Source organism: Corythoichthys intestinalis, chromosome 3 (assembly GCF_030265065.1).
Source record: "Corythoichthys intestinalis isolate RoL2023-P3 chromosome 3, ASM3026506v1, whole genome shotgun sequence".
NCBI classification, from domain to species: Eukaryota; Metazoa; Chordata; class Actinopteri; order Syngnathiformes; family Syngnathidae; genus Corythoichthys; species Corythoichthys intestinalis.
In genome coordinates this window covers 15,312,986-15,454,129 of record NC_080397.1, presented here as the reverse complement: position 1 = coordinate 15,454,129, position 141,144 = coordinate 15,312,986, and the positions used below count along the sequence as shown (strand labels likewise).

Sequence of the window (141,144 nt, the reverse complement as noted above, 5' to 3'; positions counted from 1 at the left end):
TATTAGGGTTGTCGAATATCGAAAAGTATTGAGACAGAAATGTACGATATTTCATTGCAAAAGCATTGATACTCAGTTTTTTTTTTTTTTTTTTTTTTTTTTTTTTTTTTTTTTTTTGAAGTGGCACAAGTCACCAAATGTGTAAATTTGATTTTGGTTTTCACTGGGGCCCCTACCCTGCCTATGCACACAGCAAAAATGTGTTTGTTTTTTTTGTTTGTTTGTTTTTTGCATATGTAAATGCACAATAAACAATTAAACAATGTATAAGGCCACATCAAAAGAAAAAAGATTTAATATTATGAATAAATAACGTCAAATAAAATTAGCTTACTTACAATTACACACTTAAGCCTAAGTTATGCTTCTGCGTTGCGGTGACGGCCAGGGGCGGACTGGGACTAAAAAGCAGCCCTGGACTTTGACTCAGCCCAGCCCACAAGAATCGCTTTACGAAGGGAAACAGACCCCCTAGGGGTGTCCGGGGGCATACCGCCCAACCCCCCAACCCCGGGGAGAATTTTTTTTTTTTTTTTTTTTTTTTTACATTTTATTGTAAAATGCATCAATTTCTTGCACTTTAAGAGAAAATGAAGAAAATATGTCTAGACTGTCACTGTCTGGGTGGCACGGTGGCTTAGTGGTTAGCACATCTGCCTCACAGTTCTGAGATCAAGGGTTCAATCCCTTCCTGTGTGGAGTTTGCATGTTCTCCCCGTGCCTGCGTGGGTTTCCTCCGGGAACTCCGGTTTCCTCCCACATCCCAAAAACATGCATGGTAGGCTGATTGAACACTCTAAATTGTCCGTAGGTATGAGTGTGTGCATGAATGGTTGTATGTCTCCTTGTGCCCTGTGATTGGCTGGCAACCAGTTCAGGGTGTCCCCTGCCTACTGCCCGTAGTTGGCTGGGATAGGCTCCAGCACCTCTGTGACCCTCGTGAGGAAAAGCGGCATGGAAAATGAATGAATGAATGTCACTGTCTGACTTGGGGCGCTCAAAGTACTGCAAGGCTGAACTGGAGTTGGGTTCATTTTCTGTACTAGCTCTATGATAGACCTGAATAAACAAATGAAAGAATGTATTTTTCAAAGCAAGTTTTAAGTATTCGGGCAAATTCCACATTCTGAAACTGTCAATGATTATGATGATGATGACAATGACAATAAATTCATTCATTCATGTATCCGATTGATTATAATATATCTCTATATATCTCTGTCTATAAAACAATTTCATTGTTTATGCCATAATTCAGTGGTCTCCAAACTATTCCACATAGGGCCGCAGCGGGCACAGGATTTCATTCCAACAAAACAAGACAACACCTATGCACCAATCTGGTGTCTTACAAGTGTAATCAGTTGATTGCAGTCAGGTGCTGCTTGTTTTAGCAGAAACTTCATTGGTTAAACTGTCGGTACTCGATCGGTTGAAAGAAAAACCAGGCCCCACAGTGGCCCTTGAGGACCGGTTTGGAGACCCCTGCCATAATTAATCTTGCCATACAAATAATAAATTTCAATGAAAATACGATAAACATTTCAAGACAAATCCTGTATACATAACCTTCATTGGAAAGTATTAACCAGAAAACAAAACGATATATAAATGATTAAAAATATATATCAATTTAACTACCTAAACTGTAAAGTAAAACCATTCATTTTATTAATATTTTGTTATATTTCTTCTGAATTAATATTGCTGCTGCGTGTGCATACGTTGTTTTACAGCTAAAATATTTTTTCTTAGGAGAGTGATAGTAGGACTAGCATATTGTAACTTGACACGATTGCCAACGGGTACATCGACTAGCTGGCACTAACCCTTTAATTGTCATTTATTTCATTTAAAATGTATCTACCTGGTGGATAACAATTGCCAGTATACCGAGCAAGTGACCCTCTTCATCCATTTTTACTTGCTCTGCGCTTGTCTGGGGAACTTCCCTCTCGAACTTCCACCAGCTTATCATTACCCCCTCCCTCTTTTTTTCTCTCTCCCTGAACCGGCTGCGCGTCAGAGCGGCTGCCGCTCCCCCTCTCACGCCGGGAGTGGGCTGCTGTTACCCGACGTGGCCGTTGCAGCCAGACTGCTGCTTGCGAAAATATTTGTCAACTTATGACATTTTGATGCTTCGCTCTCCAGTTTCTTTAATTTTTTTCTTCCTAACCTTCTTCGCGTCACCCTTCTCTTTTCTTTTTTTGCCACCACCATCCATATTGTGCATTAACGCTCGTCGCCATTTTGCTTCCACAAGGAACCAATGAAGGCAACTTTGTGCTTCTTTCGTTCTTCTATCAGACTGGCGATGAACAGCCAGGCGCATTGCTGCCACCTGTTGGATTGGATGCGAACTGTAGATAATCAGAGGCAAGGGGGGACAAAAACAGTGATGTATAATGAATGGCGGCCGCCGGCCGTCCAGGGCACCGGCCGTTCTGTGATCCTCCAGAACCCACAGATTACCAGTCCGCCCCTGGTGACGGCGTACCGACCTCGGCGCCAACGAGCATTCGACAGTTCTGCGGCAAGGGAACAAGTTGCTCTGTAATTCACCGACAAGCCACTAGAGAGGTGTGGCATTGTGTTTGTACGGTTTTGGGGGACTCTTGTCGACTTCCTCTCGTTCCGGTTACAAAACAATGCCAAAGGAGCTGGAACGTTTGAATGTGGCTCTTCAGCTCACCAACATTGAACAACAAATATTGAGAGGGTAGCAGCAACCCTGCGACACAAAAAAATTACAAATGTAATGATTGCTTTATGGCATACGTCACTTCCCCCATTCCCCATTCGTTATAAAGACGAAAGTCGATGCGAACACTTTCGCGTGAATTCTGTGAAGATGGCAGATGGCTACCAGGATAAAAGGATACTTAAGAATAAACATTGGCCTGGCTTTCACTCGCTGGCGTGATACCCCCCCAATCCAAATTCGTCAGCGAGTTAGTCACAAAGGTACAAAATCAAGCGTTTCTTATTTTCAACATCATCGTATGATATTGTATAGCCACAAATGGATTTATTACCTCATCAATATTCATCCTTCACACAGCCACTGGAAACAAATGTCATTCAATACAACTGCAGGCAACCGGGAGATCAGGATTTTACGGTACTGTGTGCTGGTTCTGATGGGAAATGCAGTCTTCCTTAAGGCAAAACACGACCATTTTTGTTGACCTGGGCCGTTAAAATCAACCAAAACTGAAAGTTGCCTAGAGCTGCTTCAAATTTAACTTTTAACGAAATAAGCAGGTTCCATTGATAATGTCAAACGGCAGATGGGAGTCGTCGAAAAAAAAATACTGGTTGCTACTATGGTGTCATTTCAAATGGTCATGTTTGTCGTTTTCGTGGAGTACATTTTGGCAGCCCTCAGGGGCCCCTTTAATGGCTGAGGCCCCATGCAACTGCCTGGTTTGCCTGTTCACTAGCCCCACCTCTGCTCATTGGCTGCCATTGAGCTAAACGTCCAATCCATATGGGCTGGGAGGGGTAAAGGAATAAACGACACCTTCCAAGTCGTTAGCATGTCTGTCTCCAAATGGCGTACCACAAGCAACACGTCACTTCCGCTCATTAATATTCACTGTTGCTAAGGGGGGGACACGCCACAGTTTGTCCCTAATAGGAAATGAATGGAAATCGTGTACGAAGGAGATGTTTACAGAGCTAAACCTACCAATTCTCTCCAAAATTGATGTCCCTGGTGCCAAATTCACTTGCAAAGATGTGGAAGAACATATAAATGTTCAGTTAAAGAGATGGCTTCAGTGTTGAGGGTTGAAAAAGACGAAAAAAATGAGCCTACCTTAGCATAGCCTTAGCTTTTTTATCGACACCTTTTTCGTACGCAACTGACAATGACTTTCTCCTGTTTCGACAAGCTATCCTTTACCACCAGCCCTGTCTATATATATTATATCCTCTGGTTGTTCTACGTCCCTGACCGTTCTTGGGGTAATTTATATTGTTCGTTTTGTATAGCGATCGCAAATGCTACTCAGTGACAGCCAACGAACACTTAATTTTTTCATTGATAACAAATCTTGATTCTACAATTCATTTACACTTCCGCCTTACTAAAGTTGTTTTTTACAACAGAAAAGGTAACAGTAGCAGTCAGGTACCATTTTAATTATTTCAGACAGAAGCAGCATGGCACAACGTCACGCTAAAAAATAAGTTAAAAAAATATCAAAATGGCTTACCTCTTTGTCCTCTGAAAGACCATGCCACCCCAACAAAATGTTTACTGCATATGAAATGTGAACGGATTCACCGAGCTGGTGTTAAAAGTCCGGCCAAGTTGATTCATTCTTCACAGTTTTTCCTCCGAGTTTTTGGTTTCGAGAAATGTATGAAGAAAACATCCTGTATATGTCATAATGTCTAGAGTCGTTTCTACAAGTTCCAAAAAAGCAATGTGTGATCGGCATGTTCGTTTTTGAAAGATTACCGGAGAAAAGTAGCAGAATTAGCATTGTTTCTATGCGAGGGTGGGTCTATAATGTCCCACTTCTGCTTTACTTCCGCTTTACGATGCAACGTCAAGTTCTAAAAATAGCATGCGTGTGGTACGCCCTTTTAAACTAAGGGGCCATTTACATGGTGACTCTCCAAGAATATGAAAAATTACAAATTTGCATTTGCATTTACGTCTCCATTTGAACAATGTCGCGATTCCGCATGAAAACGATGTAGTATTCATGCCAGGCCCTAGGGGGCAGTGCAGATTTACTGGGTGACAGAGAATGATCCACTTTGACCCCATCAAGCTCCCTCAGGCCGGAAAAAAAATATGCCCGCCCACTCGAGGCAATGTGATTTTTCTTTTGTTCAAAAAGGCACAAAAATTGAAACGTTCAACATATTTAATTTAAAAATATTATTAAAACAGTAAATTAAAGCCGACATTCCGCCATATTTGCTGTTTTTAATGTTTAGTAGCACCGCTGCGCACGCCCAATGTGACGTGTACGAGTGACACGGTCTCGCGCCGCAGGAGCCTTTGATATGCATGCCGAGGAAGCCCCCATCAACCCCCCGCTATCGGATTCTTCCACTTTGGAGGCAGGATTCAGAATTTTTCGTCTTCGCCGACACCATATGCACGCGAGGCGAGTCCGCAACTCAGTCATTGCGTTTTTGTGTCGCAGAGTCGCCATGTAAACTGCCCCTAATTTGTTGCCAAATTAACTTTACGACGAGATATTGACAAGTTAACAACAACTTGAAGTTATTATTATGGTGTTATACTTATATAGCGCTTTTCCACCTTTCAATTGATTAGTTGCTTGTTTTGAAAGTTCATCTTCCAGGTGGAGCATTACCAAATTTTCTACTGCTGTTGCCAGACTGTAATGGCTTGTGGTTCTGTAATGAATGGCTGAACATTAGTTCAGTGGTTGCCACTGACGATGATGACGTCCAATGATTTTGACAAGGAGGGGCTGGTGTTCTATGAATCCCAGTCAAAATGGACTGAACGTCTACTACAGTCAACGATAGTAAAGGAGCTAAAAACGCACATAACTATGATTACATTGTGAATTTGTGATTAAAAGTGTAACCCTATTTGTATTCGTCCCGTACCGCCACGGTACGGGCATCACTGTTCCTTGCACACAGTCAGACAGCGAATAAGTTAGAGGAAAAAAAACAATAATAATTCCATGTCAGAGTTAGTCCTGTTATACTCTTGGGGGCGGTAGAGGTAATGCATTACATTACTGGAAAAAGAAACCAAACCAAAACAGACGAAAAAGTAGTTATCATTTATACTGTAACTACACAGAAAGTATATGGCGAATGTACAGAGTGGTAACTATCAAATACAGTATTTCTAACGCTAAGTGTATTTATTTTATATTTTCAAATCAGGAAATGTTTATTTTGCTCTCACCCAAGGCTGAAATAAATGAAAAACTGAGTGAGTATATATTTTTGAACTATTTCAAGAGATTCTTTTTCAGTAGTGGAACTATTTGCACTTTTTATTCCAGCCAATATAAAAATATATCTTATGTGGGAGTGTATGTTCACTGGTAATGGTTTACAGTACGTCAGCTTGCATTGTAGTAGTATTTTGGTCGTGTCACTCATGTTATATGTGCTGCACCGCTCCCTCACTCTCCCCACCGAAGTTTAGGATGTGTGTCCAGATAAGCTTCGCTCCATCTTGCTTATTTGGGAGCACGGTAAGATTTGTAGAGAATATGTAATGCAGCTTTCTCCTTTTGAAGGCCTGTGCTGAGTGATCATCAGACGCTAAATGTAACTCATTGCATTAGCATAGCATTCACATTCCTGTTAGCATTAGCCTCAGAATGGTGAGCTTCCTCTTAAAACATTGGCCAGTCTAAAGCAAAGCCACTTGGCTTTCCTGGGCAGTGTAAGTCTAGAAGCGAGCCAGTTGGCAAAATGGCATTTATTAGACGCTCTTTAAAGTCGCATACAGGAGGCTAATTAGCAGAGATGTTACCTTGAAATGTGTTCGCCAAATGGCTCTGGCAAGACTAAACCAAAAAATCCCAGACTTCCCGATGTAGACCCGACAATAAGTGCTTGTCTGTCTATGTTCATTCAAAATTGTTGGAAACCTTTGCTTATTTTTGGACCAAAACCTTTGGATTTTACAGATGAAAACATTTTGAAATAACTCAAATGTGACGAAGACCAGGGCTGTCAACAGACTTGCAGGGGCCCGGGGAAAAGAGACCATTATAGGGCCCGCCCACCCGGGCCCGCCCACCCCTGCCACCGGCTTTTCACAACAACATGCGCAGTACTTTCAACGTTTTGCAAGCAATGACAGTGTACATTTTCAAATTATTTGAGATGGTCAGTTAAATTTAACAGACGGTAATGTGATGTGACACAATATAAACAAACAATTTCCATCTATTGTCCCATGTAGGCTACAATACAATACAACTGAGAGTGCTATGACTGCCTGCTAAGCAACAAAGCAGTATAACTAAACATCCTGTGCCTGCCCCCTCCACATCCCTGGGGTTATCAAGCCCTCAAACAGTGATGCGCCTAGATTTTTTGACAGCAAAGTCATTTATAACATCAGTTAAATCCAGTTTTTGAGCAAGCTCATGCTCAATTTAGAGCATGGCTAGGTTGTAAAGCCTGCCCTGTGACATGGGGGAGCGTAGGTAGTTTTTTATTATTATTTTTATTTTACTGAAGGATTGCTCTCCTCCAGTTACAGTCACTGGCAAAGACAAGAAAATGGACCAGAGTCTGTTCAGCCTTGCGCACCTGCTTCCCACATACTAACACTTATCCCTGATCTTCCATCATCTTCTCTCTCCTCGGCTCAACGCGAGCACCATGTCTTGTTATACCGCAGCTCAACATCCTACAAGCGGCCGGTGACAGACTCGAATCGGGCTTGGGTCACGGTGATCGTGAATGTAAACGTTCAGTGTTAGCGGCTGTTGTTCACTTACCGACACCACCGTCCACAGCCAACTCTAGCCCTAATTCTCTGGCTTCTTGTCCCCCTTTTAAAAACTCATTCATACTATGATCTTCATCTCTTTTTCTTTTCTTTTTTTTTCTTTTCTTTCCTGCGCATCCGATTTATGCCGACTCGCCATGTTTAGAGTTTATAACAATGACAGAGTTAATTTGCCGCTTCAGGGCATATACGAAGTGTAGCATTGAGTGCACCAGAGCGAGGTCAAACCATTCTATGCTAAGACAGGGGGGAGGGGTGTTGTGCAAAAAAAAAAAAAAAAAAAAAAAAAAAAAAAGGAAAACATATATATTTGAAATATTTAATATGTTAAAGTTTTAAAGTAAATATCGAGTAGAACATAATATTTAATCAGACGATGCTTTACATTAAAAAAAATATGCGAATGTAAAGTAAAATGAATTGAGGGTCATTCAGGGGCCCCTATGGTCCTGAGGCCCGGGACAACATACCCGGTTGCCCCCCGTCGACGGGCTTGACTAAGACTAATAAGTATTTTCATCCAAAAGACTAAGACAAAAATTAAAAGGGCTGCCAAAAACAAGGGTCGGTCCCAACAAAAAAGTCATGTTTTGTAATAAAGTTGTCTTCAAAATCTCCAACATGAAAACATTATGTGGTTTCAGAGGTGAAAAGGGCAGCGTGGCCACTTTGAACTGCCAGTCTTTCTCTGTTTCTTTTCATCTTTTTCAACACCCTCTAACCGCCAGAGTCACCACACACACACATACCTAAATGAAGCCATTTAATGCAAAAGAAGGAGCAATTTCATGGGAACTGAGTACGAAGAAGCCTGTGTGTGGCACAAAGAGAAAGCGGCTGTCTGATTGTGACGCATGCATAGGTTGCACAATCCCGCGCAAACATTGCCATGAATTGATGCTTAGACATGTACCCGTGAACACACAGAATGAAATCTAGAAAGTAATACAAACACACAATCCCGCACACTACTGTCGGAACACTGTGTGGGTCTGAATGTCCGCATTGTGGGTGAGGAAATACTTTCCAGAGCTGTCAAAGACTGTTGAGCTCACTCTTGTCTAACCTCAGTCATAGTCAATAAATAGTTTTTTTTTTTTTTTTTTTTAAATCTTATATGAGATTGATGAATTAACAATTAATCATGACACCTTTATACCTATTTGATATGAATTGTGAACTATTTCTTTTTATGTGCCATACAAGGCTCATGATAACGATGATCTCACGATATGGCGATACAATAATTATCAATACATAGGTCAGGAAATCATTCGACAATATTCTACAAAACAACTAATTAACAGAAAAATCAAGCTAATTTCATCTTTCTGCTGTGAATTGGAATGAGTTTATCACTAGTAGACGCCCAATCCGTTTGAACTGGGAGGGTGGCAACGAATGAACGACATTCGCTGCCATCACTCCCACTTCAAACGGATATACATCTATGGCCATCAGCGGCAACAATTGCCAGGCAAGGAGTTCATTTTGGGGCATTTCACGTCATTTTCTGTGATTTTCGGTCACTTCCTTTTCCGTTTGGGGCATTTACAGGTCACTTCCTATTGATTTTGGTGCAATTACAGGTCACCTACTTTCCTTTTGGGTTAGAGGGGCATTTCATGTCATGTCCTGTTGATTTTAGGTCACTTCCTTTTAATTTTGGGGCATTTACAGGTCACTTCCTGTTGATTTTGGGGCATTTACAGGGGCATTTCACATCATTTCCAGTTGATTTTTGGTCACGTCCTTTTCCTTTTAGGACATTTACAGGTCATATCCTCCTGATTTTGGGTTTCTGGGGCATTTCACGTCATTTCCTGTTGATTTTCAGTCACTTCCTTTTCCTTTTGGGGCATTTGTGGGTCACTTACTGTTGATTTTAAGGCATTTTCAGGTCACTTTTTGTTGATTTTGGGTTACTGAAAAAGAAGTGACTCAAGAATGTCCCCAGATGAAAAAGAAGTGACTCAAATCACCATGAAGTAACCTATAAATGCCTACAAAATGATGCCTGTGAACGCTCTAGTATTAGTACCCTTGATGGTGCTAGATGTCCAATCCAGTCAAAATGAATTGGATGTCTTGTACTGTCAATGGCAGCCAGTGAGCTAATGTACTCACTATACAGTTGTACCTCCTCACACTAAGTTAATTCGTTCCAGGACCTTGTTTGTAAGTCGAAATGGTCGTATGTAGAGCAGGATTTTCCCATAAGAATACCTTATAATTCCATTAATTTGTTCTACGTTCCAAAAACCTACACTAAATCCTTAATAAATATAGCTGGTCCTATTGCAAATAGCAATTATACAGAGCAAGACAAATAAATTATGAATAAAAATCAGAATAATAATCATACTAATAATACCTGTAATAATGTAACGAATTGGGTTCTAATGTGGCAGATGTATTTTTACGTGGTGTACCTGAACGCACTGCGTGGCTGACATGTCAGAGTGAGAGAGGACTTTTTACTTTCACTTTTCATGTTCTGTTGTAGGGTTCAGCTGTGGCGGACAGTAGGCATGTTGTGTTGCACAAGTTCTGAAATAAATGATTAAAAACCTGACGAAACTGGCAATTTCTTTGGCGATGTTACAATAATAATAATTGCCAACTTAACTTAAAAAAAATGGCGAACGGAGGAGGACCGTCGAAATCATACAGCCGTATTGTCGAGCCAGTTCACAGAAGCTTTCTATCATTTCCATCATCATTTCAATGTTAAGCCTCACCATTTTCCTTTTTTCACCACCTGCACTAAAATTGTTGGAACACATGTTGATTTCTCTCACAAGAAAAGCCACCGTGCATCTGTCTTGGGGGAAAACAAAGAAACTGCAGGGCTGTCATAAATCGTCGTATTTCGAGCATGTTGTCGGATGTAGAAACAAATGGCGAGTCAAATTTTACGTCGGATGTCGAAAAGATCATGTGTCGAAGCAATCTTATGTTGCGGTACCACTGTATTAATGGAAGATTTTGGTAGCAAACCTTTGGTTCCTTTGTTTTTTTTTTTAAACAGTGACATCTTTTAAAAATGATATATCGATTCTTGTTGGCAGCATATCGATAACCGTTTGAGCTACAAAGTATTGCGATATTTCACCATTTCGATATATTGTCACACCCCTAATATGCATGACATAGTTTAGGAGGGTAACTAATGATTTTTCAACTTCTGTGGAAGCAAAAAACAAGTATTTGAAGGTTTCTTGTACATTTGAGACATAGGTGAAATGCATATAGTGGTTCTGATTGTCACTATAAGCCAGTGCTTCTCAATTGTTTTCTGTCACGCCCCCCCAAGGAAGACGTAAATGTTTCGCGCCCCCCCAAATTCTGCCGCCACTGTAAATAGTATCATTTGTCTACAATATTGCTATTATAAGTACGTCTCTGCCTCACATTGTATCCTTTTTTTTCTATTAGAGAAAATAACAGAGATAAACTTATAAAGTATAACTTTATTAACATTGTTTTGTTTGTAACAGAAAAGACTTAACGCCCATCAATTTGCCTGAATTAAAAAAAAAAATTCACATCCAAACTAAAAAATACACTCAAGGTACATTTTTGACCATTTGATACAGAAAAATAAAATGTAATAAAATCAGTAAATAATAACAAATTAAAATTGATTAGAAACATTCACTCATGAGGACAATGTGCCAAAAAATTTGACCGAAAAAAATCTGAATAAAAGAAGAAAAAAAAGTGTCCTTGGACAGGACAGTTTTTATTTTTGCTGCTCACAGTATTTACCTCCTTTGCAATGGTGTGGAGTTAATTTGCAATGAGCATGCTAACAATGCTCACTGGCTTACTGATATAACACTGACAAAGCAGGACGATTGTTGGCAATATTCGGCACGTTTTCACTGAAAAAATCAAGCGGCTTAACAATGAGATTGGGGTCTAATGTCTTTAAGTGGCGTCTTAATTGATTTGGCTTCTGGCAGTCTGCTATAACTATTTTTAGACACAGTAAACAGTGGTCTTTCATCATCACCCACTGTATTAAAAGTCAAAGCTAAAAGGCAAACGGCACGAAAAAACCGCATTCACGGCGGCCGAGGTAGAACCGTAGGTGAGGGCGGTCGTCGTGACGATCCCAAGCCGAAAATGGCACTTCTCGGGCGGCGACGTGAGAACCGGACAAGACAGTGGGTCGCTGCGTGAGTGAGTCCGGTCGGGAAACGGCTTTCGAAAATGGCGGTGGCACACTGCTCTTCATATCTGTTGTCTGTGTGCGCTGAGTGCTCTCCTTAGTTCAAAAATACTGCGCGCACTCTGAAAATGAGAGCGCCACTGCCACCTACAGTACTGAGTGGATGTGCAAGTACACTTTATTCCAGTACGGCAAAAAAAAAAAAAAAAAAAAAAAAAAAAAAAACATGTTCCCCGAGGTCACATGCGCCCCCCCTGGCATTGCTCTGCGCCCCCCCAGGGGGCGCGCCCCACTATTTGAGAAGTACTGCTATAAGCCAATGGCATAAATAAACTATTATAAGGAACTCCCTTAACTTATTGGCCGGCATTTACGGCGCTAGAAGTCCAATCCATTTTGACTGGAAGGGATGACAGCAATCATTCGTTGCCAGCCTCTCCTAGTCAAAACTGAACACAGTCAGTCCTTCCAGTTTAAATGAATTGGACGTCTGATGTTGTCAATGGCAGGAGTTCAGAGGGAGTATTCACTTAAAGATTTATTAAATTTTATTTTTTACACTTTTTAAAATTGAAAAGGGCAAACTGTAAATATTCACTTATTTATTCTAATGTATTTTATTTTTTGCTTTATTTAAAATATGTATTAATGTTTTTATTATAAATATAATTGTTTATTTGTTGTTAATGCTATTTTATTTATGATCAACTTTAGTGTCATTGGGGCCGTGTGTGCGTGTATTTCACTAATTAAGAAATACAATGTTAATTTAAAAAATAATAATAATAATGAAATCAAATTGAATAAAAGCAGAAAAAAACACAACAGTACCATGCTTAGGTTGCCCCCCCCCTCGTAGTATGTAATTCATGGGATGCTAATGACAATAATAGTCGTCCAATTCATTTAAACCACGTGTACTGACTGAATGCTCATGATTCAGTGCCATTCAGTTAAGAGCCCTGCAAGGGTTTTAAAAAAATGTAATTTGCGCATAAAAGGGTTAAAATAACTTAAATATAAGTAAATATTAGTAGGGCATTTCATTACAGGTGTGGTTGTTTTCATAAGTGCTGTAAATACAGTAGAGTGTGTGAATGGTTGATCAGTATGTGGCCTGGAATCCTGGATTCATTTACAACCGGTAAAGGACAACAAGGACAAGCCTTTAGTGTTTTCAAATAGTGAAACAAGTCTTGTAACATTTTTTGAAAATCTGAATAATAGTACAAATGAAAACAACATAAAACAGCATACCAAAACCTGTACATTTAGCATCAGGTTTCCATCCATTCATGTTTTTTATTATTTTTAATTTCATTACAGACAGTAACAGGTTTGCTGGAGAGCAGTGGTGGAACCTAGGGTGGTGGTGGGGGTGTGAAGGCACCCGGAACTCTAAGGGGCCCGTTTTGCGGGGATAAAGTCGGTGTGGTTGGGCGAGGGGAGGGTCAAACAGAAAGGTAAAATGATGATAGTGCTAAAATATCTCTTTCAGACGCTTTGCCGGTTGTCTGTAGGGGCCCTGTTCACATTTGTTCTGCCACTGCTGGAGCATACCAACCCCATCTTCCAACATGTTGAAGGGAAATGGTATTTTTGATAACATGCTAATCAACAATAATAAACATACCTGCCTTTATTGCTTGTGTTACTTTAGTATAGGTTGACCATATTTTGATTTCCAAAAATGAGGACACTCAGCCCGGCCTCCAGATACTTAAGTTTTACTCAAAGTTCACGCAAAGATGCCTATATCATTTTTAATACATTTAAAGTGTGCCTCCTCCGTATTGAGAGGAAAATTGAGTTTTGTTAAAAAAGAATACATACAGTGTTGCATAGCCATATAGCCAGGGGTGCACATAAGTGGTCCGCATGCACGCATGCGGACTGGACGTAGACAAACGCGCTGGCCCTCAACGGCTTCCATACGCTTTTGCGTACCGATGGCTGACCACTGTATTTGTGGCGGACACGAGAAAATCACTTCTCAAAATGTCAAAGAGGCAGGCCCCACTGAGTAATTATTTCCGTGTTCCCCCACCCCCGTCAAAAGACAGACAGACGACAGAGACGTCACCGGAGCTACCGGAAAAAAGGATTTTTGCTGAAAAGTGGCTGCAGGAGGTACCATGGCTAGAAGCAAATGATGCTCGCACGGAAATGTGGTGCAACATTTTCCGTGAGAATCCCAATGTCGTTAATAAGAGCAGCGCATTTTATGTAGAGTCAAAGAATTTTAGCCATCCAAACTTTGAAAAGCACGAAAAAAACAGAGCATGTGGCAGTTAAGCAAACTATCGATGTCTAACAGGACCCCACTCGCCCTATGGACAAGTGGCGGAAAAAAGTTATTGAAGAACAGCGCCATGCACTGACAAACGTGTTTTTGCTCGCATTTCACAAAGCTAAACATGCACGTTCAGTGAGCTCTTATAAGGAGGACGTCCCACTTTTACAAAGGCTTGGAGTGAATGTGGGAGCCGCATATGAATGCTCTTTATTTTGAATTAGTGCTTTTATGTTTATTTCTTTACATTTCACTTCAAAGTAATGGCAATTTTGTTGTGCCAGTTGATGTTAATCAAGTGTTTATTGTTTATATCATTAATTAAAGGTAATTGGCTCTAAGTAAAGCTTGTCATAATTTTATTGCATCAGGCGGGTCGGCTCTCAAGCTCAATGAGGACCAAGTCACATCTCCAGGTCCTCCTCTGTGAACCTGTGCAAAAAAAATATGTGCACCCCTGCATATAGCATATAACCAAAGACACAAATCCAAATTCCCCAAGGTTATTCAACGGGCTTTATTATTCCTGAAAATAATCGAACAATAAAAACTCAAAAACCTGGAATTAAACAATGGTTTAAAAAAAAAAAATAATAATATAATACAGACCCATGGAAATGTAGTCCAGTCAATCCACACACACAGCAGGCTATGTGCCAACTAAGCGTTTTTTAAAATTATTATTACAACAATTGTCATTGACAAGTTGTTATTCCCACTCAATTGTTATTCTCATTCAGTGTTCTAGATTGCACACGAACAATAACCAAATAAACTGACAAACGATTCAACCAGCATGTTTCCAAACACAACAGTTCAAAACTACATTTCCCATAATGCCTCGCGCGGTTTAACTCACTGAAAGCTACCCTATGGAGGAAGTCGGCATGATGTCACGATGACGTCACCTCGCTTAGCAACGTGTTGCCATTTTGCGAAAGGGGCATGCACAGCTTAACATTCCGTGGACAAAGGTCTGAAATTCATATATTTCAGGTGTGCTTTGAGTCTTTTCTCATAAAAACGTCTTAGACATGTCTTACTATTATCACGAGTCACTGCCGACAGATGCAAGGAGGCGATACAATTTAAAATTACCGTGTATTGGCTTGCAAATTTGCCGATACAAAGTCGCAGCTAATAGCTGGATAAACAAAGGAATGGCCTGCAGGGGAGTTCGGACACATCTACAACTACCTCATAAAGTCACCCAGTAAGTTGACCTTTATCAATTACGTGGAATATGTACTGTGCGGAACTGATAAAATTGGTAGTATATACGAAGTGATTATTTCTGCCGTAACCGGTAATTCGCCTCCGAGCGTTATTTAGCCGTGAACACGTCACGGCAAAATAACCAATTCCCACCAGGCCAATAATATACCAATTGACTAATCAGAGCAGTTCATGGCAAAAGAAAAATAACGCTTTGCGTGTTGCCGGTTACGGTAATAACCACTGCCTAGTCTATTGAATCGTAGCAATTAATTGGGGCAAAAAAATAATCAATTAAACTCACCAGTAATAAAATGTCGGCTGCAAACGTAAATGTGCTTGGATTTAGGTTCCCACAAGTGAAAATAGTCCACGGAACAGTCTTCTTTACTGTTCCTCGATTAATTGCTTTCAGCCATTTGTTTCTTTTCTTCTCACGAGGAAGAATGAAGAACTTCAAATGCGGCTCCGAACTCTTTCTTGTGTGACAACCCGCAACACAGCAACTTTTAGTCATTCCGACGGGAAAAAAAACGCAAATAAGAAAAAGTTAAACACGTTTGTATTACAATGCACGACAGAGCAACTGCTTGTGAGTCGTCTTTTACCCCATTTTCAATATGGCGATGCTTTGTTGTGGCTGGTGACGTCATTAAATGCTCGGATGTCCGACTTCCTCTATTAGTGAGCACCGGTAGCCGAGGCAAAATCATACATTGCTGTAAAAATTTACAATCATCGGCACAGTGCAACAATGCGACACCAAATGGGATTTTACAGTCCACACCAGTACAAAGCTCCGACAGAAGTCAATAGTTGCCGAAAATTAAGTTTAGCAAATGTACATACAGATAGCCTGCATGTGAGCTCCTGTCGTGACGAAGGTTTGCATGTAAATGTGAATTGACGGCTGACGCCAGGGGCGTTACCAGGGGGGGACGGGAGGGGGCAGTGCCCACGCACGGACACACTCTTGCCCACCCAAAGAAAACTGGATATAGTACTAACGGCAGTCTGGGCACCACGTATGTTAACCCCGTCATATAGTACTGATGTGTTCTAAGTTCTAAACCTTTGCGTTCTTACCTCCTCTTTCACCTTTAAAAAAAGAAATGAAATGAAATGTGGGTTTTGTTCTTAGGGGGCGCTACACACATTTACGCATATTTTTTTTTTTTTTTTTACATTTTATCAAAGTTTTCACCAGTGTTCACCTGGCTGCGCTACATAGTGTATTTGGAATTTGTCTTTACACGGTATCAAAGATTGCACCTGTCTTGACCTGCCTGCCGATTTTGGTGCATTTTGAAGCATTCTAAGGGTGTCAAATTGAGCTGGAAGGGTCTACGGAACAAAGAATAACTATAATACCGTACTGGCCCGAATATAAGACTGTTTTTTGCATTGAAATAAGACTGAAAAAGAGAGGGTCGTCTTATATTCGCGGTCTAGACATTATACCCATTCATGACGCTAGCTGGCGCCAGATATCATTGAAGCGATGTTCTGTCATGACAGATCTCAACGACTCTCCCCTTTTACTACACGAGATGGCGCCAGGTATCATTGAAGCGATGTTCTGTCATGACAGATCTCAGCTACTCTGAAGTTTAACCAGTATGCATTATTCTATTGCAATGTTTTTCCTTATTCAGATTTGTTTCAAGACTACAGTTACAGTTAGACTTCACTTTGATGGTTAATGCAGTTATTGCAATTTTGTTGTTTTATCAAAATAGACTGGTTTATGTACATTTCAAAAAACCAGAAGCCATTCATTTACGAATGTGATTGCAATTTAGTTTACATATTTAAATGTTCAGATATTAAGATTTGAATGAGGCAAAATAACACACTTTTTCTCTCAAATATATTGTTATAATCATTTGTTTCGGATGTACTGTAATTACTTTCTGTGTAAAAATGAATTTGGTGTTCAAAAAGTTTTTTCAAACTTGAGTCTTGAAAAAGAGGGGGTCGTCTTATAATCAGGGCCGTCTGATATTCGGGCCAATAAGGTAATAATAATAAAACTGAGGAACCACAATAGGTCACCTAAAAAAAAAAAACATTGTCACCTGCATGTATTATCCATACTGTTCAGTTATGCATGTGTTGTAAGTCAAATAAAATCAAATCGACTTTGTTTGAACCAAATCACAACAATAGTTATCTCAAGGAGAAAACAAAACATGTTTTAAGGTGCAGTAGCCCTACGCTGAATTTCGACCTACTTGTGCATTGTAGCCTTTTTTTTTTGTTTGCACAGCCCCGACAACCTCGTATCTGTCTCTTCATCTCCTGGCACCTTCAAAAACGCAACGTTTGGCTGAGAGTTGCCAACTAAATGCCAACAACATGGATAACACATAAATGTTAAAACTCATTTTCCACTACTGTTACGTCACTAAGACTTCCAGAAGTGTCATATAATGCAAAAAATAATTAATAAATCCACGTCTACAGACCGTAATTTCTGGACTATAAGGCGCACCTGACTATAAGCCGCCACCCACCAAATTTGACACGAAAACGGCATTTGTTCATAGATAAGCCGCTCTGGACAATAAGCCGCAGCTGTCCTCACTGTATTATGGGATATTTACTCCAAAAGATATGAACCGGTAACACTTTATTTGACAGCGGCATCATAAGACTGTTATAAGACCAAATCAACCACATTGAAGTTTTGAATAAATTGGCTGCAAAGCTTCATTACTTCAAGAAGCTTCATTCGGCCATCACTGCTCCCTGGGGGGAGACAGTCAACCTCTGCTGCCACCTGCTGTCAACACTGTTGTTGTCCAACATGCCTCCTAGCATGCATTACAATGCTCCAGATGTAAATAACAATCAAAGTTCATGTTTTTTGTTCATTATTTCTTCAGTTACTGTTTCAGTGGTTTAATTAATTGGTATTTGGTAACACTTTATTTGACAGTGGCACCATAAAACTATCATAAGACCATCATAATAATAATGACATGACACTGCCATGAGCATAATGAATGCTTATGACAGATGTCATTTTGTGTCATTCGGTAAATTATCTCATTTTTGAATAAATATAAAAGATCCGAGCTGGACACAAATGGAGTGTTGGTGACAAAATTTCCGGATGATACTTAATGAAATTCATTCATTCATTCATCAATACCCATGATAGTGTCATAATCATATCATAATTTTGACGGTCTTATGGCAGTTTTATGATGCTGCTGTCAAATAAACTGCTACCTATTAACCCAAATAAATCAATCAATAAGCCGCACTGGACTATAAGCCGCAGGATTCAAAATGAGGGGAAAAAGTAACGGCTTATAGTCCGAAAATTACAGTAGACTGTATTCACAGGTGTGAGACTCAAACAAATAATGCAACACATCCACATGCTGCTTTTGTAAATCAAGCCTGCGAGGGTTGCTGGTTGTGGAGGGGCGTCCGTGACATCCTCATGCTGCTATTATTCTTACAACTTCCTGTTATTAGAGCCTCTCCTGCCCTTGCAAGCCTCTTGGTCCATATCTGGACATGTGAACGGCACTGTTCGACTCCACTTTAGAGGACTCTGGCATTTCCTCTGCAAGGGTGCGGCGGTTATTGGCCGTGGGGTCTCATGTGGGAATGTGCTCGGATGTCCAGTGGGGGCTTTGTCCACATTTGTGTGTATTGAAATGGCCATTTACTTCTAATTTGGTCCTTTGCTAATTGCCACAAGCTCTTTGTCAAGCCCCCACTTTCCAGAGAGTCTAGACTAACAGACTGTGCACGACAGCTTGTCCAGAGCTCCGTTAACTCACAAAATCCTTTCCTAGCCTCTTAGAGTACACTTAATTTACTGTCCATTCACTGATAAGTCTCTTAGATCATTTAGTTGACTTTGCTTTAAGCTGATACACACTTCTATGCTGCGGCATGGGGACTTTGAACTTTCAAATTGACAATGTTCACTGCTGCAGGGCAGGTTTATGTCCAAAGATGTGTCTAACCTTCTTTTTGTCCTGCTGTTGTCATTAGTCTTTATTAATAATGTGTTTTTTTTATCAGCCTGTGTTACTGTTCTCATCTTAGCTAGCATGAAGTGGTTATATAATTTTCTGTATAAATGTGGCATTCCTGCAATTAGCTCATAGACGTGTAAATTGGTACTTTCAGTCACTCTTTGTTACACACGCTACTCTGTTCGCACACATATCATCATCGAGACTGGCAACAACAAGATCTGTTGTCTACACGTAGCAATCGCTTTAGCTATTTTATGACTCAATGCTGTGGGACCTTTTTGATGTAGCTTTGCATGCAATGCAAAAGCTACCATCTATAATATTCCTTTTTTTTCCCATCCAATCTATAATATTCCTTTTTTTTTCCATCCAATGGCATTACTGCGGCGCGGCGCCCAGCCATAATCGTTTGACCCACCGACACAGATCATCCACCCAAACAACTGAAATTCTCATGCGACGCGGGCTCTCTTTTGTTGACACCCTAGAAAATGACCATTTGCCCAAAAACAGTATTTTTTGAAGAAAAAAGTGAAATTTCAAAACACTACTTGCACAAAAATTCAAAAAGAAAACAGTTCAGTCCTATTAGCCGTTCATTTCAATAGCACAAACGCTCCCTTTCACTCCAATTGACTTCCAACCCAAGTGACTCGATATCAACAGGAAGTGTATAGGAAGTGACCCTGAAATGCCCCCCAATCAACAGGAAGTGACCCGACATCTACAGGAAGTGACCCTGAACTGCCTCAAAATCAACAGGAAGTGACCCTGGAATGCCTCAAACTCAAAAGGAAGTGACCGAACATGAGCAGCAAGTAAACCCAAAATGCCCCAAAATTAACAGGAAGTGACCTGATATCTATAGGAAGTCTGAGATGCCTCAAAATCCAAAATCATATGTTTTATTTGTGAGGAGGGTCATACCATGGAGCCGAGCCATTTTAATCACATTGAATATCACATGATACCAAAAACACGTCACAGCTGCATGTAACTCGCGGGAGGAAACCTCATGCATACGGCTTTTCCCTTAACCAAACCCCCCCGGAACTATAGAACTTGCTAACATTAGTTCCGTAGGTGAATTCTGTTAAAACTCGCTACAGCATAATATATAAATATATATCTAGTAAGAAAAGTTAGTGAGAGAGAAGCCCGGCCCGGCCCGACCTGAACTGAACGTAATAATTGACATTTTGGGCCCGGGTTAGGGCTCAGGCCTACCTCTATCCCAGATTCAACACACATTGTTCCCTACCTGAACGTAATGTTTGTCTATCGTTGTCGAAGGCAGCTAATAAGTTAAAGACATAGGTCTGATGATACAGTCCTGAGTCCGGCATTTTTTTCAGGGGGAAAAAATGACATTCAAATATATTTGTTTTTCTTTCCAACTATCCCAAAATGGAAATTATTGAAAAGGGTTAGAACAGCAATGGCACACAAGGCTGCGAACAAATTACATATGAAATTCCACTAATTGCGCAGTAACAACAAAAAATCCCTAAAGGTCAAATGAAAAAATATATACGGCAGAAAACACAGACAATGCTGAAAAAGCAGTTTCTGCTCTTGCACCCCTCATTAAAATAAACTGCTGTATTTCAAGCCAAAAGAACTGCTGTGTTGGATAGAACAATGTGTCTATATGCTGCCATAGCAGTTTCATGGAGCCTCAAGCCCACGAACTATTTTTAATTTGTTCATTTTACCCTGGAGACCCCCGTTTACAGACACCACGCAACCGCTTTTGTTTCAAACCAGCCATAAAAAGGATTTTAGAACGACTTCATAAAATTATTCACTCGCATATTATAAACTTTGAAACAAATTACCTCTCAATGAAAAAAATAGTGTCTGTAAATAGGTCACGGATATCTACCTCATAGCTTTCACTTCATTGCATTTTTTTTTTGTCACAGTAACATTTTCCCCGATATATTAGATGATAAATAAATGATCCAAACAAAGAAAAAATGGGGAAAAAAATGTTTAAAAGTGTAAATATTTGAAAAAGAAAATCTGGACCACTCAGTGATATCTGCGATTTCTGCATTGTGACCCTTTGTTATATTACCGTATTTTACCCATAAAATCCCCAAAAAGTCCAGCTGTGGCCATTCACAGCTGTGTCTTGATACCCGGCGAGACGCGCTACACAGAGTTTTTGGATCGAAACAAGGTGCGATAATATCTCATTAAAATGATGGCGTCTTTAATTATGCTCTCTCATGCTCTCACCTCGAGTTACGGTTTAGGGCATGGGTGTCAAACTGTGGCCTGCAGGCCAAATTTGGCCCGCAGTGTAATTTTATTTGGCCCGCATGGCAATTTCAAATTAATATTAGAGCTGGCCCGCTGGTATTACATGGTGCTGTAATGCCACATTCACCGCTTATACTTCAAATCCCATGATGCTCTGCTGTTTTTTTGCCACGTCAAAACAACGTGACAGAGGCAGACACGCCCCTTCCTCTGTATCAGTAGCGTCTATGGTTGCAGTCATGGATGTATTAAGAAGGTAGCGATCCGTCTTCGTGCACAGTCCTTCGGCTAAAACCCTAGTGGACTCTGTATGCCCATTCCTCTCGCCCGGACCACACTGACACCTCAAACTACAGTTGTAACTGTGTTACCCAACCAATAAATGGTGAAAAGAAAGGCAGAAAATAGAACTTTTTTGGCCATTTGGGAGACTGCTCAATTACTCTCCATGTCTGATAGCACTTATTACTTATGTGAGCCATTTTTCTCCTCAATGAAGTTGACGATAACGTCTCACAGGGGACGTCTGACTAACAAACGAACACCTTTGTTCGATAATGAAGGTTTCCTCAGCTCAAACCCTGAGCCCCGATGATGAACTGACATCCAAGAAAAGATGCCAGGTGTCTGGCTTGGGCACATCAGAGTAGATCAGTGTGTGGCAAAAATGAGCAGTAAATACATTTTCTATGAACTTTTTCTAACTACTCCAACTCCTTAATGGTTGATTTATTCATCGTTATGTTTTTTATTTTCAAATTTATTAGCCTGTGTAAGACGCTAATTTTGACATTTATCTCAGAAGGCTGCAAACAGAAAGGAGGCATTCAATTTTTATTTATATTGTATTTAATATGCCATTGATATGTTTTTTAATAATTATTACTATTATTAGTAGTATTATTAGCAACTCAATTTTGCACGCCTGTACTTTTACGTAATATAAGCCTTGCTTGTTCAATATTCACTGTTAAATCAAAACTTGTTTGGTTCCATATTAAAAGGTGTATTTGTTCAACCTTGGCCCGCGGCTTCATTCAATTTAAAATTTTGGCCCAATTTTGGCCCAATGTGAATTTGAGTTTGACACCCCTGGTTTAGGAGGTTACTTTTTTTTTTTTTTTAATGCCCTCCTGTTCAAAAATTTTCTTCCCCCAGAAAATTGAGATTTTAAGCTTTCCAATGATGTAACACACATGCAAATAGGACAATTTTGAAATTTGGCCAAATTGGGGTCTCACAGCGGAACTTCAAGTCACCTGACTGTTTTCTACCATATATAAAGCAAGTAAAACTGAAGTGTTTAACTACTTCTAAAAAGAAAAATAAATGCATTTCTTTTAAAAACCAGATCTTTTTCACCTGATTCAGATCCTTAGAAAACAATACGATCAGGCCTGATTTCTGATCAAGGTGACTTTCAATTTGAGAAACGTATATTACCACTTAAAACGCTATAACTACCGAAACAGATCAAACACCTTCCTACTGTTCTAACCTCTGATATTTTTTCGTAATTTAATTCGTTGGCTGCCATCGGCGGTGATAGATTATGTCCAATGCATTTAGACTGAGAGGGCTGGCATCGGTCAGATTGGAAATCTATCATTGTCAATGGAAGCCAATTACTCTACAGTTAAGATAGAAAAGAAATATTATATATGGTTGATAGTCAAAAGTGAAAAGAGTAAACACGTCATTTACAGTCTGTATGTCCACATCATGTGAACAGCTGATTCCAGATGATGAAATGTTGCAAACATGAGAACGTGCATGTCATAGAGAACATGTGTATGTCAATGTGTACCTTGTGCGTGTGGTTGCATGAGTGTATGAAAGAAGCGGGTTCAACACGTGTGAATATGTGTGTGTATTCACAGCAGGCTTCCAGATGAGGTGACTGCTCAGCTATGCGCCTTGACAACAACCTTGAGATATCTTCCCCTTGGGCCTGTGTGTGTGCACCTCCTGCCAATTTACACACACATGCAAAGGACGAGACTATATCATTAGTTTAATATGGCAACACTGTATTTGTATCGTTTTTCATCAGACATAAAATCGCAACTAATCATACCTTTCGATAAAATTTGCACCTCTGTCGGATGAGCATTTCCATGACAACCACAGTAACAACAATATCTTGGGAAATTCCCCCTCAAATAGACAAGCATAACAGGGCTCTTATGTAAGAAGACTTTCTAGAATGCTTCTGTGGTCTACTCTAAAGGTGCGTCCTTTTTGTTTAAAACTCTCATGTACACATCTTTAAAACATGTATTTTCTTCTATGGTTCTTCGCCTGCAAAGACAGAAGTTTTTATCTCCTATGAAGGAAACAGTCGGCAATGAGAGCCAGATGTGATGATGTCATAGCACCACATGGGCGGGACATTTCAACAGGGGACAGCTGACATTGAGCAAGTCAGTCCAGCTTTATAACAGAGATAGTTAACCTATCGGCTGCTGTTGACTGCAATAGACGTCCAATCAAGGTGTGGAACTTAGGGGGGTTGCGAGGGGCCCAGTTTGCGGGCGTAAAGTGGGCGAGGTTGGGCGGGAGGAGGGGTCAAACAGAAAGTAAGATGACGCACAAAGCTGTAATATAGTGTTTAAGTGGTAAAATATCTCTGCCAGCCGCTTGGTTGTCTGGAGGGCCCAGCACACGCACGCACGCACGCACGCACGCACGCACGCACGCACGCACACACACACACACACACACACACACCGGGCGATTGTCTTGAGGGCCCGCAAATAATTGTCCACTAGCAGTGGCCGGAAAAATGCCATTGTATGTAATTGACATTTCTATAAATTTAAAATAAAGACTTAACCGGTAAAATGTGGTAAACAACTGAGCTTCCAAGCGAGGATTGAACACAAACCTTGTAAATATATACACACACCCCTACATACATACACATACACACATATATATGTGTATATATATATATATATATATACACATATATATATATATATATATATATATATATATATATATATATACATATATATGTGTATATATATATATATATATATATATATATATTTTGGGGCCGTCAAACGATTAAAATTTTTAATCGAGTTAATCACGGCTTAAAAATTAATTAATCATAATTAATCACAATTCAAACCATCTATAAATAATGCCATAATTTTCTGTAAATTATTGTTGGAATGGAAAGATAAGCAAGACTGATATATACATTCAACATACTGTACATAAGTGCTGTATTTGCTTATTATAACAATAAATCAACTAGATGGCATTAACGTTATTAACATTCTGTTAAAGCGATCCATGGATAGAAAGACTTGTAGTTCTTAAAAGATAAATGTTAGCACAAGTTATAGAAATTTTATATTAAAAACCCTCTTAGTGTTTTCGTTTTAATAACATTTGTAAAATTTTCAAACAAAAAATAAACTAGTAGCTCGCCATTGTTGATGTCAATAATTACACAATACTCATGGTGCTGAAACCCATAAAATCAGTCGCAGCCAAGCGCCAACAGAGGGCGACAAAACATCAAAAAACATAAGTAACAAATGGACATGACACTGTGTTGTCATTTTAATCTGTTTGAGCGGTTAAATGTGTCAAATATTTTAACGTGATTAAAAAAATTAAAATACTATTGAGTGATCATGTTTCATGGCCATTGAGGGCATAGGCGGAGTTTATGGTAAGGGGGCAAAATATGTTGATAAACCCAAAATTATCACGTTAACGGGTGGTAATTATTTTTTTTTAATCACGTTACCAAATATAATTGGTAAAACATTTTTAGACTCAAAGATATTGATTTGTATGCCCTCAAATCGGTTAAAAGAAAGCATAAATAATGAGAAGGTCCAAGTAAAATTTTCAAGTATGTCTAATTGAAGTGAGCTGGCTGAATTACATAAATTAAGTAAATGTATCTGAAATGCTGTGTTGATCGTAAATTATAAACTGAGTAGAAAACACTAAAGAAACTCAGCAAATGTACCCATCCATCCATCCCTCCATCCATGGGCGTAGGTTTGGTCTTAAAATTGGTAGGGACGCTGTAACAGCATAACCTGCATATACACTTTTTGCTGGGGGGCGGGATATTAATAAGACTAAACAGATTGGGTGAACAGGGGGCAGGGCTACATTTCTCACGAATATACTGATTTGTTGCCTACGTAAAAATGAAAAAAGTTAAAATTGTTATTTTCAAGGAAAAAAATGGGGAAAATCCGCTTTATTCATATAAAGAAAATTTACAGTGTTTTGTTTTTGTTTTTTTGTTAAAGAAATGTCTGCATAGGCTGCAATTTTTTTTTTTTTAAATGAATGAGGGAGAAAAATAAATTTTAATTAATGAATAAATGAACAGTTAAATTAACGTTAACAGTAGAAAACGCATACAGCACAGGAGGACACTTATCTCTAAGCTGCTTCCATCTCGAGTTTTGCAGCTAAGCAAGTTTACACAGTTTAATGTTATGTAACTATGATGCAGGTCAGACTTTCAGTAGTAGTTTTAGTGGCGTGTTCCCCACCTCCACAACATTGACATCTACTTACAGTGGCTGCTGCGGCTTGCTGAAAAAAAATTCTAATATCCCTCATCTTTGAAGTGGGTGGAGGAGGCGGCATGTTGATATGCATTTCTGTCAGGGTTGTGTGAGTATTTGTTTGTTGTAGTCATCAGCCAATCAAACGTGCGTTTGAGGGGAAAAAATGGACCGGCACATTCAGCAAGTGAAAAGGGTTAAATAAGTCTGAACATAATGAAAATAAATAAATACATTATTATCATTAATAATTATCATCAATTATAATCATTATATAGTTCAAATAAGGTTGCTTAAAAGTTGGTGGGGACAATTTGAGCATCCTGAAAAGTTGTTAGTGTTATGTTCCTACCATCCCTATGCAAACCTATGCCCTTGCATCCATCCATTTCCAACATTATTCATCCTTGTCAGGATTGCGGGAGGCTGGAGCCCATTCCCAGTTGATTTACAGCAAAAGGCGGATAACACACCTAACTGTCGCCGTTTAGTCCTAGGGCAAACACAAATAGAGAACCATACGCACTCACAATATTACACTGCCACTGAATGTGAATCGATCCCACTATTACAAGTCGTGCAACAGTTCCCTCTAGTGGCTAAAAAGAGTAGTCAACGCTTCCTGTTGGAAGACAAAAGGCAACTCCCGTTGATTCATTTATTGGATTGAATTTTCACTCGGAAATGTGATGGGTCATCCAAAAGTGACCCAAAATAGACAAAAGGTATGGATTTCAAAAGTAATTCCGTGGTAGGCTCTTTGTAATACTACAAAATGTGAATTTGCATCCCTCAGCATGTGTTAAAACAAGTAACTTGCTTGTTGTATGGATCTACAATGGTAGCATGGGGGAGGGGGCAACTGCCACCATAAAAGGCTTGCCACTCCAGTCGGCACCGATGAAAACTTAATTTCATTAATTGCCTCGCAATAATGATAATAATAATAATAATATAAAAAAGTACCTACTAGTATAATATATATATTTATTTATTTATTTATGGGGAAAAACACATGTGACTTGATGTTCCGCTCTGAGACCCTGAATTTGGCCAAATTTCAGAATTATTCTATATGCATGTGTGATAGATACATCATTGGAAAGCTTAAAATCTCAATTTTCTGGGGGAAGAAAAATTTTGAACAGGAAATCATTTTTATAAAAAAATTAAAAAAAAAAAAATTGTGAAGCAGCAAAATCCTCACTGGAAGTGAGAGCATGAGAGAGCATAATTAAAGACGCCATAATTTTAACGAGATTTTATCGCGTACTTACCTTTTTTCGATCCAAAAACTCCATGTAGCATGTATCACCGAGTGTCAAGACACAGCTGTGAATGGCCACAGCCGGATTTTTGGGGGATTTTATGGGTGAAACATGGAGACATCAAGGACATCAAGACATCAAGGAGTGGTCGTGTCAGGAAACGCAGGCAGGCAGGTGGTGTGGACCCAAATGCAGGGAAACAAAAACGCAACAAGGCAGGTAGCGGTGAACTCAAAAGATGTCTTAATAATAACTAACAAAAACACAAAGTACAACCAAAAGGACTGGGGATCAAAAAGGCAATGTTCAAACAAAACTTACTTACATAATCGGAGGGACTGCTACACGAGGGCTAGGACAGGACTTGACATCGACATTGACAATGACGCAACAAGGAGTGAAAAGAAACTGGGAGCTTATATACACACACGCAGACAAAGGGTAACGAGACAACGAGGAACAGCTGGGTGACACAGGAGGATGCAGATTGGAGGATACACTAGGAGCAGGAACAACAGGTGAAATATATGGGCAATCACAGGGACACACTAGGAGGTAACCAACTCAAAACCTAACAGGTCGAGATTTTCTTTTTTTTATATATTTACCCTTTAAAACTTTTTTTTCAATTTTTCTTTGTGTGGATTGATTATTTATCATCTAAAATATTGGGGAAAATGCGACAGTAACCAAAAAAAATATATATATACAATTAAGCGATAGTTATGAGGTAGATATCCGTGACTTTTTAACAGACATTTTTTTTTTCATTGTGACCTAATTTGTTTAAAAGTTTTGAATAATTTTTAATGTCTTTTTTTTTTTAAACTAAATATTAGACGTCAATTAATGATTTTGAGCTAAAAAGGACAGACATTTCGAACAATAACTATAATATAATATAATATAAAAGCGGTTGCACAACGTCTGTAAACGGAGGTTTCCAGTGTAGAAAGGACAAATTAAAAATATTTTGGGAGCTTAATGCGCCATGAATCTGCTATGGCAGCATATAGACATATTGTTCTATCAAACACATCAGTTCTTTTGGCTTAAAATACAGCAGTTTATTTTAAAGAGGGGTGCAAGAGCAGAAACTGCTTTTTCAGTCTCTTCTGTGTTTTCCGCCATATACTAATATACAGTATATAATATAATATGAAGGTTAGTTTCTTAGTTTCCCCATATCAGTGTGTGAATGTCACTTTTTGTAGTGTCTACATCCGAGTTTTTAGCAAACTCGGATTAAATATGTGTACACATCTGCCATATGGTGACACTAGGGGCGCAACAGTAATTGAATGTGGCTCTCGATATCAATTTGTTAAGGACAACTGAACGTTTTCCGATTAAAATGCAAAAATGATTCCATTTTCGGTATGCTGTAAGAATCATCAACAAAACAGTCATGCACATCAAAACTGATTTAAATTTTATATTGCTTTAGGTGAAACAGAAGTGTACTATGAATTGTATTAAATCAATTGAAGGACTATGAATCAAATTGTCGCAGAATATCGTGTCATTGTCCAAAGAATCGATGACGTATTATACCGTCATGAAAGATTTGCCACCCTCAAAAAGTTCCTGCCCTACTCTCGCTACCCCAAAAATATTTATTTTTTTAGATCCGCCCCTGCAAGCAAAATTAAATGGTTGATTTTATTTTTCTTTTATCCCAGACAATTGTCTTAGGTTGTTTTGTTTACCTGACATGTTTTGGCGACTACTTCTGCCTTCATCAGAGTGTCACTGATGTTGGTGTGACGTGTCTTTATCAGCTGATGGATGAAGGCGTGACTCACCTGTCAGATTTGACAAGCGAGTCACAACCTCTGCTGACCATTCCCTCTTCCAGGATGCTGGTCCAGGTAGTGGAGAGTGAAGGAATCTGACCTTTTAGCCAGATTGCCGGAACCAAGTTAGCCGAACCGCCGGACCCGCGCTGGGGCAGATCCAACAACCTGGGCCGGTGAGATTCCGACTGCCTGGCCAAACGGCCAAACTCCGTGCATTCACCTTACTCTTAACCCCTTCTACTAACTCCATTTTGAAAGCTGGAAAAAGGCTTCGAAGCGCAAGTTTACAATTTATTCAGGTTGACAGCGATAAAACGGCAAGGCGAAACAGAAACAGACTCAAGCGAGGAGGCAGACTTGTTCCAAAGTCACCATATCACAAGTCAACAAAAGATTCCTGAGAAAAATGGCAACGATTAGTTAAACATGCAGTCTTTTTGATGGCTCTCGCGGGGCGGGCAGTGCGCAGAAGAAGGGTGTTTTTAGGCTTTGTTTAGGATTATTGTCTGTTTGTGGATTGGACAGGAGGATTCGGGAGTTACTGTTGTCAGGGCAACGAGGGTTGTGGATTTGCCACCTCAGCGTCATAGGGGTCTTGGAGCCTTATCAATCGTGTTATCAGTTGGATATTGGGCGTTTGGGGCTCCGTGCCGAACTTTATGTCAGGGAGTTCCAGCAAGAAATTCTAGCCACTTTCACCCCTGCTTATGCCCTATATTCTGCTCGTTTTTCTTCAACTATGGTATAATAAGTGCTATTTATTTTATATTAGGTGTTTTAGAGTAATACAGTCAAACAGTAAATACGAGAAACGATACTTTTCCCTGATTGATTATATCAAGTGTGTTAGAGTAGTACAAACAGGCGATCGGTAAATACGAGAAAAGATACTATTCCCTCATTGATTATATTATGTGTGTTAGAATAATGCAAACAGACGGTGCTTATGAGAAAAGGAACTATCTCCTTCAAGAGCTTTGTTTTCTTCGGTGCGGATGACTCTGGCCTTTTCCCAGTCCATAATGTGATTTTCCCTTTTTCAGTGGTCGATGATGGCTGACTTGTGGTTATCCTGTTGCGCTCGTTCTTTTATTGCTCTTGTTTGTCTTACTGCTTACTCCTTCTCAAACTCCTTCTTGTGTTCCATTTTTCTTTTAATAAAGCTCATCCTTGTCTCCCCGATATATGATTTATTGCATGATTTGTATGGAATTTCATATATGGAGTTGTTTTCTGGGTGGATTTTGTCTTTTGGATTGACCAATATCTGGCAGAGTGTTGTGTGTGGTTTGACCGGTGTGTTTATGTTGTATTTTTTTCACCACTCTTTGGATACATTCCGTGACTCCTCTCACGTATGGCAATGTCACCATCTCTCTGTGTTCTTGTTTTGTTTAATTTATGCCCCTCCCCCTGTGTTGTGTTGTTTTTAACCTATCCTGCACCTTTTGCTATTGCCCACTGTGGATACTGACACCTTTTTACTGCATGTTGTATGTGCTTTTCCTCCTGTGTTCTGTCATCCGGGTCAGTGATTATTGTCGTACATTCATGTATTGTTCTTTCTACTGACAGTTTGTGGATAGTGGGGTGTTCAGATGTCCGTGGGAGGTATTGGTCGGTGTGTGTGGGTGAATTTGACGCTGCCGGTGGTGTCTATGGTGTTGAGGTGGTCCGCGAGTCGTTGTGTATGTCCTGTTTTTACTTTTTCCAGTATGTCGTCTACATAGCGTTTCCATAGTGTGGGTCTGTATTCATCTGGGGATATTGTGAGTGCTTTCTGTTCTTGCTCCTCCATGAAGAAATCGCACAAGATAGCAGACAGTGGGTCTCCCATGGTGAATCTTTCCTTTCGTCTTTAGATGGTGTTTCTGAATTGGAAGTGGCGATGAAATGGAGTAACTCAGTGATGTCCTGTGCTGTTAGAATTTAGAGTTTTTAGAGTTTTTTTTATAGAGTTTTTTGAGTGTCCTGTCAGCAATTAGTCTGTTGTGCACTGTATGTATTGTTGCCTGTGTGGGTGTTTTTGTAAAGAGTGAAATGACATCATGAGGTGTGAACATTTCATCTTTCTGTACTTTTATGTGTGTGAGTTCTGCGGCAAGTTGTTTTGAGTTTTTGCAGTGTTTATCTGTGAGTCCCAGTAGTGGTTTTATTATTTCTGTGAGTGCTTTTGAAAGATTGCATGTGACTGATCTATGCTGTCTAGTATGCTGCGGAGAGGTGTACCTGGTTTATGGATTTTTTGTGTGCCGTGGATCCTGGGGATAATGTTTGCTGTGGGTAATAAGTGGTTATATGACTGTGTATTTTATTGTCGTTGAGTCGTTGAGTATCACTTAGTTTTTTTTTTTCTTGTTTTCTTTTGGATCTTTTTATAACACATCCGCCTGTCAAATCTGACAGGTGAGTCACGCCTTCATCCATCAGCTGATAAAGATGCGCCACACCAACATCAGTGACACTCTGATAAAGGCGGAAGTAGTCGCCGAAACATGTCAGGTAAATAAAACAACCTTGGACAATTGTCTGGGATAGAAGAAAAAAAATCAACTAATCTATAAATGTAGACAAAATGAATTCAATACAACAAGATTAGATGGGTTATTGAAAGTGTTTCATTACACGTAGAATAAATCTACAGTGCTAAGTAAACATGTTCAAACAGAACTGTCTGTGTGTCCAACACGTTTTGTTAAGTGGTTAAGTGATGTGTCCAAAAATGACAATATTCTGAGTCGACACAGACACTCATATTGACCTCCCCAAGATTGGATTTGAAACAATATCAAATATCCATTCTAGTGTGCCAAAAGTGTCTAACAAATATCCAAGTCATACTTAAGTGTTATGAATAATACCCTAGTCAGCAAAAAAGCAACTCCCTGAAGTGGTGACTCATCCATCAGAGCAAATGGTGAGCTGGAAATTTCAATCAAGGCTTTGCTGAGGGATCAGAAGAAGCCGCATGGGGAATGCGAAGTGGCGTCGCCATGGTGATGCTTAGTGATGAGTCTGACGATCATGATCTTGAGGCGGGTGATCGCGGAAAGTTGTGGTTGTGGGATGCGAATTAGCTCGTGCGCGTCCAATGAACTGGTGGACACGCGCACGAGCCTATGAGAGGGGCATGTGTAGTGATATCATGCTTTCACACTGGGCTGCCGCTAGTGTGAAACAGCCTTTTAAAAGGCAGACTACGGTGTGGTAGCACATATCGAGCTCGTCAAGTGTTCACAACCTGCCCTGCCTTTACAGTCCTATAGATCTGACGTCTACTGCCCGTGGCAGAACAAATGTCAACAGGGCCCGTGTGCGATGAGCATAAACGGAACCCCCCAAGTGGACCGTCTAATTGGAGGGCAGGTGGATTTTTTTTGTTTTTTTGTAGGCCCCTACAGACAACTGGCCAAACGGCTAGAATTTTAACACTTAAAGACTATATTACAGCTCTGCACATCATCTTACCTTTCTGTTTGACCATCCCCTCACCCAACCAGGCCCACTTTACACCCGCAAACCGGGCTCCTTAGACGTCTGGGCGTGGTTGCACCCCCCCCCCTTAAATTCCGCCCTTGGATCGGACATCTATTGCCATCAATCCCACTGAAACATCATATTTAACTGATAAATCATGACAATTTAGGAAAAAGTTCCTCATGAGCGTTCTTTGTCAGTGTGAACTAACACAAATTCATTATCATTATTTTAGCATTAATATTAATTATCACAGTATATATATACACAACAAAATCACGAGTATTAATTTAACTCAGAGATAAAATCAACACTTTATATACAGTAACTCTCACAGATTCTGAGTTACACTTTGGAAAGTGCTAATATTTTAACTCATTAATAGTAGAGCTGAAACGATTGCTCGAACAATTCGAGTAACTCGATTTTAAAAATTGGCATTTTCTCCGCTTCGAGGAATCGTTTAATTTTTTCAGTTCCAAGCATGACATTTTGCCCAGACTACTTTTAATGCGGCACGACGCACTGACGTCAAGTACGCAGAGGAAGAAGGGAGAAGCGGTGGATATATTTGATTTCAACCACGCATTAATATAGAGGTCACGACAAAGAAGCCGACGAAAGCGAAGAGAAAGGCACCAAGGAAAAGCAGAAAATGTCAAAAGTGTGGGAGCATTTCAAGCTAGAGACCAGGGCGAACACTGTTTCATGTATTTACTGTAAGACAGCGCGAGTTTACTCCGAGAGCGGAGGAGTGGCACTCGTGACAAAGTAAAATTAAGTTAACGTAGTGCTCATAAATAAGATTAAAGTTCATGTACCCAGATAGCTGACCGACATTGAAAAGATCAACATTTTGCTGACGATCTTATATTGTTGAATCAACGGTGACACCAGACGTTGATTTGTCATCCCTTTTGCACTTTTGCCAATCACAGCAAATGCACAGTTTCTCACAATTTTGGCAACTTTGTCATTTTGTGTCATGCTAAGGGTTTTATATTTAAGTAATAATGACAAACGTGGTTCTTTCTACCGTAAGACATCATTGCGGTTAAAGGCTCTGAAAAAGTGCAGCAGGCTTACCTTTAAATTAAATGAGGCATTTCCAGTAGAGTTCCTTTGAGGTGAGTCTCCGTCATCCCGGTCAACCAAGAACACAACTATTTTTTGACCAAAACTCCTACTCATCCACAATTCAGTGACTTTTCAATCATATTTCCTGGTCAATCATAAATAAACTATTTGTCAACATTAGTTCATCAACTATAAAACAATGTTAACCCAACCATCGCCTCACATACCATAGAACAATTGTTTCAACGTCACTACATGTGTCATTGGTATTTGCAAAATTGATTCAATACTGATTATTGTCGAAAGTTTCAATGTGAACCATACTGATTTTGATGGAAAATCACTGTTTATTCTGCTATCTGGGTACCTAACTGTCTTAGTACTGTAATTAAAGCAAACTGTGAATTTTAGCTCAGTAGCTTGACACAAATGAAAATTAAATTGAAACACATGGGGAAAAACACCTAACTTCTAAGTGATGTGTGTTATCAAGCATAATGACATGTTTAGGTTCGAAATAAGAATTGAATGAATGATGAAATGAATTTTTTTTTTTCCTAGTCACACCTGAGATGCAATTGTTGGTTGGCTGTTTCCAACAATGAACATCTATAATAAAGATGTTGTCTAAAAACGGTTCAATATTAAGTGCAATGTCTTGTTTTCTCATGTATATTTATAATCGTTGTTTACCTAAAAAAATGTTTTATCCGATTACTCGATGAGATTTTCAGTAGAATACACCATTACTAAGACATTCGAAAGATGCAGCCCTAATTAATTGTGTTAAATATCTGTCACTGTCAGAATTATTCCAGCCTAAATGTATGCGAGGGTACACAAACCAACAGCGAACAAATCAGGCTCCAGAGAGAGGTTGGCTGGAGTAAAGTCGGTGGTCTTCTTTCTCATGACAAGAGCGGGCTAACAGATGAGCAGGCAGTGATAGCCAACTGCATCTGGGAAACAAAAAGCAAATTGAGTTCGATCGAGACGTCTCTGGATAATAGAAGCTGAATAAGAACGGGCCGCTTAAGTATGCTGTAGATGATGATTTTCTGCAAATGGTCCCAGGTTCACTCACCTGTCCAATCCTGCAAATACACTGTTGACACACCCACACACACACTGAGTTAACTAACAGTTGTTTTCTGAGATATGCGCTTAAACTGGATGTGGCCTATTAACTCAGTTAGGAGTACAGCATACTTACCTAACTCTACCAGGGCTGTTTGTGTTAAACTCATTTAATTACCGTAATTTCCCGACTATAACGCGCACTTTTTTCCCCCAAAATCAACTTGTAAAATCATGGTGCGCATTATACACGGGTACAAGGATGGAGACAGAAATCTATATATATTATTAGAGATGTCCCGATCGATCTCGTCATTTTCAAAGTATCGGAATCGGCAAAAAAATATCGGCCATGCCTGATTTTAATATATATATATTTTTTTATTTAATTTGTTTTCTAATTGTATTTAACGTTACAGACATAATGTTACACACATCCAGAGTCTTTAGTTTAGGCTTAAGGTAGGGTTAAAAAAAATATCCCGACAATGGCGGCAATTAATTAATTAAAAAATGTGTCACGTTAAAATATTCAACGCAATTAATGTATGCACTGCACGACCCTCTCAATCATTGTAGTGCTCAATCTGTAATGACGCTGTTTTACCATTATAGAGATATAAAAGGCAGCGCAAAATGACAATAGTGAATTTTGGCAGCCTTTGGAGCCTTCCTTTAATTGGCTAAAGCCTTACAATCCCTCTCCCTATGACTAGAAATATCATGGGAAGCAATGTCGAGAAGCAAGATGGCTAATGATCATTGTCTTAACACCATAAGTTATTTCCCAAAGCTGAGAAGATATATCCACTGGTAGCACGACGCAGTCATGGGTCCACTTCCCATCATGCATTTGGGATGGCCACAGTATAATTTACTGAAAGCTCAACAAATACACTAGATGGCAGTATTTAGTCACAATATACAAAGTCACAAATCTTTCTATCCGTGGATCCCTCTCACAGAAAGAATGTTAATAATGTAAATGCCATCTTGAGGATTTATTGTCATAATAAACAAATACAGTACTGTATGTACTGTATGTTGAATGTATACATTCGTCCTAGTTTTTTTCATTTTTTTCTTAATGCATTGCCAAAATGTATACGATCGGGAAATATCGGGATCGGCAGATACTCAAACTAAAACGATCGGGATCGGATCGGGAGCAAAAAAACATGATCGGAACAACCCTATATATTATATATATATATATATATATATAATTTTTTTTTTTTTTTTTTTTTTTATTGACACGGCCATGTTGTGTTGAAGAAACGTATGCGGCGATTCGTTGCCGACCATTATGGTACGTGTCGTCACCATTTTGTTTCGGTAATACTTCACTCTGACGGGCCGAATGATATCGTCCGTGTTAAATTCGGCTTTTTTCACTCTTCATAAAGCACAGAATTTAGTTTCTTGAACTCATTTGAGTCAACGTTTATTGCAGCTCCGCAACTCGGACCATGACAAACGTAATACAACACAGACTTCCGGTGTCCGTCAACTATATCTGTCCCTCGGGAAACTCAAACCCAAATAACAATAGTTCCTATTGTTACTGTCGTGTCGACAGCGATGAGCTCTCTCGGATTTCGGACTTACGTTGTCACTTTCATTTTACCGTATTAATCCATGTAGGAAACATTTACCCATCATGATGAAACGAGAAAGTTATACAGCAGCCTTTAAAAGAAAAATCACATCTGTTTTCTTTTCTCCTGGATTCTGGTAAATTCAAGAAGTTATCAGATCATATTACCGTACATATTGTCAGTTTACGGTAATGTTTTGAACTACCAATGTGCTATGCTTGTGCTGTGTTTCACCAGTCAGTAAAATGAGATTTCTGTATCTGTACACAAGCTGTTTTCTTGTATTCTTCTATTTATTGGTGCTAAAATTAGGGTGCGCGTTATACACGGGTACAATAATTTCCCCTAGATTTTACATGTAAATTTGGGGTGCGCGGTATACACGAGTGCGCCTTATATTCGGGAAATTACAGTAACACCACTTCAGACCGATCTTAACACTGGTAGAATTAAAACAACACCCAAATCAATGCAGATGAAGTCAAAATAATTTTCACCGGACAATCAACTCTATAGATTTTGCTACGTACAGTATTCTAATTATTTTTTAAATTCTTTTTATAAATGAAGCCAATTGTAATAAAAGCCAAATTATTACAAATGAGCAATAGTTATGGCTCCTAGTAAAACTCTAAAGCTGATCTTTTATGGGAATAGATGCGGATTGGACGTATAACCCGTCAGTAGCATTAAGACATGATCATTCAGAAACCACAAGAGACCATTTCAAAAGATTAACCGTTTTAATAAAATCCATGTTAAACAATACTGTAATGGCAAAAACAAAAACATTTTTATACAAATCATTGCAGTTCAAAAATATTATAAACTGTTTCAAAACAGCAGCAAACATTCTGATTGTTTCTTGTTTTGTTATCTAATCTTATTTTTTTCTGGAAAGCCCTTAATTGTAGTTGAAGGTGTGCTCTTTATTATATGGTAATACACGCGATGGAGGTTAATAAAAGTCACATGGAAACCAAAGTGCACAACTCTACTCAACCCTCCTTCCAAAATACTGGACTTAACTTTGGATAAAAAGTATCTGAACTCATTAAAGCATCATACTATACAAGTCACAGCGAAAATTTGCATTTAATGGTATAATTATTCACACTGCATCTAAATAGTTGTTTAATACTGAATGTGGAGTCATGATGACAAAGTAAAAACAGTCCTTAATTGGAGAATGCATGTAATATAAAGACTTCAGCGTATTGATCACAAAAGGTTTCATTATAGGCTACATAATAGAAAGTGCAGGCACCTAATAAAAGAGTGCAGAGAACTGCTGGTGTTTCACAACTGCGTAACTTGAGCAGATAATACAAAACAACAATAAACTAGTGCTTTAACAAAAAATAAAGCTGCCCTCCCTAACATTAATTCTGCATGTGTCAACTTTTTGGCTTCATTAACTTGAATTGGAGCATGGGATTTAGTGGTCAGCCAGCTTGTACAGGGCTACAAGTGTGAACGTTTCACTGAAGGCACATGATGGGAGACACACAACAACGTGTTTGCTTTCGGATTGCGATGTGACGGTAAAGAGTATATTATGAGGACTAAAACGGACATCAATGTACAGTAGAACTTTGGCCTGTGACAGCTCACAATGTATTAATGGCTGACTAGCATGCACAATATTTTCTTCCTGCAATTCAGGATTATCACTAAAGGTGCACTGATTGGCCGACCGATCGGGACCGATTTAATAAATTTTGGGTGATCAGTCGATCACTAAAAATACAGTATAACCGATCCTGTCCACCGATTGCATCTTGAGTCAATTAGCCACAATGGAACGCTAGCATTTGGTCGTGGACAATTGTGGTCATTAATATGAGTTTATAAGTGCACTTGTTGGGTATTTTTATACATTAGCCACCCCAATATTGACTAATTCAAGCAAAATGACTGGAAGTACCCCGTCCGCGATTGCTGAGGTGTATTCACACTACCAGCAGCAGCTAATGGTACTGTTTACATTGACTGTGAGGTGTGTAAACACCTCAGTATGGGCGGCCACCACTAGAGGGCGGTGTACATAAATCCCAACTCGGATTAGTAATGTTTCTGATTTTAATGTCTGCTGCTATGTTTATGTGGGAAGGAAAAAGAATTTTATTGGTGTTCCATGTAGCATTTTGCGCCAGCTAGATGGCCTCATTGCTCCGTCTTTCCTTTGTGAGTGAGTTGGATAATACTTGTTCAATAACAGCTCACAGTCAAACTGTTCCAGCAGTAAAAAGTATTACGACTAAAATAAAAGACGTAGGCTAGGTTCATATTGCAGGTCTTAATGTACAAATCCGATTTTTTTTTTCGTCTTTTTCCGACTCGAGGTCTGAACTTGATGGTCTGAACGGGACAAGTCGCATAGAAGTGGACAGTTTCAAAATTCGATCTAGGTCACTTCCATTTGTGGTTTTAAATCTAATCTGGGCCACATTTTCCCAGAATGTGGCTGCGGTCTGAACTCTAAGTGTCCCAAATCTAAATTCGGGCAACCGCCGATGACGTTAATTTGTAAGCATGTGCAAGCTTTCCGCTACTTCCATAGCTCAAGAGTTTCAACATAAATCCATGGACACCGATGCCACAGACCGCCATGTTTATTATGCTAGCATATGTTGTCGCTTCTTTCTGGTGACATTTTTCTACATCTGCGCATGTGGGCCACTACATGGCCACTAGATGGTCTAATTACTCTTTCTTTTGTGAGTGAATTCAATCAGATAATACCTGTTCATTAAAAGCTCACATTTGCTCACATTCAAACTGTTCCTGCAGTAAAAGGTGGTTTAAAAAAAAATAATGCATGGTCTATGCTTCTGCTTTGGGCCGATGGTGAGCATTTGAAGCTCTGCGTAAAAGTGACGCATTACGCTATAGTGCACCTCCCAGTCACTAGAGGGGTGTATCCTCAACATCGTGTGGTTTCATTGGCTTTCGCGGGGCTTCACATAGCACTCCTTGGTTTCTTTAATGTCAAAGACGGAGCAAGATGGTTATATTTCTTTACTTCATTGACAATTATTACCTTTACCGTGTCCATTTCTTTTTCGTTACAAAAACAATTTGAAAAATGGTGGGATTGTTGCTGGTATCTGTTGACCTGAAACCGCAATTGCGGAAATGACGTTTTGTGTTGACCAATCACAGTCCTTGCCGTTCCCATAGCATTTTAATTTTGGGTCAAGGAAATCAGAATTTAATAGTTTGGAAAGAAAGTTTTGAACTTTTCAATGGTTCTTTTTAAACTACTATTACTACAGTCTTGTTTCCCAATGTTCAGTGTTTTACAATAAAACAAGATTGACTGCCATAGTCAGTTATACGCTTTGCTTTAGAAAAAATCCCGATCAGCAGGTCAGGCATTTAAAAAAAAAAAAATGCAATCTGTGCACCTCTTATTATCATCCAATTTATGTGCATAACTGAGTGACATTAGACCCCCTGAAACAAATATGCTCCATTGTACTTACAATAAAGATTGCATGCAACTCAATTAAAAATTTATAAAAGGAGTGTGTAATTTTCATCAAATTTAGTAAAAACAATCCATCTAAAATCGTATTTAAGCATAAATCACCTGCAGTGTTCCTTTGAAAAACAGTAACACCCTGTATTAATAACTGTAGAAAATTCCAAGATTATATCATTAATACAATACAAAGCCTGATAGTAGCCAAGTTTTTGAAGCATTTTTAAAAATGTCCCTGCATATTAGTCTTAGTATTGTGAGATCTGTAAAAAAAAAAAAGAACTTCAAATAATAAAAAGTGAAAAAAAGTGCTACAATCAAAGTCAAGCTAAGCACAGAAAAGTCTTAACTCACTGTCTGCCACTGACGGCGATAGGCATTAGGGGTGTCGTAAACCGAAAACAAGCTATTTTTATCCTTTTGCTGTGAACTGGAATTAGTTTATCATTATTAGAAGTGCAATCCGTTTGAACTGGGAGGGTGGCGCCACCCTCCCATTTCAAACAGATTGGGGGTCAATTTTGGGTCATCTAGGCCACAATATTTACATGACCCAAAATGTGATGTTGGCGCATTTACGGGTCACTTCCTATTGATTTTGCGTTACTGAGGCATTTCATGTAATTTCCAGTTGATTTTTGGTCACTTCCTTTTCCTTTTGGGCAGTGTTGTTTTTGTCAACGATGACGATAACAAAAATATTTCGTCAACGAACAATTTTTTCATGACGATGACGCGCTGGAAACGTGTCTTGGGAGACTAAAACATAAGGAGATGGATGCTAGTTTTCGTCTGAAGGCACGAAAACGAGATGAAAATTCACCAAGTTCTGTCAAATTTACAATGTTTTATATTTCTAATTGTATGTGTAGTAAGAACGCATTTAGCAGCGTTTGGTCATGTCACCCATGTGACGTGCTGCGCTCTCCTCCCTCCTCCACATTCCAGGCTCGTTTTATGAAACACATCAGCTGGTGCTTGGTAAGTTGTTTTCTTATCTTGGATATTCAATGTTGCTTTAGCCTTTAAAGGTGTGTGCTGAGTGATCATCACACACTAAACTAAGTTGTGGCGTTAGCATAGCGTTCGCATTAGCATTTAGCACGGTGAATTGGTATCTTCTTAAACTCTTGGAAAACATTTTACATACAGTGCCCCGGTGAGTTTAATTAAATATCTGGGGCTTTTCCTTGCAAAGGCCAATATGTTATTGCAAATAATGTGCTGTTTTCCTGCTGTGTATTATCATCATGAAAATGGTAATGTCCTTGTAGACAGTTATGTGCTCGCTTGTCATGTTCATTCAATATTGTTGGAAACCTTTTATTTGTTCATCTATTCATTGACTAAAACTTTTGAAGATTATAGAAAAAAACATTTGGAGAATTGTCGACTAAAACTAGACGAAATTTGTCTGTGTTTTGGTTGACTAAAACTAGACGAAGACAAATGACTAAAATATCACTCAGACTAAAAGTATTTTCGTCCAAAAGACTAAGACGAAAATTAAAATGGCTGCCAAAAACAACACTGCTTTTGGGGCATTTATGGGACAATTCCTGTTGATTTTGCGTTATTGAAAAGTGACTTGAGAATGTCCCCAAATGAATAGGAAGTGACTCAAAATCAACCTGCAAATGCCCTAAAATGAACAGGAAGTGACCTGTAAATGCCCATTAAAGACGTCTAGACGTCTAGTCCAGTCAGAATTAATTGGATGTCTAGCGCCGTCTATAGCAGCCAGTGAGCTAACGTATTCTAATGGAAAATTGGAAAAACAGTGACACCATAAATCTTGTCTGGCAAGGCCAGACTGTTCTCCCTGTATTTTTCAAACACTGAGAGAATAGTCTGGGATCCAGCCCATTAACGCCCTCTCGAGCAAGTACAAAATCAATCGTCAAATCAGATTTGTTTATTTGCGTGACGTGTTCTTAACGAACAACCTCACTCTTCCGCATCGGAAGTCGTTTCCACAACAACACAGATGGCGAACAGGAGAGCCGAGAAGATGTTCCAATCCACGGTAAAATCAGTTTTAAATTACCAAAAACACATCGACACAAGTCATTGACAACAGTCTGTCTCGCGCTAGCCATAAACTCCGCTGTCCTTGTATGTTTACTTCTGCGCGCAAGTCCCTGGTCGCGTTTCTAACGTCACATCCGCCCGTCGCAGATTGGTCAACTCCGCTGTCTGTTTGCTGTGGCTTGCTCTGCCCTGGAAATTTTATCCGCTTAATGGTGGCCAGACTCAAGCAGCGGTGAGTCTGGAGTACCAGGCTAACATAAATCAGGGGTCTGCAACCCTGGTCCTCGGGAGCTGCTCTCCAGCTTGCTTTCCATGTGTCCCTCCTTTAACACACCTGAATCAAATAATCAGGATCGTTATAAGGCTCCTGCAGAGCTTGCTGATGAGCTGATCATTTTTTTCAGGTGTGTTAAACGAGGGAGACATGGAAAACAAGCTGGGTAGCAGCTCTTTAGGACCAGGGTTGCAGACCCCGGCCTTAAAAGATATATTGATTCTTGGCGGGGGCATATCGATAACCTTTTGGGCGATATATCACATTTTCGATATATTGTCGCAAACCTAATGGGAAATAGTGAAATTTGCATCGATGCTCCATATTTTCACTGTGTGGTCATTGTTTCACAGCCGGGAAATGGCGTGATTAATCTGTCCTTCCTTTGTGAGTAAATTCAGTAATATAATACCAGTTCAGTGAAAGCTCACATTTGGCTCACAATCAGAATGTTCAAGCAGAAAAAGTTATCGCAACATATCACCTTTTCACACCCCTAATAGGCATCCAATCCATTTTGACTGGGATTGGACGTCTATCGCCGTCTATGGTTGTGAAACAGTTAAGAGTTCGTTTTTTAAATCTACTTATACAGTATTCAACCTTTTTTTCCCTCTAAGCATGGCCTTCTGTGCAAGGTGCGAGTCTTTCTCCACCCAAATAATCCACATAAAAACAATAATCTGAGGCCATATGGACACATCACATAAAAGATTAATTCAAAGTCAAAGTCTACTTGGAAAAAACAAGTTCTGTTTCTAGCGTGGGCTGACCTGCACCCAAAAATGATGACTTGTTTTGTCTGCTGTAAGGCACATGGACTGAGAGAAGAGGCTAATCGGGCCGTATCAATAATTAATAAGACAAATAGTAGCCATCAGAATCAGTTAAATTCACAGCTCTTTGGGTCACCATCGTATCGCCAAACCTTCAAATCTCAAGGGAAAAAATGAGCAAGTCTACCAGGAAAGCCCAACAAATCAAATCTTCCAATTTGCTGCGTCGAATCGGAACGCTACCCATTCTAAAAAAAAAATCAATATTATATTTCCATACACGTTGAACTAAAAGGTCTCCTTAACAGATTTCTGCACCTTTCATTGCAAAAAAAAAAAAAAAACACTGGAAACTGAAAACTAGTTTATACATGTGACTTCAGCACCATTTTGGATTCGGAAGGCAAAGTGAATATTTTTCCAAACGCCATCACGTGCCTTGTACTCCAAAGCGCTCGACTGTCGCAGCACCCTCTTTGCAGCAAGGGAAGCAAAAAATGATGAAAAGTGAGGAAGAAAGAGAATCACAGCTTTGGTATTCCAAGTGAGGTGAACAAAGTTCATAAATGCACTCCATATTATGTTGCATGTGCTCCTTTGAACACTCCTCACATTACATAGCTACAAAGGAGTACTCGGGCCATGATGAAAACAATAACTAAAATAGTGGTAATACCTAAGAGGGGAATGAAGTAATACATTGGTAACACTTTATTAGACAGTCATAATTATGACATGACACGGTCATGAGCATTGACAAATGCACATGACAGGTGTCGTTAAGTGTCATCCGGCAAATCATGTTACTTTTAAATGGATGTAAAAGACGTGCAGTGGACATAAATGGAGTTAGTGACAAAAATAGGAACGAGAGAAAATAGAGAAGAAAATAGAAGAAATTGTGATGGTAGCTTCACTGTGATGGTTGGCACTTCCTGTTGATTTTGAGGAGTCTCAGACTTCCTGTAGCTATCAGATCACTTCCTGTTAGTTTGGGGGCATTTCAGTATCACTTCCTTTTGATTTGGAAGCATTTCAGAGTCACTCCCTGTTCATATTGGGTCACTTCCTGTTGATTTTAAGGGATTTCAGGGTCACGTTTTGTTGGTTTTGAAGCATTCCAAGGTCACTTCCTGCAGCTATCAGGTCACTTTTTATCGATTTTGGGGCATTTCAGTGTCGCTTCCTGTTCATTTTGGGTCACTTCCTGTTGATTTTAATGCATTTTAGAGTTATTTCCTGTTGATTTTGAGTACTTCCAGGGTCACTTCCTGTAGCTACCGGGTCACTTGTTGATTTTGGGGCATTTCAGGGTTTCTTCTGGTTCATATTGGTCACTTCCCGTTGATTTTGGGGCATTTCAGTGTCACTTCCTATTAATTTGGGGACATTTCTGATTCACTTCCTGTTCATATTGGGTGATTCCTGTTGATTAGGGGGCATTTTGGGGTCACTTCCTGATGATTTTGGGTCATTTGGGTTTGAAATCAATAGGAGTGAATGGCAGTTTTCGTGGTATTGAAATGAATGACGAATAGAGCTATTGGAAATGATGGGGAAACTTGGCTCGTTAAAAATGAATGGGTATTTTTTGGGGCAAATTTGGCCCGAACCGTACGTTTTTAGCAAAAACTGTACAGAACTTTTGTGCTCCTTAGTGTCCTGAATTTTTTTGTGTATGATTTGGACACCTTTTTTTTCAAATTACAGTTTTTACCCCCCAAAAAATGTGGTCATTTTTGGGGTGTCAAACGAAAGGGACCGTCGTTTGGTGGTCGTTTTGGTGTATAAATGGTGTCGGTAGTCGAAAAGTTTTTTGGCTGGGAAGAAACACCATTGGAAAAAAAAGGAATAATATAGATGGTAGCTTCTGCATTACATGTAACGCAAATATAAATGAACTTTGAATGAAGTCCAATTTACAAAAATTAGAATATTCAAGTGAAATTGGTTGAACTGATTTTTTTTAAGCTTAGCCCAACTTTTTTTTTTTTACAGTGTACTTGTTCAATGTGGCCCTAATACTCCTTTGAAAATACTAGAGACAAGAAACGTACAAGTCACAGGCAGAAAAAGTGTTAGCGTGTATACTGTAGTGGCGGGATCCTGAGCAGTGCTGCCCCCAGTGGTGCAGTGGTGTAAAGGCAGGCTTGCTGAGGCGCTTCCATGCAGCCTAGTGGTGGTGATGGGCATTACAGATACTTTTTGTTTAACACTGTAGTTGTCATTCCTCCGTGAAGAGGCGTCAAGTAAGGCTCTGTATCCCTATCAATGCTTTCGAGTGGTCGCTTGGAAAGTTTCCGAAGTGCAGTTTGGCGAGGTGAGCTTTTTAGCTTTTTGGGGGGGGTTGGAGACAGACTAGATGTCTCCTATTCAAAGATGTGCTCCGGTGTAACAGTCAAAACAATCACGGACACTTCCTCGGATGTAAAAAGGTGAAGGGATTTACAAAAAACTTTTATCAAAATACTTACAGTTACATGGTGTCATTTCCTGGATACCCAGTGCTGGTTGTAGACAGGTGCTAACAGTCTGTGTGGAAGTGAAGGCAGAAGTGAAACCCCGCTTGACACTTCCGAGTCTAACAAAAAAAACAAAAGTGAAGACCAGGAGAGATTGACAGCCCTTACTCCCAGTCCGATCACTCAATGGACGGGAAGTTTGGGTAGGGGAGGCCCCCCATGGCCCTCATGGCCTCAGGGAAGTACTTCATTGCCTAGGCGCGATTGCACTTAAAACCAGGCACAATACAGTACATTCCCTCTTAACATTGAGTGGGCCTACATGGAGAGAGAGAAAAATTCGGCTCCAAGCGGGACGCCTAGGAGACGTGCGGCGAGGAGGACGGTTGTCTCCAGAAGCACCAGCCTCTCTTGGTGTGCTGCTTGCGCAAGATCTCCTCTTCGTGTTCGCGCTCTTTCTGCGAACGCAAATAGCGATCCTCCTCTTTCAGGAACCATACGGGAGGCCAGCGCTGCTTCTCAAAGTGCCTCTGGTTCTCTGCACGACGAAAAGGAGACATTAGACTCTACGCAACGTAAGCCTTCAAAGATTGGTTCTACCTGAAGACATGGCCTTCATGTCTTTGGGAAACTTGCGGCAGATGCTGTTATAGTTAGTGCAGATGTGATGGAGACACCAGGCTGATAGCTGCTTGGCGTTGTGGAACTGAAAGAAGAGAAAGATGATATAGAACAGTGGATTTCAAAGTAGGGGTGGGAACATCTGGATACCTCACAATTTGCGATACAAGGCTCACGATAACGATGATCGTTTTAGGATATTCTACAAAGCAACTAATAAACAGAAAAACAAGCTATCACCCTTCTGCTGTGAGTTTATCACGAGTAGACGTCTAATCCATCTGAAGTGGGTGGGTTGGCAGCGTTCATTCTGATATCAAATGGATTGGACGTCTATGGCCATCAATGGCAGCCAATGCCAGGCATTAAGAGTTAACTAACTAGGGCAATTTGACGTCATTTTCTGTTGATTTTCCGTCATTTGTTTTTTTTTTTGGGGGGGGGGGCATTTACGGGTCACTTCCTGTTGATTTTGGGGCATTTACAGGTCACTTCCAGTCGATTTTAGGTTACTGAAAAGGAAGTGACTCAAACATGTCTCCAAATCACTGTTGTTTTTGGCAGCCCTTTTAATTTTCGTTTTAGTCTTAGTGTTTTGGACTATAATACTTATTAAGTCTTAGTCATATTTTAGTCATTTCAAAATGTGTTTGAGTTTTTGTTGACATTTACTCAAAATTTTCGTCTGTAAAATTTGAAAGTTTCACTCCAACAATAAATACGAAAAACTTGATGAAATGAACACTGACAGACTAGCACATATTTTAGCATCTACAATCATCTATAAATCTATCACTTGATAATACACACTCTCGGGAAAACAGTAGGCTACATTATTTTCAATTAGTAATACCTACCTGGACGCCACGAACTGCATGTAAAAAAAGTTGTCCGAGTGTTTAGGAGGACGCTCGCCGTTAGCAACGGCCTAATGCTAATGCGAACGTGAATACTATGCTAATGCTATGAGTTACATTTAGCACTCAGCAGCACAAACCTTTAAAGGCTAAAGCAACATTGCATTTTCTCTCTTACCAAGATAAGACAAAGCTTACCGTGTGTGTCTAGAAACAAGCAATGGGGAGACTGGGGAGGGCACTAGACTAGCGGGTGAGTTGGGGGGGAGCACAGCATGACACATTCGTGTGTCGTTAAGTTTTCGTCTCCCAAAGCACGTTTTTAGCTCGTTATTGTCTTGTCACAGTCATGAAAAAATTGTTCGTCAACGAAATATTTTTGTTATAGTCCTCGTTGACAAAAACAACACTGCTCCAAATGAATAGGAATTGACTCAAAATCAAAAGGAAGTAACCTGTAAATCCCCTAAAATGAACAGGAAGTTACCTGTAAATGCCCACAAAAAACTGAATGCTCTGGTTTAGCTGGCTGCTATTGACGGGGCTACACGTCCAATCCAGGTCAAAAAGAATTGGATGTCTAGCGCTGTCAATGGCAGGCAGTGCGCTAAGGGAGACACCATCTCACAATTTGGCATGTGCCGGTTACCGGTTTCAAGGTTTACCGTGGTATGAAAACGTCACGGTTTCAAAACCACGAAAATTTTCCGTCATATCGTAGAACTATATTAGCTATTTTTTATGTCCCAAAAATGCAGTGAGAAATGGCTTGGAGCGGCATCCCCCTCCAGTTGCTGCTCTGTCCTGTGTTGGTGACTCTACACCCGAGATCCCCCCCCTCAAAAAAGACGCTTGTATGGTATTACTATTTCGGCTACCGAAAAGAAAAAGACGGCTGTGGCATAGAGGGGGAAGGACATCCGACGTGCAGGCAACACTTGCAACATTATTTCACATTTATGTGACCTCATTCAACACTTTACACAAAATCTAAGGTAAGTAAACGCTGTCATGAACGTTTCCCACCATCTAGACACCATGTGTGTCTAGTGATGGTAAAACAAATAACTACTATAAATACTAGCTTGTTAACAAGGCTATTAACGTGGCTCGTTAGCATGCCAGGATGGCTAACTTGTTTCCTCGCTATCTTCACTATAAGCGTACTGTAAAGTCTTCCGCCACTGTAAACATCTGTTCACAATAACATTTTAATAATAGAGCTGTAAGAGCCATATTCCTGATTTGTCCTATTATATGTAATTGTACTCCTCGCCACTAGAGGCTGTCAATCGCGTCTTTCCACTGACCTCGAATCAGCCCAGGTATGCTTAAAATGACAGCTAATCATGTCACAGGGGTTGGCAGTTAGGAGGGCAAACAGTTTTTGACTGTGTCTTAGTGCAGCGTGCAGGAATGGAAATTACTCATTTTGTTTGTTCTTTTGTGAATACGTTTTGAGTCTTTTGGTTTGTTACTTTTATTTGGAGAAAGTGCTTTTGAGTTAACTTATTAAACGCCACCAGAATAAACTTATTGGAACTGAGAAATGGACTCGCTGGTGTTTGCTTCGCGTCTCCAACTGCACTGAGCGCACGTCATCACTACAATCCCCTAACTATCTTCCAGTACTAGACTGGGAACAGGGATCAGTCAGTACAAGAGCCTTTTGTATTTTTTCTCTCTGGTGACTTCCTTTTTTGAGAGAAGGTGTGTGTGGGGTTGTATAATGGGTAAATAATGATACGAGTCATACACACACGCTCCGTCTCTGTATTCAACTAATTAATATTAATAGTAGTGGTGTATTAACCCAGAAGAGGTAAACATACTCACATTCCTGCATCATAACTTGACTGAGAGAAAACTATGTAGAAAATAAGTAAGTGTTGAGATGGAGCTTTAAAGTTAGTGAAGTGCCTGCAATATTTAATTTTTTTTTTTTATAAGTGTTTTTACTTTTTTATGGAACGTAAAAACATTTTGTTCTAATGTTTAGCAACTTGAACTGTGGCAGTTTTTAATTTATTTGCTTTAACATTATATTCATGTTGATGTTCCAATTTGCAAATAATGTTGTAAACATTTTTTAAAAAATCATGTTCAATGGAATTTTTTTAACCGATACATTTCTAAATAACACATTTTAGAGCAATATTTGCAATACCGTGATACCGTGAAACCGCCGTATTTTTGCTTAAGGTTATCATACCGTCAAAATCTCATACCGGCGCATGCCTACTCACAACATGGCAATATTACAGCATTCGTTCATCTGCTGCCATCCCTCCCACTTCAAACAGATTGGACGTCTATGGCGGTCAATGGCAACCAATTCACATTTTTAATTCCAAAAGAACAATCAGCAAAAGAGGGCTGCCAACAGTAATTATAATATTACTTTTTGGTATAAGAATTGAAATATGGAAAAAAAAAAAAAATTATTTATTTTTTTCAAAAATTTTAATTTACATTTTTAAATTAAAACCAAAGAGGCAAAAGGTGAATATTTTCTTTATTTTAGCATTTTTTTGTTTTGTTTTTGTTTAATATAAAAAATTTATTAAAAATACATTTTCTCCTAATTAAAAAAGCCAGTAAAATGTCTTTGACTTAAAATTCATTTTACAGAAAAAACATATAAATAATTATTATCATTTATAATTTTATTTACTTTCATGTGCCACAAAGATGAATCTAACCCCAGGCCATGAGTTTGACACCTGATATACCAGTGATTAATTTAATGATGTGTTCAAACAACCTTTTTTAAACACTAAAATACAGTTCAGTGTTATCAACTTAAACTACAAAAGATTATAATTTAATGTTTCAAAACAGTTTTTCCACATACTTAGGAACAGTCTCAATGTTTAATACCATTTAACTTAATCCTTAAGTACGCTACAACTTAATTTATTTGTTTTAAAATCGAACTGCAGCGTAAACTGTGGCTTATATATAAATATATATACTGTATATATAACTCAAACCTCTACCTACTACACTATTGTATTTGAACTCATTTGCTGCCAGTGACGATGCTAGACGTCCAATCCAATACGCTTGGTAGCTCATTGCAAGTGTTACGAGGACAGCCAAGGACTTGCTGTCAAATGTTTCAGAACCACTGATAAAGATGGAAACAAACTTTTCAAAGATTCCATCAGAAACAGACCTGTGCAAGCTCCAAGTAGGCCAAGACATGCCCATCAATGTCAACTCCTTTCACTGCCAACTGCAGGAGCTCATCGACAGCGTGCTGCTCTGAAGACGCACATACATAAAAATATGTTAGGAAAAGACAGCAATTACTTTCTCATTCACTACGGCAAAACCTTACCAGTGAGCGCAACAAGGCGTGGTAAACAAAGTCGGTTGGCCACCATTATGAGTTCAATCGACTCCAGGTCGGGACAAGGTGTCAGCATGGCACAGTAGAGGAACTCCAGCACACCTCGCATGCATGCTGTACTCGTGGAAGGGATGGGAACCTGCGTGATGACAACGTAAATTTGCAGGCAGCAATATTTCAGGACCTAAGATGTGACTTTAAACAAAGGTTATTATCATCAATGAAAGTGAACAAAATGTCAATAACTAAAATGGGAAAAACATGTTTGTTGTGACTTGAATGAATAAACACTAAACAGTATACTAAAACATATTGAAATTAAAGTATTTTTTTTTTCTTATTTCATCCACAGAAGCATATGTATGCATCAAATAACAACAAGTATTGAACACATTAAAAAAATATAATAAGAAATAATAATCAGTATTCAGTGTATTCCTTTTTTAATCCTGCACATAACAAACAACCCAATTTATGAAAAACATACCGTATTATTTGGACTATAAGTTGCACCTGAGTATAAGTGACACCAGCCAAAAAAATGCCCAATGAAGAGGAATAAAACAAATACAGTATGTCGCACCAGAGTATAAGTCGCCATGTCATCTTGAAAGGCAATTCAAAATAAAAATAGAATAGAGAAAAACAGGCTGAATAAGTGCACGGTATGCTATCGTTACATGACGCATAAATAACCAATTGAGAACGTGACATACAGTAGCTATTAAGAGTTATTCAGATAACTATAGCAAAAAGAACATGCTACCAAGTTCAGCAAACCATCAGCGTCACTCTAAGTCACTCAATCCAATGAAATCTTGAGTGCCCGCTTGCAGTGTAGTGTGAAAATAACATGTGAAATGATTTACAATGTGTTAATTATTTTACACAAGTCACTCCAGAGTATAAATCGCACCCCTGGCCACACTATGAATAAAAATAGATAAATAAATAAATAAATAAATACATTTTAAAAAACGACTCATATTCCGAAAAATATGGTACAATCTAAACTAAAAGAGGAGCATTCTGAGAGCAGACTTCCGCCTAAGCACCCAATTTCAAAGCATTGCCATATTTCTGACGTCTGTGACCTTTGACCCTCTCTTTTGTCTTCATATTACCTACACTGTAAATTTGAGTTAAAAGGCTAATAAGTTATGAAGTTATAGCAAAATTCCATTTCTGACCTCTGTGACCTTCAACCTCATTACCCCTAAATGTCATCACCTCTTGCGTTTCTATTACAAGCATATCCTGCAAGTATTTATGGGTTATCTTGAACACAAACATGCATAAACAAAAAAAAAAAAATGCTCTCACCATATTCAAATGCACACCAATACCGTTTTTAATGACTACCACTAATGTTATGCTGTCACTTCCCATGGGGCCAAACCGGAAACTATCAATGGATGATAGAGACAACCTGAACCCCTAACAGGACCACTGAGTCGACCCACTGAGGTTCTCTTCAACCTTCACTTATCCAAGCAATTAAGAGAATGTCAGACCTCTCGTTATGACTGAAAGTCACAACCTGGGTGGTCTCAAGAGAGTAGCGCCCCCAACTGAGGTTCCGGAATATTAATGAGCAGCGATCCTTCGCTGCCAGCCTCTTACAATTCAAACTGATTGGGCAGCTCATGAGTCAACCGCATGTTAATATATTCTTTCACAGGGTTCGTACACCTTTTTCATGACTAGGGATGGGAATTGAGAACCGGTTCCTATAGAGAACCGGTTCTGTGTGTTTCACCTTCATGGAATCGTTTGGCAGTTTATCTAATGATTCTCTTAAAGATTCCAACCAGCACGATTTACGTCACGTAACTTACTCATGTTACGCACGTTCAATTCAGCAAGTAAGACTACATGATTACTCATAGAGGGACCACTCATCAAACGTAATCTGAAGAGTCGTCGCCAAGTAATTTTGCATTGATTTTCACAGGCCAGGTCATTATTCATGAGACTACTTAAAGAAACAGTGATTTTTCCAAAAAAGTCTATTAATGGGTCTATCGTATTCCTCGTCGAATACTCTATAAGAAAAATACAACATATATGCATCTAAAATAATCCGAAATTATTTTATTAGCAATTTTAATACTCTTGTTAGAAAGGTTCCTTGGGTATGTGTTTGTTCCCATTGCAACAAGTCAGTTACTTCCTGTTATTGTTCTACGTCACACACGCTGCATATTCTGGGACCAAGAATAGGCGTAAGGTGCGCATTTCGAGCAGAGTGCAGCCACCTGTTAAATGTGTGCGAGGAACTTTTAATCTGTGTGCGTCCATAAACAAATGTATGCATTTCCTCTTCATGTCATAAAGTTCTTATGTTAAGTTAGAGCTGTTATCAGCGTGACCGTTTCGTGTTTTTACTGTTACTTTGGCTGCTCGCTGCGTCGAGGAGAGCGTTGTTTACATTATATTCGCGTTGCACATTTGTGTTAAGAGGGAATGTGTTAGTTTAGCATCTTATGATGTTGTCCATCCATATGAGTGTAAAGTACTTAGTTTTCGCCACTTTTATGGCCAAGATGAACGCACGTGCACGCAGCGTGCTTCCGGGCTGTGCATGCACACTCGCGCCCCTGCAACTTTGACTTCATTATACAGTGCGAGTCATGTATGTGTTATTGACTGCTTTAAAGTCCATTTGCATCGTTTATTGCATCAGCAATAATAATTTTCTTTCCTTTCAGAACCACATATATACCTACACATTCCAGTCTTCTTCCACACACATACAAATACATCAACATCTTTCCACACATGCTCTCATCTGCTCATTGAGTGATGCTCATATCCAGTGCCATTTCCTGTATATGGTTGTGCCTGTTGCCAAGTTGGATTAAAAGTGCCAAAGACCAACTCCACTCTTCGCTCCTTGTGTTCTAACCAACACCCTGAGGCGAATGAACCATAAAACATATTGAACCCAGAACCTCATACAGTCCATTAGTCCAAATTAGAATCAATAAGAGAATCGAATCATTAAGCAATATCGATAATGGAATCGGAATCGTATAAATCGTATCAATTCCCATCCCTATTTTGATCCAGTTCAAGCACTTTTTGAGGACTTTCAAGACTAATTTTCCATTTCCTTTTAAACATATCCAAATGTTGTTGTAACAAATTTATGGTGCCTTCTCACCACTACACAAACGTCTTCCAAAATACGACCCCAGAGGCTCAAGAAATTTAGTTTAAAAGATGCCGATTCTGATACCCCCAGAAGGTTCCCTTCCCGGCTGCTGCAAGCGTATTGTGGCATACTCTGAGCACATCCAACAGCAGCGGTGATAGCATAGTGATAGCATGCTGTTTGATGGATGGAAACACACAAGTCACGGCAGAGGAAACCTTGAAGTTTGGGACACTCATCAATTGGCTCTCCCACTTTCAAATTGCTAAACTAAATGACACTTTTGTGGAACTGTAGTTTCCAACAAAACCAAAATACTATTCCGTTCTCACCCAAACTACTACTGAAGCTTTCTCCTACTCCTTAAAATAACATAAGGAGCTGTTTTGGAGTCAATCAAGAACCAGAGGAGTAGGCCGAGTCCTAGCGGTAACGAAGTGGAGCAACGAGGTAGAATGGGTGTCAGGTTGCGAAAAAAAAACATGACAAAAAGAGGAGCTGGTCGCACGATAAAAGAATTATGCTAAACCACAGCAAATGTACATATATGCTTTTAAGTATTACTTAAGTATTATTTGTATACTGTTCGCTTCATTAAACTCCAAATTACGGACTCAAATGCACTGCACCAGTGTTGTTTTTGATAGCCCTTTTAATTTTCGTCTTAGTCTTTTGGACAATAATACTTATTAGTCTTAGTCATATTTTAGTCATCTCAAAATGACTGTCTAGTTTTTGTTGATTAAAACTCTAAGACTAATTTCATCTAGTTTTAGTCCACGTTAATTAAATGGTTTCGTCTGGAAAATAAATTTTAAAAATACTCCTAATATGGATAAATAAATAAAAGTTTCCAACTATTTTGCTTGAACATTGACAGACGAGCACATACTGTAGCGTCTGCAAGGACAACGCCAACTTGGTGATAATACACACTGAACAGAAAAACGTTACATTATTTTCTATTAATTATACACAGCTGGACGTCAGAAACCATGTCATTTAGGTTGTCCGAGAGTTTAAGAGGACGCTCACCGTTAGCATTAGCCAAATGCCAACGCGAATGCTATGCTAATACAACAAGTTACATTTAGTGATGATTGTACAGCACAGACCTTTAAAGGCTAGGGCAACATTGCATATTGTCTCTGGCCAAGACAAGAAAACAAATCTCACGTGCGTACCTAGAGAGCAGAGATGACACTGGCACTGGCGAGTGGGAGGGAGGGGGGGGGGGGCAGCACGTCGTACAGTGACACAATCAGACACTGCTACAATGCAGGCTAACAACACATCAAATATCACACATTGTGAACATGTGACGGAAACTTTTGCCCATTTTCATCTCGTTTTCGTCTTGTCAGACCAAAACTGGCATAAGGCTCGTTATGTTTTGGTATCCCAAAACATGATTTTAACTCATTATCGTCTCATCATCGCCATTAAAAAAGTTTTTGTTGACGAAATATTTTCGTTATCTTCGTCTTTGATGAAAACAACAATGCACAGTACTCTTTGGAGCGATGTTGTGTCACGAAACACCAAGGAATATCAACATCAGAACGAGTGTGTAGCAGCAATGAAGTAAATTCATTTTATTTTTCGGACTATAGGTCGCACCTGAGCATTAATCGCACCAGCCATAAAATGCCCAACGAAGAGGAAAAAAACATATATAAGTCGCACCGGAGTATAAATCGCATTTTTGGGGTACATTTACTTGATAAAATCCAACACATACAACAGATATGTCATCTTGAAAGGCAATTTAAAATAAAAATACAATAGAGAACATGCCGAATAAGTGTATAATATGATAATGAATGACATGATGCATGAACAACGAAATGCGAACATGGCTGGTATGTTAACATAACATAGCTATTAAGAGTTATTCAGATAACTATAGCATAAAGAACATGCTAGCAAGTTTACCAAACCATCAGTGTCACTCCAAAACACCAAAACAACATGTGAAATGATATAATAATGTGTTAATAATTCCACACGTAAGTCGCTCCAGAGTATAAGTCGCACCCTCAGCCAAAATATGAAAAAAACAGTACTGTAATATTTTTAAACCGCGTGCTAAGAAATATTGTGTGCCTATAACATCCAAGCATTTTCAAGGACTTTAAGCACAATGCAAGCATTTTTCAAACCTTGAAATTACAACAGTGAATTCCAAGCATTTTCAAGGATTTCATTGACCCATACGAACCCTGCTATCATTTCTACACATAATCACCAAAAATTGTTAACATTGTTGAGCACAGATGGTGTAAAGACGTGATATTGCACAGTGAAATGTGTGAAGCTAAAAATACAGGGAAGGAAGTGTGACATGAGCATGAAAATAGAACAGATCACATGCAACTTTCACAATTTGAGTTTTCCTACAGGGATGCTCCCCTCCAAAATGTAATTCGAGCGGATTTTGCCACTGTCACTAACTGATTTGTACCGACATTGCCTATAATTTAAAAATACAGTACTGATGAACTAATCTCTTCCCAGAGGAAAATTTTATTGCTCAAAGCTTGCTCTTCTATAGCTCGGGAGATAAATTTGAGATTCTCATCTTAGCCTCATTGCAGTTTCTATTTTGTCTAAAATGTTTCTCAGATGTTTCTCCTAAAATTCACTAGGAGAAATAGGTGAGACAATAAATTCGAGGGAATCATACTTGAGACTTAAGGGAGATACCTTGCTAATCTCAATTCAGTGTTTTAAACGGCTCCTTTTTCTCCTTTGCAAAAGAAAATGAGCATTATTGGAGCTACTATGGAGAAATATACGAGTCTCTCGCTCACTCTCCCTCTCACGCACGCGCATCTGCGCGCACGCACACACGAGGCACTTAAATCATGTGACCCTCTCCTCCCACCTGACTGGATTCACCATTCTAAACACAGATCATCCACTTCATAACATCTTGATGGACCAAAGAAACAATGGTGGACACTACTCTCTCGTCACTGCAGGACAGAGGGATACAGAAGATACACCCAAAGCCATCAGGCCTTATCATTCTAGAACAAATGGCTTTAGTGAAATCCAACACAGTCATTGTACTTGAAAATTGAGTACTGTTGAGAATTTTTGTCAAAGAATGTGGGCGGGCAAGTGGTGCTGACCCAAACGCAGGCAAATGGAGGCAAGGCAGACAGGCGGGCAAACATTTTTTAATTAACACCAAGAAAAAACAAAGTGCAAACAATTTACAACATTTCAAATAGCTATAATAACATCAACAGCCATAATATTAACAACAACGTTCAACACAGTTTTTAAGACAGCAAACAAAAATTAAGTCTCTAAGCCCAGCAGTATTAGGGCTTTGAACACTGCAACAAATGTCTTTAGGTACATCTAGAATTTATGTTGTACCCCTCATGCGACATTTGTTGATCAAGGCTTTTTTCCACTGGTGTCCAATCATCCAGCATACTGCAGCGCATGGTGTAAGCTGCCAGTATAAAAGAAAGCACAAATTAGAAATTGAACTAGAAACTGTAATTTCTGGAGAAATTACAATGGGGCTTTGCTGTGTGGAGATACAGATCTTAGCCCTGCCCAGATTGGTTTGGGGACATTTCGAGGTTGGAAATGAATGGGAAATTTGGACGTCCATGACCGTCAATGGCTTCGACTTACATATGCGTCAATAAGTCCAAGTACATTGACGTCAATAGAATCTACATACATGGCTGTCAATGGCATGGACGTACATAGCCCTCATCGGCAATTGAGTACTTGTGTGTCAATGCAATGTGAATGACAATGGAAATGAATGGGAAATTTGAACGCCCATGGCTGTCAGTGGAATCCAGGTACATTGGCATCAATAGATTCGACATACATGGCCGTCAACGGCATCAATGCGATGTAAATTACATTACAAGTGAATTAGAAATTAGGACGTGGCATCCCATTAAAAATGAATGGAAAGTTTTTGGCAAATTTCCAAGGAACCGTAATTTTTTTGCCCCAAATTCTGTATACAACTTTTATGCCACTCATCATCCCAGAATTTTTGATGCCCCAATGAGGACTTTTTTTTGTGTGTGTGAAAAATTAGCGTTCACGTGCGAACGGAAAATTTTTCGAGCCGGGTTGAAAAATTCATTTGCAAATCAAATATACAGTGGGGTGAACAAGTATTTGATACGCAGTGTATCAAATACTTGTTCTCCCCACTGTATATATCAAATGCATTTCATTGTATTTTTTACTTTTTCTCATTTCAAATAATGGGCAGCTAAAACAGTTCAGAAAATTGTCAAAACATTTTAAAGAATAAAGTCTAAAATTGCAATCAAGTAGTAATAGAGTTCTGCAGGTCGCAACAATTAAAAAGCTTTTTGCAAATTGATGCCTATAATGGAACCCCCCCCCCCCCCCCATTTTCTGAGTCGCTTATCCTCAACGAGATAATTTTGATTTTAAAAGAACATCTTTAAATCAATCAATCACCACCACCCCCAATGTAGAGATAATTGCACGACTGGAGTTGCAAAATTCTGTCACCAAAATATACAGTTTCAAGTGATGTTACGCTCCCTTTTCTAGACATTTCTTTTAAAAAAATCCTGTAAATAAATATTTGTGCCCTAAACTGCCAATATTGATAATAATCCCAGTGATCAGACACTAGTAAACAAAATGGTTATTATAGTGTCCAATGCAAGTTAAAAATAACAATCGCTTTAAAAATTAGATAAGCCGTGTAGTAAGATAATAACTCAATTACCACCTTGGTCATCTCTGGGTGAGTCAGGGTCTGGGTCATAAAAGCTCATCTTCTTCGGTGGGTATCTCACTCTTTTGGGCATCTCTTTTTTATTATTTCCTGCTGGGCCATTCAATCTGTGAAATATACATTTTAATTTGAAAAAGTGGTTCAATGTCTTATTTGGTTTTACACTATCATCACATCTCATAATTTGGTACAGCAACTTCTTAATATCTTTAGATACACAGATTGTGTTCATTTAACCATATTAGACCACCAAAGGACTGAAAAATATCATTTAAAATCCCCCATACCAATCATCGTAAAACAAAGAGACATTAAAGTAAAAATCCATGATGATCCATGATGTTAAGATTTCTGTAAGAATTGCACTTTTCTTGGACAAGTTGTTGGGCTCTTCTTTCCTGTACACTGCTCCTAAAAAAACCTTTTTATTGCTAATATATCGTGAAAAGATGCACCTTCTCAATTCCCTATGTCTCAAGTTTTTAATGTTAATAGGGTGACCATATTTTGATTTCCAAAAAAATAGGCAGAGCAACATGTCCTCGGGGTACTTAAATGATACGCAGAATTTACTCAAAGATGCCTTATAACTACAGTTTTAAAGTATGCCTTCTCTGTATGGATAGAATATTCTGTTATAGAACAAAATAATCTCCATATCCAGAGACACAAATTCAGATAGGCTTCCCAGATGTTTTTCAACATGCAACATTTATTTTGCCAAAAATAATCTCCCTTGGCTGTTTCCAAAGAAGTCATCCTTCTCCCGTCCAATTCAGCCGATCGGTGTACTTCCGCTAGCTGTCTGGCTTCATGGCAAAATTGTAACGTGTGTGTCAAACATCTCAGAGAAAACAAACCAGCGAGCGCAGGGGTCGAGAGATTGAGGGAGAGCGGGAGGGGGGCATTGAGCAGATAATTGACCATGGAAAACCGGAGATATGATCCTTTTAATTTCAAATGAGTAATTATGAAGGAACTCTTCACTGTTAAAACTAGGAACTATTTTCTCCACCAGAGGGCACTCATGCTCTTTGGACGAATAATGCCTCATTTATAGATTTTTTTTTTCTCATTGGAATTCAATTATTATTTTTTTTCCCTTTGGCTTAATGTGGTTATGCAATGGATTATTTTACAGTATCATTAAAACAACAGTTCATACAGATAATGTTGCGCTCAGGAAAAAAATACCATTGTAAAAAAATAAATAAATAAATAAATAAATAAAAGATATTATTTTGAAGTAATGCTACTCTTACATGAGTGACATTTTTGCCTACTCTACCTACCTTTGGTCACCCCAATGTAAACTCGTTGCATGAAGCTAGAGAAAATGGGTCTTACTGCAATGAGAAGATGTTCCAATTGTACACAATTTATGTAACTCCAAGACTGTCTAGGGCCACTGTTTGTAGAAATAATTCCAAAGTTAATATTTTTAAATGAATATGGTTACTTCAGTAAATTCATGGTCCGCCAAGCTAGCTAGCTAGCTAGCTTCACTATTTGCCACTTATTGCCGACCAGTTTCCCCGCCCAAAAAAACTATCAGAACTAGCATAAACACAAGCCATATAAATTATACCCAAATTCCGTTCGACAAAGATGTTACTTACCCTCTTTTTTGTCCTGAAACGGTTTCAAATTCTTCCTCCATTCCTCCTGACACCAACTTCATAAGCACGACTTGACGTCGTTAGGTCAGCCTCCCCCTTATGAGTTAACCAATGACGAAGCAGCATTTGTGACTGATGGCGCTTTCTTCCAATGTAGACGTTAGGTCTGCATTATCTTCAGGGTTGAAAGTTCACAGTGTTTCGCGCCACATACAGCTTGACAGTGCATGAAAACAACAGCGCTGCAGCGCTGGTCAACGCTGAGTGGTTTCAGCTGCATTTTAAGTAAGAATTAATTTACAAAAATGTGCTTTATATACGCATGACTACATAAGGCTAATAAAAATAAAAAATAAAAATAAATCTTTAAAAAAATATATTTATAAGTTGAGTTTATTTGGCTTTATTAATGTACAATACATTTTCAGTTCTTGGAGTTTTTAAAGCCTTGTTTTCATTTTAATTTAAGCTAACTGAAATGTTTACATCTTCATTAATTCAATATCATATTATTTTGTTTTTATGAAATTTAATGACCTTATAATACCATCATAATAACAATTTTAGAAGGGTAACATTATTACACGTCAGTAAGAGTTTTCTTTTGTGCATTTTGTACCTACCGGTTTGTAAATGTACCACCGTGATCGTTTTCATTGCGATTATTGATTTTTTTTCTAACTATATGTTAATCAATTTCTCTTTATATATAATAACTATCTCTTCATATATAATATACTTTATAATCATTCAATTACTATAACCCTTTTCATTCTGAATAAATTGCATACCATATTTTGTGCACTTCTATATGTAAAATCATATTTATGAACTATCTATGCCTTTTTATCCCGTCATCCCCAACTTCATTGACCCTGCAGCTCCATTTCTGACACCAGTAAAGCATGAATATTGCTCCTCTATAGAGGATACAGATAAGTTTGATTGTGCGGTTCATTTTCAGAAGATTGGACTATTGCAGCAGTATATTTCCAGGTCTTGATTTTTTTTTTTTTTTTTTTTAAATCAGTCAGGACGCAGCAGCTAGTACAGAATGCTGCTGCCAGATCCCTTACAAATACAGTACAAGGAAACTGGACCACATTACACCAGTTTTGGAAATCATTACACTGGCTTCCAGTGAGTCAAAGGATAAACTAGAAATTGATACTGCTCGTCTATATAAAACACTTTCATGGCCTTGGACCAAAAGAATCATAGAGACCCCTAAGGTCATCTGGAACCGATCTGTTGTATGTTCCAAGAACAAGAACCAAGCAGGGTTGAGGTAGCATTTAGTATTATGCTCCTCACCTCTGAAACAAGTTACCTGAAGGTCTGAAGTGTGCTGAAACTGTTAGCTCCTTTTAAATCAGGACTAAAAACGCTTTTGTTTATCACAGCATATCCATAACGGTCTATATATTTTAACCTTCAAGCTATTTGCTTTTTATTCATTTTAAGTATAATTTTATTGCCTGTTTCAATTCTTTTTTTTTCTTTTTTAATTTCATTTAGATTCTCAACAATAATATACTGTACATTGTACTTACAACAGTGAATGACGATAGTCCATTTCTCGATACATTACTTTTTTAACGGAAACAACAACAAAAAAGAAATTAAATAAATAATAAATTAATTAAAAAGTACATAAATAAAAAACATACAGCAACTTAAAATATTTGGGAGCACATCTGATATTGTTTTCTTACCCCCCAAAAAGTAAGGAGGTACTTTCTCTGTTGAGCATCATTTGAAATCCATTCTAATTGGTTTCACGTTTGTCCATTTGGACCATATCAAATAAAATGTATCAATCTCTAATTTAAAACTTTTGAACTAATGTTTTTAATTTTTAAAAATCTTTTTATCTCTGATCGTGGTTATTCATGTGTTGTAAAGCACTTTGAATTGCTTTGTGTTGAATTATGCTATACAAATAAATTTGCATTGCCTGAGAATTCAACAAGTGCTTGTGGAGAGCTCTTCATTTGTTCTGTCTGAGTTCAGTATGAGATGCATGAACGGAAGTTGTGATAAGAGTAGACTGAGTTCATCGAGAGATCTCTCTGATTTCTCTGCCTGAGATCACAAATAGACACAAAAGTTGAGAAACTCTGAGAATTATATGAGAGCTCATTGAGATCTCTTCTGAAACTTAAAAGAGACTAAATTGAGATTTAGTGCATTTTATTGCTCCAGAGAAAAAACTGAGACACAGGAGAAATTAACCTTAGTCTCAGTTTGGCGTCACACAGATCTCACAGTTGTCTAGGAGAAATAAATGAGATATTTTGGAGATCTCTTTTCAGATTTTCTTTTCCTCTGGGTTTTGCCCTTTGCAAGGGTTTGGATTTGCAATAACTCACTCAAGAGTCAACATATTGCAGGATCTCAGATTATATCCTCTATTAGGAGGCTCAAAAAAGACGATTTGGACAGTTTTTATGCCAACGATGTCTCAAAGTGATTAATCGGCGAGTAAAAGCGTCGATGATTTATTTGATAATCGCTTGTTGTCGGTTGATTGTGGCAGCCATAATAGCCCTCCAAGTACAATCATAACAATGATATGGTGCACGACAAAGATGAGTTTGGCACCCCTGCTCTGTAGTCGTCTTTGCAATGTGAGTGAACAAACAGCAAGTTGGGCCTCACCTCCTCAATGTAGCTTTCCATAAAAGAGCCACGGAACATGGCCGCCATCCAGTCGCAGCTGGAGATGAGAAGAGGCTTGTGCGCCGGAAGGTAGCCATCGTCCAGCCGGAACACAACATCTAAAACCGGGGTGGGAAAAGAGCATTCATCTCTTGGAATGCCACAGAAGCCCAAGCTACAGAGGGGGAAAGACGGACGAGGCAGACGAAAGCAGACACACACAGAGACATAGAGACACATGTAGACAAACAGAAAGGTAAATTGACAGAGGGACAAAACAGCTTCTGAAAGTAAGGGAAGGAGAACACACGTAAGGTACAGGAAATGGCATAAAGTTATCGGTAGATCGATTTCGATCAAAACAACTTTGGTAGCGTTGTCATTTAATTAGGGCAAAGAAATACATTTTCTCATCTCTTGAATTCTATACAAAATAGATAAAGCAGATCTTTTTGAGCAACTCATTAAGAGCCGTTCTTTGTTAGCGTTATGAGCGAGACTGCCATCATTATGCTGATAATGATGACTGTGAATAAACACAAAGGAGTGAATGGGAGACAGGCTGTGTGGAGACATAGCAGATGCATGGCACTGACTGTGATAGCATGCAAACACAACAGCTTAGGGGGACAGACAACAAAGACGAAAAGGCGCGGACGAGACATTCAAGCAGACTCAAGTGTCACTCAGTCATGAAGTCAGTTGATGACTCCAATACGAGAAAACCACATCATACAAAATGCATATATTCTTTAGTAGAAATACAAAGTTAAAAATACAGTGGAATCAAATGTACACGTAGTGTACATCGCTAGAGACGAAGAGTATGCTGGGAGTTGATTATTGCATCAGTCACTCAAAAGGATGATGCATACATGGAAAGCTTCTGCAATTAAGGGTTTATTAGCACTTAGGATTACCAGCAAAGGTGCCTTTGTTGAGACACTCCTTGATGCGGTTGGCTCTGCGGACATGGAAGGCCTTGGTGATCTCCTGGTTCATGAAACTCTCCCTGTTCAGAACATTGGCCACCATCATCCGCAGGTCGAATACTTCCAGGAGCTCAGCGATGGTGGCCACCTGCATCAGATCTCCTCTGCCTTCGTCCAGGTTGCCAGTGTACAAGTACTGCAACACAGCCTACAATAAGAGCGGAAAGTCAAAGAAATGCATCACAAAAGATCCATTTGAACAGGGGCAGATCTAGAAAAATATTCATAGGGGTGGCAGGAACATTTTGAGGGGTGGCAAATATTTCATGATGGTGTAAGAATATCGATTCTTTGGACAATGATATGATGTTCTGCAACGATTCTATTTAATGGCCTTCCATCAATTTAATGCAAAATTATGCACTTTCAACACAATCAGTTCCAATTTTTCTAAAGAAACACGAAAACCAAATCAGGTTTTATGTGTATGAAAATTTTGTTTTTGAAACATCAGATTTTTTAATGAAAAAAAACAAATAACAAAACAGCATGTTGAAATTATAATTTTGTATTTTGTTTAAATTACATTCAGTTGTACTTAACTAATTGATCCAGATCGATTGTTACACCTTTCATGTCAACATGTGTCAGATGTGGATACATAATGAATGAGAGTTTGCTAAGCAATTGTATGTGAAGACTACAAAAAAGCACAAGTGACATTGACAAACTGATACAGTATACGGAAAAGGGACATAGTTCCGTACAATCTTTATTTTATTATTATTAAGGATCATCATTCACACCGCTACTAAATTAATGTCAGTAAATGTCCCCCCACCATCGGTGCGGACTGGAGTGGTAACTGGGGAGGTAGTTGCCCCTCCACGCCACCCTGGTGGATCTGCCTCTGCATTTCAACCAATGGGTTCAAATGTTTTTCAGGTAGCATAGTTTTTCAGGTAGCATAGATTAGAATGTCAACATATCCACACTAACGGGTGATTTACATAATACTGGGTTCCCCACCTGTGCACGCTCCACCATGCCAAATCATGGTTCATTTCGACTAAACCTTCCCTCTTTCTCTTCGGTTATCAGGCCAACATGGTGTCCACAAGTAAATATAATATACCGGTATATACCACTATGTTCATAGGTAGCATAGGCATTTAATAATTTTTGTTGTTATTTCCTCTTCTGTCTGCTTCGTTCCTTTCTGTCCCTCCTAAACCCTTAAACCTGCTTAGACCACAAGGACACCAAAATTCAAATGTTTTTCATGACCAAAGCCAAAATGTAATTGTTCGGTTACATGCATTTCAGACGACCCTAGTACAAATTAGGAATGTCCCAATGCCGTTTTACTTCTGATCAGATTTCTTTCCAAGATATAGGTATTGGTATCGGCAAAACATATTTTTAAACTAGTAAATAAGATGCGAAATATATATAAATGATAAACTGAGCTTTGCTGGTACCTCCACAAGAATATTACACGAAGCTCTGCTACCACCATTAGTTTCTAAAGAACAGCCGACATATTGACCTAGAGGTTTGATATACAGTAGCCGAAAAGCACAATGGCACTGAAAACACGCAACGACTGGATCGGAACCGATCTTATAACCAAATCCCATACTGTCCGATACAGCAAAAACAGCTGTATTGGGTGCCGATATCGAGTATCGGATTAGCACATAACTCGTACAAATGACCTCTAATGAAGAGTTGGTTTAAATATTTAAGTATGTAAATGGCAGCTTTTCTCACGCATACACACTGATATAGTCAAGCACATGTGGATGTGATCATGTGTATTAATTACACAAACAAGCAAGGGCGGACACTCTGGGATACTTGCATTTGATTGGCTAAAATAGTACCGGGATGAATAAAATGACTGCCCTTACTAAGGGTGGTCACTTCTCGGAAATATTAGTTTTTACCTACAAGTCAAAGTGGAATCGGCGGAATGTTAACTCGTATCTCAAAAAAGTCAAATTGTATCGGTCATATTTGAAGACATGGATAAATTGCAGTTCTAATAGTGGGCCAAGGGTAAGCGTGCCATAGAGTGTGAGTGTGATAGTGTGAGTATAATCCAAACTAACTAAACGAGGACTGGGGGTATATTAGTGTAAATGTTTTGTATGTCGGGGCCCTGAGCATTGTCGAGCTAGACGACTGCCTAAGGCGGCGAGCGCTGTCTCGTGGAGGGGGTGCCAAATTGCTATTGGGAAAAGAAATACTCATGCTACGCTTCCCGAACGTTTGCTAACATATCAAGTACATTTCTATATGCTACATATACAAATATTTGCAGTTTCTGACCTGGATCAGATTAGCACCTGCTATTGTGTGGCACTCACGAGCTAGAGAAGACCCACCTCACAATGACAAGTAATGGTATGTAAATTCAAGGTCATCCAAACTCATGGTTTCAGAACGGAACTAAAATTATTACATAACAAACTGAAGACTATAACTAGCAATTAATAAAACAACAGGAACAGTAATTGAAGAAATAATCAGCACAGAAAATGAACACTATTTACAGCGCCGCACTGCATTCTGGGAGACATGAGTGGCAAAATGTTGTACGACAACAGTGTTGAGAGCCGGTGGCAGCAGAGGTTGTCTGTCTCTCCCAAGTGAGAGATTACATTGAGTAGTGATGGCCAAATGAAGCAATAAAGCTATAAAGCTTTGCGGTCAATTGATTCCAAGTTTCATGGTGGTTCATTTCCCCTAAGGCGCCTTCAAGTGGTCTTGGAAGTCCAAGAGGCCAACAGTGTTGATAATTGTATGTCTATTTGTTTTAAGAAAATGATACGAATGTGCTTGTTTTACTATGTACAGTATATGAACAAAATGCAACAAGTGCTATAAGGATCATTTTGTTATTAATTTTCTGTTACAAATAATAACTTTCCCACAGTGTTTTGGCTTTAAACTGTATACCCTTTACATTGTGAAAAAACAATGTTTACAAAATATACAATACTTAAAAATATATCAAGTATATTGTTCATTTGTGGGAGGGGCTCCTTGCTACATTTTCGACTAAGGCAGCTAGTCACCTAGTTGTACGTACAAGTCGTTCAAAAAACAAACTGAATTTGAAGACCGTCACCTTGAATGGTTCCTCTTGTATGAGTGCATCCATGACTACCACAGTCATAAGTCGTGGCCGTCCAGTCATGGGGTCATCAACGTGCTCCAGGCAGACAGTCAAGAACCCTCTTCCCCATCCAGAAAGTGCCCGTCCACTCACGGGAGTTCCCAGGGAGTACTGAGCTCGGGAGGGAAGTGCATTATCACTCTGGGAAGTCCGTAACGAGCCACGCTGGAGCAGCGGAGGTCGATTCAAGCCCCGCACGGCTCCTTCGACCCCGTCTTTATCGATATCCAGGCTCTTAGTGCGTCCGGCTTGCTCCTTGGCTCCTCTTCTGCTTAGCTCGTCTTCCTCTCCACTGTCTGAGCTTTCCTTGTTTTTGTCCTGCTCTTCCTGCGGCCCGATGCATGATGAACCAAGTTCAAGAGTGAAGAGGTCATAGAACTTAGAGCAGGATGTGGCTAAATAAACCTTATGCGCAAAAACACGCGTTTCGCCACCCTGCAGAAGAAAAACGACATCTGCGCAGTGTGGGTGACAGAAAAGTGAGTCGGGGCCTTCGCCGTCTGTGGGAGGGGGGTCAGGGATGCCAACTATGGGGCGTGGTGGGCGAGGAGGCAGGAAGGGTGCCTGGAGAAGTGGCCTCTGGACCTTTTTCAGGTGGGACTTCCAGAACTGCAAGTGACGGCGGGAGATGAGGGCAGCTCGGATGGCGTTGTCAAAAACATCTTTGACACCAAACTGTGCGACGATGCTGGTCTCGTAGTATGGTATCCCGAGCTCCTTTGCCACCTCATGGCCCCTCTCAGGAGGGAGGATATCTGTTGGTTTGATGGGTCTGCGGGTTGAAAAAAAGACGGAATTAAGGCTAGTGATGCAATGTGAATCACGGAAGGATTACTTTGCTAAAACCCTTAAAAAGTCCTAAAAAGTTCCATTCAAATCAGAATCTGTCCATTAGAGACGGATATGGAAGGCTTCTCACTTGGCAAGGGGTCGACGGGCACGATTAACTGCATCCAGGTCAGCGTAGCGGAGATCCAGCTGGCAGCCGACCAGAATGATGGGAGTCCGTGGACAGAAGTGCTTGATCTCCGGAAACCACATGGTGCGGACGTGGCGGAGGGAATTGGGATTAGCCAGAGAGAAGCAAAGCACCACTACATCCGACCTGGAGAGCAGGAAGCAAAATAAACACTGGTTTCATCTTCATTATTCTGAACTGGGAACAGAAATAAGATGAAAAACCATGACAGATCTAAAGTTGATTAGGGTGGATATGAACACGTGAGGGAGCAATGCCAGTTATTTGCTCAACTTTGCATTAAAAAAAAAAAAAAATGCATTCTAGTTAAATGACATCATAATTGGTTGGTTAGCTTTACAACCCACCTGTATTCTCTTAAATTACCTGACAGATACACGTTAAACACTTTAGAAGGGAAAGGGCAATCTTGGCAAATCGTTCAATTGCTGCCATCCCTCCCCGCTCAAATGGACTGGCCGTCTACTTGTGACAAACTACCGTAATTTTCGAACTATAAGCCACTACTTTTTTCCCCTCATTTTGAATCCTGCAGTTTATAGTCCAGGGTGACTTATTTGTTGATATATTTGGGTTAATAGGTAACATTTTATTTGTCAGCAGCGTCATAAGACTTGCATAGGACAGTCATAATTATTGACATGACACCATCATGGGTATTAATGAATGCTTATGACGGTTGTCATTGAGTGTCATCCGTCAAATTTATTTCATCCATTCAAAAGTGGGATAATTTGACGGATGACAAAAAATGACCTCTCTCTAGGGCTCTAGCTATCAAATATTGTAGTAATCAAGTATTTCACAAAAAGAATGATACCATCGGAAGTGAGTTGGAAGAAAGTGGAGCATTTTGTTTTTAGAATCTCCTGACGTCACTTACTGCCCCCTTTTTTTAATACAAAATCTATGAAAATTGACTATTAAAAAAAAGATATGTTAATGAATTATTGTGTATCTTGTGTTCCTAGCCCCCTCAATTGCAGCCCATGTGTTTGCAATAAGTTGAGTGCACTATAATGCAAACATGTATTTACGCTGTTTTGCAGAAAACATACTGCAAACTCTGGTTTATCTATTTATAAATAAATCATTGCCATGTTCGTACATAGATTTCAGTTTAAAAGAACTGTGTGTCTGTGATTTAGATAATTTAGTAACAACAGGGTACAAGGCGAAACGGCCTATATAAGAAGGTCAGTGCCACTGATATATATATATATATATATATTTTTTTTTTTTTTTTTTTGCATACATGGAATAGATGAGGACATTTTTTCAATTTTCATGGTTTCAGTATATGATCAAGTGCAAATTCCTTGTGTCATCCACAAGTTAAAAGGCATTTTTATAGTCTTTCTTCGGGTTAAAGCTGTAAAGCACTTAAAAATACATTTCAAGTCTTTCAAGTGCATACCAAAGCTCCCATCAGGAAGCAATTTAGGCCCATTAAAGAAAACATACAATCTTATAACTGATGCTGGGTGTGGTCAGATAGTGGACAGAAGTGGAGCTCTTCCAAAAAGTCACACTTGAAGATGAAGTCTGAGTAATATTAGTAAGACGATAACCTAGAAAGGTGAGCAAATGATACCTGAAACAGTTTTTGTATTACCCCAAAATATAATTATTGCATTAGTGTTTCCCATAGAAAACTTGCAAAGCCAGGTCATAAAGAAGCCCACCAGCAGCCTACCATGTTTTGGGGGAAAATAAATAAGAAAAATAAGATGTCAACTGGAATTTAGGAAATATGACCATTATGTCCTACTATCAACCACCTATTAATAATACTGAAACAGATATTTTTACAAAAAGACTTGAAGTCTCGAAATACAGTTTTAACAAACAAAGAAATACAATGCAATTCAGGGAAATGGCAAACAACTAGGACAGCGTTATTCACATATCAACCATAAGATGTCACCAGACTCGGTAAAAATATGTATTACAGTGACTTATCGCTGTTAATGGGGACCAGAACCGACCGCATAAAGTGGAAAACCCCAAAACAGTCACTGCCCCTACCACTCCATATAACATTCATATTTTTTGAGTACACATAATATTAATAATTTTATGTATAACTCTATAAATGTATGTTATCAGGGGCGGATCCAACAGGGTGGCATGGGGTGGCAACTGCCACCCTAGTTGCCACGCCAGTCGGCACCGATGGGAAAAAACAAAACAAAACAAAAAAGCGCTCCAGTCAGTTTGGCATTTACTGTCATAAATTAAGTAGTAGTGTCAGTAAGGATCCTTATATTAATAATAATAATAATAATAATATAAAAAAGATTGTATGTAGCCAAATTTCTCCATATCAGTTTGTAAATATTACATCGGCCTGTTTTGTATTGTAGAATCATTGCAGAATATCGTATAATTATCCAAAGAATCAGTGATGTTCTCTAACACCATGAAATTGTCAAAAAGTTCCTGCCCCCCCACCTTTGCCACACCATGAATATTTTTCTAGATCCGCCCCTGGCTATCATTAGAATATTAAATAATAGAGTAAAACATAAAATAAAAAATGCAATAATAATACAAATAACTTCCATAAAAGAATGTATAAATATAAATACGTACTGTACATTCTCTTTCCCATATGATACACGTGTGTGCGTAAGTGTACATACATACATACATATATAGATGTAAATAAAGTCTAATTAGGTCTACATATATTTTTACAACGATTATTCTTATGACCAAATACTTATAATAAGATTTAAAAATGCGTGATGCACTGAGGGCACCAAAATTGAGCCGTGACGTAGCAAGTGATCACTGATCACTGTACTTTTTATTATGGTAGCACCATTTTAGCCTGGTGGCCCGAAAGGCTTATAAAGCACTGGGGGGGAAACTTTGTACAAGTTAACAAAAGACTAAACTGCAAAGAAAATAACTGTTTTCATGTGGACATTGCCTTTAGGTGCAGCTCAATCAAACGAAAAGGGCAACATGTCCTTTTAACCCATTGCATACTCACTGCTTATTTATTTTTCCCACCGTTATCTCACCTCAGCTCATTTACCCTTTGACATACAAAACACTAGCAAGCCATTACATCACACGTGGACACACTGCCAAGTCTTACCACCATGGATTGGACTAGTGTACTAATAGGATTGAAATGATATCCTGCAACACTGCAGTTTTACTGGCTGTAGTTTAGAATTGCAGACCATATAACCAATGTTTATTTAACAGAAACAAACTAATCTACGATGCTGTCACTTTTTTATGTTTTGCAAGGCATGACTGTGCATGCTCTGACTTTTCAGGAATAATGGTTTATGTGTATTTAAAGACTATGTTAGGGCTAATAATTGGCCGCCAGCTATTATGTGATATAAATGGGCCTGCCAGCGTTGCTTATGCAGCGCATCCACACTACAAAGGTCACCAGTTCCCTGATTATGTAAGAAGACACACATACAAACACAAACAGAATGCCCTATAATAATTCTGATTCTCCTTAACTCATTGGCTGCCATTGACAGAGCTAAAGGCCCAAACCATTTTTGACTGGTTGCAAATAATTGTCAGCAATGAAACATGAACATTCACAGCCAGTCCAAAAAGGAAACAACTATAAGAGCCTAGCAGAAGAATGATATTTCTATATCAGCTTGCAAGAACAATGCTGAAATACACTTTTTATATCATGTATGTACTCGTGTATAGGTCGCGCTCGCAGATTACGTAGGTCACACGCTTAGTTTGTGGTTAAAAGGTAGGTACAGTATTTTAGGTGGATCCTCGTATAGTTTGCATCACAATATGGGAAACTTTCGGGGAAATTTCTGGAGCATTTTTTGATAACAATATGACTAAAACAAACTTAGTACATTTGACTATATATTGACCATTTTTATTTCGTAACAACGTACATTCAAAGTAACAACTAAGTACATAACACAAACCATGCCAATAAAGTATCGTAATTTTCGGACTATAAGACGCTTTATTTTGAATCCTGTGTCCAGTTTGGCTTATTTGTTGATTTATTTGGGTTAATAAGTAACATCTTATTTGACAGTGGCATCATAAGACTGTCATAAGACCGTCATAATTATGACATGACACGATCATTGGCATTACTGAATGCTTATTACAGATGTCATTAAGTGTCATCCGGCAAATTATGTCACTAACTCCATTTATGTCCAGCTTGGATCTTTCATATCCATTCAAAAGTGAAATAATTTGCCGGATAACACTAAGTGACATCTGTTGTAAGCATTCATTCATGCTCATGAAAATTTCATGTCATAATTATGATTGTCTAATGATAGTCTTATGGTGCCACTGTCAAATAAAGTGGTACCAAATACCATAACTACCAATTATTGAAACAGGGAACTGTAACTGAAGATATAATTACCACTGAAAATGTTTTTTTTTTTAATTGTTATTTACATCTGTAGTGCTGCAATGCATGCTAGGAGGCATTTTAGACGAGAGCAGTGCTGACGGCAGGTGGCAGCAGAGGTTGACTGTCTTCCCCAAGGGAGCAGTGATTGCCAAATGAAGCTTCTTGAAGCAATGAAGCTTTGCAGCCAATTTGTTTAAAGCTTCATAGTGGTTCATGTGGTCTTATCACAGTCGTATGATGCCGCTGTTATATAAAGTGTTACCGGTGAATATCTTTTGGAGTTAATGTCCCATAATACAATGAGGACAGCTGCAGCTCATAGACCAGTGCTGCTTATCTATGAACAAATGCCGTTTTTGAGCCAAATTTGAAGGGTGCGGTCTGACATACAGTTGCGGTTTGTGCTGTGATGTTGTTCTAAATTTCTTCCCTGAGCAATTTTTGTTCGTACATACTTTTTGTCTAACGTAGAGTACATATTTTTGTTGTTGGACGATATGTTGTATTTTTTTAAACCTGCCATTTGTAGATTATTTTGAGCGTAACTTGTCTGTATAGCTAGCGTACGTAGTTAATGCTAAATTGTATGCTCTTTCAGTTTTACGACGGTCTAAGTTGGGCAGTGGTCAGAGCAAAGACAGCATATCTGGCGTATACGTTGTACCCGCATTTTGGGGCGGAATTTTCAGTTAAAAAAATTGCGACCTATAGGCGAGTCTATATAGTTTTTTTCCTTACAGTTGACTGAAAATATATATTTTCTTAATAATTGTGAAGGCTTGAGTGTGATATTCAGCATCAGATTATTTTTTTCCACCAACCTGAATTTTCCACTCCTAACAAGGCATGTGACAATGCTTGATGTCATGTTTTGAGTTTTGGTATCAACAAAGAACGGAAGAAGAGCCTTTCAGGGGTGTGAAGGGGCAGTGAAGTGAGCTTAGTCATGCGTTCATGAGAGGTGAGACATGAACAAGTGAATGGACAAAGATGGGAGGCGAGGAGGAAGAGAGATGTTGATGCCTGACGTCTGTGGGCAGGCGGAAAACAGCTGAGCTGGCCCTGCGTCTTTATCAGCTGACTGCAGGCTGACAAAGCATCCGGAACATTAGGGAAGGTTTGGAAACATACACAAACAGTGACAGAGAACTGAGTAAACACACACTCAATAAGAATGAAATAATATAACACAAGCAAGGTATTTGGTGCCACAAATAGATGCGCAAACAAACGTCTGTTGCTTGGCTACACCAAAAGGTGTCAGGTCTTGGTTGACCTGCTGTTGTAAAAACCGAAACAATGCACGAGTTTATCACTACTACACGTCCAATCCGTTTGAAGTGGGAAATCGGAAATTAATTAAATAAATTATTAGAAAGAAAAAAAAGAAAGACAGAAAAAATTAACTATATGCATGTGTATTGGATCGAACGTCTGGTGCCGTCAATGGCAGCCAATGAGTTTAATGACTGCTCTTTCAAGGGTTCAGATGTATTTCACTTCTCACGTTGCTTGAAAATAAGTCTGCTTCTGGACATGATGGCATGCCCAACACTTGTAAATTTCTTACAGAAAATGTATCGAACCAAGATTCCTTTTTGTAATTCCACATTCTCTATGCCTGTTATGCTTAATTACTTTTGCATTTCATGCCAATAAAGCAGCTTTTATCCAGGCATGCCGAGTAAGAGGATCAAGCCATGATCCAATCATGTCTGCTGGAGGAAGGATGTAACAGCCGGAGGGCAGAGTTCAGTTAAAAAGCGTTGGTGGTTGGGTCACACAGAAAAACCTTGTAAATTCTCTGGCCCGGTTAGTGTGGGATTGACTGTTGAGTTATGTCACAATAATCTCAACCCGACTGGTGTGAGTTTACTTTTCATTTTCAAGGCTTTAAAATAACTGCAAAAGAAAAATGTTTGGGTACCTCGCGATACGATACGATACGATTTGCGATACGAGGCTCACGATAACGATGATCTCACGATATGGCTATACAGCAACTAATAAACAGATAAAACAAGCTATTTTCATCCTTCTGCTGTGAATTGGAATGACTTTATTATGAGAAAATGTCCAATCTGTTTGAATTGAGAGGTATGGCAGCAAATGAACAAACTTCAAACGGATTGGACGTCTACGGCCGTCAGTGGCAGCCCATTGGCAGTTCATTTTGGGACATTTCACGTCATTTTCTGTTGATTTTCGGTCACTTCCTTTGCCTTTTGGGCCATTTACTGTTAACCTTCTGTTGATTTTGAAGCATTTATAGGTCACTTCCTGTTGATTTTGGGTTACTGAAGAGGAAGTGACTCAAGAATGTCCCCAAATTAGGAAATTATTCAAAACCAACAGGAAGGAACTCTTCAAATTCTCTAAAATGAACATGAAGTGACCTATAAATGCCCTAAAAACCGGGAATACTGGCTGGGAATGTTCCGTTTCAGTGCCATTGAAAGCGCGAGACATCCAATCTATCTTTGACTCTCACATTCAAATGGAAATTAGACATCTAGTGCAGTCAATAGCAGCCAATGAGTTAACACAGAAAAACAGCAAACCGCTAAACAGCAAAAACAAGCTAGTATTTTCATCCTTCTGATATTAATTGGAACGAGTTTATTACTAGTAGATGTCCAATCCGTTTGAACTTGGAAGGTGGCAGCGAATTAACAAACGTTCATTCGCGAATAAACGTTTGTTAATTCCCTCCCACTTCAAATGGATTGGACGTCAACTATGGCCGTCAGTGGTAGCCAATGCCATTGGAATTTCACGTCATTTCCAGTTGAATTTCGGTCACTTCCTTTCCTTTTTGGAGCATTTACAGGTCACTTCCGGGTAATTTTGGGTTACTGAATAGGAGGTGAGTCAAGATCGTCCCCGAATGAATAGGAAGCAACTCAAAATCAACAGGAAGTAATCTGTAAATGCCCTAAAATGAACAGGAAGTGACCTGTAATGCCCACTATTAATGAATAAATGAATGCTCTGGTTTCAATGCCATTGACGGTGTTACATGTCCAATCCAATCAAAATGCATTAGATGTCTGCTGCCGTCAACGGCAGCCGAGCGAGCTCATGTAGACACTTATTCTAATGGATTTTGGTAGCAACCTGTTGCTTCCATCCTCCCCCCACACCCAGTTACACCTTTTTTAAACGATATATCGATTCTTAGCAGACGCATATCAATAACCTTTTGGGATACAAAGTATCGCGATATATCACCATTTTGATATATTGCCACATCCCTAGCAATAATTTGTGTCTCACCTGCCATAGGCGAATCGCCTGTCCTTATGATGGTCCCCAAATGTGTCCCAGAGCCTGAGGGACACGCTGACCTCGTCCACAACATCGCGAGACCGTTCCAACACCTGTAGCACACACAAACAAACATGCCGTGACACCATTTCACTGCAACTTTTTCTTCGTTTAGTTTCCTCCACACTTCTATGCCCACCTCCTGGCATACACGATACTGGTCGATGGCCCAAACGGTTGGCACGTGGGTGGCAAGCAGCTGATACTGTGTGAGGGTGGCATTGCAAGCCCGGGCACATATAAGTCTGGTCTTGCCAACTGCATTGTCCCCTACCACCACACATTTAATGGTTTCCACATTGGGCCGCTCATAGTCTGTGTCTATATCCATGGAGAGGGCCCTGGGAAGAAGGAGAGAGAGAAGGGAGCGATGTCAGTTGATGAAGAACAAAAGTTCTATTGATAAGATTTCCCCAAAGGAATGAGTCATCATTAGGACAGTCAAGGACCTTGGCATGTAAGGCACAGTGGCTTGGGACCGCGAGCCAGGCGAGGGAGGCTTTCTGAGTCTCACTGACCAGTATTTGAAAGACTCTGCCAACTCCTCTACAGAACACATGAAGGGACTGCAGAGCTATTTCTGGAACAGTACCCAGGGAAGGACAGAGGAAAAAGAGAGATGACGTCGTCTGAGCTCACTGTCCTTTTCTCACCTTGCACATCTAACCTCATAACTAGTGACCTTGTGCGTGCTTGATAACAGGTTTCAGAAACAGTTGTAAAAATCAAGCATTTACAAAGACATAAGCGGTCTCTTTAATTGATTGATTTCTTGAAAGTTTCAACAAGTGAAATTTAAGGCCTTTTTGGGAAAAATGTACTTCTTGGAGCTGTTTTACTACACAATACTTTTTACTTGAAAAAAATGTTATCTTAGTTTATGTAATATTTTATTTGTTGTATTATAGATTTAAGCTACTTCAATTTACTGTAGTTGTATTTATTTATAAATTGATATAAAAAGTGCAACAACAAAAAAATCAAAACCGCGATATATGATTCATAGAATACAGTTTAATCCAGGCAAGGGGGTTTATCTGTGTATGATGAAGATTGCTGTAGAAAAAAGGGGTCCAGGACGCCATGTCTCTGCACACTTGCTGCTTTTATGAAACAAAGCTGAACTTTATGTGCCCCCCCCAATAAAAAATGGTGACGGCAATGTTCAAACGTTATTTTGTGCAGTCCTACTACAATATTGACTTTATTGTTGCTAGAGATAGAGATGCCGACAGTGGCTGTCTCAATTTTACCAATGAGACAATACCACATGACAACTTTATAGCAATTAAAGCTAGCAATGTTTTTTTCTCTACTTGAGGGCACTCATGCTCTCTGGACGGATGATGTTTCAAAGCATTGTTCTGGTCTGAATTTCATGATATTTTCTTCTTTTTGGCCTTATATCGTATTGCAAGTACAGTATAGGGCTGCAGCTATCGATTATTTTAGTAATCGAGTAATCGATGAACTAGTTTGCCAAATAATCGAGTAATCAGATAAGTAACAAGAAAAATTAAAATACCTGAGCTGAGCCTCAAACAGTATTTAAAAAAAAAAAAAAATTAAATAATGATGTGTACAACAAAAGAACAACTGGCTAACTTACATAGCAAACGTCTACAAGCTTAAATGCTATAAAACGTTAACTTTTTTTTTCTTTTAAACAATGCTCCTGACAAATGATTCAGTCACATATTCCCACAAAAAATGGCTAAATATACCCATAAACTAAATTCCGAATGCATTAATAAAAACATTAGCGCAAACAAAAACTTATGTTGTTCTTAACATGGAGCAGCTAGATTCAGCCATGTGAAATGAGGAAGACTAGAGGGCAGTGTATCCCCTCAAATCAATAAAACTGATTGCAAACACTTTAAAAATAAACCATGACAACGCCACAATAATTAAACGAATACTCAAAGCTGCGAAATTTAATTCAAATCTTTTTTCTAATCGAATACTCAAGTTAATCGATTAATCGTTGCAGCACTAGTACAGTATTATAATAATAATAGTTCATATAGATGAAGTTGTGCTGCCAAAAAAAATATATATATATATACACCGCTATCAAAAAAAAAAAAAAAAAAAATCATACACTGTGAGCAGTAATGACTACTTTTACTTGAATATATTATTTAGAAGTAACGCTACTCTTACTTGAGTAAAATATTTGGCTACCCTACCCGCCTCTTCTTAGAACAGAATTTAAAGCCAGTAATATTAAAAACTTTACAGACATCCTAAAATATCTGATACTTTTACAAAGACAAACCAAGGAACATCGTACAATTTCTTTGTACAGTAAATTGACATAGACATTCTAGAGTCAATTCCTTTTCAGTAACCCAAAACAGGAAGTGACCTATAAATGCCCTAAAATCATAAAGTGACCCATAAATGCCCCAGAAGGAAAACGAAATGACAGAAAATTAACAGGAAATGACGTGAAATATAAATTCATCACCTGGCATTATAGAGCAGGGCGGTAAACCGAAAATTTACCGTTACCGAAATTCTTCATGATGACCGACGTAATTTTGACCATGTCGGTAAATTCGGTAATTTAATAAAACAAGAAAATATAGTCTTTTCATCCCGCCTTGACTCTGTGTTTTTCGGCTATGTTCATTCCCCTTTAAGAAAGCAGACAGTGCGCTTACGTATGGAGTCACGTGGTTTTCAGGAAGCCAAACAAACAGAAACCCGGTAGGCTAACGCTAGCGGCTAATGCTACAAGTAAACGGGATGGAGTCGGGCTTAAGTTAGCTTCGCCATACTTTCACCCGACATTAAATAAACTCTTGGCGGGTTCCAGACGGGCTTTCACCCGCTGTCCTCCCTAGTTCTCACGATTCCAGTGCTTTCTTCTGGTAGCCAAGCCACAGGCTAACGCTAGCGGCTAACAGCGGCTACAAATGAACGTGATGGAGTCGGATAGCGGCTCTAACTTTGTCGAAACGGCTGAAATTAATGAGTGGACTGGGCACGCACTTCATGTAGCAATCATTATGTCGCTTTATTTGGCATCTCTGTGTGATTTCTCTGAAAGCTTTCCCGATGGTAAAGCACTCAGCATAAAGTATAATCCAACAGTGAAGCCTATATATAATATGACAGTTTAATGGCCAAAGCTATTTTTCTGTATGTGTTTGCTTTATTCTGCCATCATAAAACCTAAAATGTTTCATTGGCATCAGAGCAATACAGCTTTAATCTGGTTGTGTCTGTGTGGGGGGTGCATGTATTAAAAAATGTTTCGGAAAAAAAAAAAACCCTGAAACCTTGACGTAAACACTTGTGTTGAATAATTATGTCACAGCAGCCATTACCAATAAGTTGTCTGAAGTGTACTGTTAAAGCTGCAAGTCATTTGTGTTAGAATGACATGTTTGCACAGTCGTCATATTGATTTTTATAATGGTGTACATTTTTCAAGTCATACAAACTGTTATAAATGTTCACACTCGAATTCTTATTGTTTACAAGATTTTTTTAATACGAAATGTTTAGACTGCATTTGCAATTGTTAAATTGAAAGCTGGTAAATAAATTCAACGAGAAACGGTTAATTTGTATTCCATGCATTGATTCAAATTTTCAAATTATATAACAGTCCGCTTGGGCGAATTTATCGTAATTTATCGTTATCGAGGTAAATCTGCTCAATTTATCGTGATACGTACTTAAGGTCATATTGCCCAGCCCTATGGCATTAGCTGCCACTGACGGCCACAGTCGTCCAATCCATTTGAACTGGGAGCTTGGCAGCAAATGTAAAAGTGTTCATCCGCTGCCATCCCTACCAATTTAAGCTGACTGGATGTCTATGATGGTCAATGGCAACCAATGAGTTTTTTTAGGGCATTTCAGTCACTTCCTGTTGATTTCGGGGCATTTATGGTTCGCTTACTGTTGATTTAGGATATGACGCGGGAATCTCCCCAAATGAATAGGCAATGACTGAAACTCAACAGCTCAACTCAACTCGACCTGTAAATGCCCCGAAAATCGGTAAGACTGGCTGTGAATGCTCTGGTTTCAAATGAACGTTCGTTCATTCACCCCTCCCAGTCTAAATGGCTTGGGCGTCTAGCGCCTATATCAATTCTTGGCAGGAGCATATTGATAACCTTTTGGGATACAAAGTATCACCATTTCAATATTTTGTCACACTCCTAATGTACAGAAAGAATGAGCTACAACACACAGACACCCCCCCAAGTCGGGCTGCTTCAGACACCCCTGCTGTAGACTTTCTATGTTAAAATTGAACATCACAGTTCAGTTATCCTTCCAAAGACAGTATTCGCATTGTTTATTTGCCTAAACTCAAAGCAAAATTTTGAATGCCAATTTCTACACACGCACGCAGCCTTGTAGAATCTTCTCTCTTGCATAACCGTCCCCCGCACACACTTTCACCGATCCAATAATCCCTGAAACTTTTTTTAAAGAACCACTCGGCAGACTCATAAATAGAGCCTATGAAACATTCATAAAAGGCCCCTGCTTGGTATTCCATTGACGTGGTTGTCTTTAGTTCAGGACCAACTGATAACATCAGCTAAAAATGGCATTCATTCACAGGACACATGAGCAGCACCATGCACGAGCCCCGACCTGCACTTTATGACATGAATCGATGACATGAACGTCTTGAACTTCAAAGGAAAATATGTCGTTTTGCTACAATCAAACCAAATACTTAGCACGATTTAAATAAAATGACTCACGCTTCATTAACAAAGAATCTTGGTAGATGCGGTGGGTGGAGGGCCATCTATGAAACCAGTGCATTCAATAATCTCTCACTAATGAAGTCTTATTCTGAAAGGAATAGATATTAGGTAACATTGGGAAAAGGGGGTGGATGGCCAAGTAGGAGGCTACATTTCAATCAAGAGGTACAATAGACTTGATATTTTATGCACAGCCACAGTTTGAAATGAGAAGCCCGTATTAAGCTTGTGTTTCCATACGATGGTGTCATGACGTCCAGCATTAAAATAAAATAAATGAATAAACTCGAGTATGTCATTTTTACCAGAACGTAAAGAGCATTTCAATTCTAAGACGGGGTCCTTGCAAGTTTCAACAAGTGAAAATATAAGGCTTTTTAATTCCTTTTTAAAACTACTTCGAACAGAATTGAATGCCAGGAATATGGAAACTTCACAGCCGACCTCACAAAAAATATGTTTAACTCCCAAAATATCTGAAAATCTTACAGACGAAACACCAGGGGCGGAACTTTGGGTGGTTTCTGGGGTTGTGACCGCACCCGGGCATAAAGTGGGCATGGTTGGGCCAGAGGAGTGTCAAACAGAAAGATAAGATGATGTGTGGAGCTGTTATATTTATACTTATATATAAATGGAACTTTGTCTGTGTGTGTTTGTTCCCTATGGACTCTGAAATGGCTGGGCGGATTTTGACGACATTTTACACAGCTGTAAATTTTTTATTTTTGTGTCCGGGAGGGTTCTTAGATGGTTTTGATCTCTGTTGGCCTACATTTAATGTGGAAAATTAATTTGAAACTCAAAAAAATTAGCATAGAAACTGCAAATTTCCACTTTTCACCCGAGCAACGGCATGCCACACTGCTCGATAAATCTATCCAGCATACATTAAAAAATAATAATAATAATGGGGAAGCCCTGATTTCGAGGTTTCTTATGTGTCGTTTTAACAAACCTTGTCCCCAACAAACCAGCACAGGTAGCTGGGCCATACTGCTAATAGTTTTTAACTGTTAAATTATCTCTCGCTGGTTGTCTGGAGGGGCCCGCAAATAAATTTCCACTTGCACCAACACTACCAACACATACATAAACACCGGACGATCATCCTGAGGGGCCTGCAAAGTGTGGAGGAGCCTGCAAATAATTGTCCACTAGTCCCCCCACTGGATGGTCCACTCAGGGGTCCTGTTTATGCTCATTGCACCCAGGCTCTGCTCACATTTGTTCCCCCACTGCAAAATACAATTTCACAGCCAACCTAAAAAAAAATTCAACTCCTAAAATATCTGAAACTTTTATTAAAACTGTTTTTGAACACAGTACAATTCCCTTGTAAATAGACATAGTGGTAGTTCATTTCACGATTGTTCTTTCTTTCGGGTGAATTGGAGACAAATTTTCGTATGAGTAGACCTGGCCATTATATATAGGCCGGGAAATGTAAAGGGTTAATTACACAAATTTTAACTTAATAATTTTTAAGGCTTTTCAACTCCAAGATACTGAAAATGCTAATATGAATTGGACAATGTGTCCTGATAATGTCACACTCAAAACAATTTTAAGGCAAAACAAAAAATGAAGTCAAGCCTGAGGTTACAACATTATGTCTTTCAGCGTTCCCCCACATATAAAATCAGATGTGCAGGCGGGATTTCCGGAGAGACGAGCCAGGGAGGGATTATTCTAGTCTTAGGGAGGAGAGGACTGTCACCCGGTATTACGATCAGTCGGTCATGCCACAGGGATCAAAAGTGCAAAACCAACATGTTTGCGGTAAGAATTCAGTTCTTGCTCTTGGAGAGGGGAAGTAAGAGTTCCCGAGAGCCAAAGGCAAGAAGCATGTGTAGTTTATCCATGATGAGTGCCTGCTTGTTAGTGAGGGTGCAATATATCGAAATGGTGATATGTCGTTAGGCCTCACAGTCAAAATTGATTGGACATGTCAATGGCACTGAAACCAGAGCATTCACAGCCAGTCTTCCCGGATTTAAGGGCCTATTCAGGTCACTTCCTGTTGATTTTGAGTCACTTCCTATTGATTTTGGGACATGTCACTTCCTGTTCATTGAACCAAAATCAAAAGGAAGTGATCCAGGAATGAGTCTGACACAAAATTAACTCGGGCTGCAACTATTGATTATTCTGGTAGTCGATTAATCTATCAATAGTTAGTTCGAATTATCGAGTAATCAGATTAGGAACATGTAATGCGTTGCAGAATACATTTTAGGAGATGTAAAACAAAGGCGTGCTAAGATTGCACGTTCAAAAGAGCATTTATCGCGAATAAAAATAAAATTCCAGAGTGTTTCTTCCAACTATGTAGGATTACACTTTCATTTAAAATTAAATTAAAATACCTGTGCTTAGCTTCAAACGGTCAAAAGAAAAAAATTAATAAATGAGGGCTTAAGTACAACAAGAGAACTGGCTAAATTGCATTAACAAGTCCGCTAGCTTAAATGCTATAAAATGCCATTTTTCTTTCTTTTTTTTTTTACAGTGCTCTTAAGAAATTGTTCAAACACATATTCCCACAAAAAATGGCTTAATATACTTATGAAATAAATTACGAATACATAAAAAACATATTAGCTCAAATAAAAAATTACCTTATGTTGGTCTTAACAGGGAGGAGCCGTATTTAGTCATGTTAAATGAGTTATGTCATATTCACCGTCGCCACAAGAGGTAAGCATAACCACCCAATTAAAAAAAACTAAATGCAAACACTATCAAAACAAAATTAAATTAATATTTGAAGCAGCAAAATTTGATTCAAAGCTTTTTTCTAATTGAATTACTCGAGTAAATCGATTAATCGTTGCAGCACTAAAATTAACTCATTGACTGCCACGGCAATAGAGCGCCAATCTGAAGTCCCACGTCCCCTCCCATTTCAAAGAGATTGGACGTCTACTAGAGGTAATCCTTGAAATTGACAGTGGGAGAATTCAAAAGGAAGTGGAATGCCACAAAAGAAAAAGGAAGTGACCGAAAATCAACAAGAATTTGCGTGAAATGCGCCAAATTGAACTCATCGCCTGGCATTAGCTGTCATTGATGTCCATAGACGTCTAATCCGTTGGAACTTGGAGGATCGACAGTGAATCATCAGCTTCCACCCTCCCATTGGACATTTACTAGTGATAAAGTAATTCGTTTACACAGCAGAGGGATAAAAATAGTGTGTGTTTTTCTTTTTATTAGTTGTAGAATGATTTCCTGACCTACATATCGATAATTTTTGTATTGCCATCATCATCGTGAGCCTTGTATCGCAAATTGTATTGTATATTGAGCTGCCCAAAGGTTCCCACTTCTACTGGTTAGTGATTGTGGAAAAGCAGTGATATAACTAGAGTCCATCTGTGGTTCCTCATTGGCCCCGGTCATGTGTCGGTCAACAGCCGTAACCTAATTATCTTCTCACGCATTACTGACATGTAAAGCACCTGCTATCTGGTCTGTGTTAGAATTGTAATGAGCTTACCCAGGCTACCAAAATTATTTATAGAGAAAGCTGAGCAATTATAACGGTGCAGTAGAGCAGCTCAGAGGAACGGAAAGAGAAGCCTCTAAGTTCAGGTTTCATTTTTAGCCACTGACCTGTTGTGAACTGCACTCGATTGTCTAGACTTGAACTGCTTTGCCAGTCATGTCCCCCGCATGACAGCAAAGATGACTGCTGATTCTTTTTAATCGTGCCCGAGAGGGGGGGATTTCGATGTTTCGCTTTATTCGGGATGCTGTGGACGTGCACAGAGGGAAAGATGACAAAACAAGGGTGGGTGATTACCAGTTGCGATTGCGCTAAGACTGCAAGGGAAGTTCAGCTTCCCCCAAAATGTCAAAAAATAAGTGATATGTATACTGTTGTGTGTACATGTCATTAACTAAATAGGCGCTACAACATGCTCAACTTTTGTTCAGAATTAGCTTCTTATCACTGGTTACAATGCCGACTGCTTTTCATTCATTTGCGCGGCTTCACATTCATGCATCTCCAGATTTGAGAGTGCATTGTTCCACTACAGTGAAACGATACGAGTCATTGGCTAAACGCTGGGTTTATCCCGCCCACCGGGCGCTGTGCGTCTCTGGGGCTCTTGGGCTGTTAGACTTGGCTTCTGGCACTCTAGTTTCTTTCTCTATCGATCAGCGGGTGCCGCTGAGCCCCTCCGCAGTCACAAAGCACTCACAGATGGACACACTTTGAGCTTCCCCTCATTGAAAGAGCACTATCCGCCACTAGTGATATAAAAAACATGCTTGCAATTGTTGGGTTGCTGCATGCGCATTGCTTGTAATATTATCATTCATCCCGGTCATTTCATCTCAAGGCGCCGAATCGATCGCAACTGGACTGTTGTGATCGATTCAATGCATTGGGAATGCTTAAGCGCTCATTTTTAAACATTCTGTCCCAGCGCTCATTTTTAACATTCTGTCCCGGCAACCAGCTGTGACCGTTTTCATTTTACCACACACGCAAAGTATATGAATTTGGCAACATTACGGTAACATATGATGCAACAATAGTATCAGCACATTCAGCAGAGGCACATTCCACCTTAGAGTGGAGTAAAGCGTTTTTTTCACATTTTTTCACATTAACCCTTTTTTTGACAGCAAAGACATCCAATCTGTTTGAACTACTAAAAAAAAAAAAAAAAAAAAAAAAAAATTGAAAATCGAAAATGTTAAATTTGATTTTTAAGTCACATTTTTAAATGTGTTAACATTTCTTTAAACAAGATATTGATTTTAAAAATGCTTATTAATTTATTTAGTAGTTATTTTACATTTCCGGTCATTTCATGTCAATATTCAGCATAACTGCTCACTTTGGCACATAAATAAATAAACGTAATTTTTAACAATTTTGATTTAGTTTTTAATATCATTTCATTATCGTCAATATTTTATGATTGAAAAAAAAAAAAAAAAAGATTTTTCATTGGCTGCCGCTGACAGCGATAGATGTCTATCCGCTGCCACACTCCTAGTTCAAAGGGAACGGACGTCTACTCATGACAAACTTAAATTCACAACAGAAGGATGAAAGTGCCACAAAATTGGATGTCTAGCATTGTATTGTTGAGCGAGCCATATCACTGATGCGCACCCCACGCTCATACTTTTCTATCATATCCATCTTCATGTCAATGGTAACGGTAAGCATCACCTTTTTTGCTTTTTTTCCCACCACCTGCACAAGCATTGTTGGAACCCATGTTGATGCCTCTCAAGAAAATCTGACATGTGTTTGTCTTGCGGGCAAACAAAGAAACTGCGGTGCTGTCATAGATCGTAGTATTTTGAGCATGTCGTCGGATGTAGAAACAAATGGCCAGCAAAATTTTACGTCGGATGTCGAAAAGATCGTGTTTCGAGGTACCACTGTATAAATTAAAAGTTTAAAAAGTTGAGTTTTTAACAATTTTTTGAATGTAGGAAGGTCTGAACAGGTACGGATGGGTTTAGTGAATGAGTTCCAAAGGGAAGTGGCAGCAACGGAGAAGGCTCTGTCCCCCTTTTGCAATCAAAGATATTATCCGGATACAACATTTGAGTATCGATACTTTTGACAACCCTAGTGTAAAGCTATGATGTGTGCACACTCACGTCCATCTATTGATCCTTCTATTGATCAATTGATAGGTGCCACACTTTACTGGATGACAGTCAAGAAGCACTATTAAGCAGCTCACCCGCCCCTCCCACACCTACTTTTTGCTCCCCCGTTCTGTTCTTTCTGCCTCTCTGTTATGTAACACTTTTCGGAATCCACTGGTTAGCAAACACACATCCCGAAAGACACCCCTTTTGGGTCCATTTGTTTTGACCTAGAGTTCATCCTGCCTCTCCGCCTGCCACGATATGACCCAAAACGTCACTCACATTACATTCTCTCAAAAGCTTTACAACAGGGGTGTCAAACTCTTTTTAGTTCGCGGGCCACATTTATGGCAATTAGATTTCATGTAGGCCGAACAAGTTTATTTTTGGCCAAAAAAGTGAACTCACTGGCTGCCATGGACGCTCACAACACCCAATCCATATTGACTGGGAGAGAGCGAATTCGCCACTCCCAGTCAAAATGGATTAGACGTTGAGTGCCGTCAGTGGCACTGGAAGATGAGCATTTACAGCCAACCCTTCCAGTATAAGTGAATTGGGCCTCTATTGTTGTCAATGGTAGGCATGGAGTTAATGTTGGGTCACTGCCTGTTGGTTTTTGGTCACTTCCTTGTATACACACTGGCTACCACTGACTGTGGTAGGCGTCCAATCCATTTTGACTGGAAGACTGACGAATGAAACTGAGGACACGAAAGTGAGCCAAGTGCAGTAGTGCACTCCCTTGATCACGCAGATCTATGATTTTATAGCACTAATGCGATTTTGTATATGTAGAGGGTTCGTAGTACATGCTTTTGAAATCCTTGAATTTTTAAAGTTTTCAATGTTTGAAAAATGCTTAGAAGACACTTGTGAGAAGGTACCATATTTGGTTTCTGCTTTATTGTAAACAAACACAAAAAAAAAAAAAACTAAACTTTGGGATATTGTTTCAAAGATACTAGAAAAACTGAAGAAATGGTATTAAAAGTCTTTAAAAAGTGCTTGAATTTGGACATGAACAAATGTATGACGGAGCTACAATGTGCCTATCAGACAGAACAAGCCCGTGGGACGAAATGAACCCCCTGGTGAGCCGCGTCTGGCACGCGGGCCGTACATTTGACACCTTTGCTTTACAACAACCACCAATGCTTGACTTGTGATCAGTCACGTCCGCAAAGATTTTTTTTTTTTTTTTTTTAAATTTGGTGACAAGTGTTTTACTAGCCTTTGTTTGTGTTATCTAGGTGTTGTGGAGACAGTAAGCGCCAAAGGCGCAGCTGGCACAGACTGCTTACATAATCGGGTCTGTAGCCTCTGCTTGGCTCCCCCGATGGCTGACGCTAGACCTCAAAGACACAGCACAGACACGCAAGCACGCATGCCGACACATCCTTGCCTCGACCACTGTTGATGGCGCGGGTGTTCACAAATACGCTCAGATGTTCGACAGCATCCACCCGACTAAGATTTTCTTTATGCCCTCCTTTCTTGTCCTTCATTCCTCCTTTGCTGGCCATGTTTGCCACCTACTCCTTGTCCACCTCTCATCTTTTATCTCTCAATATATTTTGCACCAAATGCTGTCTTCACTGCATTACTACAGTACTTTACCTCTGTGAAGTTGGCCCCCAATCACATGCAAAATGATATAACAATTATGTCAATTGTTTGTGCTATGTTTGTGCTGTGAAAAGTCTATCATATTTTAGATATTTATAATTCTTTTATAGGTCAATCTGAGGTCAACCAGCCCCTCTTTTTGATTAAAAATGTTGTCAACCATTTGTGCTGCAACGGTTTTGTAGATATTATGCTTTTAATTTGTAGTGATGACGTCACGCAGCCCCCCATTTACTGCAAAATGGACACAAAGTGGTGCCATTCGTTTGTGCTAGTTGTTGGGACACCCTGATATTGAGAGAGTAGGTACGTACGCTCCGTCAGCCGGGGGAGTTAGGATACAGAAGGGTTGTGAATGATGTCATCATGAATATTTATTCATTTTTTTAATTTTTAAACTGTCAATGTCCTATGTTTTTACCCATGTGTGCAAAGGGCAGAACCAGAATTTCTCCTCTGGGGATCAATAAAGTCTATCCCTCACTCAAAATTAAAATATCAATATCTACAAAAACAATAGCAGCACAAATAGTGTCGTGTATTGTATTAGCCACTAGGGGTGTAACAAAGTACTGTATTTGCTCGGGCCCCTGCTCCCTTTATTTGTCCATTTTTTGGGATAGCATTGAAAATGTTCTCTTTATAATGGAGAAAAGATGTGGAAGGAGTACTAGTAGTAGGAGGAAAATTTTCCAATCTGTTTTATTTTTCTTCATGAGGGGAAAAAGGGGCCATTTATTTTAGGATTAGTGTTCATTTATTAAAATGGACAAAACGCAGCTGGCAATGAATCGACGACTGGCGTCTCTTAGAGCAAAGGTCATGAACTTAGACAAGTTTCTTTTACTATCATGATTTACACCTTTCCACAACAAGACATGCTTTGTTCCAGAGGTAACATCAGCACGTATGCACCATTACCTGAGTTTACCTTCCACCTTGACTTGATATGGGGGCACTGTGAACATCGTGTGATGCCAGCGGGCAAGGTTCCACCATGTAGGGAAAGTACACAGCATACACAGCATAGATTTTGCTGTGTTTCAGATACATCTGACAGTAAAAGATTATCTAGTGCAAGTAATGGAAAGAAAAATCCTCCTGAGTAATGAATGAAGACTTCGCTTTAATTATGTGTAAATAAAAACAACTGAACCAAAATGCATATTCTAATTTCTTTTACAGTCAATTAGAGAGCCTCTACATAGGCCTACATTGAGCAAAATATTAGAATAATCTCTTAGTGTGTCTTGGTGCAGTGTTGTCACAACACTAGGGGTGGGAACCCCTGGTTACATGGGTCAGGATATAATTTTACAATATTCTACAATAAACAATAAAACACGCTCTTTTCACCCTGCTGTGAATTGGAATGAGTTTACCACTAGAAGATTTCACATTTGTTTTAACAAGGACGGTAACAATTCATTCGCTGCCATCACTCCCACTTCAAATGGATTGCACAGTCATTGGCACGTAATGCCATGCAATGACTTCATTTTGGGGCATTTCATGTCATTTCCGATTTTCAGTCACTTAATTTTCCTTTTGTGGCATTTACGGGTCACTTACTGTTGATTTTTGGGTGTTTAATGGTCAATTCCTCTTGATTTTGGGTTACTGAAAAGAAAGTGACTCAAGAATGTCTCCAAATGAATAGTATGTAAATGACCAGGAAGTAACCTGTAAATGCCCACAAAAGACTGGCAGTAAATGCTCTGGTTTCAGTGCCAGACATCTAATCCAGTCAAAATGAATTGTGTGTCTAGCGCTGTCAATGGCAGCAGGTAAAATAGCTTGGACACTATTTTAATCGAAAATTTTGGTAGCAAACTGTTGGTTCCTTTTTTTTTTTTTCCCCCCAATTATTATTTTGAAACAATATATTGATTATTGGCAGGAGCATATCGATGAGATTTTGGGATACAAGGAAAAATTGCCGGTACCCCAAAAAAGTTTTTTTTTTTTTTTTTTTTTTTTAACACTGAAATTCCTAAATGTTACTTGTCCTAGTTTTTCCCCCAATCACATTATTTACACATTAAAAAATGCAAGACACTAAGAGGTACAAAGGTTATATACATTTTTTGCGAAAAACGTACAGTCCGGCAAAAATGTGCCCAAAACATTCCCATTTATTTTCAAAGGCTAAAATTTCCCATTCATTTCCAAAGGCCCTATTTGCCATTTAATGCAATGGCACAGAAACTTCCATGACCCCAAACCAACAGGAAGTGACCCGTTATGAAGTGCAATGACCCAAAAATTTCCCAAAACCAACAGGAAGTGACGCCAGAACCCCCCCAAAACAACAAAGTGACCCTGAAATGTCCCCCAAACAACCCAAAATCCATAGGAAATGACCCAAAATTGACAGGAAGTGACTTACAGTAGGTGTTTACCTACCACAGCAAAGCTAGCATTACAATTTCTCGAGAAATTGCATTTTCTCGTAAATTATATACATATATATATATTTTTTTTCCTGATTAAATAAAATTATAAATGTGTTAAATGTTTTTTTAAAAAAATCATTTCAGAAATCCATGCTTGTGATGGCCCCCAATAATAGTTTTGTTTTTGTTTTTCATAGTATACAATAGGCATGTGCCGGTATGAGCTTCTGACGGTATGATAACCTTAAGTCAATTTATAATGGTTTCACGGTATTGCAATTACAGCTTTAAAATGTGTTACTTTGAGATAGATATCTGGGTTTAAAAAAAAAATTTAAAAAAAAAAAATCCACTGAACAGGATTTTTGTTTTTGAAAACATATTAGCAAATTATAACTTAAATTATAATTATATAAGTTAAAATAAAATAAAAAAATAACAATAATTGAAATATTCGGAATAAAATTAAAATTAATGCAGTCCTTTAGGTGAGTGTAAACCCACAGCCACATCTCAACATTATTACCATCAGAGCAAAAATAATTGATTTTCCATAAAAACCATGTGTGTATGACTCGTATCATGTTTACATTATACACACACTCTCTTTCTTAACACAGACAGTCACCAAAAAGAAAAAAAACACTTTTACCACCGCTAGACACACTAAAAACGCTGGAGTAAACTCTAGTAGCTGGTGGGATATGTTCATGACAGTGTTTACTCATCTTAATTTTGTTTAAATGTGAAATCATATTAGTGGTATTGCCTTCTCGGTAGCCACCCTCCACAAACATGTTTTACATGTCGGCTGGCCCTCCTCCTCTAAGCCGCAGCCGTCTGTAACTTAACTGTGGCCGAAGTACTCCTATACCAGTGATTTCATTGACTTCAATGGAAAAAGTTCAGGAGTTTCACCTCCTCCAGCCCTCGTGTAGCACAGCTGACTCACTGACACTGAGCAACAACCGTTGGGGAAGGGTTGAGCCTTGCAGCTTCAAGCAAGGGATTACTCTATGTATTTTTGGGACATAAAAAATAGCTACTATATTAAGGACGGTATGACGGAAATTTTTTGCGGTTTTGAAACTTTGACATTTTTATACCATGGTTTACCTTGAAACCGGTAATCAGCACATGTGTAGTATATAAGTGACAGTGAAAGCGTCAAATTAATTCAAACTGGCAGGTCTGGCTATGAATGTTCATGTTTCAGAATGATCACTGCTAGCCCTCCCATTCAAAACTGATTGCCGTAAATGAAACCCATGACTTAAATAACTTCCCTTTAAAGGGTTAATGAATGAACTCAGCATGCAGGCTTTAGGCCACCTGTGTAACGTAAGCCCTGTGCTGACGTCAAAGACACAAGATCGCGCGCGTTCGTGCTGTCAAACGAACATTGCCCTGCCATCGTCACACTACGCACAAGCGGGAAGTGCACGCGCACGCTGCTCCATTTATTAGCGCGCCTTCCCTGAGATCACACTTATCAATGAAGCAACCCCTCCCATTCACAAGCACCTGACTCATTCATATTTTTAGGGGAAACTCAGCGTGCACATCAAAGTAAATTTATCCTGCAACGTAAAAGAACGGGGGGGAAAAAATGGCCAAATCATCATATATGTATGTAATGAAAGGTCGATCATCATCCCGCCTGCTAGTAAGATGCTGCTGATAAGTCTTGCGTAACACGCCAAGCCCATCCGCTGCACTAAAACACGTAACACCTCAGTAAAAGCAAGCAGTGCAACCATAATCCCACGATCGTAAACATAACTGCTTGCAATAAGACGCGATGCATGTGCAGTAGTATTAGTAACGAAAGGAGATTAAAGCCCCATTAAGTGCATAAAAAAAAAGGAGTCCGCGTGGCACGAAGAGGACGCTGTTAACTTTTGGAGCAAATGAAAGGGATTGATGGGAGGGAATTTGGGGGCATGTGCTAGTGTCTTTGTGAGGTGAAGCCATGGGGGTCCCTACCTTCCGACGCTTCCGGAATTGACCCACATGCCACTCTGCTGGTGTGCCGGTCTCGCAAACCGGGCAAGGACACGTAGGGAGAACAGTTGGTTGTCGTGTTGAGCTCCACTCCAAACAAAGAGCATGTATATCTATCTGCAAAAAAAGGACCTATGCCCTCTCACACCCCCCTTTTTCCTGCTTCTCGCGGCCGCCTTCTCAAAGCTTCAGCAGGCTCGGTTCTGTTAATATCCTCCACTTGTGACAATAAACGTCTTTGGAGCGCAAAAGAACACTTTTATAGCTTGAAATGTGCACATTAGTGATCCAGACACTCGATTCTAGTCTGAGCCACCTCCTTTTCTGTTGTTGTTTCCCCAGCTGATTTCATCAAAGGACACGCCCCCGCGCCGTGACGTCACGGTACTTCTCGCCCAACTCTTGCTGTGCGGCGTTTAGGTGCAGTATGGAAAAAAAGCTACCCAATTGTATTGAATGTGACATGTACTGAATTCGCTTGCCAGATCGTTCACATTATTTTGGGGCAAAGTTTTTTTTTTTTTTTTGGATGCAAAGTTTTTTGTTTTTTTTTGTATTCACAAACAAAAGTTCTCTACGAAACCTGTATTTGCATTTTTTCAATCAGAAATTGATTATACACTAAAATGAATAAGACTAATTAGCATTTTTTTTTTAAAAAGTAGTAAACTAATCAGAATATGTGATTTTTTTTCCCCTGAAGCCTGTGGTTAGAAATATCCATATCTTTTTACATGTTAAACTGTGTATGTTAATGTTTTGAGTACTGTCATTGTCATTGTTTTGTAATGATGATGTAACTAGTCTGCATCTGAAGCAGATGTTTGTAAGCATTTCAGTTTAAATTAAGAAAAAACAAAAAGAAAAAAAACAATGTTCACATTTCTGCATAATCAAATTCAGTGCCGGTCTTCTGTCGATGAGTGCTCCTTCATCGAAGTCACCTCCCCGTTGTTGCTAGCAGCTTAGTATTGAACAAATCTACTTTACGTTTTGACATGTCTATTTAAATATACTGTATTATACATATTTTTTAAATTAAATATTTAGATACTCCCGCTATAATGTCAATATTCTATCTTGAACAATAAACTATTAAAACCGAGACGACCCATATGTTTACTGCTTATTAGACAACGTTCACGTCCTATATGCTATATCATCAATATTCGATTGTAGTATTTCATGCATATACGTAATTGTTTACAAAGTTTAGTGGTCAAAAGGCAAGATTAAATGGATATATTTAAAATTATATATTACTTCCAGCAACTACTGCAGCAACGATGTCGTGTTAAAATGGTACATGAACTCTAAGGACATTTGACATGTGATCACCCCTGGAGGGGCGTGGTTGTCGTGCGCACGCTCATTAGAGCTTTGGATATCAATTCGACCTGGATACCCATTCGTCAGAAAACCGATTCTCCCAAGACATGGATTAGCATTAGTGTTAACAAGTACTGTCGCGTTATGCTCAGACACCCTCCCTAAATATACGATGGAAGTGACTTTTAATGGAGTTAAAAACACAAAAGTGACAAATTGTGACACAAATTGTACCGATATAAATGTTTTGAAACACAATTTTCCTTATGGTTAAAGTACTAGCAGTATTTACATCAAAAGATAAATCCAATTGTTTGATGTAATTTAACATATTGTTGCTTTTGGTGTATATCTGAGAGTTAGACTTAAAACTGATTTTAAATACCTTTATAAAGGATGAACAATATGTTTAAATACAACCCTTGTATTATCTCTAACATTGTGGCAGTCAAGGTTTATTTATTTATTTATTGACAAACAGTTATCTAATTCTGGAATATTTTATTGAGATCAGATACATACGAACAGGGGCGGGTGACAAAAACATTTAGAGTGGTGAGCTTTTTGACAGGTGGCAGATATTTCATGATGGTATAATACAATGCTGACTCATTGGACAATGATACAATATTCTGTGACGATTCTATTCAACGACCTTCGATTGCTTTAATATAAAAAATTCTGAACACGTTTAACACAATCCGTTCCAATTTAGCGAAACAAATAACACAAATCATTTTTTATGTGTTTGACAATTTTGTTAATGAATTGTCAGATTTTTCTTTAATGAGAAAAATACGGCACATTTAATTTATAATAATTATGCATTTTTGATCAAATTACATTAAATTGTGCTCATCTAATTGATACATTGATCAGCATCAATTAATTTTCACATCCCTCGTGTCAACCTATCGCAAATGCGTATACATATTGAATCAGATTTTGCTAAGAATGTTCAATCGCTGCCACCCTCCCAGTTCAAACAGATTGGACGTCTACTAATGATAAACTCAATTCAATTAACAACAGAAGGATGAAAATAGCTTGCTTTTCTATTTTTTAATTGTTTTGTACAATATCCTAAAATGATTTTCCTGACCCATTTATCGATAAATGATAGCTTTAATTTCCCAGTAAGTTGGTTTATTTCACGCGTGATGGTGGTGAGTTGTTGTATTTGATCAAGGCGTTCAACTCGGAATATTGTTCACTCTCCCCCTGCTCATGTAGTCACATTTTCTCAGTGCCTTCTCAAGACTGAAGACAGACATCTATTGGCAGGTGCTGGTACTGAGCTCTGAAAACAAAGGACAATAAACTCCATCACCCTCCAGTGATGTCAATGCAGTTGTTCAAGGCCAGAACGGCCGCATTTGACGTATGGTAATGTTTCTTACTGTTGATGTCTTTTAGTCTCACGCTCGAGACCGACTTAAGTCTCAGCCACACTTCCTAACTCATCATTAACTTATTATCAGCCACAGACAGCACTAAATGTCCAATCCATTTTGACTGGGAAGGTTGGAAGCTAGCTAGCATGACTTTTAAAAAATAGACTTCACAGCCTCCCCAGTTTAATGATTTGGACATCTATTGTTCGCAATGGCAGGTAAGGAGTTAAATCAGTTAAAAGTTCTTCCATAACTAACTTCCCCGTTCAATGTTCTTATCAAATAAAACATGTTTTGGGGGGGATATGACTTTGTTCATGTGCCTTCCTTGTAGTTCTTAAACATTTTGTTTTATCACAGGCATATTTTAAAAAGTAATAAGCATGACCTGATGTTATGTCTCAATTTTCGTGACCCATTTTGCAACAAAAATCTTTTTAACCAGCTCGAGAAAGATGTGATTGCCAACTAAGGCTACATTACAAATTACTAAAAGTAACTTTTTCTGCCTGCCCGATATCTATTGACCACCCATTTTCACAAATAAAATGTTTGAAAAACATACAATGTGATTTCCTAGATTTTTTTGTTTTTGTTTTTTTACACGCTGTCTCTCACACTTGATGTGCACCTAAGGTGAAATATACAAACCTCTATTAACTTTTTAATGAGTGAACTTGCAATTTTTTACATTGCTCAATATTTATTGGCTGTATGTATAATCGGATTCATCTAGCTCAGTCATCGGCATGACACTTTTTTTGGCCCAATGTATAGTTGTGTTACTCATTTGTTAATAATATATACCATAAAAAAACTGAGAAATCAAAAAAAAAAAAAAGAAGAACCAACAGGTTGAGCAGAGTTCACTAAATTTCTCACAGTTTAATTAACATTATCAGTATAAAACACATACAGGAGGACACTTTTCTCTAAGCAGCTTCCATTTTGCAGATTAGCAAGTTCACACACTAATGTTATGCTAACTCTGATGCAGGTCTGACTTTCAGTAGCAAAATTACTGGAGTGTTCCCCACCTCCACAACATTGACTTTTTTTTTTGTCTTTTTTTTTTTTTTTTAACATTACTTAAAGTGGCTGCTGCTGCTAGCTGAAAAACACTTCTAATATCGCTCCTCTACGGAGGAGGGGGCATGTCGTTGACATTCTGTGAGTGTGTGTGTGTGTGTGTGTGTGTGGTGGTGGGGGAAGGCCTGAGGGGGTGTGAAGTCATCAGCCAATCAAACATGCATTTAAGGTAAAAAAAATGGACCAGCACATTCAGCAAGTGTAAAGGGGTAAATGTAAGTCTGAACATAATGAAAATAATTCACTTAATAATGGTAGGGTCAATTCTATCCTTACAACATATTGGAAGACAATCTAAATTATCTACCTAATTGAACTCATTATTTAATGCGAGTAAGTTGCTTAAAAGTTGGTGGGGACAATTTGAGCATCCTGAAAAGTTGCTAGTGTTATGTCCCTACCGTCCCTATGCAAACCTACGACCTTGAAAAATTCAGTCGGAAGTTACCTGTAAATGCCCCATAAGGAAAAGGAAGTGACTGAAAATCAACAAGAAATGACGTGAATTGCCCCAAAAGGAACTTATCGCCTGGCATTGGCCGCTGTCTGAAGTGGGAGGGTGGCAGCGTTAGTTCGCTGCCATCCCTCCCAGTTCAAATAGACTGGCAGAAGGATGAAAATAGCTTGTTTTTCTGTTTATTAGTTGTTTAGTATAGAATATTCTCGAATTATTTCTTGACCCATGTATCGATAATTGTTGTATCATCATATCGTATCCTGATGAAGCTCAGACTGCTATGAGTAACGCTTTTTTTTTTTCTTGTGGAGGGGGTAGATGTGAGCAGTTTGGTCTTTTGCGCCCTGAGAAAACAGTGCCCCCTGCCCCCAGCTGGCATGGGTTAGAAAGAAACAGCATGAAAGATGTCGTGGAATGCCATGGGATAAAGTACAACTTGAAGAGCACTGGCACTGCGAAGGCTTAGAAATGTGGAGAGTAAGCCCCTTTGTTTGGACACTTGTGAGAGAGCTATCAAGCAGCACAGCCTGATGGGACATCTGGCCTTTTCAGCCACGGTGCAACAAAAACACTGGAATGTGCACTTGTGATTATGAACTTTCTCACTCTTTTTATTCAGCATGTGGGAAGTTTGTTTCCATAGCACTTCACGCTTCAACAAGGTGTGTCCTTTAAAATGGGAAAACAAGTAAAATCACCCCTCTAGGCACATCCTGAGAGCATTTTGGGTCACACTCACCAACACGTTCAAATTAAATCCTGCTTAACCTCTGAAACAACCATAAAATGATGGTCTTAACCACTTCAAACAGCCATCATCGTCATCATCAGCCAGGTCGCAAAGATTTGATTTGCTTTTAGCTTACACCAGGGGTGTCAAACACATTTTTTGTCGCAGGCCACATCGAAGTTGTGTTTTTTTTGGAGGGCTGTTATGTCTGCAAGCTCTGGTTTCCATGACTAAACGAACATCAAACGGATTTACTCTTTTGATCGTCGTTTCATTTTTTTAGGAGAAGTTATTGACCTCACGATTGCGCAAATCTAATAGCAAATATTCTTTATATTTTTTTAATTATGTTTAAATCTTAATTTATAAAATTAATACAAATAAAAATCTTAATTTGTAAAATTAATTTAAAAAAAATATATTTTTTAATATATATATATATATATATATATATATATATATATTTTTTTTTTTTTAATTAATGAAAAAAAAGAAAAAAAAAGAAAGTACAGTGCAGGGTTTCCCCCTTGGATTTTTTTTGAAGATGTGGTGGTGGTGGGCTGCATCGGAGTCGGACAGCCCAACATGTCATGCTGCTGCGAAATTGCTTCGTATTATGACTGACGGGAATTTTTTTAACAACATTTATTTTTTTCCAAGAAGAACTATAACAAAGATCTATTTGAAATATTTCATTAGCCAAGCAAATGAATATTTCGGAGCGTGACGGTCTACATTTACAATGGAGTATTGGGGCCAAATTAAAAATAAATAAACAATAGTACTAACAGGTTGAAGTCATACTATTGCTACAAGGGAAAAAAATTTTATTATTACGTAAGGGGTAATGCAGCTGTAAGCCAAGACGCACTTGTACATGTACGTTAGCTGCGAGCTATGACGAAGCCTTAGTAAATCATTCTATGGATAATAATTTGATGTAGATAAGGTAAGAGAAAAAAAGAGTCGAACGATTACTATGAGAATGAATGTCTAATTAATGGTACGAGAATAAAAATCGTATTATTACGTAGGGCTAATGTAGAGTGATCCCTCAATTATCGCGGTTAATGGGGAACAGATCTGACTACGTAAAGTGAATTGTCCGATTAAATATAATGCTCTACTCGATATAGAGGCTACTTAAAAACTTTTACATATTAAATATTTCAAATATATATGTATATATATAAATATATATAACACCCCCCCGTCTTAGCAGAGAATGGCTTGACCCCGCTGTGGCGCACTCAAGTACTACGCATTTTCTTGTCTTTACCAGTGACTGTAGCTGGAGGAGAGCAAGCCTTCAATAAAATGAAAATAATAAAGAACTACCTACGCTCCACCATATCACAGGGCACGCTTAACAACTTGGCCATTGCAACCAAATTGCACTTTATGGTAAGTTGCGGTGCTCTCAACTCCGCAACATATTGTGGACGGGACGGGAGGACGGCTTGTTGTCGTCAGTTCGTCCGGGTCTTCCTTCAGGAAGGTGGCTATGTGCATAAAAATGCAGAGACACGTCGGATGGCTTTTTGCTGGAACTTTTATTAACAATGGGGGACTCACAGTCACTTAACTCAGCGCTACTGCACATCAACTCTCAACAACTCGTATCTCACCCCCTTACACTCGCCCACCTCTTCATCTGCGTTAAATTGGTAAAGCCGGTCATATTGTAGGGGACAGCGGCCTCTTGGGGATGCCGGTAGCACCAGGCTGTCCATTGAGCGTGAGCTTGCTCAAAAACTGGATTTCACTGATGTTATAAATGAATTTGTCAAAAAATCTAGGTGCATCACTGTTTGAGGGCTTGATAACCCCAGGGATATGGAGGGGGCAGGCACAGGATGTTTAGTTATACTGTTTTGTTGCTTAGCAGGCAGGCATAGCACTCTCAGTGGTATTGTATTGTAGCCTACATGGGACAATAGATGGAAGTTGTTTGTTTATATTGTGTCACATCACATTATGGTCTGTTAAATTTAACTGTCCAGCTCAAATTAAATAATTTGAAAATTTACACTATAATTGCTTGCAAAGCATTAAAGTACTGCGTATGTTGTCATGACAAGCTGGTGGCAAGGGTGGGGGGGGGGAGGGGGCTATAATGGTCTCTTGTCCTCGGAGCCCTGCAAGTCTGTTGCCCTGTCAATAAGTGTATATAAAACAAATATATAAATATATATATATAAATATACCGGTAAAACCCTATAAATGCATAAGTTCTCATTAGAACATTAGTTTAAAACCTGAAATTATACACATAACATGCATGTATAAATAATAATAAACAGTACAAGGTGTATTCATTCTCTTCCTCTCTCTTTAATTACATGAGTGTGTGTAAGTGTACACATTGTACATATGTAGATGTAAATAAATATGATTTTAAAATTCTTATTTAATATTCTTTAAAAATCTGTGATGCACTGAGCGTGCGAAAGCTGAGCTGTGAAGTAGCCAGGGATCACTGTATAATTTCAGTTTTTATTTTTTTATTATTAAAAACTATATTAATTATGTTTTTTAATTTTTTTCAAATGATTAAATTTTTAAAAAATGGAAAAACAATATTCTCTGTTTTTTCCATTAACATGCCAAAATGTGGTGAAAACGGTAGATATTCTTATTATTCTTAAATTAAAAAAGGTTATTTATTTATTGAAAAGAGGGGGAAAAACTGTAAATTTTGTATGCTTCATTCAATTTTATTCCCCACCGGACTGCCTGGTCATCCTGAAGGGGGGGGATCTCTCATCTGTGGCTCTTCCCAAGGAAGCCCTTTGAGACATTTTCTGTGATTAAAAGGCCATACAAATAAATGTGACTACCAATAATTTCTTTCTTTTTTTTTTTTTAATTAAAATTAATTTTGCATTCTTTATTTATTAATTAAAAAATGTTCATTTATTTTTTATTTTGAAAATAAAGAAGGAAAAGCATAAAATATTCTATGATTCCTAAAGCTCTGTCTCTGAGGACTACAGAAATTTTATTTAAATCCCCTTTTAGCAAGAAAATATAACATCAAGGCACATGATTTATATTCGTGGGCCACACAAAATGGTGTGTTGGACTAGATCTTGCCCCCGGGCCCTGAGTTTGACATCTGTGACCTACACCATAGAGCAGGGGGTTCATATGTACGGCCTGCTGTCCAGAAGCAGCCCACCGGGGGGGGGCCAATCCAGCCCATGAGGTTGTTCTGCCCGACAGGCACGTTGTAGCTAATTTATACTGTTCATGCAAAATCACATGCTTTTATTTTGATATCGGCACAATTTTGATTTGTGTGAAGCTAACAAGCTAACAAATATGCACACTCTTCACACACCTTCAATAAGGAGAAGAAAAACATGTATATGAAAACCATGTGCACTGATGCAAGTAGGTCATAGCTGCAGTTGGTCTTCAAAACAGTTCCAGCACTGTGTTAATGATAACAGTATCAAGGATTAAATTCTTAAACACACAATCACACACACTACAAAACATGAATGCGTTGTTTGTGTGGAACGGACCAACACTTTAAGATATTTTGCTCCTTTGCCCTACAGGAGGATTTTGGCTTGTGTTTCTCCTTTTTTGGCAGACGGCGCAGGAATTTCAATGTCTTCCCCTGGCTGAGGGGGTTAAAGTTCAAGGGTATGAATGGAATGGCTGAAGGGCAACACAAACAAGTGCTCTTGTGGGAAACACTGATCCTGGCATCCCTAAAATATGCACATTTGTTGCAATCTCTGAATCTCCTGCTTTTCCCCTAAAGCTTGCTAACGCATAAACCCGTACTGACATGACACTGGCATGAAGCAGAGCGTGTTTTGTAATGACCGGCCTTTTGGCTGAGTTTTACCGGTAAGTGGAAAAACATTGGAGGCTTGATAAGGTGTGCAAGAAAGTAGCAGATATTGTTGACTTGTTATGCTATCACTAGATTGTCCTATCTTTTGTGTAACCAGATGTTGTTTCCTCATTATAACCTAATGGAGACATATCACTGAGCTATTCCTGAGAAAAAAAAGAGCAGAATAAGTCTCTGATAGCTCCTCAACTTTCTATTTGTTAGTACTTAATTCTTCATGGTGAGGAAATTCTTGTTTCCTGTTGGTGAAAAACAAATCATTTATTACAAACCAGGGCCATAAGTAAAAAGTGTGTTTGTCTGCAATTGTTTTTCTTACAAATTTAGTTTGTGTAATCGAAATACAGTGATCCCTCACTTATTACTGTTAATGGGGACAAGAAAGTGAAAAAAACATGAAATAGTGTTAACCCCTATCCCCCCATTTTAAACATACATTTTCTTTGTGTGAATACTGTATCTTTCGGACTAGAAATAACATTTTATTTTTTCATAGGGGTGCAACACATACTTCGGAGTGACATATGGGAGAAATTATTAACACATCATTATATAATTTCTAGAGGTGTCCGATAATGACTTTTTAATCGATAGCCGATATCCTGATATTGTCCAACTCCAAAAATCTGATACCTATATCAAACCGATACCGATATACGTGGTCATGGACTTGGACTGACTTGGACGGAGACATATTATGGCTAATTGTATTGTGATACCCCACTGGAAGCTTTAATAACGCATTTAGTTACTTACTAAGTTTGGTCACACTAAACCTCAAGAGGGCGCTCAAAGCCTGTGTTTCAACATTGGCGGTAACTTATTAAAACAAATGAATGCAACTTATAGACAATTTTCCTGAGCGAAATATGGGCGGCGCCATCTTGGATAATGTCTGCTTGCAACATGAATTGTGGTTGAAGTAAGCAGTGTGGTGACAAAGTTAAAACTGCAAAATCAAGCCAGAGGAATATCCAAAAAGGATTCAGCACGACGTAGATGAGACGTAGAAGAGATTGTATGATTGTTCTTATCACTTCGTTGATCATTCGTGGACAAAATTATAACAACCTGTTAGCCTATGTTGACATGAGGTATAGATTGACATGCCGGCCACTTGAGTGACCAAAGTAAGGTGAATTTACAAATTATATTACATTTGCCAAATACAGAAGGGCTAACACGGATTTTGTTGTTACAAGGAAGTACTAAAAGGTATCTACATATAAACAAAAATAGTAAATAGTAGCCCAGTCATTTATTTTTTTATTGCAGATATTGATTGCAATAAAACAGTTGGACAACATGATTTCATTGCTTGTTTGATTTAAAACGATTGGTGAATGTGCAAAACAGGTCAATAAATCACAATTCATAAAATTATTGGAAAAATAGCATATGTGATATCAGACAACAGAGCTCCGGAGCCTCGCCAAACTTTCACCTGATATTACGGCCTCCAGACAGGCTTTCTCCCACTGTCCTCAGTAATTCCAGCTCCAATAGCGTATCTTAAAGTTGCTGCAGTTAAAAAGCTCGTAGTTAGATCTCAATGCACCGCAAGGCTGAGCCGCGAAGTAGCAAGAGTTCACTGTTTATAAATTGGCTGAAACTCTACCGCAAACTCCAATTAACTCACTGGCTGCCATTGACGGCGCTAGACGCCCAAGCCATTCTGACTAGGTGAGGCTTGCGGCGAATCCCAGTCAAAGTGGATTTGTTCGTTTGCTGCGATCCCTCCCAAAAAGATTTCACATCTGTGGTCGTCAGTTGCAGCGAATGCCAGGCAATTATTTCATCTTGAGGTGTTTCATTATTTCCTTTTGATTTTCTGTCACCTTGTATCTTTTTGGGGCATTTACAGGTCAATTTCTGTTGATTTTGGGTCAGTTACAGGTCAATTCCTGTTGATTTTTGGTTACTGAACAGGAATTGGCTCGAGAATGTGCCCAAATGAACAGGGAGGGACTCAAAATTAACAGGAAGTAATCTGTAGCCCTGTATCGCCAATCGTATCATATCGGGAGGTACCCAGAGGTTCCCACCCCAATGATAACTATTAGTCACAAAAATGAATCCTCGATCAAAATGTCACACTTTTTAATAAAGATTCTTAAAGGGTACCACTGATAGAAATGCATGACATTCTTAAAAGATAAATGTTAGTATGAGTTATAATAATTTGATATTAAAACCCCTCAATGTTTTCGTTTAATAAAATTTGTAAAATTAGTTTAAATAGTAGGTCACCATTGTTGTTGACGACGCAATTCACTTTGGGCGGTGATGCTACTGGGTGGAGCTGCCGGGGTCCCACAGTGTCAGTCCTAAACTACATAAACATGTTGTCAGCTCTGCCCTTCCAATTTGAACCCGAGCAGAAGAGTGATGAGCAGGACAACACTGTTGATATTTCACAAAACGAGCAGCAAAATCAATTAAATTAAGGTCTCCTGTGGGATTCAATCCCGCGTGTCCCATGCGACAGACGAACACGTAAACCACAGGACTATACTCCCGCATGATGTTAAAGTAATGATTTTCTTTATAAAGCAATCGCAACCCACATGTTGTCTGTCTATCTGCAGTAAAACCTGAAAGGGAAACGCAACTGAAAAGAAAGTGCGGCTAGCTTGACCACGGAATTAGAAAACACGGCTCACTTGAGACAGCAAGCAGACAACAATAAACCAGTGTTGTTAATCTTACTTCAAAAAAGTACCGGTAATTAATTACAGTTACAAATTACTTCTCCCAAAAAGTAATTGCGTTAGTAACTAAGTTACCTGAACGTAAGAGTAATTAGTTACTTCGGAAAGTAACTGGTGAAAATTTTTCTGTTTTTTTTCTCTCAATAAAAATTTTAAATAAATAAAAAAATAAAAACAGGTCACACAATGTGAAGTTTAAAGGTTTTTTGGGACAATTGTCCCTAACCCAATTCTTTACCCTAAACTTAACTAGACACAGGGGTATTGTGGATATTGCGATAACTAGATAGTAAACTTTGCTACGTGTGGAAGTCATTTAATGTTGTGAATCAACTGTTAAAGTTGTTAAAATAGCTCCCGTTATTGCATTAGTTCCCTTCTGTCTACTTTTGACATGTGTAAGTTTTAAAACTATTTCATCATTTAAAGATAGATTTAAGTCAAGATTTTGCCGATGTAGGAGCATTTTAGATAAAAAGTTACTTAGGTTCGCAAGGAAGGTTTCCTCAACAGAGCCTTTCTGAGGAGTCTACTGCTTTAAGATGGCGACTAAACGCATCTAGTTCTTTATTATACGTACATGTTTCTAATGCAGCCGTGTTCGTCATTTGCATTTATTTCTGTATATATGTGATATCTACCGAAGCATCATGTGGGCGCAGTTTGTAGGCTATCGGCTACAGTCAGGTATTATTGGAGACACCTAGCATAGTAGCATCACGTTTGCAACGGCGTCACCCTCCCTTGCCTCCTCCCTACTCCTGCTCTGCTCTCTCGTCTTCGTGAGTCCATCTTTCTCAGACTTTTCTTGTGTCAGTCAACCAACATAGTAACGTACACCTGTCCCTCCTCAGTAACGGTAACGGCATTGCCAAGATGAGAAAAGTAATTAATTAGATTACTCACTACTGAAGAAAATAACGCCGTTAGTAACACCGTTATATTCTTACACTGTTATTAATGACACTGACAATAACATGGGGATTGCATAAAAAAAGGTTTATTGAACACACAAAAAACATGATCGAGAAAAGGGAGACACAAAAGACTACAAAAAGGGTCCGTGACAACAGGTCGGGACCAATAAAAAAAAATTTCTTTTAAAACCCAGACGAAAAACGGCAGTGAGAGCCAGACGAAGGAAAAAACAGAAGGTAATGATGCAACTAGCATTGAAGGCATACAGTATATACCAACTGTCAAATGGCAACAAGTCAATTTTCAGCAAGTCGTCTAGGACTGGTTTAAAGACACTGCGGATGAGCATGAATTGGATGCAGGTCCGACATTGGGAACTCATCCCACAGCTCTGTCATAAAATCTAACCAGCAGCAGAATGTCCCAAAATCATGCCAGTCGTCATACTAGCTTCACTTGCTAGCTAGCACAGCTATTCTCCCAGTCCAGCCCAACTGTGTCATCATCACCAGCGTGCATTGCGCGTGTAAAACATGGCGCCCTCCGTAGGTCAAAACATGTACTAAATATTATAAAGTTGATTGTTCAATCAGTGCAATAATATATGTGTTTCGAATAACATATTTTCGTAAAAGAAAACAATTGTGGCTTATTAGAGCCTATAAGTTTTTAAGTCCGGGGTTCCCTTTAAGTTATTTTTTAAACAGCTATGTCGCCAATACCGTGACATGCCCCTAGATCAAATTAAGCTAGTTTTCTCCTTTGAGGCATCGTTGCCTCTCTTTAGGGAATACCTCTTTGTTTTTTTTTTTTGTTTTTTTTGTTTGCTTAGCTGTAATACAATCCAAGGAACAAACAGCACAAGTGGAGAAACAACATGGTATGAGGCTATTTGAAGTAAACACAAAGCAGCAACTTCCTGCAAAGCCTCAGCCCATCGTAATGTGATTTATTTGTCCATCTGCGTCTCACTTGGTATGAGATTTTTGGTTTTACACTCACGCACATTCCCTCCCTTCCCTTTTCCCCTGGCTATTTCTGTACGTGTGAGCAACGTCTAAATAGAGGCAGACACACGCTGCATGTTGGAGCCTGGCGAATGATAGATTTTAGCACAATGGAATGAGGCTAAATTAGAAAGTACTACATTCAGGGCAACACAAGTGGTCCACAACTTCATGGTCGGAACTCAAAGAAAAAGATGGAGCTGGATAAACGTTCAGCTGCAGTTTGGATAAAAGCCTCTCAAAATATAATTACTGTAAAATTGTGACGGCATTTGGTATAATTTACAGGGGTTATTTTAGGACAATTTATGTTTCGAATTAGAGGTTGCTTGTGTTCCGTGGAGCATATTTTACTTTTTACGGCAAGATGTTTCGTTATAAAGGTAATAATTGCACAGGTTTTCTGCAGACATTTGGACTCGAGTCATGGGACTCGAGTAGATATGATGCTTTTAATTTGTTCTGATGATGTCACACAGCCCCCCATTTACTGCAAAATGGACCCGAAGTGATGCCATTTGCCACTCGCAGCCTTTCCAAATCCTAACTCCCGCGGCTGATGGAGCATACCAACTTGCTCAAGAACATAGGGGTGTCCCGACAACTAGCACAAACATAACACAAACGAATGGAACCACTTCGGGTCCATTTTGCATTAAATGGGGGGTATGGGTGACATCATCATTCTAAATTCGCCCCCCATTTACTGAAAAATGGACCCAAAGCGGTGCCATTCGTTTGTGCTAGTTGTTGGGAAATCCCTCTGTTTTTGATAGAGTTTGTACGCTCAGTAAGCCGTGGAAGTTATGCTCAGTATAGGAAGGTGGGATCAGACTTCATTTTGTCGAGTGATGTCAAATTGAAGCAACTCGTGAAGTCGGGGTACTTTTTTTTCACGACTTCACGACTAGGACCTCCCAGTTCAAGTGGCGTTCCACTAATATTTTTCCCTGTCGGAGGTTGGGAAAACTCCAACTTCCCACCTTCCTCGAATGCAGCATTAGGATACGGAAATGTGCCAGAGATGCCATCCCTCGAAATGAATATCTCAATATCTATAAAGCGATAGCAACACAAACGAACATTTTTACAGCACAAACGTAGCACAAACGAATGGCACCATTTCAGGTCCATTTCGCAGTATATGGTGGACTGCGTGACATCATCACTACAAATTAAGAGCATAAAATACAAAACCGTTGCGGCTCAAACAAAAAATTTTACAGCACAAACGTAGCACAAACGATCATTTTTATATGAATTTGCGTCTGTTGGAGAGGGGCCAACTTCACTGAGGTCGTGGACAAGGAGACAATTTACCATTATAGGCCTTTAAAATAAACAGTAATGCTGATTAGTATATTTGTGTAATTTCCTCGGTAACAGACTGTGTTCAACCACCACTGTGACGTGTGAAATATCACAGACATACAGTATACTCACAAGATCAAGTTTACATTATTTTAAGTTGTGCAAAATGGAAATGTAAGTTCCTTGTGTTACGTGCAGCTATAACGTATGTGCTAATGTAAGGAAAGAACGGCTTGTCCAAACTAGACTGAAGTCCAGAGGTGTTTGACTTGGCATCCCTCTGTGTTTGATCAGGCTGTTTCAGGAATTCTGCCTGACCTGCACCGAGGACACGCAAATCGCACTCTTCACTACAAGCGGTGCAGTTATATGCTGTATATTATATTGTACATTAAATACTTAGCTTTATTAGACCAATTATTAGACCTATTTTGACACTCTAAATGATCAGCATTAAAAAGCATCTGTAATTAATGCACCAGCGTGTAGTAGGGGTGAGAACCTCTGGGTGACTCGTGAGTCACGATACGATGCAATTTGCAATACTCTCACGATAACCATAGACCTCATGATCAGTTGACAGGACACGGGGGCCTATTTTCAAAACCAAAGCCGCTAGCAACCTAAAACCAACACAGACACTTCCCTTAGGCATATATGAGTCTCCATGAGCAGCGACACAAAAAAAATAAAAATTCAACGTCGTTTCCTAATAAAATCCTGATTATTTTTTATACAAGTATAACAAAACTTAAAATGGCTATAAAATTCTCAAATTTTATGCTATGTGCACAAAAATCACCAAATGCAGAGATAATCTCCTATATTTTACTAAATTTTCACATCAGAAACATAATACTTGAGAAAAGCATGCAGAATCCTCTTGAGTTTACTCAACAAAAGCAACATTTTTGTATATGTAATTTTCCTATAATCACAACAGCAATTACAACTTATATAGGTTGAATTCTGCTATTGTGTAGAATAGAAAATCCATCCGTCACAAAACAAAGAGCTTTTTAAGTTGAAAATTCTTCTAAATAAATGCTTAAATCGCAGAATTTCTATAGATATGAACGTTAAACAGTCTAGATTCTTGATTAAAAGCAAAAAAAAACAAGCCGTAATCGTTCATTTTACGTAAATATATCAAGCAAAAGTTACGGTATTGTGTAATCCATCATGGCAGCTGTCACGAAACAAAGAGCTTTTAAGTTGAAAATTCTTGTAAATAAATGCTTAAATTGCTAAATTTCTATAGATATGAACGTAAAACAGTCTAGATTCTCGGTTAAAAGCAGAAAATGGGCAGTTATCATTGATTTTACGTGAACATTTCAAGCCAAAGTTACACTGTAATTTTATCCATTGATTTTTCTTCACGTTTCAAAGTGCATGCATGGTGCTATTTAAAATAATAATTGCCTTGAATCCTCGACCAAATCACTCTTGAGACACTCATGCCTGCTTGTATACAGTAAAACCTTTGTCCTACTTCCACCTAAATCCGGCATTAGAATGCAGCGTGTGTTTATCACAGTGAAAGCCAACTCAACGTTCTGCCTGGGTCAGCCCCCGACCGAAAGGCGTGGCGCAATGTTTGTGGGAGCTGTCTTGTCAACTGATGGTGGAGTCTATGCGATAACGATGATCTTACAATATGGCGATATAACCCCCTTAACGTTAAATGGTTCTGGAAATTATTCTACAATATTTTACTATACAAGTAATAAACAGAAAAAAACATCTTTTTCCATCCTTTTGCTGTGAATTGAATTGAGTACAGTATATCACCAGTGGACATACAATTCATTTGAACTGGGTGGGTGGCAGCAACCCTCCCACTTCAAATGGAATGGACGCCTTTGGGCGTCAGCGGCAGCCAAGAGTTTGGGGGTATTTCAGGTCATTTGCTTTTACTCTTCTTTTTTTTTGTCATTTCCTGTTGATTTCGGGGTATTTCTAGGTCACTTCCTGTTGATTAAGGGGCAATTATGGGTCACTTCCTGTGGATTTTGGGTTAGTGACCAAGGAATTTCCCAAGACGAACAGGCATTGACTCTAACTCAACAGGAAGTGACCTGTAAATGCCCCATAAATCAGAAAGATTGGCTGCAAATGCTCTGGAATGTCTGGAGCGTCTAGCCATCAGTGGCAGCCACTGAGTTAACAGACACACTATTCTGGTGGAAGATTTTGGTAGCAATTTGCTGGTTCTTTTGTTTTCTTTTTAAAACAGTGACACCTTTTTAAAAAGATATATTGATATTTAGTCACACCTCTACTGTGTTGAAGCTTGAATACCAAATGACATTTTTCATGATAAAATACATTGGTGATCCGAAAGTTTCCTTCCTTATTGTTTAGAACACTACTTAAAATAACATGTTGACTCTTTCTACAATGCACAATGACTCCATTTATCCTCTTTTACCTTTTCCTGTTTACTGACAGGTCTTAAATCCTTGCCAAAATTTACAAAGTGACAGTTGCTGTATGTGCAAATCTGCATTATTATTATTACCACAGGTAGGGGAAAACTTTCAAAATCTAGGAATGGACAACCATGAAACAAAAATAACTCTGACACTTGACAAGGGAACTTTGTTGTCAATCCCGCATTAATCTGCTCTCGATGGGATTGTCTATCATTCTCCTATTCAACTACAAGGCATAATTTTTAGAAGAAGTAGCAGTCAGAATTAGATTCTAGTAATATTTAGCTTTCCTCTATAAGCGCTTTTCATTGCAGGTGTATAGTATGACTCACTTGATGTTGTAAATCACAATTACAGTATCTCTAAAATTCAGAATCTAAGGTGCTCTTAAATTGATCTAGTTATATCAAGAAATTATTATCAAATATGAAAAATGCTAAAGTTTTTCTATATGTATTGTACTGGCCACTAGGTGGTTCAACATAACAATTAACAAAGATTATCACTCAAACAGTGAACATAGGTTATATTATTATATTGGCGATATATCCGCTGACATCAGCCTGTCTTGAAAAAAAATCCATCTATCTACAGTGTATTACAAAAGTGAGTACACCCCTCGCATTTCACAGATATTTAAGAATAAGAATAAGCTGCACACAGACTACTTTTCATTGTGTCAAAGTGTCATTTTGTCAGTGTTATCCTATGAAAAGATATTCTTATATATCTGCGAAATGCGAGGGGTGTACACACTTTTGTGATACACTGTATATATCGGCCAACCGATATATCAGTAGACTTTTGTCCATCTAATCGGCCGACCTTTATAAGAAGGCTCACCACCCAAACAGTGAACATAACAGTTATCATATCGGCCGATCTTGAAAAAAGTTCATATATCGGGCTGATATAGTAGCCAGCCAACATATCGGTTGACCTGTATAAGAAAGATGAGCACCCGAACAGTCAACATAAGTTCTTGTATTATATTGGCTATACATTGACCGATGGCCGATCTTGAAAAAAAGTCTATATGTATATCAGCCCGATATTTCGGTAGAAAATTTTGTGGACACTGACACCATCAAACCCTGTCATCAAGCCCATCAAACAAAGAGTGACAAAAACATGTCCATAACCTTTTGAAGAGTCCCGTCCATAAAGGAGGCTTACCTCACTCGCTGCCATTGACGGCGATGGACGTCCAATGCATTTGAACGATGAGGGTTTGCACCGAATTTACAAATGTTCAAATGGATTGGATGTCTATTAAGGTTGCAACAATACTCGGTTTTATATTGAAACGTTCGAGACGCCCTCTTCGATTCAATACCCAAAAACATTCGATCCAATTAAAAAAATTCACAATATGTACTTTACGAACTTTTTTTGTGGTCCCTCTCGCTATAATGTCCGGCGCATCTTTGCCTTGTAAATAAAGCTATGAGAAGGCTGCCTGAAGTGCGGGAGCCGTGGTGCACAAGGACCATTGCTCGTGAGTAAACATAGAAGCTTTCTCGATTTCAAGCAGGCCAAATCAATCCATACCAGTGACTATAGATAATGCCGCAAATATTGTTAATTCACAACATAACACAGATAGACTTGGACAACAAATAGAATGTTTTGCTCATGTAGTAAACATAGCTGCTAAGAGAGCTGTAGCAATCAACAGTGTGCCCTGCCTCACTTTACAAACAGTAAAGATTATTCTCAGCACTTTTAAACAAAATTTCTTCAGATCAGTAAGAAGTAAGCACATAAATATTATGCACTACAATGCATGTTTATAAGATGGCATTGTTATTTTTGCTTGTTAGCAAAATGAAAAAAAAAAAAAAAACGTAACAAAAATAAATAAATAACACTTGTATTTATTGTTTTGGAGCATTAAATGCATTGAATCGAATCGAAAATCGTGTCCCTCATATCTGAAATCGTACCGAACCGTGACTTAACTGTATCGTTGCATCCCTAATGTCTTTAGTGGTACCTCTACTTACAAGCGTCTCTACAAATTAGGAACGTCCCTGATCCAATCACGTGATTGGAAATCAGGCCGATCGCGGAGTTTTCCAGAGGATCAGAATCGGGTGAAAAGGATCGGGTTTTTATTTTTTTAACAATTTTTTTGTATCGGATCGGGACTCAGTATGGGCAGATTGTCAAAATCAGGTGACGCAGGCTTGTGTGCAAAAATATGCGATCAGGACATACCTACTACAAACCAAATTTTGAAGTTACGACATGCCCCGACAGGAAAATATTGCTTCTTGTTTACGAAAAAAAATTCAGGACATAAATCCATCACCTTGTCAAGAGTCATGAATCTGCATTTGACAAGGTGTCAAGAGTCAAGAATCTACATTGGACAAGGTGATGATGCTGGAACTATTGTTTGGTGCTATTCCAGTAAGATTTATAAAGATGACTGCCTGAAGAAGACATCAAAATTGCCTCAGTCCTTGATGATGTGGGGCTGCATGTCAGGCAAAGGCACTGGGGAGATGGCTGTGGGTAAATCTTCAATAAACGCACAAGTTTACATTTAAATTTTAGACAGCTTTCTCATCCCTTAAATATGTTTGTCATTTTCCAAGATGAAAATTCATCATGCCACAGAGCTAAAACTGTTAAAGCATTCCTTGGAGAAAGATGCATCCAGTCAAAGTCATGGCCTGCAAATAGCCCTGATCTCAACCCTATTGAAAACCTGTGGTGGAAATTGAAAAAATTGGTCCACAACAAGGCTCAGACCTGCAATGATGATCTGGCAACTGCAGAGTTGGCACCAAATTGATTTAGAATACTCATCAAGTCCATGCCTCTGCAACTGCAAGCTGTCATAAAAGCCAGAAGAGGTGCTACTAAATACTAGAGATGTGTTTTGATTGTTATATCTTTGTTTGTTTCTCATGATTCCTTTTTTTTTTCCCTCAGAATGGAGTGATTCCATATATATTTTCCTGCACTTGCTCTATAAAAGTAACATTTACTGACCACCACAATGTTTTTATTCATTTCTTTTAGTGTTTCTGAATGCTAAAGATTTGCACTTTTGAACTAATTCATTATTTTTTCAAGCTTTTTATCTGAGTTTGTTCTACATGATAAAATGTTTGAGTGAGTGCTCGTCCGAGACTGATGATTCTATACTTTTTGCTAGGGGTTGTAGTTATAGTTCTCTGCCATTGGCTAGCATATTCCTGGCATCAATTTAGCTAAGGTGGACATCTACTGTATCTGTACAGTATGCGTGCATCCCAGCGTCCTCTTCATTCGCCATGAGGTGTTACAACAGCTTTACTTAATGTATTAACTTTTATTCTTTTTTTTGTGTTTTTTGCATTATGCACGACTCTTATTTCATGTTTATTGTGCAATAATCTAATTATAGCATGTATTTTGTATGTATGTTTATGCTTTATTAAAGATTTAGGTCTGAATTTTTTGGGGCCTTGGAAGAGATTAGGGCATTTACATGGAAAATGCATCTCTACTTACCAAATTTTCAGTTCACGAGACTACCAGAACCAATTAATTTCGTAAGTAGTAGAGGTACCACTGTACTACAAACAAACTATTCACAACAAAAGGATGAAAAGCGCTACATGACTGGACATCTATCATCGACCATTACCGCCCCATTAGAGATTTTTCATGATATACAAACTGCCTGTAACTGAACTTGCAGAAATAAAATTAAACACATCTATACACACTAGTTGTCCAAAAATAGAGTGACGGAAAAATCGATACTGGTGTCCGGTTATATCCGCCCTACTGCTGCATGCGCTGCGGCCCGTTCAAACAACTGCCACACAATAGTCACTGGGACCAAAGGGACCACATGTCAGTCATAGGCCTGTCTGCACCACGTAAGGCTTAAAGTATCCAAATGAGGTCAATGGTCAAGTGGGTAGTGCTTCTTCGGAATGGTGCATGATCCAAGCTAATCCACCAATGAGCAGACAATGTAACAGTCAAAACAACATGCGCAATTTTTACCAGCATTTTTTAGTCCTGATGTGTTGCACATTATCTCCCAGTTGCACAAATGATCATTGCATTAAGAGGATTATAAGAGCCTATTAAAAAAAAAACACAACAACAACATAGGGATTTCAGCCTAAAGTGACCCATGTTGAAAAATGCATTAGCATTAAGTAGCCTAAGCCAATAAATTGAAATATGCTGACGATTTGAATTATTAATGCTAAAAAGAGAGGGGCAGGGAGGTAGCAAAAGGCTGATCATTTAACTCACAGGTGTCAAACTCAAGGCTGGGGGGCAGTATCCGGCCATTCAGTGTGACCCACAAAAGTAAATTATGGAGTTTGCTGAAAAAGAATTTAAATGAAATTCCTTTTGTTCTTAAATCAGGGGTGTCAAACACCGTTTGGTTCATGGGCCACATTAATGGTAATTATGTCTCACGTGGTCCAGACCATTTTATTTTTGGCCAAATATGTTAACTTACTGGCTGCCATTGATGGCACTAGATGTCCAATCCATTTGGACTGGGAGGGGCAAATGAACAAATGGCGCTCGAAGCACTTGGACCAAGAAACGAATGTTCATTCGCACCCTCCTAGTTCAAATGGATTGGACGTCTAGAGCAGTCAATGGCACTGAATATGAGCATTCACAGCCATGCCTCAAAATTTAAGTCAATTGGACATGTATCATTGTCAGTAGTAGCCAAAGAGTTAATTTTAGGTCACTTCCTTGTAAATTTAGGGTACCTACAGGTCACTTCCTATACATTTTGGGATATATCAGTGTCACTTCCTGTCCATTTTGGACAATTTCTTGTTGATTTTAGGGCATTTCTTGGACACTTCCTGTTCATTGGACGCTTCCTGTTGATTTTAGGGCATTTCCAGGTTACATCCTATTGGTTACAAGTCACTTCCTGTCTTTGTTAATTAATTGGCTGCCATTGACCTCGTATATGTCAATTCCATTTTCCTGGGGCAAATGAACAAATGTGACTGCGGAAACAAAAGTGAGCCAAATGCAGTAGTGCACAATTTTCTGGTTTTCCGGCACCAATGTCAAAATAAAACGATGTGATTTGTATCTACAGTATGAATGCGCTACAACGTAACTGTTTGGTCGAACAACTCCGTGGGCCGAATCGGACCCCATTGCGGGCCACTTCCGGCAAACGGGTTGTAGATTTTACACCTTGTCTTAGATGAAAGGTCCAGGTCACAGAACATTTCCTGTTTTTCTTCCTTTTTTAAAAAGGTTTTAAATAAGTACACATTTTAAATCATTTTAATAACAAAAAGAACATATATACCAGTACTTTAAAATTAATTAATTAAGAAATTAATTTATTGCTTTTAGAAACACGAAAGTAATAAAGAAGAAAAATAAAAAATTTACTTCAAATAGATTTAAAAATAATAAAATAGTATTAAAATTTTTATTAAGAATAATTCAATTTAATTCATTTTAAATTAATATAAAAAGTTTTTCCTTAGTTATTAAAAACAAAAACAATCAAAAATAAAATACACATTATTTCTTGTTTTTAATACTTTTTAGAAATAAAACATCTAAACAATTAAAAAAAAAAAAAAAAGTGGAAAATGTATATTTTTAAAAAATATTTGCTTTTAAGATGATCAAAAATGAAGAGAACATTTTGAGATCAACAATGACCATCAAAATAGTTTTTGATTCATTTGATTAGTTGTCGATTTATTTAATCACAGGAGTACCAAAATTTAAAAAAAAAGTGAATAAATAAATAAAAATAATCAAATATATTTCGTCATTGATTTTTACTTTTTGTCATCAAAAAAAAAAAAAAAAAAGGAAAAAACAATGGCCTTTTTTCTTCTATACTTAATACTAATAATATACTTTTATACTTAACGTTTCTATTTTAATGTATTCATTTATTTATTTATTTTTTGGCACTCCTGTGATTCCATATCGATAAGCCTACTCATGGCAGCGAATGATTACTGTTAGCCCTCCCAGTTCAAACGGATTGGACACCTATCACCATAAATGGCACTGAAACATGATCATCTCAGGTCTAACAGAAGCAATCCTTCCTTCACACTGGCAACAATGACTTTGTATGAAAAGAGACTTGTAGGACAGGAAACACCTTGAAGTGAGTGTTGATGTAGTCGTCCGTCTATGAAAGTGCGACCCTGATTAGCAGAAATGGCACACTTGGGCGTTTCTTTCACTCGCGATTAGAGCTAAAGCCTACGACGCTTCCCGGGCCAGACATGTGTCGCATGTCAATATGCTTGCCAGATTCAAGTGTTTGCACATGAGAGTTCAGAGGGTCATGCTTCTATGTATGACTCATTGTGTCTGCAAATGTGGAGGGAGGGGGCCGTTTACTTGTGAATTTTGCCCTGTGATCATTTTTGGTGAGCACAGAGGCAAACATTCTTCAAGACAGCAGAAATTTCTTAAGGCTAGCGCTGCAATGACCCCACCTACCTCCGATTTTCTTTCTCCTACTCTATGTGGCCCGGTTTTGCTAAACATCAAATCCATGTAAGAAGAAAAATAAAGATCGCTGCAACTTTGCCGTGTGAGTCCACATGTCTCACTAACCATACAATCAGAAGATGAAAAAATGTGATCCACGGTCAACACTCTGGCTGTGAAATCTGATTGGTTAGAGAAACTGTCCCATTGTTTATACAGTTGATGGTAGCTTTGCATGTAATGCAAAATCTACCATCGAGAATATTAGTCCCCCCCACCGCAATGGTGTTTCTTCGGTGCACCACCCAGTCAAAAGCGTTTACCCACCGACACGTACATACATACACCAAAAAGACCTGAATTCTCATGCAACCCGGGCTCTCTTTTGTTTGACACCTCAAAAATGACCGTTCGCACAAAAACTCAATGGCCCAATTCGCTCTAATGGCCCTCTTCCATTTCAATAGCACAAAAACTTCCATTCATCCCTATTGATTTTAAACCTAAGTGACGCAATATGAACAGAAATTTATCCCTAAAATGCCCCAAAATCAACAGGAAGTGACCCAATATGAAGCGGAAGCGACCCTTGAATACGTAAATGAACAGGAATTGACCCTCAAATGCCTCAAAATCAACAGGAAGTGACCCAATATGTACAGGAAGTGAACCTGAAATGCCCCAAAATCCACAGGAAGTGACCGTGAAATGCCTAAAAACAACACGACGTGACCCAATATGTACAGGAAGTGAACCCGAAATAACCCCAAATCAACAGAAAGTTACCCTGAAATCAAACCTATATTAACAGGAAGTGACACAATATCAACCTGAAATGCCCCAAAATCAACACAAAGTTATCCGATATCAACAGGAAGTACGAGTGTCCGAGATGCCTCAAAACCAATCGGCACAGTACAGCCCAACATTGAAGTTTGCAAGTAGTGCAGCTAAGAAAAATGATCTGAAATGAAGAGATGAAATTGCTGGGAACAAATTCATAAAATGTAATTAAACCAATATTAAGATTACAGTAGCAAATGTCGTCAGGTGCTTGTGATAGTTATCGTGAAGTAATTTTTGCAGAGGTGCAATAATAATTTGTCTGAGCATATGAAGGCACGACCAGTTACTGATGCACTTATTGTCTTTTAACTATTATCACTTATTCAAGGGACCACAAGAGATTTGGGGCATGTGAAAAAAATATGACACTGGACCCAAACACTTCAGTGCTGAAAATTGAAAGTACAATTTTCTAGGGACCACTGTCACTACTTTTCTCTCACTTATGAACCTAGCGAGTGAGTGATGTCCATGAAGGTTCTGACTGGGGACTTCTGTTTCTCATTTCATGGAAGCTGGTGGTGATGATGTACTGTATATTAGGAGTGTGACAATATATTGAAAAGGTGATATATATCAGTACTTTGTAGCCCAAAAGGTTATCGATATGCTCCCACCATGAATCGATATATCTAGAGTTGTCAGATAATTACTTTTTAACCGATATCCTGATATTGTCCAACTCCAAATATCCGATACCGATATCAAATCTATACAAATAATGATTTATCATTCATTTATTTTTTGCACCATATATGCAAATGGTCTGCTCACATAACAAATCCCAACAATGTTAGTTTGGAGACACAGAAAACTGCTGTGCTAAGCTGTGACCAGCACTTGTACAAAGGCAGAAGGCTTCTACATTCACTTTAAATGCAACATGCATATTGGCCCAAAACCGAAAATGAAAAGCTGATGTCAGTATTTTCCGATATCATTTTAAAATGCTTTTATCGGCCAATATTATCAGCCACTCAATAATATCGAACAAGTAGCATGTGACAGTAACCTTAGCATTCGTGTTGTTAACACAACATGAGAGGCATCTTTGCTGGTCCATCAGTGTTATCAATAACCAGTTTGTAATGTAAAATCTGTCATCAGAAGATAAATCTACATTGGCTTTGAGATTCCTCAGCTTCAAATGATGGATAAACACATCTGAAGTGGGACTGGGTCTGCTACCATTGCTGCTGTGGAACTTGATGCTCTTGCTAAAAGCAAACCAGAAAATATATTTAGATTGAGTCAGTAAACATTCAGTTTGGCAGGCAGCAGTTCTTCCTTGACATGTGAATGACTCGATTAAAGGGTTTTTTGAGACGTGAAGCGTCATTCAACTTATTTTGCCTTGCGAGCGCAAATTCAAATAGTCTCACTTCACAATAATTTGAGCACAAACAGTGCAGCAACACACTTAAGGCCGAGTTATGCTTCTGCGGCAGACCTTTGCCGTCAAGGCAGAACCGATTTACAACCCTCCGCCGTAGCCTGACAAGCTCCTCCACAGATTCCAGACTGAGCGTCACGTCAACGCGTGGTGACGTGACGCAAATGGACTGATTGGTCCGCTCAGACAGTTGTTTCCGGTTCAGCGCAGAATCACCGCCATTTTTAAACATTGTTGTGCTACATGCAAAAATGGACCAAGCCGACGAGAGTATCATCGAAGAGGTTGCAAGTACAACAACCTCCACAATGTCTCATCAAGAAATTATAAAGATTCCCAAATGGCAAGCAACTCGTGGAAGGAGATTGCTGAAAATACGGGGCTGGAGGTCAGCGATTGCATACAAAATGGAAGAACCTCCGAAACAAATATGTACTGTATGTGTTCAGAAGCGAATGGCCACACGAAGCGGTGACACAGTCGGCCAAAAACTGCCAGCTTTTTATCACTTTGTCGTATTTTTGGTTGGTGCACTTGATCATTTATTGTGTACATATGTTTGCTGTGAGGCTGTGCCTTATTTACATTTTACACATCAAGTACAAGAAGAATAAAGCGCAGGTTTGGTGTCAAAAGAGTTGTTTTGATGTTTAATTTTCAACAAAAGACCGTTCACACACTTGATACATCATCACTGATTGAGAGTGCCTGCATGCTTTTATGATAACGTGTTTACCAACAAGGCTTCCAACGCAGTTTGGGAAGTTCCATAGCTACCAGAAATCTGCTATGGCTTCCCACTGGCTGGTTGGAGGACATGACAAAAAATTTGACAGCAGGGCTGTCCACAACGCTTTGCAGATCTCAGACAAAACGCTGGGCACATTGCTCGACGCCAGTTTGAAGCTAGTCGCCACAACTTGCTGGCATCCACCCGAAGATAGAATTCGTAATGTGACTGCCAGTCTCTGTGCTGCATCAACAGTCGGACAGACCCCCTCCGCAACGGTCTTCTGCATCGCCTGCGCCTCAATATTTGTATGATCAACATTTGTTGTTCAATGTTGATGAGCTGAAGATCCACATTCAAGCGTTCCACTTCTGTTGGCATTGCTGTGTAACCGGAAGAGAACTCGAGGAAGTCGACAAGAGTCCCCCAAAACCATACAAACACAACGCCACACCCCTCTCGTGGCTTGGCGGTGAATTATAGAGCAACCCGTTTCACAGTACTTTTAGATAACAATGTTATCAAAATATCAAAAAGGTTTTTTTGAACAAAATATCAAAAAGGTGATACTTTGTATATTAAAACAAAAAAAGAAATGAACCAACAAGTTGCTACAAAAATCTTCTACTAGAATAGTGTCTCTGATAACTCAACGGCTGTCATTGACGGAGCTAAACAACCAATCCATTCACTGCAAATTTATAACGTCTTAATCAGATTATTTTTATTTAGTCAAATAATGTTCTCCATCTTGTTTTGAGTGTTGTAGAGTAGTTAAGAGATGCATGCATCAGATTATTCCACTTTAAAGTAAATATTACGATTTGTTTTTATTTAGCTTATACATCTAAAAGTTGGTAATTTTCCCCCTAAATAAAAAAAAAAAGATTTCAAATAATGTTTTGAACGATATCTATTCTTAAATTATGAACATTTGTGACATTTAAAAGCTTTTTTAAGATTAATTATACTAATTTATTGCTTAAAATAAGTGTACTGAAAATACGCTTATTTCAAGAAATCAAAGTGAGTAAAATTTACTTGAAGCACTGGCAGATAATTTTGCTTATTTCTAGTAGATTTACAGTGAAAACAAAGGAATTTAACTAGTTTTAGGGAGGTGTGTTTTTGCAGAGTAGTATTTTGTTTACATCTTGCACTAGGGTTCAATTTGGGGTATACAAAGTACACCATTTAATCCCCGAGTATTTTCTTCTTGAGCATCTGCTTGTCTCGTTCATGGCTGAAAGTTGATCTTGACTCAGATGTCTGGAAGTTTACGTGTTCTAAGCTTAGACTGCATGCACGTCTGACTCTTAGATCTGAAACTTCTCAGGGTTTTGCAAAGTGTTGTGATGAGTTTGTGTTTAACAGGTGGTCTCTTATTGAACCACGCATTGAGCACTTCCGTTGTTTATTTGACAGCAACAAAGAAAAAAACCATAAGGTACCTCTAGTATGTTTAGCAATGTCTTCTTGTTTCTCAATCCTGCTGTAAGTCGTCATATTTTTTTCTGCCCATTTGCTTTCCACAATAAAAACAATCACATAATGCAATACACATTAGAGCTGGAGACCTCTGAGTACCCACGATACGATACGACTTGCCATAACGATGATCTCACGAAACGGCGATACAACAAATTGATACATGGGTCAGGAAATCATTCTACAATACAACTAATAAACTGAAAAACAAACTACTTTCATCCTTCTGGTGTGAATTGGAATGAGTTTATTACTAGTAGACGTCCAATCCGTTTGACCTGGGAGGGTGGCAGCCAATTAACATTTATTCATTCGCTGCCATCCCTCCCACTTCAAATGGACTGGACGTCTATGGCCGTCTAGGGCAGTCAATAGCAACCAATGAATTTAATTTTGGGGCATTTCACGTCATTTCCTGTTGATTTTCGGTCACTTCCTTTAACTTTTGGGACATTTACACATTCTTTCCTGTTCATTTTTGGTTACTGAAAAGAAAGTACTCCAGACAAAAGTAGTTTCCTCAACCGATGAATTTATTTGAATCTCACTTGCTCAAGATCCAAAAACACACCGTGAAAACTAAAGGAACACATTAGGGATGTCCTGATCGTCAATTTCTACACCCGAGTCAGATTCACCCGATCTTGAGAATTTACTAATACCGAGTCTTAATCAGATACCTGAAAACAGGTTGTTTTTTTTTTTTTTAATTTAATTTATTTATTTATTTTTTTTTTTGAACAAAAGTTCTTAACGTTACAGTATTCTACTTTTTACAGTACTTCCTCTTCCGCTTTTTCCAGGAGTGTTGCGGAGTATAAAACGTACATTTTTTGGTATCTTTTGGCAATGCCATTGTATTTCTGGATTATTTTGTTATGTTTTAGCCTTCAAAAAGTTTGAAAAATACATATAAATTAGACCTGAATGATATTGTAAAAAAAAAATTAAAAAAAAAATAGCATTGCGATATGTATTGCCAAGGCTCCACACTTACTTTTTGCATTGGTTGCACATTTGCCTTAAAGTGCACCAGCACAAAATGTAGGCGCACCCACATTTTTCATTGTATCACCTTTAAAGTGCCTGTGACACAAAAAAGCATGTTTATATCATATTGCATGTGTTATTTTATGCTCCTGAATGAAATGGACCACTTGGCGATGGGCAAAAGCGATCGATATATTTATTCGATTTTTTTTTTTTATCTTCACAGCCATACTATTGTATGCAAAAGGCCAGCGGATCCAGCTAATTTTGCGGATTAATCCATTTATTTTTCGCGTCACGCCAGCCGTATGTGCTGCAGGCTTTTATTGCTACACCAGGGACAGTGGTGTGAGCCTTTCTAGGTTTCAAAAAGATCCTGTTCAACGCAAAGAATAGGCAAAACAAGTATGACAATGGAGCGACCATTGGACGGACGAGTATACTACGTGTTTTATATTATGTCAAATACTGGGATCATGGAGCACACGTTTTAATAAGGAGGTGGCTTGCATATTGTGGGTGACAACGCTCCCTGTCCACCGAGAAGGCCGCATCCCTCGGCCGACGCCCTTGTATGCGGTTCTTGATTGTGTAGAGAGTACCCCTCTTGGCCCTCTTCGCGTGCACGCCGAGAGAGCGCTATCCTCAGGTTTGGCTCAGGCAACCACGCGCTCCGACGTCGGCCGTTTGACCATAGAGAATGCGCCATTTTCGGCGTTCATTCCCCAGCAGGGGAACGACGAGCTGAAACTTGCTCACCTCCGGGGGCTGGCCGATCGGTGAAGGCTATCACCCCCGCCGCCGTATATGACATGAGTCGGGGTAGTTTTGTGTAATTTTTCGTTTTCTAAAGGCGAGGAAGAAACTTGGAAGAGCCACTCGGTTCAGATTAGCATAGCTCTCAGACTCCTCTTTTGTTTACTCTTCCTCAGTCTGGAAATGAAAAGAGCCGGACTAACTCCGGTGGCATAAAATACCGTTTACGAGGTTTAAGAAGTTGGCCGTTTTGACCATTATGCAGTAATTTAGCCCTGTCATACTAAATAAGCTTTCTCTGCTTGCTCTAACGCCCGAGTCCCCTATCCTTCTCTGCCGAGATCGTTTCTTCTCCCGTAATTACCTTGCTCTGTGTATACACAAGCGCTAATGTGCCCCCTATTAACTTAAATCAAAACTGCACAAAACAACAAAATGCACAGCAATGAACACAATGTCAATGTGTCAGTTATGGTCCTCAAATGAATAAGAAGCGACTCAACATGCCCTAAAATGAACATGTCATGCCCAAAAGACATGCTCTGGTTTCAGTGCCATGGACGAGCAATCCAGTTAAAATGAATTGGATGTTTAGCGCCATCAATGGCAGCTAGTGAGCTAGACACTATTCTATTGGAAGATTTTGGTAGCAACCAGTTAGTTCCTTTTTTTTTTTTTTTTTTTTTTAAAACAGTGACACCTGTTTAAAACGATATATCGATTCTAGGTAGGAGCATATCGATAACCTTTTGCTTATAAAGTTTCGCGATATATCACTTTTTTTATATATTGTCACACCCCTACGATGTACATGTATGCGAATGATATTGAAGTAGTGTATGTTACATGATTGTTTCGTTTTGTTATACTTTAAAAAAAAAAAAAAAAAAAACGTAAAAGAATTCTGTTCCTTTAGTTTTAAAGAGCATATGACACGAGAAAAAAAGTCTTAAATGGCATTATTATGTGAATTAGAATCATATTTTGAGACGATTCGACTATATACAACAATTTAGCAAAGCACAAATGACGAGAAATGTGTCTTTTAATCTGCCGGTTAGCCACGCCTACCATTATAGGGCTTTAGCGTCCCCAACAGGTGGATGACGTCAGCGGTAGACTGGGCTCATCACTTTTACTATTCAGCCCATTGAGGGGGAATTATTCAGAACGAGGAAAACGCGACGAAGAGAGCCGCAAAATGTCATTGTTTCAGTCTCTCTACTCCAATATTTTTACAGGATATTTTTTTTATCCAAGTATTTTTCCCCAATAGCTATATAAATGGCTTGAGAAAGACCAGTCAGCCCGTCGAGGGAGAACTATTCACAACGAGGAAAACGCGACAAAGAGAGCGGCAAAATGTCATTGTTTCTGTCTCTTTACGTCAATATTTTTACAGGATATTCTTTTTATCCAAGTATTTTCCCCAATTGCAAAATAAATGGCATGGTCATGACAAATATCAGTCTTGTGCTGAATGGAATATGAAATAATAAAAATGCATTCATTCAGGACGACATGGCAAAATGACTCCATAATGGTCAAAACTGTCGACTTCACCTTTACTGTCGCACCTCCCGAACGATATTTTATGACACCTAAATCGGACATATGTCATTTCCCTTCCCCAGCTTCGGAGAATGTAAACAAACCAGAAGGCGTGACAGCTAGCCGACATGCTAACCCGAACCGAGTGATGTTTCAAAGTCTTCGAAGCGGAAAATCACACATAACTATCCTGGATTATTTGACATGACGACCCGGTTGTCGATTGTCTTTGCGGATCGGCAAACCGCCCGGCGGAGAGCAATTTACAGTTCGTTCCCCGGAGGAGGGTGGCTGAAGTTGTTGTGCAGCTAACGTGCTGCTGCTAATGAGCATTTGGAGAGCTTTTTACATGCCTATCAATGATCAAACGTAAGTAGTCCTTCATTTAAAGGAAGTTTGTAGTGTTTACTTTGTAATCGCTGTATTCGTATTTGACATAATAACAAACAAGATGTTTACTCACTTCCTTGTAAGTCCAATGGTCCCACAGTAAATATCCACGGTAAATGGGAACCTTTTAAAACTCCAAAAAGGCGCATACGCCTCTCCCTCATACAGAATGATTTTTCTGCAGCCGTTTGGCTGGCGTGATGCGAAAAATAAACGTATTAATCCGCAAAATCAGCTGAATCCTTTGTCCTCATACACAACAGTACACTGTAGCGTGAAGAGGACGTCTTCTACCGGACACGTCACAGCGCCCTCCTCCTCAATGCAAGACCGAAGCCGGAAGTCACTCATTTTCATGGCGCGGGATTCAAAAAACTAAATAAAAATAGCGATCGCTTCCACACACATCCAAGCGGCCCATATCATTCAGGGGCATAAAATACCGCGTGTATTATGAAATAAACATGCTTTTTCGTGTCACAGGCACTTTAAGAGAACAGGCTTGACCTGGCCCCAGAACCTTGCACTCTTTAACCACATTCTATTACAATGAAGTTGTGTAATATGTTCCTCTGTCACTCTCTCGCTCTCTCTTTTGCTCTTACCCTGGCACCGCATACAAGCTGCTCACTCGCCCTGTGAGTTTTCTTATCTCTTCTTGCCCCCTTGTTCCTGCCCAGCCATGTCCTGTCTTCACCGGTGACACCTTCTTATCCACCTCTCTTAACACACTCACGCACACACTTGCATAGATGCTGCATGAACTGGAGTGATCCGAGTTTGTACAGTACAAAAACATTCAAGACATAAACATTCACGCTACAGTCCAAAAAGAATTCTTTGCATAGTATTCATTTCCCACGGCTGCATAATGTTTTGGGTACATTTTCACCCAGGCTAAGAATATGCTCATCATAATTGTCTATCAAATTATGAATTGCAGCTCATTTCCAAATGTATTAACAGCCTGCTTGTTATAAATGAATTAATGATTAATCTTTAGTCAATGTTTGGGATAATATAAAAGTGTATTTTGATACTTGTTCTTGCAGATTTCACGCTTTTGGCAAGGCACCCTCTGACCTCTGTATGACCTTTTGTAGTTGTTTTTAGTATGCCTGATCATTTTTACTTTATCTAAAACATTTTACTACACAAGCAATAAATAGAAAAACAAGCTTTGTTCGTCCTGCTTTGAATTGAATTGAGTTTATCACTAGTTGACATCCAATCCGTTTAAACCGAGAGGAATGGCAGCGAATGAACATTCATTTATTATATGCCATCCCTTCCACTTCAAATGAATTGGACATCTATGGTTGTCAATAGCAGCCACTGAGTTCATTTTGGGGCATTTCAGGTCATTAGCTGTTGACTTTTTTTGTCACATCCTGTTGATTTTGGGGCATTTTTGGGTCACTTCCTGTTCATTTGAGGGCATTTACCGGTCACTTCCGGTTGATTTAGGGTTACAGAGTAGGAAGTGATCTGGGAATCTCCCCAAATGAACAGGAAGTGACCAGTAAATGCCCGAAAATGAACAGAAAGTGACCTGTAAATGCCCTAAAGATCGGAAAGACCTGCTGTGAACGTTTGTTCATTCGCCACCTCCCAGTCTATATGGATTGGGCTTCTAGCGCTGTAAATTACAACCATTGAGTTATCAGCGACACCATTCTAGTGGAAAATTCTGGTAGCAACTTGTTGGTTGCTTTCGTATATTTACGATATGTCGCAGGAGCATATCGATAACCTTTCGGGATACAAAGTATCACGATATATCACCATTTCGATATTTTGCCACACACCTAATTTTGGGGTCACTTCTTGTTGATAGCGGGCCACTTCCTTTTGATTTGGGGGCATTTCGGGGTCACTTTCTGTTAATATCAGATCATTTACATTTGATTTGGGGGCATTTCAGGGGCACTTCCTGTTGATTACAGGTCCCTTCAATAGAATTTACATTCATGGGCATCAATAGCATCGACGTATATCCGTGTCAGTGGAATCGACGTTTATGGCTGTCACTGGAATGGTTTTCCTTGGTTGTCAATGGCATGGCATATTGAATGTCATGAGGCTTTAATGGGAAGTTTTCAATGGGATGTCTTTGGTCAAAAATCACAGCAAACCAATAGAGATATATTCTTGCGTCTGCCAATGTAAGACTTTTGCTGGTCTAGTTTGGAAATCAATAGGAATGAATGGAAGTTTTTGTGCCGTTGAATGAGAAAGTTTTGGGCAAACTTTGGCAGAATCATACATTTTTTTAGCGCAAGAAAAATGACTCGTGTGCCTTAATATCCTGAAACTTTTTTGTGTAAATTATGTGATTTGGACAAAAACTAAGTCGCATTCTGAAACTTTTTTTTTTATTTGGAATGTATCAAAAGCAAAATTCTTGGCCGAAACCGAAAACAGAATATTGGAAACACTTGGTTGAAAAACTACAAACCAAAAGGCCGAATGAGGCAGAAATAAAAGAGGGTCCCCTTTTAACATATACGCAAAAATCTTCCAAAATGTTCTACAACCCCCGAGCCTAGAGAAATTTTGTTTGAAAGGTGAAGATTCTGAAACCCCCTGGGAGGGTGCGTTCCCTGCAGCAGTAGGCATTTTGTGGAAAACTCTGAACGCGTCCCATAACATAGGTGCCACCGCTGTCATAGCATTCTGTTCGGTGGACTTGGATACACATGTCACGGCTGATGAAACATAGATAAATGCGCTTTCTTGGAAGTTTTGGACACTCGAAAAATGGGTCTCATGCCTGCAAATGCTAAGCTAAATGAGATCTCGATGTACGTTTGTGTGGAACCGTAGTTCACAAAAACAACAAAAAAACTATTCCGTTCTCGCCGAAACTAGTAATGCTCTTTACAAGGCTGTTCCAATCTCTCCTACTCCTTGAAATAAGATTTGCTGTTTTCTTGTGTAACAAGTGTAATCGATCGAGAGCCAGGCGAGTGGGCCGAGTCCTAGCTCAACAAAGCCAGGCGAAGTCGCTCCCAGCGGGATTAAACAGCGACTGGCGGAGGGGGTAGTGAAGTTGCGGAAAAATTGTGACAAAAAGAGGAAGTGGTCGTGCCATAAAATTATTCTACTCAACCCCAGCAAATGCACATGTATGCATTTAAATACTACTTTATTTGTATACTGCTTGCTTGATTAAACTCTAAACCATGCACGCACAGCCTCAAATGCACTGTACTCGATGCGACATGGGACATCAATCGAAAGCAACTTCAGAACGAGTGTCTAGCAGCGATGAAGCATAGGTATTTTCCTTCGTTTCATAATTTCTATATTTCTTTGATACCTCAAAATACTTTCAAACCGCAGACACGTTGGCTGTGAGCCAGCAGTGTTGCTCGTGGCCGTGTTTTGATTACGTCATCATAAGAGGACTATGGTTTTTCACACTATTCGGTGGTAAACTTTTGGCCTTTTAACCGAAAACCGAAAATTAAATTTTAACTATTTTGGACCGAAAGTTTTTGTCGCCGAATTTTTGGTCACATCTCTACTTTTTTGTTGTTGAAAATAAATTAGTGTTTTAGGGCAAACGGTAGTTTTTGGAGTGTCAAACGAAAGAAAGCCTGCATCTCGCAAGAATTTTGGTCTTTTTGGTGGGTCAAATGGTTTTGGAAGAAAAGCCACTTAAAAAGAAAAAAAGGAATATTATAAACGGTAGTTTATGCATTACATGCAAAAGCTACCATCCAATTAAATCCAATTTTGGGGCAATAAAACCAAATTTTGTGTCCTTTTCATGGCTGTCAAGTCAAAAGCATTCAATTTGACCTGAACAGCATGTGAGGGTTAATCCATGTTTGTTTGGGTGTGTTTGCAGCCGTGTATAATCTGGCAGTTGACAACCTCCTCATCCAGCTCATTCTTTCTGGATCCATTGCTCCATGCAATTTAACCTGTGCTCACTGAAAGCCCATTAAAAAAATGTTTAGCCATTGAGCGCAGTATCTTGCTTCTCTCCCTCTTTCTTTCTATTCACTGAAAGACTTGGCCAAACATTATGTGGTTCTGGGAAGAGCAGCTCAAGTTGTTATTTTTTTCTTTCTTTGAATGTGAAAATGTCCTGCATCCAATGGCCCCGCTTTGACATTGATTAGTCTGTCCTCACATACAAGCACTTGAACCTATTGCACTACAGCGCACAGGCAGACAGAGCGACGGCCTCACCCCAAAGGAAGAATGGTTCAAATTCCACAGCTGATAGAAAAACACAGGAGCGAGACAGGACAGAGGAACGCAAGTCATCTGATTGCCGTACCATGGGATGCCTCGCCATCTGTTTTCTACTATTGTTTATCATTTGTAATTTTGAACAGTATACCTTAGAGCAGTGTTTTTCAACCACTGAGCAGTGGCGTAGTGTCTAGTGTGCCATGGTAATTTATCCACTTTCACCTAATTGAGTTTAAAATGTTTTTGCAAAATGAATTCGCACATAGGTCCCCACTGAGTGTCTGTGCTGTCCAATGGTTCGTAATCATGCAATACTCTTCCATATCAGTAGGTCTCAATTAGAGGTGGGAACTTCTAGGTACCTCACGATACACTTGAGATGCAAGGCTCACAACAACGATGTTCTCACGATATAGCGATACAACAATTATTATTACATGGGTCAGCAAATCATTCTAGGATATTCTACAAAACATCGAATAAAGAGTGCTTTGTTCCATTATAGCGAAACGAGACGAGGCATTGTCTAAATGCTAGATTTATCCCGCCCATCTGGGGTTCTATGGGCAGTGGGCGGGTTTTGGCTGGCCCGGACGCTCTGCTTCTCTGCATGATGATTAGATGATTGTCTGAGGCTGCATCCCTTTTTGATCTACAGGGAAATGAGCGAATCAGTAATCTTGTTGTGTTAACATCCGCGGGAGGCATTTTCAATCTTCAGTCTGTTGTGTGTTGAACCAGAGACTTTCATAATCATCCTAGCGACACTTGCTTTGTTGAAAAAGACTAGCGAAAAATCATACTTATTTCTGGTGTATTTTTACATTGTAAATGCTTGTGTTTGGAAAAGTGGATTCTGGCACTCTAGTTTCTTTCCCTACCGAGCAGCGGGTGCCGCTGAGCCCCTCCACCTTCACAAAGCACTAACAGGCAGACACACATGAGCTTCCCCTCATTGAAAGACCAGCATCCATCACTGGTGAATAAGCAGAATTAATAATACCTTGTGTCACAGTCATCTTCTTTTTACACCTGTATTCAAATTTCACTAGTGAATTGAAGTGTTGGTGTTTAATTTAGAATGTTTCATTCCATCTGAAATCGAAAAGCACCAATCCATTTTGAAGAAAAAAAACATATCTGTGACTAAATATTATGCATAACTCAGAACCCAGAAAAAATACAAACTCACTCATCAGAAGATATCCACAATACTGGAAGTCATTAGAAGGTGATTAACTTAGGTAAGTCAGACTTTGTTTTTGCGATCTTGAGTTCAGACAAGATAAACGCCTTCTGGGCAGACACATGATATTTGGTCTGTCAGGGTATTTAAAGCGACACACCTCCTAAAGTTTGCGGAATTTTCTTTTCTTTTCCTTCAGATTATTCGTCATAAACACTGCTAAAATGCATACATGCCAAGACCGGATGCTTTATTCTGATAAAGTTCTTCTGATACGTGTTCTCAACTTTTCTCCTCCAGCCGAACCGTTACGCAACTCCCACCCGCCCTCTACAAAGTTCTTTCGCCTTCACGAGCTCAAAAACAAGTACTTTTTTTTAAGGAAACAAAAAAATTCCTACCTTTATATTGCCTTCCACCACGGAATCGGTTTCGCGTCTTTCTCCTCGACGTCCACGTACACTTCAACACCTCCCGGTTGCTCTTCTGCCTCTCCCTACAAGCCACACACATGCAACGATGATGACTACGATGATAATGACATCCAATCAGAACCTTTTTAGCCCGGACGCGCATTCTCGTTTGTTAGTTTTTCCCCCCCAGACAAACATCATCACAACCAGTTGAACCCATTTTGCACGCGTGGTTTAATGTGGTCCTGATGAGAGTTTTTATATCAGTCTCCTTACCTATAAAGCACACGCCGATACTTTTGTTTGTTTTGGAATACCCGTATTGTAAAAATAAAAAATAAAAAATACGCTATTTCTCCAGTCACCCTGAACGCATCAATCACAAAGCATGCCACAGTCAATTTTTGTTTCCTCACCGAGTTCAAGTCCTTGCTCTCCTGCTCTCCGTGCCCTCTTTCCTCGGTGGTCGCGCCCACTTATGTTGATGTTCCACTCCAAGCCAGCCTTCAGCAGCGCGTTTCCGACGTCAGCTTCATCTCTCGTGTGCTCTGAGCCACACCCATCCATTCATAAAGTGGCGAGAGTGCCAGACAGTGCATGGGCATGTGCACGTATACGTACGGCAGCTGACAGAGAATTGCATCATCGAGAATGAACATGTATTGCAACAGTCAATGACCTCTTGTTATCAGGTAAACAACATTAATCTGTTAGTATAGTTGCTCTGTAAGTTTAACTCTGGGGCTGCCAGACGTCCAATCCATTTTGACTGAGAGAGGCTGTCAGATGCCAAATAAATTGTACGTCTTTCGCCGTCGGTGGCAGTGAACGAGTTACGCTTTGTGATCAAGCTCTTGCAGTGAATCTTTTTTGTTTCTTAAAACAATCACAAACACGACAGTAGGGCTGCAGCTATCGATTATTTTAGTAGTCAATTAATAGATGAATTGGTTAGTTCGAATAATCGGATAAGGGACATAAAAAAACTAAAATACCTGAGCTGAGCCTAGAACGGAATAAAAAATAATAATGAATGAGGATTTAAGTACAACAAAAGAACAATTGGCTAACTTACATAGCAAATGTCCGCTGGCTCAAATGTTTTTTTTTTTTTTTTTTTTTTAATGCTTTTAAAAAATGCTTCAAACACATATTCCCACAAAAACAGCCAAATATACCGAAAAATAAATTACAAATTCATTTAGAAAAAAAAAAAAAAGAAAAAAAAACATGAGCTCAAACAAAATAACTTAGTTTATGTTGGTCTTAACAGGGAGCAGCCGGATTCAGCGAATCGAATTCAGTGAAATGAGTTATGTCATATTCACTGTTGCCACTAGAGGGCAGTGTATACACCCGAATCAATAAAACTAAATGAAAACACTTTGAAAACAAACCATTACAACGCCACTTTAATTAAACGAATAATCAAAGCAGCTAAATTGAATTCAAATCTTTTTTCTAACCGAATTACTCAAATTAATCGATTAATCGTTGCAGCACTATACAACAGCATAGAAATACAAATCTGCATTTCAGTCAAAGAAACAGAAAAAACACACATAAAAAAAAAACAAAAACAAAGGAGGAACACAATACTATACTTGGCAGAATTATTTTAAAATCATAAGGCAGTTTAATTTTCACATTTATAAAACAAGCAAAAAAAAAAAAATCTATATTAATACGATTACTTTAATATTATGGAAACACTTGGACGAAAGGCCGAAAAATCCACATGCATATTGATCATTTAAAAAAAAATTGATTATTTTATTTCATTATTTTCCGGTTATTGCCCTTTGCCTTGGCATTGGTTGTACAACTCCAGAGGCTCGAGAAATTTAGTTTGAAAGGTGCCGATTCTGAAACAACATGTGAGCATTTTGTGGCAAACTGAACGCGTCCTAGAGCAGAGGTGCTGGCGTCGTCAAAGCATTCGGTTAGGTGGATGGAGACACAAACGTCACGGCCGAAGAAACCTTGATAAATGAGCTTTCGTGGAAGTTGGGACACTTGAAAAAATGGGTCTCACGCCCAGAGGTGGGTAGAGTAGCCAAAAATTTTACTCAAGTAAGAGTAGCGTTACTTCAAAGTAATATAACTAAACTAAAAGTAAAAGTAGTCGTCCAAAAATGCACTCAAGTACAAGTAAAACAATATTTGGTGAAAAGAGTACTCAAGTGATTAGTAACATTGTGAGTAACTGCTCACATTTTTGTTTTTTGTTTTTTCAAACAATGGTATTTTTTTAGCACAAAGCTATTTATACAAACTGCTGTTATAATGATACTGTACAATAACCCATTACATAACCAGATTAGGCCAAAGAAAAAAATATGTCATTGAATTCCGACAAGAGAAAGAAAAATTACATACTAGTAAATGAAGCATTATTCGTCCAAAGAGCATGAGTGCCCTCTGGTGGAGAAAATAGTTCCTAATTTGAATAGTGAATAGCCCCTTCATAATTACTATTATGAAATTAAAAGGATCATATCTCCGGTTTTCCGTGGTCAATCGGTGCCAAATACAAACTGGGAAAGAGGTTAAAATCCACGCTTTCGAGTCATGTTGAGGGCAGCGCTCTATGTCAAATACTTCATTTTTTAAGGGTGTTTTACAGACACTACATGATTGAACAGGCTGGTGTGAACATAGAACGGCAAGCTTGCGTCTGATTGGTATAATGGAGTCATGTAATTATTGTTGCTCATTGGTGAAATTGGTTGAGCTACTCTTGGCATCGCTGGCATAACAAATCTAATTTGTAAAATAAAGAAAAATGTAACACCTCTGGTGTAGCCCAAAGTAGTGGAGTAAAAGTAACGTTTTCTTCTTCACAAATCTAAACAAGTAAGAAAAGTATGGCTTAGTAAAACTACTCATTAGTACATTTTTCTCAAAAAGTTACTCTAGTAAATGTAACGGAGTACATGTAATGCGTTACTACCCACCTCTGGTCACGCCTCCAATTGCTAAGCTAAATGAGATCTCAATCTACGTTTGTGTGGAACTGTAGTTCACAAGAACAACAAAAAACTATTCCTTTCTCGCCAAAACTGGTAAAGTTCTTTACAAGGCTATTACAACCTCTCCTACTCCTTAAAATAAGACTTTGTGTTTTCTTGTACAACAAGTGGAATCAATCAATACCCAAGCAAATAGGCCGAGATCTACCGGCGACTGGTGGAGGAGGTGTGAAAGTTCCGGGTGAAAAAATGTGACAAAAAGAGGAAGTGGTCGTGCTATAAATGTGTTGTACTAAACCACAGCAAATGCACATGTATGCATTTTACTACTTTATTTGTATACCGTTCATTTGATTAACCTCCAAACTACAGCGCGGGCTCAAATGCACTGTACACAATGTGACGCGGGACATCGATGGAAAGCAACTTCAGAACGAGTGTGTAGCAGTGATGAAGCAAATTTATTTAATTCATTTAATCATTTATGTATTTCTTTGATACATCAAAATACTTAATAAACAGTAGTAGCCAGTGTGTTGCTTCTAGCCATGTTTTCATTACGTCATCAAAAGAGGACAACGGTTCTTCAAACTGTTCGGTGGTAAACTTTAGGTCTTTTAACTGAAAACCAAAAAATGCAATTTTAGCTATTTTCGGGTGAAAGTTTTCGGCGCCGAATTTTCGGTCACATCTCTAATATTAGGGCTGTCAAACAATTAAAATTTTTAATCGAGTTAATTACAGCTTAAAAATTAATTAATCGTAATTAATCGCAATTAATCGCAATTCAAACCATGTATAAAATATGCCATATTTTTCTGTAAATTATTGTTGAAATGGAAAGATAAGACACAAGATGGATATATACATTCAACATGCGGTACATAAGGACTGTATTTGTTTATTATAACAATAAATCAACAAGATGGCATTAACATTATTAACATTCTGTTAAAGCGATCCATGGATAGAAAGACTTGTAGTTCTTAAAAGATAAATGTTAGTACAAGTTATAGAAATTTTATATTAAAATCCCTCTTAATGTTTTCGTTTTAATAAAATTTGTAAAATTTTCAATCAAAAAATAAACTCGTAGCCCGTCATTGTTGATGTCAATAATTACTTACACAATGCTAATGGGTGCTGAAACCTATAAAATCAGTCAAACTCAAGCGTCAGCAGAGGGCAGCAAAACTCCATAAAACACAATTAACAAGTGGGCAGTTCACTGTACTCTGATTTAAATCTGTCTGAGCTGGCATGTGTGTTAATTGCGTCAAATATTTTAACGTGATTAATTGAAAAAATTAATTACCGCCCGTTAACGCGATAATTTTGACAGCCCTAAAATATATATTATATGTATATATATATATATATATATATATAAATTAGGGGTGTGTATTGCCTCATATCTGGCGGTACGATTCACATCATGATTCACAGGTCACAATTCGAATCAAACCCGATTAATCCCGATACTTCACTTGAAGACGATTATTGCTATATATCACTTTAGAAAAAAAAAATCAAAATGGACATAAGTATATTTATATTAGGGCTGTCAAAATTATTGCGTTGGCGAGCGTTAATTAATTTTTAAAATTAATCACGTTAAAATATTTGACGCATTTAACGCACATGCCCGGCTCAAACAGATTAAAATGACAGATAAGTGTCATTTCCACTTGTTATTTGTGTTTTTTGGTCTTTTGCCGCCCTCTGCTGGCACTTGGGTGCGACTGATTCAGCACCATAACTATTATTGACACCAACAATGGCGAGCTACTAGTTTATTTTTTGATTGAAAATTTTACTAACTTTGTTAAAACGAAAACATTAAGAGGGGTTTTAATATAAAGTTTAAAAAACTTGTACTAACATTTATCTTTTAAGACCTACAAGTCTTTCTATCCATGGATCGCTTTAACAGAATGTTAATGCCATCTTGTTGATTTATTGTTTTAATAAAATACAGTACTCACGTACAGTATGTTGAATGTATATATCCGTCTTGTGTCTTATCTTTCCATTCCAACAATAATTTACAGAAAAATATGGCATATTTTATAGATGGTTTGAATTGCGATTAATTAATTTTTAATCTGTGATTAACTCGATTAAAAATTTTGACAGCCCTAATTTATATCAATTTATTCCTGAAATATTATCGAGCACTCAAGTAAAAATGATTTATTTTTAATGTTCGAACAACGTAATACTTTCATTATAACATTTTCTTTTTTAGTGCAAACCTGCTTTAGTCCAAACCTGCTTTAATGCAGGATTTTAAATACTCCATGCCTCCGTTTTTGCAATCAAAGCCAAAATGAGCTCAAATTTTAGACTTATAAAAGGAAATCTCAGCAACCACTAGAGGGCGACGTACACAAATCTCTACACAGATTAGTCTAATGTTGTTGTTACATTACCAGACTGCGAGGCAATGGTGCTGAGCGCTGCCAACTACTGGATGGGAGTAACCGTGCAGCCACGGTTTACTTCCACCAAAAACACACGCATAAGGATCGATGCAGGTGGATTTTGAATCGATGTGAGAATTGCGTGACGTAATTTTGCGATATATCTCAGAATCAATTTTTAATAACCACTATGCACATATGTATTAGGGGTGTTCGCTTCTCGTGTCCATTGCAGTCTGTTGCGTGTCCGAGTAGCCCATTTATCACCCTAGTGCCCTGGTTTCTCAGCACTTGGCGTGGATCTTGTTCATCCAGGCGACGTCTGAGCCGATATGTCTTTCTGTTCTGTATAACTCATCCTGTGAGGTAGCTAGGCTGTAGCGCAAATGGTCCTAACAAAGGACCCAACTGGAAGATCTTATTATGTGCTGTATGCCCTGCTCAGTGGCCCCTGCTGGATTCGAACCAGGGTGAGAGGCGGATGCCTTATCAACTGAGCTATCCAGCCGTTGGAGCCACGTGTCCAGCAGATACCTGGAGAAACATAAGACATCTCCGTCCAGAAGAGTGCAGTCCTAGGAACAGCAAAGATACTGTGCCAGACCCTCAATCTCTCAGGCATCTGGTAGAGGACTCGGGCTTGAGATGAACAGCCACCCACCCTACCAGGGGAAATGGGGGGAGGGGGAGGCAAGGCAAGGCAAGGCAAATTTATTTGTACAGCACAATTCAACACAAGGCAATTCAAAGTGCTTTATATCACATAAGATCATACAAATTACATTAAATCAAAAGAAAGTTATAACAAAGACAATCGAAACAGGAAATAAAATTATACATAAAAAATGCATTCAATCATGAAGAGAATTTAAAAATAAATAAATTAATTAAAAAATAAAACAAAAAAACTAATAATTGAAATCAGAAATAATAAAGCAGAAAATGAATAAAAAGTAAATAGCTTGAAATTTGAAATATATAGACATTTATGGATATGCTGTGATAAATAAAAGCGTTTTTAGCCCTGATTTAAAGGAGCTAACAGTTTGAGCACACTTTAGACCTTTAGGTAATTTGTTCCAGAGGTGAGGAGCATAATAACTAAATGGTAGAGTCTATACAAAATGTACAGACAAGACTGAAAAAGCAGTTTTTGCTCTTGCACTCCTCTTTAAAATAAAGTGCTGTATTTTAAGCCAAAAGAACTGTTGTGTTTGATAGAACAGTATGTGTATATGCTGCCATAGCAGATTCAGGGCACATTAAGCCCCCAAACTGTTTTTAATTTGTCCCTTTTACCCTGGAAATCCCCATTTACAGACATCGCGCAACCGCTTTTGTTTCAACCCAGCCACAAAAAGAAGTAATTATATTTCTTATTCAAATGTCTGACATTTTTAGCTTAGTATCCTTAACTGATGTCTAATATTTCATTTGAGGAAAAAAAAAAACTTTAAAAAATTATTCACTCGCATATTTTAAACTTTTACACAAATTACTTCACAATGAAAAAAATAGCATCTGCAAAAAAGTCACGGGTATCTACCTCATAACTATTAATTAATTGTATTTTTTTGTTACGGTCGCAATTTCCCCAATATGCTTGATGATAAATAATCGATCCAAACAAAGAAAAATTGGAGAAAAAAATATTTAAAAGGGTAAATATTAGAAAAAGAACATCTTGACCACTCCTTGATGTCTGCGATTTCTGCATCGCGACCCTTGTTATATTTATATATATATATATATGTTATATATATGTGTTTCACCCATAAAATCCCCAAAAATCCAACTGTGGCCATTCACATCTGTGTCTTGACACTCGATAATACATGCTACATAGAGTTTTTGGATCGAAACGAGGTAAGTACGCGATAATATCTCGTTAAAATCATGGCGTCTTTAATTCTGCTCTTGCATGCTCTCGCTTCCAGTTATGGTTTTGCTATTTAAAAGAAAAATGTTTTTTTTTTTACAATGCCTTCCTGTTTGAAATTTTTCTTTCCCCAGAAAATTGAGATTTTAAGCTTTCCAATGATGTATCACACATGCATAAAGGACAATTTTGAAATTTGTTCAAATTGGGGGTCTCAGAGTCACCTGAGTGTTTTCCGCCACATATACAGTGGGGAGAACAAGTATTTGATACACTCACAATTGGAAAACCCATTGGCAGTGTATCAAATACTTGTTCTCCCCACTGTATAAATATGTTAGGGCTGTCAAAATTATCGCGTTAACGGGCGTTAATTATTTTTTTAAAATTAATCACGTTAAAATATTTGACGCAATTAACGCAGATTACCCGCTCAGACAGATTTAAATGACCGTACAGTGAAACACAACTTGATAATTGTGTTTTATGGAGTTTTGCCGCCCTCTGCTGGCGCTTAGGTGCGACTGATTTTATAGGCTTCAGCCATCCATGAGCATTGTGTAAGTAATTATTGACATCAACAATGGCAGGCTACTAGTTTTTTTTTTGATTGAAATTTTTACAAATTTCATTAAAACGAAAACATTAAGAGGGGTTTTAATATAAAATTTCTATAAATTGTACTAAATTTTTTCTTTTAAGAACTACAAGTCTTTCTATCCATGTATTGCTTTAACAGAATGTTAATAATGTTAATGCCATCTTGTTGATTTATTGTTATAATAAACAAATACAGTCCTTATGTACCGTATGTTGAATGTATATATCCATCTTGTCTTGTCTTTCCATTCCAAAAATAATTTACAGAAAAATATGGCATATTTTATAGATGGTTTAAATTGCGATTAATTACGATTACTTAATTTTTAAGCTGTAATCAACGCGATTGAAAATTTTAATCGTTTGACAGCCCTAATATAAACATACATATACACATATATACTGTATATATATTGTATGTTTATATATATATATATATATATATATATATATATATATATATATATATATGTTGTATGTTTATATTTTATAATTACACAAAACTTTGTTGTTGTCTTATTTTCTATTTTATTTCTGTCTCTCCTCCTTCAAAGTTGGAACTTTTTGTTTGTATGTTGTTTGTTTCCCCTATGTCAGTTATTGGCGTGGCACCCTCTCCTTTAAGTTGGGCGCACATTATTAGTTCTCCCCTTTTCTGTGTGGATGTTGATGGGGAGGTAAGTGCCATTTGCCTGTGGAGACTTTTTTTTTCTAAAATGTAATTTTCAGGCATGTATTCATGTATAGAAATTGCATCTTTTTTATTTTGAATAGGGGCATGTTGTTACCACCAAGTTTAATGGGAGGATTGTGTCTTTTTGTGACTTTTCTCAGAAAGCACATCACACCGCAGTCTTGACTCTCATCGTCATTTCAAACATACAACGCAGAGATAAAACCACGTTATACTGTATCTTAGGGTCAATCAAAGACAGCTCCCCTAGATATTGCAGTGTTCCAGTTTGTTTTCGTCAACAATAACTATAAATAAAATATTTCGTCAACGAACAATTTTTTTCACGACGGTCACGAGATGATACTGAGTTAAAAACTTGTCTTGGGAGACTAAAAATAACGAGACGAATGTCAGTCTTTCATGACGAGATGAAAGTGTCCCCAACAGGAGGTTGACTTTGGCAGGGTCACGGTTTCATCGAGGAAAATGCGATGAAGAGAGCCGCAAAATGTCATGGTTTCAGTCTCTCTACTCCAATATTTTTACAGGATATTCTTTTGGTCAAAGTATTTGTCCCCAATTGCTAAATAAATGGTATGGTCATGACAAATAACAGTCCTGTGTTAAATGGAATATGACATATTAAAAATGCATTTATTCAGTACGACATGGCAAAATTACTTCATAATGGTCAAAACTGTCCACTTCTTGCACCTATATTTTATGCCACAGGAGTTTTTTGTCATTTCCCTGCCTCGGCTTCAGAGAGTGTAAACAAACCAGGAGGCGTGACAGCTAGCCGACATGCTAACCCAAACCGAGTGCTGTTTCAGTCTTATTGTCTTCTTTCGAAGTGAAAAATCACACAAAACTACCGAGGATCATATCACACGGGTGCGGGGTTGTCGATTGTCTTCGCTGATCGGCAACCCGTCCGGCGGCGAGCAAGTTACAGCTCGTCAGACTCGTTCCCCTGCTGCGGGCAAGAGAGCTCATTTGCCGGGGAAACAGCTGCAGAATGACTGCCGGACAAATCGGCCAACGTCTGAGAAGCGCATAGCTGCCACAATGTCAACAGGAATATGGCGTAAAATAATGCTTTACTACACGGCAAAGGACGTAAAGCTAACATGGCAGGATGTGTCAGAGGAGAGCTTTCCTTCATGTCCGTCCATGATCAAACGTAAGTAAATATTCCTTTATTTAAAGAAAGTTTGTAGTGTTTACTTTGTAATCACCGGCCATTTCTAACACAAAGTTGCAATTTCTGATGGGCTGGAAAATTTGACAAAACACCGGGCACACAAAGAGGCAATACAGGGTGACCCAAAAAAAAGTTTACACTGCCATAATACAACTTAAATGCCATGTTTATTCAGTTTAGAATTAGAATTTAATCACAAATTATACATTATTGTAAAGAACATGTACAGTACATTCTATTTTTCAATGTGTCCTCCCTTAAGTGTCACACCAGCCTCCAGGCGCCTGCGGAACGCTTGACAGGTCTTCTTTATGTAGGATGCTGTCATCTTTTCCCAAGATCTAACAATTGACCTCTCCAAGGATGCCACAGAAGTTTGTGGCTTCTTACAGGCACTGTCCTCCACAGTTGCCCATATGCTATAATCCAGGGGATTGAGATCTGGACTCTGGGGTGGCCATATATCACCTTGTCATCAACTTTTTGGTCCGCACAGATCGGGTTTTCCAGACCCAGGTTTTCGTGAGGCTGTTCCAGTATCTTTCAGCTTCTTTTTAACTTTGTAGACTGCACATCTGGATATTCTCAGATTTGCTGCAATCTCAGTAGGTGTCAGACCAGCACGCAGCAATTCAGGTACAGCTAAAGTTTTCTTCATTTTCAGCAGAAGCACAGGAATTGTCGAGACGAGAGATTACCAGCTGCATTGAGTGACCTTAATGAATCACTTAAGCATGACAACCTATTTAGATATGTTTCAATGGCTTTTAAACAAGCAGTCAACTGAGTGTAAACTTTTTTTTGGGTCACCCTGTAATCTGAGTATAGCGCTCTCAAGGTGGTGGGGGGGTGCGACGAGCCGCCGGTCGTCGGCCGAGTGTCATTCTTGATGGACAAGGAGCATGTCAGCCATACAATGCAAGCCACCTTTGTATTAAAACGTGTGCCATGATTCCACTATTTGACAATACAAAGCACGATGTTTACTCACTTCCTCGTAAGTCCAATGGTCCTACAGTTGTCGAACTTGTCGCACACTTGTTTTGGCCGATCTCGGGGTGAACGGGAACTTTTTGAAACCCAAAAAGGCTCACACGCCTCTCCCTGGTGCATCTACAAAAACCTGCAGCCGTTTGGCTGGCGTGATGCGATAAATAAACAAATTAATCTGCAAAATCAGCTGATTCCGCAGTCCATCTGCATGTTATACAGCAATGCTGTATTGTGAGATGCTGACCCGGGTGACGTCACATTCGCATTCAGCCTGAACCCGAGACTGGAGTCGGAAGTAACTTATTTTCATGGCGCGGGATTGAAAAATTGAATATATATACCGATCACTTCCACACACGTCCAAGCGGTCCATTTCATTCAGGAGCATAAAACACCATGTGTGAGTGATCATCACACACTAACTGTAACTTGCAGCGTTAGCATAGCATTCATGTTCGAGTTAGTATTAGGCTAATGCTAACGGCGAGCGTCCTCTCAAACTCACGCAATTTTTTAAAAATACAGTTTGGGGCATCCAGGTGGGTATAATTAATTGAAAATAATGTACTGTTTTCCTGCTAAGTGTGTATTATCACCAAGTTGGCACTCAGTTGACATGACAATAAGTCCTCGTCTGTCAATGTTCATTCGAAATAGTTGGGAACCTTTATTTATTTAATTTATGTATTTTTGGAGTAAAACTTTAGAATTTTACTGACAAAAACATTTTGCGTAAACGTCGACTAAAACTAGATGAAATTACCGTAGTCTGAGTTTTCGTCAACAAAAACTACACGATGACAAACACATTTTGAAATGACTAAAATGTGACTAGGACTAATAAGTATTATCGTCCAAAAGACTAAGACGAAAATTAAAAAGGCTGCTAAAAACAACACTGGTGTACAAATACATTTTTTGTTATTTGTATGTTTAAGAGAATTTTATATCAGAATTGAACTCAAAAAGAAATAGCCGAAAATATGGTGTGGACATTGAAAGATTCATTTTGTGGTTTTGCAGTAAACCAGTTAGAATGGCGATAATTCACATGATGTCATACCCTCCTCCGAGTTTGCCGATAGGAGTGTATCCTTCTGTGAAACTCCATTGAGTTTAAATGGACCACCAGGATCTATAAGGAAAAA

At 38.8% G+C, this 141,144-nt stretch overlaps 1 protein-coding gene across 3 annotated transcripts; it reads right to left on the bottom strand.

Annotated features, from left to right (window-relative positions):
• Positions 1-37,359: 37,359 nt before the first annotated feature.
• Positions 37,360-129,777, bottom strand: rhobtb4 (Rho related BTB domain containing 4). 3 transcript variants are annotated; one of them, XM_057831164.1, is made up of 12 exons: positions 129,666-129,777; positions 129,238-129,332; positions 75,303-75,504; positions 75,113-75,216; positions 67,387-67,572; positions 66,420-67,239; positions 63,272-63,491; positions 62,352-62,470; positions 50,141-50,291; positions 49,976-50,064; positions 45,920-46,025; positions 37,360-45,857 (listed from the first exon to the last, which is right to left on the bottom strand). In XM_057831164.1, the coding sequence occupies exons 3-12, from the start codon at positions 75,492-75,494 to the stop codon at positions 45,679-45,681; spliced, it is 2,166 nt and encodes a 721-aa protein (XP_057687147.1). In that variant the 5' UTR covers positions 75,495-75,504; positions 129,238-129,332; positions 129,666-129,777; the 3' UTR covers positions 37,360-45,678. The 3 variants fall into 3 exon arrangements, with proteins under 3 accessions (XP_057687147.1, XP_057687145.1, XP_057687148.1); XM_057831162.1 differs by lacking the exons at positions 129,238-129,332; positions 129,666-129,777 and adding an exon at positions 91,554-95,103; XM_057831165.1 differs by lacking the exons at positions 129,238-129,332; positions 129,666-129,777 and adding an exon at positions 83,530-84,590.
• Positions 129,778-141,144: the final 11,367 nt, after the last annotated feature.

What these genes read in the sequence shown, in the direction of transcription:
- rhobtb4 (XM_057831162.1), bottom strand. Translation starts at nt 91,678, where the DNA reads ATGCTCTTTGTTTGGAGTGGAGCTCAACACGACAACCAACTGTTCTCC. An exon ending in GCCCGTCGACCCCTTGCCAA is followed by an intron (nt 67,240 to 67,386) that starts GTGAGAAGCCTT and finishes TTCAACCCGCAG; the next exon opens with ACCCATCAAACCAACAGATA. An exon ending in TACAAGAGGAACCATTCAAG is followed by an intron (nt 63,492 to 66,419) that starts GTGACGGTCTTC and finishes CTCTTATTGTAG; the next exon opens with GCTGTGTTGCAGTACTTGTA.